Source organism: Anopheles ziemanni, chromosome 3 (assembly GCF_943734765.1).
Source record: "Anopheles ziemanni chromosome 3, idAnoZiCoDA_A2_x.2, whole genome shotgun sequence".
Lineage (NCBI taxonomy): Eukaryota > Metazoa > Arthropoda > Insecta > Diptera > Culicidae > Anopheles > Anopheles ziemanni.
Genome location: NC_080706.1, coordinates 6,403,715 through 6,542,484, shown reverse-complemented (window position 1 = coordinate 6,542,484; position 138,770 = coordinate 6,403,715). Strand labels below are relative to the sequence as shown.

At 46.8% G+C, this 138,770-nt stretch overlaps 17 protein-coding genes across 19 annotated transcripts; 9 read left to right on the top strand and 8 right to left on the bottom strand.

Moving 5' to 3' along the window:
- Positions 1–2,086: 2,086 nt before the first annotated feature.
- LOC131286409 (26S proteasome complex subunit SEM1) lies at positions 2,087–2,916 on the top strand. Its single transcript, XM_058315355.1, has 2 exons — positions 2,087–2,262; positions 2,356–2,916. The coding sequence occupies exons 1-2, from the start codon at positions 2,175–2,177 to the stop codon at positions 2,475–2,477; spliced, it is 210 nt and encodes a 69-aa protein (XP_058171338.1). The 5' UTR covers positions 2,087–2,174; the 3' UTR covers positions 2,478–2,916.
- On the bottom strand, positions 2,542–3,805 carry LOC131286408 (snRNA-activating protein complex subunit 3). Its single transcript, XM_058315354.1, has 2 exons — positions 2,969–3,805; positions 2,542–2,900 (listed from the first exon to the last, which is right to left on the bottom strand). Exons 1-2 carry the CDS (start codon positions 3,803–3,805, stop codon positions 2,559–2,561), a joined length of 1,179 nt encoding a protein of 392 aa, XP_058171337.1. The 3' UTR covers positions 2,542–2,558.
- A 2,328-nt stretch (positions 3,806–6,133) lies between these two features.
- On the top strand, positions 6,134–8,999 carry LOC131287398 (ubiquitin thioesterase trabid). The gene is made up of 5 exons (XM_058316442.1): positions 6,134–6,424; positions 6,503–8,029; positions 8,100–8,556; positions 8,631–8,779; positions 8,857–8,999. Exons 1-5 carry the CDS (start codon positions 6,210–6,212, stop codon positions 8,873–8,875), a joined length of 2,367 nt encoding a protein of 788 aa, XP_058172425.1. The 5' UTR covers positions 6,134–6,209; the 3' UTR covers positions 8,876–8,999.
- Positions 9,000–11,010: 2,011 nt separating this feature from the next.
- LOC131289566 (keratin-associated protein 19-2-like) lies at positions 11,011–11,924 on the bottom strand. Its single transcript, XM_058318850.1, has 3 exons — positions 11,810–11,924; positions 11,209–11,319; positions 11,011–11,144 (listed from the first exon to the last, which is right to left on the bottom strand). Exons 1-3 carry the CDS (start codon positions 11,922–11,924, stop codon positions 11,011–11,013), a joined length of 360 nt encoding a protein of 119 aa, XP_058174833.1.
- A 5,118-nt stretch (positions 11,925–17,042) lies between these two features.
- On the bottom strand, positions 17,043–37,409 carry LOC131289561 (uncharacterized). Its single transcript, XM_058318846.1, has 18 exons — positions 37,309–37,409; positions 36,734–37,041; positions 32,594–34,119; positions 31,337–32,497; positions 28,480–30,812; positions 27,780–28,410; positions 23,121–23,198; positions 22,859–23,041; positions 22,594–22,784; positions 22,175–22,525; positions 22,023–22,114; positions 19,080–19,302; positions 18,654–19,001; positions 18,058–18,584; positions 17,843–17,982; positions 17,654–17,775; positions 17,357–17,571; positions 17,043–17,293 (listed from the first exon to the last, which is right to left on the bottom strand). The coding sequence occupies exons 1-18, from the start codon at positions 37,407–37,409 to the stop codon at positions 17,043–17,045; spliced, it is 8,781 nt and encodes a 2,926-aa protein (XP_058174829.1).
- Positions 19,810–21,917, top strand: LOC131290053 (uncharacterized). Its single transcript, XM_058319433.1, has 4 exons — positions 19,810–19,979; positions 20,061–20,255; positions 20,933–21,392; positions 21,465–21,917. The coding sequence occupies exons 1-4, from the start codon at positions 19,810–19,812 to the stop codon at positions 21,915–21,917; spliced, it is 1,278 nt and encodes a 425-aa protein (XP_058175416.1).
- Positions 37,410–80,968: 43,559 nt separating the features above from the next.
- LOC131288064 (uncharacterized) lies at positions 80,969–82,026 on the top strand. Its single transcript, XM_058317163.1, has 4 exons — positions 80,969–81,106; positions 81,181–81,441; positions 81,502–81,552; positions 81,616–82,026. The coding sequence occupies exons 1-4, from the start codon at positions 80,993–80,995 to the stop codon at positions 81,697–81,699; spliced, it is 510 nt and encodes a 169-aa protein (XP_058173146.1). The 5' UTR covers positions 80,969–80,992; the 3' UTR covers positions 81,700–82,026.
- Positions 82,027–83,410: 1,384 nt separating this feature from the next.
- LOC131286415 (ubiquitin-conjugating enzyme E2-17 kDa) lies at positions 83,411–87,458 on the top strand. The gene is made up of 3 exons (XM_058315362.1): positions 83,411–84,046; positions 86,280–86,565; positions 86,641–87,458. The coding sequence occupies exons 1-3, from the start codon at positions 84,003–84,005 to the stop codon at positions 86,764–86,766; spliced, it is 456 nt and encodes a 151-aa protein (XP_058171345.1). The 5' UTR covers positions 83,411–84,002; the 3' UTR covers positions 86,767–87,458.
- A 3,647-nt stretch (positions 87,459–91,105) lies between these two features.
- Positions 91,106–104,413, top strand: LOC131288993 (proline dehydrogenase 1, mitochondrial). Of its 3 annotated transcripts, XM_058318179.1 has the most exons (12): positions 91,106–91,588; positions 98,100–98,221; positions 99,921–100,007; positions 100,079–100,263; positions 101,421–101,444; positions 102,504–102,580; positions 102,655–102,833; positions 102,909–103,083; positions 103,162–103,323; positions 103,403–103,594; positions 103,671–103,848; positions 103,915–104,413. In XM_058318179.1, exons 1-12 carry the CDS (start codon positions 91,136–91,138, stop codon positions 104,118–104,120), a joined length of 2,040 nt encoding a protein of 679 aa, XP_058174162.1. In that variant the 5' UTR covers positions 91,106–91,135; the 3' UTR covers positions 104,121–104,413. The 3 variants fall into 3 exon arrangements, with proteins under 3 accessions (XP_058174162.1, XP_058174165.1, XP_058174161.1); XM_058318182.1 differs by lacking the exons at positions 98,100–98,221; positions 101,421–101,444 and adding an exon at positions 98,780–98,901 and having other exon boundaries at positions 102,516–102,580; XM_058318178.1 differs by lacking the exon at positions 101,421–101,444 and having other exon boundaries at positions 102,516–102,580.
- A 1,929-nt stretch (positions 104,414–106,342) lies between these two features.
- LOC131287100 (zinc finger protein 845) lies at positions 106,343–107,668 on the top strand. Its single transcript, XM_058316119.1, has 2 exons — positions 106,343–106,573; positions 106,641–107,668. The coding sequence occupies exons 1-2, from the start codon at positions 106,379–106,381 to the stop codon at positions 107,652–107,654; spliced, it is 1,209 nt and encodes a 402-aa protein (XP_058172102.1). The 5' UTR covers positions 106,343–106,378; the 3' UTR covers positions 107,655–107,668.
- A 119-nt stretch (positions 107,669–107,787) lies between these two features.
- LOC131287690 (large ribosomal subunit protein uL22m) lies at positions 107,788–108,520 on the bottom strand. Its single transcript, XM_058316766.1, has one exon. It carries the CDS (start codon positions 108,484–108,486, stop codon positions 107,839–107,841), a length of 648 nt encoding a protein of 215 aa, XP_058172749.1. The 5' UTR covers positions 108,487–108,520; the 3' UTR covers positions 107,788–107,838.
- A 212-nt stretch (positions 108,521–108,732) lies between these two features.
- LOC131287228 (CAAX prenyl protease 2) lies at positions 108,733–110,447 on the bottom strand. The gene is made up of 2 exons (XM_058316260.1): positions 110,096–110,447; positions 108,733–110,005 (listed from the first exon to the last, which is right to left on the bottom strand). Exons 1-2 carry the CDS (start codon positions 110,233–110,235, stop codon positions 109,252–109,254), a joined length of 894 nt encoding a protein of 297 aa, XP_058172243.1. The 5' UTR covers positions 110,236–110,447; the 3' UTR covers positions 108,733–109,251.
- A 387-nt stretch (positions 110,448–110,834) lies between these two features.
- Positions 110,835–115,405, top strand: LOC131290082 (SH3KBP1-binding protein 1). The gene is made up of 7 exons (XM_058319466.1): positions 110,835–111,186; positions 111,265–111,500; positions 111,574–111,745; positions 111,815–112,674; positions 112,748–112,867; positions 114,343–114,611; positions 114,676–115,405. The coding sequence occupies exons 1-7, from the start codon at positions 111,053–111,055 to the stop codon at positions 115,330–115,332; spliced, it is 2,448 nt and encodes an 815-aa protein (XP_058175449.1). The 5' UTR covers positions 110,835–111,052; the 3' UTR covers positions 115,333–115,405.
- Positions 115,406–115,745: 340 nt separating this feature from the next.
- Positions 115,746–119,504, bottom strand: LOC131287768 (uncharacterized). The gene is made up of 2 exons (XM_058316851.1): positions 119,437–119,504; positions 115,746–119,368 (listed from the first exon to the last, which is right to left on the bottom strand). Exons 1-2 carry the CDS (start codon positions 119,502–119,504, stop codon positions 115,783–115,785), a joined length of 3,654 nt encoding a protein of 1,217 aa, XP_058172834.1. The 3' UTR covers positions 115,746–115,782.
- A 627-nt stretch (positions 119,505–120,131) lies between these two features.
- On the bottom strand, positions 120,132–122,312 carry LOC131289558 (NADH-ubiquinone oxidoreductase 75 kDa subunit, mitochondrial-like). Its single transcript, XM_058318839.1, has one exon. It carries the CDS (start codon positions 122,310–122,312, stop codon positions 120,132–120,134), a length of 2,181 nt encoding a protein of 726 aa, XP_058174822.1.
- Positions 122,313–122,976: 664 nt separating this feature from the next.
- Positions 122,977–124,518, bottom strand: LOC131287436 (transmembrane and ubiquitin-like domain-containing protein 2). The gene is made up of 2 exons (XM_058316483.1): positions 124,199–124,518; positions 122,977–124,134 (listed from the first exon to the last, which is right to left on the bottom strand). The coding sequence occupies exons 1-2, from the start codon at positions 124,395–124,397 to the stop codon at positions 123,083–123,085; spliced, it is 1,251 nt and encodes a 416-aa protein (XP_058172466.1). The 5' UTR covers positions 124,398–124,518; the 3' UTR covers positions 122,977–123,082.
- A 1,175-nt stretch (positions 124,519–125,693) lies between these two features.
- LOC131290050 (5'-3' exoribonuclease 2 homolog) lies at positions 125,694–135,182 on the top strand. The gene is made up of 3 exons (XM_058319430.1): positions 125,694–125,875; positions 126,168–128,715; positions 134,610–135,182. The coding sequence occupies exons 1-3, from the start codon at positions 125,801–125,803 to the stop codon at positions 135,104–135,106; spliced, it is 3,120 nt and encodes a 1,039-aa protein (XP_058175413.1). The 5' UTR covers positions 125,694–125,800; the 3' UTR covers positions 135,107–135,182.
- Positions 135,183–138,770: the final 3,588 nt, after the last annotated feature.

The window sequence follows — 138,770 nt, the reverse complement described above, 5'->3', positions numbered from 1 at the left end:
TATCCTTTTTTCATAATGAAAACAAATTTGCAAGGATAATTTTCACGAGCCATCCTTTGCTATAATTTGAGATTTACATTATTTATTCTTCAAGGGTATTATGGAGTGACCCGCATGTAAATTTGATCACATACACCAGGGCAATGGCCACCACAAATTTCCTACCATAAATTCCCTGTGCAAAATCCTGTTTTAACGGGGAAAACAATTATTCTAGGACATTCCCACGACAATTCTACATTTTGTGATATATATTTACAACCCCTCGAGGGTTCTGCTACAAAAAGGAGATTTGCTCGAATTATCCAATGCTATAGTTTGAGATTATGTATAGCTGGATGTTCAATAATATCCGTGAAAGATTATCAGTTTATCCTTCAAGGATATCATTGAATGTTCAATTATAAATGGGATCACATGTACCAGGGAAAATGCCATAAAGAAAAATGTCCTACAAATGTCCTGTGGGATATCCTTTTTTCATAATGAAAACAAATTTTCAAGGATAATTTTCACGAGCCATCCTTTGCTATAATTTGAGATATACATTATTTATTCTTCAAGGGTATTATGGAATGTCCAGCATGTAAATATGATCACATACACCAGGGCAATGGCCATAACAAATTTTCTACCATAAATTCCCTGTGGAAAATCCTGTTTTCGAGGGGAAAACAATTATTCTAGGACATTCCCACGACAATTCTACATTTTGTGATATATATTTACAACCCCTCGAGGGTTCTGCTACAAAAAGGAGATTTGCTCGAATTATCCAATGCTATAGTTTGAGATTATGTATAGCTGGATGTTCAATAATATCCGTGAAAGATTATCAGTTTATCCTTCAAGGATATCATTGAATGTTCAGTTATAAATGGGATCACATGTACCAGGGAAAATGCCATAATGAAAAATATCCTACAAATGTCCTGTGGGATATCCTTTTTTCATAATGAAAACAAATTTTCAAGGATAATTTTCACGAGCCATCCTTTGCTATAATTTGAGATATACATTATTTATTCTTCAAGGGTATTATGGAATGTCCAGCATGTAAATATGATCACATACACCAGGGCAATGGCCACCACAAATTTTCTACCATAAATTCCCTGTGGAAAATCCTGTTTTCGAGGGGAAAACAATTATTCTAGGACATTCCCACGACAATTCTACATTTTGTGATATATATTTACAACCCTTCGTGGGTTCTGCTACAAAAAGGAGATTTGCTCGAATTATCCAATGCTATAGTTTGAGATTTTTTATAGCTGGATGTTTATAATCTCCTTGAAAGATTATCAGTTTATCCTTCAAGGATATTATTGAATCTGCAACTATAAATGGGATCACATACCAGGGAAACTTCCATAAAGAAATTTCTACCATCAATGTATCCTTTTTGAGATATAATTTTCTTATCCTTCAGGAGTATTATGGAATTTGTGGAAACATCTTTGTGTACCCGCTTCCGTTAACTAATCATACCTGTATAGTGAACAAGTTAGTATTTGTCCTTATTTTTAAGTAATTTCAATCATTTCATTTATCGAAGGGTTTATTTGGATATATAAATAAATATAAAACGAACCTGTTGAACCTCTCCGATGACTTGATTATGGAACGAACCGACGGTTCAAATTGTAACTAGCAGTTATAACTGCTGCGGCTCAGGTGGTAAAAAACGATTTTTCTCTCTTTCTATCGCACCATCGTCACTGGTAAGCTGTCACTAGACCGTACCAGGTTTTTGGTATGGTACGCTTAATGTAGTCACGCGGTAACTAGCAGTTAGTTACAATGTGTAGTGATGGGATAATCAATTCCCTGTGGGATTTGAATCATTCGATTCAAACCCATTCATAATTCGATGAGATCGAAAATCGATTCCGACGTTTAGAAATGCTTCTTTTATACATCTCTGAAAAGGCGACTTCGATATCAAATCAAATCTGACTCAAATCCCAAGTGAATCAAATCTGATCCGAATCTGTCAAATGGGATCCAATCCTTTGAATCTGTCAAGTCTTCCGAATCCCGATGCTGCCAACACTAACCACGCTCATTGAGTTGTTTTGATTCGTCATTCCGTCGTGCATGTCGGACGTTCACGAAAAGCAAGCTCATCGAAACAATTTCAATTCAATTTTCAAACAAATTAAGCATTCATCATGTCGGACAAGGAAAACAAAGATAAACCTAAGCTGGACCTCGGTTTGCTCGAAGAAGACGACGAGTTTGAGGAGTTCCCCGCGGAAGGTAGGTTACCCATTTTTGCCATAGCAAGCTGATGCCGGATCTTTCGAAGTGCTGCTCCATTGCAACTTACTGATCTATTGTTTCTTGTTTCAGATTGGGTTGGTAATAAGGAGGACGAAGAAGAGCTTAGCGTGTGGGAGGATAATTGGGATGACGACAATGTCGAGAATGACTTCAACCAGCAGCTGCGTGCACAGTTGGAAAAACACAAGTGAAGCAAGCCATGTCAAGTGTGATACGACACGCTCCCAATAAATGTAAAGTTAAGTAATCTCTTGAGTAATCTTAGTTCTTTATTACTCGTTCGAATCAGAAAGCGCTGTTTCATCGTCTTTCAAAGTAAATTTTGTGCCCGAAAATTTATATAGCTCGAACTCTCCTATCTTTTGACCGTCCTTGTAATGGTACGATTCTAAGCAAGCACCGCATATGTAAGCCGGATCGAAAATGTGTCGGTTGCTATTTTTTAGGATAAACTGCGCTTCGGTGTGTCCACATATGTTGCATGGAACATCACGGGGAAAACTAAAGGAGTTTAAAATGGGATAACGAGCGCTTGATAGCACATCGGAAGGCGTCAGCAAGCGGCAATCGGAAACCACAAAAATATGCTCGCAATTCCCTTGATGCTGATAAAGCTGAAACGAGAATAAACCAATATTTACTGTACACGACAATAGGGCATTAAAAATAAAGGCGATCCTACCTGAGGATATCCAATGCGAAATTTCAGATCTCCAAAGCGTGTATCTTCCATCCGTGCAGACCGTAGCTCACCTATCATCTGCTGTCGTTCAGCCCACTTCCGGACTACTTCCGAATAGTCATAGTTTGATTCTTCCCGCAGGTCGTTGTAGAATGTATCGTGTATAAAGAAAAATCCAGACTTTGGCATCGGCTGAGCATCCTGCTCGTTTGGTTGTGCTCCCGTATTACTGATATCATAATAAGGCCCATCATCGCATTTGCAAAGAATCTTATCTTTCAAGGCGGTCAAATACTGTGAGCTGAGAACGTAGTATTCCTGACTGAACTTCGGGTGACCCAAAGCACGGCCAACTTTGTACTTGAATGGCTCATAGAACCGAAGTTGGAGCAACATTTCTCTATACGGAACCAAATCATCAAGCTCCGAGTACTGCTTGTTATCCATATACTTGTGCCGGTTGTATCGAAGTTTCACCGCTTTATTTCGTTTCGCCTTACTCTCTTGCGTTTCGACTGCGCGCTGAACACAGTTGAATTGCATGGCTTTTTTCGGAACTTTTGTAATTAGCGATTGAGTGCATGCCTTGGATGGATGAAATGTGCTCACCGGCAGATCCTTGGGACTAGCGAGATGCTGTTCAATATCAACGGACTGTAGAAGGTTTTCGAATTCCCCAGCATTCACGGATAATCCAATCTCTTCCAAAGTTATATCGCCCGACTCAACTTTACTAGTGCCGGCGGAATTTTCAGGATACAGCTCCTGCTGGAACTCAGCCAGCGCATACCACACTTGCACCACCTTTTTCAATTTTGCCTTATAGATCTTTTCCATATTTTTGGTTTAAGAATTCTATTGCCCGAATTTGTGCGGAAGATGTGTTTACTTTCAACGTAAACAACCCTATCTATACAGTAGTGTTGTGCTGTAAACCTTTCATAGAGCAACTAAACTGTTCTGCGAGATAAATTCATCTATAAGATTCAGATAGAGATTTCTAAAAGCCTGAATAAGTTTAAATAGTTTTAAAAAGGACTACAAACCGCTCCTTTGCACAGAATTCTACATTAACCGTCACCCGTTCAACCGCCTACCCGGGTAGTTTTTAGAGTTTTGTTTTGTTCTAACTTTTGATTGGATTGACGTATCGGCATGAAATTTTTAGAATGCCTAGAAAAACTCATTTTCTATCGTTTTGCTGAAGAAAAAAAAATTTCCAAGGAATTTAAATAATTTTTATTTGCGTTTTTCGGTTGATACCCCTCAAACGTTCAACCGGACTACCCGGGTAGTCCATACATTTTGTATGAGAGATTCCGTTTTCCTGTACTTAAGACTTAATAACTTTTTATCTAGACGTCGGATCGATTTGAAATTTTCAGTGAAGATACTTGAGGGTGTTTCCAAAAATATTGTATAATTTTTATAATTTTAAAAGTTCATTAATTATGTTAATTTGAGGTTCCAAAAAATTTCACCATTCACATTTATAACCATTTATCTGTGTAGTTCATATATTTGACATAGAAGTTGGCTTTTTCTGTATTTTAGTACTGATATATTTGCTCGTAAATACTTAACTACTTGAATTTTTTTGGAAAATTGCATAACATATTGTAAAAATTAATTAACTCTCTGTCGCTTCATGCTACCTTCATGCTCCAACTGGGAACAGAGTTTTGTCCGTTATTTAATTCTTTTTTCGTCAGAAATGTTGTTCCTAGTAATTCTTCTATAAGTCTGTTCGGTTTTATCTATTCTAAGGATTGATATTTTCCATAACACGCACTTTTACTTAGCTTTTCTTGTACACTTTGAATCACACACATAGTCGACTAGAAGCGGATTAATAAACGTGTTTGTGGCGCACATTTTCTGAACAAATTGATGTGTAGCATACTTGTATTTAATATTAGATTAAGATTTTAATACCTATACGTAAGGCATAAATGTTTGAATCATCGAATTCGTGTTTTCAAATGAAACATTCCTACTTGAACATTGAACATTTCTCAAACACTTTTGGAAAAAAAATTGAATAATTTTCTGAAAATTTCAAGCAATTCAGCTTTAATGATCAAAGATATGTATACTGAAATACAGAAAATGCAAGCTCCTATCTAAAATGTTGAAGCTACACAGGTTTGGGTCATAGATGTGAAGGGTGAATTTTTTTGGAACCTCAAATTAACATATTTAATGAATTTTTAAAATTATAAAAGTTATACAATATTTTGAGAAACACCATCAAGTATCTTCACTGAAAATTTTAAATCGATCCGACGTCTAGATAAAAAGTTATTAAGTCTTAAGTACAGGAAAACGGAGTCTCCCATACAAAATGTATGGACTACCCGGGTAGTCCGGTTGAACGTCTACGTATGTAGGTTTGGTTGAACGGGTGACGGTTAATTCTACAAGCTTGTGACTACCATTAGATGTCATAGGAATATAGAGTACTCTTTTTCACTGGGGCAAATTACGTAAACTGTCAAATGACAACCTTTCGTCAAAAACTTCACAAAAATTCCGAACGCTGTATCTTGCAGATGCAGACGATGGTTTCGTAAATAAATCATCGGTAACGAAATAATTCTGCATGGATTCGGTGTGGTTGTGAAGATCAGTTCTTTTCTCCGTAGTTCTAGAAAGCTTTCGGTGCTCGGTGCACCTAATGGTGAGCGATTTTCTGTGCACTGCTGAATCGTGGTGGCGCAATTATGCGATTGGCACAATAGTTGTGAAAGCTTATTGTTAGTAGTTCGCAACCGGAGTGGTTTGCAAACCACCTTCAGGCCAAATATTGTTGGGTGAATAATCCTCCATTCGTTAGGGCGAGTTATTTTTGCTCGCTACCAAAGTGTTCAGGTAAGCTTAGATTTTTTAGTGGCAGATATCTGGGGTTTCCTAAATGAGCTCAAATATTCCTTTTTTTTAATCGCCCCTTCATTGTACTAGCTATCCTACCTTCTTGCTCTCTCCTATGTGAGTGTTTTGGCGGGCTTGTTGTCAAGCGTGTATTGCTGTTTCTTTCCTAACTACCCCAGCTGATTGACCCAAATTTTTGTCAGTAAACAACCTGGATAGGAAGAATTCTTTGAAAACAGACGTTTCTTTTCTAGGATCATCGCTAGCGTGAAACCAGACGGATTAAGATACTTTACAATCTAAGTGGAAAGGAGACCGTTACTTTCGGTATTTGGCGGGGGGAAACGAGTGACGACATCGAGTTGCTATTATGTCGGGTTCGTCATCCACGAACGAGCAACAGGAACAAGAATCGCCCCAACAGCAGCAACAAAATCAGCGAGTGGAAGATGCAACCCCGGAGGAGGAACACTGTTCGCAGTCGAAATGGGTGTGCGAATACTGTACATACGAAAACTATCCGCTCTCACTTAAATGTACCATGTGCAAGGGCCCAAAACCTCTGCTTAACGAGGATATATTTCGGTAGGTTGGAAACAAGATTGTGCAATGAAACAAATGTGACTTTGAAAATACATTTTTATTTTTTCCATGTTTTCACAGCCTGAGCCCCACACAGCAGCTTTCCGCGACCAAACGCTCTAATCCGAATCTAGAGAGCAGTATCGTTGCTACGACGACGACGACAACAGTCTCCGAGCAAGAAAGCAACCAGCGATGGTCCTGCGTAGCTTGCACGTACTTTAATCTTCCTCACACCAAACGATGTCTGCAGTGCGATACGATACGCAAGGACGATCCGGTGCCGGGACCAGCAGCATCGTCACGTTCCGTCGGTGGGGGTTACAAACACCAGCAGCAGCAGCTTCAACAGGCGCAACAGCCAAAACCTTCACAACCCAGAGGGAAGCCCGAATTCGACAGCATCAGCGAGCAGCTAAATGCGATGAACATTTGCCGAAGCGGTAGTTCCGAAGAAGATACCACGGATCTGTTAATTCCCAGCAGTACCGGTGAGAACGGCCTTGTCGCGAAGCGCAACCGCAACAACTCACCGTCATCCGCTGCATACGGATCTAGCTCGCGACCGACTACGACGACGAATGCACTGGAAAATGAGGCCCCGGCTGGGAGCTTTAAAAAGTCCTCCCCCGTCAACACTATAGAGCGTGCCGGAGTAGCCAGTCCCCCGCACAATGGAGGCAAATGGTTCTGCTCCGTGTGCACTTACGAAAACTGGCCCAAGTCGCTAAAGTGTTCGATGTGTTTGCATTCTCGTGAGCCGACCGCGGGAAACGCTGGCGGGAAGAGTACTCCACTGGCCGCTAAAGCATCACCGGAACATGATGAAAATAGCATCAATCTTGCCAGCAACATCATGGTGAACAACAAACGAAATCAACAGTTTGTTACGGAAGGCAAAAACAACATGGACGTTTATCAACAGGAGCGTCACTTGCGCCTACTGCGCCGACAGCCGGACTGGGACTGGTTGAATGCGTGCATCGGCATCGCAGAGAACAACATCGGTGCGGTCGAAGCGTACCTCGATTGCGGCGGTGACCCGAGCCGGGCACTGACTCCGTCCGAGGTGCATCTTCTCAGCCAGAACAACTGTGCATTTGACGTCGGCCACACGCTGATCCATCTGGCCATTCGGTTTCACCGGGATGAAATGTTGCCCCTGCTGTTGGCCCAAATATCCGGCTCCGGTCCCGGTATCAAGCGGGTACCATCGTACGTAGCTCCGGATCTAGCCAGCGACATAAGACGGCACTTTGCGCAATCGCTACGTATACGTAAAGCTTCGTTGAATTGTCAGTACGTGAACGAGCATGCGACGTTTTCGCTGCCGGCTGACATCGAGGAGTTGCCTCTGGCCCTACAAGAGCAGCTGTACGAAGAGCTGCTCGACAAGGACGCTCAGAAGCAGCTAGAAATGCCACCGCCAGCCCTTAACTGGTCGCTGGAAATAACCGAGCGGCTCGGTTCCCGTTTGATGGTGCTTTGGAATCGTAGTGCTGGCGATTGTCTGCTCGATTCCGTGATGCAAGCCACATGGGGTGTGTTCGATCGTGATAACACACTGCGCCGTGCGCTGGCAGATAGTTTGCATCAGTGTGGTCATATGTAAGTGTTGCCAAAAACAAAACATATTATGAAAGCGATTATTTATGCAATCATTTTATCGTCATTGTAGATTCTACCCACGCTGGAAGGAGAACGAGCTGTTCCAGGCGGCACTACTGCAATACACAATGGCCGATCGGCAGCTGGAAGAGGACTGGAGCACGCTCCTGTCGCTCGCTAGTCACCCGGGTTCTTCACTAGAGCAGCTGCACATTTTCGCCCTGGCGCACATCATGCGACGTCCCATCATCGTGTACGGCGTAAAGTACGTCAAGAGCTTCCGCGGCGAAGATATAGGATACGCACGCTTCGAGGGCGTCTATCTACCGCTCCTGTGGGAGCAGAGCTTCTGCATTACGTCCCCCATCGCGCTCGGTTACACGCGCGGTCACTTCAGTGCGCTCGTACCGACCGAACCGTACTCGCGCATCGATGCTACCCGAGACGACCGGGAAGATATCACCTTCCTACCGCTGATGGACTGCGAGATGAAGCTTCTACCGGTTCATTTTCTGAACAAAAATGAAGTACGCGTTGGAAAAGTTTACCGTGTTTCCGGGGGTTTCGTTCTCTAACACGCTCAATTCCCTTTTGCTTGCAGATTGGCCGTGAGGAAATGCTCATCCGGCAGTGGTTGGAAGTGTGCGAAACTGAGGGTGGTCTTCTGGTCGCACAGCAGAAGCTTCACAAACGTCCACTGTTGGTCGCTCAAATGCTCGAAGAATGGCTTAATCACTATCGGAGGATAGCGTAAGTTTGCAAAATAGCCCTCTTGATCCTTTTTGCCCAGGTTTTCTAATCACTCGTCCCGCTTTCGTGTTTTCCAGGATCTCGAGGTTGTTTTAAAAATGTGTTTAGTGTTAACGTAGTGCGAAAGAAATTTCCGAGCAACGGAACGGTTCAATTCCCCCCGTGTAACGCACGTTATAGGCTTTTAAATTTACCGTTTCGTTCTGTCAACTAACCCTCAAATTAGGGTCCCCTTTTCCTCACAACGTTGTGCTTTGATAATGTAGATTCACAGACGCTTAGCTCGCGACTAGGTTCTCTGTGAGTGTTTGGTGCTGCTCTTATCATCAGTGATAATTCGAGACAACCTTGAGCTTTTCTGTTTCACCGTGGAGGTATTCCATGTGTTTCTTGACAGGGATATCTTTTTTTACTAATTTGTGTGACTGGTGTCGTGTTGCTGTAAAAAGACAGTGCAAACACGCCTGGTTAGAAATTGGATTGATCCTTTCTTTAGGTGGGTTCGAAAATGTTTTCTTAATCCTAACCAATTACATTGATATTCACCAAAACCGCATCGACGAGAATAATGTTGGATGGCCACCGTCCATCAGCGTTTAATCCCCTTTGATCATAGAATATATTTTTCTATCCATTTTTTCTACTTACAATGTATCGATTACCGATAGTGATTATCCAGCGTGTGATCGTTCGTGCAGAAAAGTTTGTCCGCATATCGTTACTATTTCTCTCTCGGGGGTTGACCTTCACCTTTTACAACCCTGTAACTAAGCTTGATGGTTAAAACATAATGAATTATCTCCCCAAAACATGATCCACTAACTTCCAGCACGATAGTATAAGCACTTGTGATGCTTTTTTTCTGGCGATGAAGTTGTACGAAAACCCGACGGAGTTCTGTATTTTTGGCAAACCAAGCTGTAAACCAAACCAAGATGTATGTGCATAGTTATGGAAGTCAATTAGTCGAATGATTTGATGCACGTAATGGTTAGGAAAAAATGATTAAAAACGCTTTTACCTGCACATGGTGCACATGAACCAGAAGCTATGCCGCGAACGGTAGAAGGAATAGAAATTCTGCTTTTAACCGAACGAATAGTACCCGTGGCAAACGGGAACGGAATCACCAGGGCACTAATCGAGCCGGCCACCCTCGCGGCCATAGTAAGACAGCGTGAGAAAAGCAGCCAAGAACGCCTTTAGCTGATTGATGACGGAAGTGTGGTAGAGTGATTGGTAGGATAGAACAGAAGTAGGGTGATTAACAAAGTTTTCACTTGGCATGCATAAGTTTACGGATTTAAAGCACGACCGTACGAAGGTGTGTGTTTTTCTTGCGCACGGTAGATAAGCTAGCGAAGAATGAACTAATGAACGCATCATTATAATTATGTACTCAACTAAGAAATTCAAGTCACGCAAGTAACGATAATAATTGCCGCGAAAGGCGCAAAACATTGAGCAGCAGTTTCTATGCAAGAAGGAAGGAGGAGGTTAGGTGAAAATAGATGAAATCTATTTGACGACAAGTTTCTTTTGTAGTGCTCTATTACTGATAAATAATATCAACACACATTTATTGTTAAATTTTGTTAAGTTTCAAAGTGATGTTCGTTTGCTTTTTTGGGTTCAAAACTGGTAGCGTGTACATAGTTACGTTCCACTGAGATGCAACAAATGTATGATACAAATATATATATTTTAAATAAATTATTTTTGCTCACAACGTAACCGCAAAATGTTTTAGATTCACGTAAACTTTGGTTTAATGACGAACCGAAACACCCACCAAGCCAGCTTCAAGCCTTTTCAAACCGGTTGTCCCGTTGGCACAAGTTCAAGCTTTCCTGCACGATCGATGCTCCAAACTCGACGAAACGGTACCAAGGTTGAGCGCAAATCTTACGCCGCCTCCCAGAGGATCTACACGCATTGTCCACGAACTCGGCCGACCTTGACCGACAAAAACAGACGACAACCGACGCCCCCGCGCAACGGTACGGCAATCGTGCTGAGAAAGTAAATCTTACGCCATTGGGAGATCGAAACAGAGAGTGATACGTTTAAACAATACTTTTATTCATCAGCTTTTTCTTAATTCTAGGTAGTTTTTCTTTCTGAAGGAATGATAGTGGGAATGTAGTGGGTCCATGCTTTATCACATTGGCGGGTGGAAATTTTTTACACTAGCTTAATGTAGGTAAGATCGCTTTTTTTTGGGGACTTCCTTAGCGGAAGTACGGCCTAAGCCCCCCGTAACCTCCATACCCTCCACCGTAACCACCCCCGTATCCACCGTAGCCTGACCCATAGCCTCCGTATCCGCCATATCCTCCGTAGCCGCCATATTTGCTTGGATAGCCTGGAGGAAAGGATAAAGGATTTCAGTATATTCAATTATTTATAAAACTGTCGATGTACCGTACCGTATCCATAGCCATATGGCTGATAACCTCCATAGCCTCCATATCCTCCGTAGCCTCCGTAGCCCCCGTAGCCTCCATACCCGACATGTCCTCCGTAACCACCATTATACCCTTGATAGATTTTTTGTGAAAAAAAAGTTTAAAATAACATTATTATTCTTTAGTTTAATTTGAACTTTTGAAGCCACATCATTTTTCTAGGAATGTCTTTGATTTGCATATACATTTAAAATCATTGGTAGGTTTTCAAAAACGAGTATGTTAATTGCATGTAAAATGTATAGTAGTTTACAAATGGTTGGACTAGAATGTTTTCAGTTCAGGATGATGGTGAGTTAAGCTCCATTAATTCGACTATGGATGAGATACACACATGGATAACCGTTGCCTCCGTAACCGTATCCTCCTGTGAAGAGAGAGAATTTAACAAGCATTTCGTTACTGTACGTCCACCGTTTCAAATCTATAATCCAACGTAAAACAAAGACAACCTGGGAGGTTTCCACTAGAGGATTATTTTTTGTGAAAAGCCTATGCTAACACATGCGAATGGTGAGGAAAAAAATAGACTAACCGCCGGATATCGATTGATCAACATTACCTCCTCCCAAAAGGCCGTATCCGAAGGTGGCCGCGGCGGTGGACACAATCGCAATCACCACGAACAGCATCACCTGCAATAATTCAAACAGAGATTGATGAAGCATAAGTGTCATTGTGACTTTCAATTCGATCATGTAGCGTTTGGGTGTTTTTTTTTTACTGCCGGTGAAAAAGGGTCCCGGGTCGCGGGTCGGATTCAACTAAAGGGGTATTGTCGTATTCACATTTCGATTCGGATTAGTTTTTGTGACCCCATTTCGTTCAACATGGGAGTTGTCACAAGGAGAACGCTAGATTGATGTTGTAGTTCTAATCCAATGACGCATGAATGTATGGAATTTTATTCAAAAATAGTGATTCTAACGCAATCTTATACAATAAAAAATCATTTTTAATAGAATAGAAAAACTCAAATAAACAACCACTAAACAATAAACGCCCAGAGTTTAGGAAAATTTGTAAGAAACTGAAAGGACAAGTAAAGGCGAATAGTTTCTTCAAAATAAATCGAGCGTGCTCAGAATGCACTATTGTTCCACGGAAATCTCTAATCTTAAAGGCGTAGTTTTCAAGGCTTTGTTTAGTTATTTGCACGTGTTAAATTCGATTCGCTAGAGTGACTTCTAAATAATTTTTGCTTAGAACTTAAACCAGCGGCTCACGGAACCATTAAGCTCAATTTAATGCAAAGTTCGTCACCATTGTGCCGATCGGGCTTAGAACAACATTAGAACTATTATCTTTAATTGGACACTTACATACGCACGCATCATGTTCACTGAAGTCACTGTTCTTGTATCCAACGGTTCTCTAGCCTACTACTACCAGAAATCACTTGGTGCACACTTTTTGGGAGGATTGTTTTTCGACGACAGACGTTCGATCGCGACTAAGCACCGATCGTGGGGAAGCTTTTGCTTTTTATACTCGCCCCATTCATCCCACCCCAGGCCATCCCATCAGCTCCCGCGACACTTTTTGTTGTTGTTGCTGTTCGGTTGGGTTGGGTCAGAACGAAGTGGAACGAAACAGGCGGCAGTGGCGGGAGTGATCACCACAATCGTAGCAAACGACGAGAAGTAACCGTAGTAGCCAACACACAGCATTCGGGTGCCATGACAACTCACCGTTGTTGTATGGTGATTGTTTTGGAAGCGGTTTGATGAAGAACAAGAAAAATAAATCGCGCATGGTAAAGACTTGAAAAGGGTGGGCGAGAGCATAACAAGTGCCACGGACCGTCTCTATGTTGTCTTCCTCCAAATATGACACCAAAATGCGCCTCTGTAATGGCTACATTTCTGTAGGTTTTGTTTCCCTTTCTTCTCGAGAGAACAACCGGGCCCAAAAACGGTTGATGTATTATGCGTATACGCATCACCGGCACCCTGCGCTTCCTGCGGCTATGAATCATCCAGGTGGAGCTTGGACGATGGAGACGGAGTATTCCCCACACACGTCCAGCGACACTCTTGTGGCCGGCAGGGCTGACCGACAGTGCGGAACAATGTCAGCCACACACAAAACCCCAAAGAAGAGGGAGAGAAAAAAACATGCAAAATTAGTGTCCACGGTCAGTTTCTGACCTTCGCCACATGTTCGTACCATAAACAAACATGCTGTGGATCTTTCTGGCCGAAATCCTACCCTTCGCCCGGCCGGCCCGGGAGCAAATGAATGGTAAACTTTTAATTTAGTTAACACTGGTGCATAATGGTGTACGTTTTTCATCCAACGAATGTCATTGTAGCGCGTGTCCAGAAAGATCTCCTCCTAGATTGCGGCCGATACGGTTGTGGTGTGTCTCCTCCGGTGTCTTCGGGTCTTGGTGTCACTGCTTGGTTCAGTACACATCCGTCACGGAAATAGGGCTTTTTGTTTTGTAATTGAAAATTCAACTTTGTCCTCAAGGACTTCAGGCAAAGGCATGTATTATGCAAATACGCAAGACGGATAAGCTGTTTACTATTTACAACGTTAAGTTTAAGCTGGGTGCGGTCAAAGAGTGGCGTAGAACGAGCTAAGGATTTTTTGCGTACAAATCCAGAAACGAAGTCATAACATTCGCCATTTGTATTATTTGTTTTTCCCAATAACATAGACCAACCTTTATTAGCACTTAATAAAGACATTCGTTTTCAACGCGAAGCCACGCAATTTAAATGTTTGTTGAAATAGAAGAACCAACCCTCTTGACTTGAAAAATTATAAAATACAACTAACAGCAAGAATTAGGTTCGGCAAAGTTCCACTTGCTAGCACAACAACTTCATTCGGTATGTCATTCCATCTTACATATTCCTAACAGATCGCCTAACCTAATTCTTTCACCTTCGACCGTCCGATCCGTTGGCGATTCTTGAAGGCACGCCATCTCTATCGCCTACGCGGTGGTGGCGCAAATGATGTGTGTTCACGGTGGAACCGGTACCACGCCAAAAAGCAGCGGAATAGTGCGTAAATTTTTCGCCACATACCCTAATTGAGACGGTGCTTTGAGATCGAGGCGGCATCGTCATTTCTCTTTCCCCCTGGACAAGGTCGAACGATGGGTGAACGACACACGGCATTCCGGGGGCCTACTCGTTGTTCATATGGTGGACGTTCTGCCATTGCGAGGGAAGTCGTATGGCAAGTTTCAAACAACCGAACAGGTCGACGAGCGTTAGCACACCTGGGTGGCTGGGAGAGGTTGAATGTAAAACTTTATTGGACAGCACCTCACCGAGCGTGCTTTATGTTACTGCCATCAATCTGGGTTATCGGAAGTCGGGGTGGGGTAGGAAGGGGGGAGGGGGGGGGGGGGGTCACACAAAGAAGTCACAGAAAGGGGTGGGTGAGCTCCACGTTCGACTGGATGGAAATGCATCCCCGACGGTAAGCGCGGCCGACTAATAGTTGATCACACAATAGACAGAACAATCGTCATAAAGCTGCACTTTCACACGCTTAAATCTTCACGCCAAGAAGTGGCGCGTCAGCACATTGGGGGGATTGGGGGGTGGGAGTGGGCGTATTTATGACAGCATGCTGTTCTAGCTTCATTTAAACATGCTTCAAATGATGTCACGGCAAACACCGGATAGCAACAAACTGCAAGGTAGGGTGTAAGTTCTTCAATGATTCTTCATAAAATGCACAATAAAACCATGTAACATTTGCAAGTGGAATGATCCGCAAAAAAGGAACAGTATATTAGCTTTTTGTACTTACTTTTGAAATGATGAAAACTCTCCTTAAACACCTCCAAATGAATAAAAATAAAAAAATTGATAAAAAGCTTGCACATTCCTTTCGACAAAATTTATTTCATCGCTCAATTCTCTCGGGGTTTTCGGTACAGTATAAATCATACAACGGTGTTGTGTATTATTAGTGTGTGTAGTTATATCTGCACTGTAATCTTCCGCAGTTTCGATAAATACCTTCGCGTTACACGACCCCCACACGTGAGGGATGTTTTCGAAAAATATCCTCCTTCGGTAACGGGACGAATTAGTTTTAAACCATCCTCTGTTCAAGTCGTACCGACCGACGTCCCATGTTTCTGGTTACATTTTTCCTTTCAAAATAGTTAAAATAATAGTACAACCGAATGGGGTCGGTCTAAGCGGAAATGAATCCCCCAGTCCCTAGCTCCAATCGTATCGCGGGTAGAAAGGTTAGTAATAATTTTACATAAATAGGCTCCCAAACACGCTTTCCGTGACGCGCGGGGGGTTGTCCTTTCTATTAACAAATAATGTTTGCACATTGGTAGTTGGGGGTGTATGGCTTAAAAAATGAAGCATTCTGGAATTGTTATATCCTGATATATGCCTTACATGCGATGAGCGTTTTCCTACGCGTGAGCTGTTTTTTTTTCCACTTGCCAACGACATATCGGAAGCGTCTGATAAGGGGAAAGAAAAACGTTTGCACTTAACGCTACCAATAAAAATTACCTTTTTACTTCGGTTACGAATTCGGGAGCTACCACACCTTCCAGCAGGCGCGCCCCCGGGAGCGCGCCCTGTTGACTTTCGACTAGCATGTAAAAACTACCACTACGCGAGAAGGTGATGTGGGTGGACAAATAAAACAAAAAACGAGACCGTTAAAACACATCAATTTTGTTAACTGATTGAATTTGATACTGGATCTACCCTCCCTCTCTCTCTCTCTCTTTCACACACACACACCAAAAACATACCTTCAAAGATTGCTTCGGGGGCAAACGGTTTTTGGTGGATTTTCATTTCATTTCTTCTTTTTTCGATTCCTAACCCCTATTGAGGGAAAAGATTTCTGTTCTAGAGTTTCATCCGGTTTACATCTCGGCACTATGTACGATGGGGTTTAAACAGTCAGTAGCGAAGTAGTTAGTGGGTGATTATAGTCTTACACAAGACGAGACGATAGGATATCTATACGGATTAGATAAGGGGAGGCGCGTATTGGATTATATTCGGGTACATGACCGATGGGAGTTAGGCGCATCCAACCAGCTAAGCAACGGTTTCCAATTTTCCATAGGGGCAGCAGGCTGCGCCACTTGACACTTTGTTAGTACATGGTTGCTACGATTGTGTTTGTTATTTTACTATATGCTACATACGATACATTACACGGTACGTACGATATATTGTAAGTACTTTGGAATAGTGGTGAGACAACCAGTTAAAACTAATTCCACGCGCAACGACCGGTATCACCGTCAACCGTGGACACCGTGGCTGATGGCTTCAGGTGAACCGGTGGAGCGATTTTGTAATACAACTTCTCTGCGAGCTCCGGCACTCTCGTCTGCCCTGTGGCACACCGGATCGAGCGAAACGAAATGTCTAACGACCTGCTAAGTATTTAGTGTGCACACGTTGAACATAAATTCTTATTGTCTTGTCGCTTTCTCTTTCCTCCATTCGGGACTCGGTAGTGTGCGGCAGTTACCCGGAACATCGTTCACAGCGGAATCGTGAAATCAAAACACCATCCTCGAGCTAGGCGGTGTGTTCTGATGGCACTGCCAAAGAAACGCATGTACAAATTGAAATGTCGCAAGTCCAGCTTGCAATAAAATTCGCTGCTTTCTCCAAACGAGATGCAAACAAAAGCAAAGTAATTCAAATAAAAACAACCAAAGCGAACGTCCACGCCAGTGTGAGGCTTTTGAGCCGGTTCGTGTGTTTAGCCTACGTAGACACTGGAACCGCACAGTACCAAGCACGGCACGAGGCATCCAACTCCTTCCATTACACCTTCCAGAGTAGCAGGTGGTTCGTGCTGTCCTCGCGGCCAGCCACCTCGCTCATGGTGTTATTTCCTGCACTCCGGAAGTCCTCGTACCCGTCGCCACCGGATATTACCAGCAGCTCCTGAGAAGGTGGTTTGGATTTTCCTCCCGCTTGAGTCGACGATGGTCCGTCCCGATCCGGTTCCTCCCCGTCCGGTGACTCGACGTACGTGAGAAACCGCACGTGGCCAGTGTGACCATGTGGTATACCTAAGGATACGAAGAGAAAAAGTTAGCCCATTGGGTCCATCACTGAGGATACGCTCCAATTACCGGTCACAATCGGCAGCGAGGATCCCTTGGCAACACTATGGGCAGCGATGGTAAGCAGCACACCTGCGCTCGTACCGACCCAGATGAGATCCTTGCAGGCGAGCAGAGACGTCACACGCAAACAGGCCGCCTTGTGCTGTCGGATGATGTCATCACAGTTCGATAGCATTTTGTTGACCGACGGAGCTAAGTTCACCTCGAAGATAACTTCAAAGCTGTCGCGTAGAACAAAGTAGAACGAAAAGGAAAGCGAAAGTTAGGACACTTGCATCACCCCACTTGCGAACCCTTGCTTACCTTTCGTGATGGCAACATTTGATGTGGGCAGAGTTCTGCACCGATATCCAGACGTAGTCGTTTAATACTGTCATGTTTGTGATAGGCTTCGAGTCGTCGGAGATTTGAATTTGACTATCGATCTGAGGAAAGAGCGTTTTACAATGTCATTGGCAGTTTGTTCCATGTTGATGACTCTTCCTTCATTACCTGTAGGCTTTTCGTGTTTAATACTTTTATCGAACCCTGTATCGCACACCACAGCTTCCCGTGCACGTTAAGGAGCTTGACCACCGGATTGCTTACGGTACCCACCGTCACCGTTAATGGGGAGGACACGTTCCAACCACCTGTAGAAATCGATAACGTTAGGACAGGTCCATCATAAGTATAGCTCTTCAAATAGGGTTCTCCTAAATCCTCACCTCTGTCCCGGGAATACACACAAATATCGCCGTTCGCCAGCGAGACGAACACGCGATTGTCCAGATACAGTATCGAGTACACCGCACTCACGTGCGGTATTTTGATCTTGTTCTTCTTGATCCGAATATTGTCCGTACAGTTGTACACGTGTATGCATCCATCCTCCGTACCGAGCCACATGGTCGACTGTTGGTTATCGGGTTCTCCATCCGCGACGGTACTGGTACTGGAGTCCTGCTGCCGATGGTTCGGAGTCAACGACGAGCCCGAAGGACTTGGGGCACCCCGTTCCGGTTGACTCTCTGCCTCGGAATCATCACTGGAACTGCCCGAATCAAGCTGAACGTTCGATTCACTGTTGATGCCTTGGCGCCCACTGGCCCCGTCGGTGGACTTGAACGATCCCTTGCGATCGGAACTTTTGCAAGGAGAATTGACTACGGAATTACATGGTTTGGGCAGCCCACCCCCACTGGACGCGTCTATGATTGATATATTCACATTCACAAGCGCTGAACTGGTTGGCCTAAAATGAGGAATAATAATAGTTATGTTGGTATGGTACAATGTCTTCTACAATCCTAGCTCTCATTACCGTTCTTCACTTGCCGGAACGGACGCCACGCAGAGTATCCGTGCGTTGCACACTCCATTGCAGCTCGTCACCGACGGTTCCGGTACCAGGCTCAACACGCACACCTGTCCGACGTACCCATCGCTGTTGCATACCCACACGTCCTTCTGCGAGCCGAGCGTTGGCGAGGCACAGGTAAACTGAAGGCCGGCCCTCGTCTTCCGGATTGGGACCGATACGAAGAACTCCGGTATCTGACTACGCTCCAGGCTGTTGGCAAGCTTCTGCTTTGCCTCCGCGAAAAATTCCTCCCACTGGGTACGCTTTTCCGGCTTCGAAAACACTACCGTCATGTTCTGGATGCCGCTTCTGAGCAAGAGCGAAGGAGGAAACGTTAGGCTACCGGCTTTGAAGGATTTTTAGTTTCGGAAGTTCTACTCTACTTACGAAGTGTTCCACGTTAGCTCGAGAACGTTCAGCTGAGCATCGTTCGTTTGGCGCTCGGCCAGCTGACGTTGAATGTCCCGCTGCAGCTCCCGAATCGCTTCCTCCAGGGATGCATGGGGACACCGGAGACTGGCGGTGAGGTCGGATATCTGTATCAGCTTGCCACTGTCCTCGGTCAGATGTTCGATCTCCTTCATGATTCGTCTAACGTTTTCATCTTTAGCTGTGAAGACGATTGAAAGGATCAGTTAAAGAATGGATTGAATGAACTCAAGGATGTTTAAACCTGCGATTCGAACTCTCCAAGACCTACAAGCAACCGGCTTGATACGTGTATCGGACACGAATCGCGGCAATTGCCAATCTTGATGCCGCTCCACACTACGCACAGACATGCACGCACCACAACCTGCCCAATTCAAACGATGCCTTTATTTACCACGAAAAACGTTTATCAATTTCATTGATATGACTCCGTCATCACAGCCCAGAGTACGGTCACACCTGGTTGTATCGAGCGGGCATGCACGTATATGTATGTAGCAGTTGCAGCTTTATCTAAGCCATTAAATGATAGTAGACCACCCCGACTGACTGACGTCGGTAGGAACCGAACCGGGGCAATCGACCTATCGTCAGTCCGTAGGTAGCCGTCTGCACCGTCTGGTTGTTATCGTCACCGTGTTCCGTCGTTGCCAAAGAGTTCTACCCCAAAGAGAATCGGTTCACCATGCCCAAAACGGCTGAAACGAAGTTCGTCAACTCACTGTTCCTGACCAATCTCATCCAGTCGCAGTATGGCGAATCGGAGGTGAAAATTAAGGCGTACGAGATCGAACCCGCATCCGCCGACATCAATGATCCGTACGCGCGATCGTCGATGAATCGGATTCTTATAAAGTGTGTATCGTTGCATCTACTAGGCAGTGTTACTTCGTTAGCCGACCGTTTGTGTCATTCTTCGTTCCACTATCGTTTCAGGTACACCTCGAAGGAAAACCCAACCGATGCTGTCATCACGTTCGTGGCCAAAATCAAGCCCACCGAGGGACTCTTGGTGGAGCAGTTCAAGAAAGCGGACGTGTTCGAGAAGGAGATCGTCCTGTACAAGTCCGTACTGCCGAGCATGGTTTCGATGATCTCGAAGCTTGGCAGTGTCATTGAGCTAGCGCCACAGTAAGTGCACTCTCTCTCTCTTCATTCATCGTGAACACTTTCACTCCCCCTGCCATCCATGATCGATCGATTAATCTTCGAAGCTTGCGCGCGCGGTCAGCTGACACAAGAGCCGTTGAGGGTGCATTATATAACCTGTCCACCCTGCTGAAGGTATTGGTGATTAAGGCGAGCGATATGGTCGCGTGCACCCAGGGCAGGCTTCAAGAGTGCCCCTTGCCGAAAAGTCATCACGAGTGCGACAAAACAACCTACCATAAACTGCCTATCGGAGCGTGTGACGCCGGACAGAGGACGGCTACGGGTAACACTCCACGGCGGAGGTGGACGGCGCGTTCGCGTTATCGGGCAGCAGATAGCCGGCAATACAGAAAACTACCTACTACGTGATAATGGCATGTCATATCGGCAATCAAAATGAATAGGCGCGTTTGTCGATTGCACTCCATGATCGATGATTAACACCCATCAGGCCAGCATGGGAGACCAGAGCTAAGACATAGCTTGAAGAATGTTATACCCATATCGGGAAGTTCATTACTATTGCCGCTTGATTGATATCAATGTTTTGGCAGCAATGTTGCAAATTAGACTCATTAAACCCTGCTTAAAGATCCACCGTTTAATGAATCCCAATCTGAGCAATTGACAGCATCAATCATACGTTCTTTTCGCAGACTTATCTACTCCTCGGAAACGCCGTCCGATCTGGTCGTCCTTGAGGATCTCACCGTTCGCGGCTACAGTGTGGAAAACCAGGCGCTCGGGCTAAGCTTCGAGCAGAGTAAAATGGCCGTGGAGAAGCTAGCCTTCTTTCACGCCGCCAGCGCCATGATGCTCGAGGAAAATGTGCTCGTTTTCGCACGCTTCTCCAAGGGAACGTTCCACAACGAGTACAAGGATCAGTTGAACTACTTCCCGGACACGATCGGAGTGGTCGCCGATATGGCTGCCGATCTCGGACTCAGCAGCACCGTAGCGGAGAAGCTCAAGAAGCTGCCGGCCAAAACACTGCCGAAAGCAATCGCAGCGTTCGAAAGCGACATTAAGGGATTCAAGGTGCTGAACCATGGTGACTTCTGGACCAACAACATTATGTTCAAGTACCAAGGCAATGAGCTGGTGGATGCTATCTTCGTAAGTATTTTCAGAAGTCATTCAACCGGAAAGAGAAATTCATCTCCTCTTTGCCTTTCATCTCTCGTTCAGGTTGATTTCCAAAACTGTGTCGTAGGATCACCGATCATCGATCTGGTGTACTTTTTGTCCTCCTCGCCTGCATATGACGTGCTACAGAAGCACAAGGACGAACTAGTTTTCACCTACCACGAGACGCTCGTGCTGCTGCTGCAGAAGATGGGCTACCTAAAGTCCGTGCCGTCGCTTTTGGAACTTCAAGTTGAGCTTCTCAAACATGGCGCTCTTCAAGTTATTTACGCCCTCACGGTATCGCCATTCTTACGCACGAAGGATGCCCAGAACACGCCACCCATGCAGCCAACGCTGCACAGTGCAAATCAATCGGCCGATGTGAAGCAGGTACTGCGTGCCCATGCACCCAATATTGTGGCTCAACTTAAGGCTTACGAAGTCATAGGACTTCTGGACTGGGGCGCAAACGAAAGCAAAATCAAGGGACTTATGTCACGCTTCCAACGCTAACAGTGAAGCACTGTCTCTGGCTTACTAGTTGTGAACACGGGGTATGGTGTAGAAATATATCGAACCAATAGGATCGGTACTAATCCACTTGTGCAGTTTACTTACATTTTACAATCTCCAAATCATCCAAAGAGATCTTCGTCAGATACTTGTACTTGTTCGTATCGAGTGTCGATGCTACGCTGCCCGGACAAGTCCTACAAAAGAAATCAGTGATTATTCATCCTGCCATTGTCCAACTACGCCGTCCTGCTTACATGTTCGTTTTTCGGATTGTGCCGCTCCTTCGCTTGATGCTGGTTATCACTAGCAGGTCGTTGAAGAGGAAGAACCCACGCTCCTTGCGCGTCACCTGCCCCGACGGCATCGACACCAGGTCGAACAGCAGGAAGGCACGCTCGGGCGTCACCAGGTCGTTCATACCCTCGATCACGCCCTCCAGCTCCCGCAGGGCCGTCTCGCGCTGCCCGTTCTCCAGGGCTTCCTTCTCCTTGCAGTTGAGAAATATTAGAATATCGTGCACTAGTTTTAAAGCTTCCTGCAGCGGCTTTTGGTCGGGGTGCGCCACATCGGTGTGCTTGATCAGTCTTGTGAATATAAGTTCGTAGCTGGAAAGACGCAACATGATAGCAGTTATTGGAAAGGCGATCCTACTCCCTTTTGCTCGATCACTTACTTTGGAAACTTTTGTACGGGTTTTATCAGCAGATTGTCTAGCGACAGTTTGCCCTTGTGTTCGCGCGCCATGGCCTCCAGGAACCTGGCAAACGCGGGACACTTTTGCCTCGCACTCCGGATGGCGTCCTTCGCTCGATTCCAGTTGTTGACGAACGATGTGTACGTGTCGAGTATTGTCGGTCGGGAGAACTAAAAACAAGAAAAGGAAAAGAACAACATGGGCATGAGAACAAGCAACTGACCGCTACACTAATGTTACTTACAACATCAACGAACGCGTCCCCTATCACTTGCATCTTGTCCCAAGAGTCCAGGCGACGTCGTAGTTCCTCCAAAAACCGCTCGTGGATATTGAGAATGGCGGGAACCATGAAGAATATTTCGTCGACCGTCTGCACGTCCACAAGGCCTGAATTTTCCGGTGACTTCAGTTGATTTAGATATTTCTATACAAGAAAGGTAACAGTGGTAAAAGCCACGTGAACGAAAAAAGTCGCTGATCTACTTTTTACGCAAATTACTTACCAGCACAATCGTCTGCAGAGATTCAACGTACGACTTTTCGGTGTTAAACAACTCAACAACCACGTGTGTTCGTGTATCCTGCAAGAACATAAAATAGTATACGTTAGTTTACCAGAAAGAGTTTCTCTTCAAGCCAGACAAAGGTTTCACCCGGGATGGACTTTGTCCGGTTCAAAACCGACCAGAATCTCCCGCCACGCTGTGAGATGCGTGATACGCTGGTTCGCACCGACCGGGGGTAAAGTCTATAAATGAATTAAAATCTCATTCCTGTTAAAAGCTTTTCATGTTGCAGTAATTGAATTTCCTATCCAGCGTCCCCGTAGGCACACAGAGCGAACGAGTGTTAAATAGCTGCTGGCAGGGACTCTTGGGTGCTTGGGAGAATGGGAAGCGCGTGGTGCCAAAGGGTTTGAATGTTTCGATCGATGGGATGCATTAAAAGATGGACGAATGATTGAGTTTTCACGGTGAGCCGCAAAGGAAATTGGGGGAAGAAAGAAAAAGTGGAATGGAAGTGTTCTGCCACTGGCGGTAAAATCCATTATGCGCTCACCCGGTGGAAGAACTCAACATAAGGCAACATGGCATAGCCATTTATTATCGTGTGCTAGATTCGGCGCAACCTTGGCGTAAGATCGTGCTGCGAGGAGAGATGTGAGCGATCGAATCTTGATTCATTCAAACTATTAAATCATGAATTCTAATGCTTTCCATTTGCTATCCCTTTCCTAATGCTTTAAATATAGATTTTTTCCATAGACATTTCGAGTTTTGATTTTGAATATAAAAAAAAAACTCTTCGTTTGTCATAAACTTTAACGTCCTGGTCTCCAACAGTTTTGAAAGATATACGATATTACGACCTGTTTCAAAGCCAACTCCATTGAATTGTTTTCCAATAAGGAAACTCGAACCGAGGTCAGCGTATATTTAAAATACATCCCTTATCGCTCGAGAGGATCAATAAAATAATTAATTTACGTGTGTCAGTGCAGCACGGGAGCGGGCCGTTGTTGCAAGAGAAAACCGAAACAAAACACACGCACACACACACACACACGTCCATCAGACACTTGTTGCTGTTTTGCTCCTGGCGAGGCACGTTTCGCATCGACGGAAACACACCAGTACGTCCCACCTGGCGCGTCTAGCTTTGTTCCGGTTGCGGGCAGGGAAAATCACGACCCTCCCCCCAACCCGTGCGGTTGTGGTGCGCCATCGCTCATTGTTGGAGTATAAATAACACACATAGTGTGCCCACCTCCCGCGTTCGACCTTCAGCTGTCGATTGCCTTGCTGTCGTCGTCCAAGCGTGGAGCATCGAATGGCCGTAAAAACTCCGTTCGCCTGGGGAAACCTCGGGGTAACAAGCTTTGAACGGTCTGGAATGTTGTGGAATGTTCCTCTCGAGCGCGGTCGAGTTCTTCCGCACCGAAACTATGGGAAAACACTCAGGACCAGGCGGACGGTTGAGCGGTATTCCATTTTAATAAAGCAAGTTTTCCTGGCACCACGTATCGCTGAGAGTTCGTTTATCAACCTGTTGTGTTTTTTTCGTCTACCATGCGTCCAACCAAAACTTACATTGTAGCAACTGATAACGTTATGCCACATGGTGTTTTCCGACGTCGACTTTGGCGTGCGCTCCGGATCATCCTCCGAGTCGGAGCAGAAGTTGAGTGGCATCATGATATTGGGTCCCGGAAGGGCGGACTGCAGGCGTACTAGGAACCACGTCACCAGCGCGGAATTATACCGTAAGGCGGCCTGCACAAAGTCATTTCTTCTTCATCACCACACACATATCACACGGCTGCTCCATTGCCACGGCATGGGATTTACGTCCAGAGCGAACTTTATCTGCCAGCTGCACCATGTGGCAGCACTCGCATGTGGAATTTGCGAACCATTGCGGACCAGGCGCTGGCAGTGTGAAGGTACGTAGCATCGCACAACTGGAGGCACTGACTCACTCGCTGTACCAGCGGTCACGGGCGGGCCACAGGTGTGTTCTATCTCGAGCTACAAACCTTCCAACCGAATGCCGACGCTCATACGAACATACGTTTCCAACCAGCACACTTTGCGCTACTTGCCGGAACGCGGTGAACGGGTGAACCGTGCCACACGGAGACCGTTTTAGAACATAGCCAACTTTGTGTGCGAAATCCAGTTTCCTTTTACGTAAAACACTACGCGAAATCCACACTCTGAGATCGAGCACTGAGTCGCAGTTGCAAACAACAGCAGTGACGAGACCCGTGACTTCCCCGAAAGCGACGGGGTAAAGTTTTACACACAAACTTTCCCGCAAGGAAATTCTGACCTTTTGCAAAACTTTCCAACTTCCGTGCGCACAAGCCTTTCTTTACGCTGCCAGCATCCGGTGGCCGGAAGCGGAAAAGGACAGCACAAAGACGGTCACCGTCGTACGCTTGTTTTCCACTGACGGAGAAGAACCTGACTAACGGAAAATCTTTCACTCTTCCGTGGCCAGCAGCCCAGCATTCCGCGCGTGCAGCGACATCAAAGCAGCTCCTTTTTCGTCCACAACCGCCCGAGGTAGCTGCTGCTGGCCATTTTCTTTTTTCGCACACAGCACACAAACTTCCGCCCTGGGGGCACTAAACAAACACGTTCCGATCGCAGCAGCTCGTGGAAACTGCGTTGTTGTAGCGCACTGTGGTTAGAAAAGCTGTCTATGCTGACGTTCTTCTTCCCATTTTTGTGTCTCTTGTTCATTTCGCTCTCAATATTTATCTCTCTCTCGTTCTTCTTCTTTCAATGCATTTCTCTTTTTCTCTCACACGTTTTCCAGACATACACCCCGCGAGCTCGGTTTCCACCCTCTGTCTGGGTCGTTATTTTTCATTTCCCATTATTTTTCTGTCTCTCACCAGAGCATGCCGTTACCGTTTTTCCTCATCTCAAATTCAGCCGCGTGAAAATGCTACCGCCCAGTTCCCTTCTCCAACAACCGATTGCAATCAAAATACAGCTTCCGCTACACCTCAAGCCCACTTCTACAATGCCTGTAAGGGGGGACACAATACATCCATAGATCTATCTCCCTCTGTCGAATAGGAGATGCAACCATCATCCCGGATACCAAAACTCTCCGAATCTACTTGTTCGATTGCATTCGCTCTCGCGCCCTTTTCTCGCTCTCGGGCTTAGCAAGCCAGGTCGCGGTTAAAAATCGCACAGTGGAAAAATGCGTGGATTAGATATTCTCAGGAGTTCCCATCAGGAGGGAAATAGAAAAAAATGGACTACCGTGCAATTGACAATTCACGATGCTCTTAGCTTTGAGTCCAGCTGATGGATGTGTTGGACTCTAATGCACTCACTGCTAACGAACCCACTTGCTTCTTTCAAATCCACAACGGGTTACTTTGTTATCATCCGAGTCACGCAAGCAGTAAAATCATAAACTCAGGATGGAGATGAAAACGAAATACCCAACCATTTCGACCACCCAGTGCGAGCAGAAAAATTACATTAATTTCGCGTTTTGTGAACCAAATGATTTACTATCATGGCGTGTAGTAAGCACGTCCAAAGTGTTCGCGACGCTCGCTAATAATAAAAACCATGCTCTCGCGTTAATAGCCGCCATCAATTGGGAGGCCAACATCGTCGCAGCAGCCTGAGACGCACACATGAGGAAATCTGCTCGCGGGCGGCCAGGAAGAGGATATCAATGAAATGTGTCCTAACCAATACGACCGATTCGGAATGGCGTTCGGTGTGTAGCAAGGCACGATACACCGCGTCCTACGCATTCCAGTAGCACCGCGTAAACTGTACTGAAATCCGCACGACGAAAGAACGACCAAGATGCGAGCAAGAAGGTAGAGAAGGGCGGGGAAAGCGAATAGTGCGCCGGGCGAAACTAGCTAGTACTTGTTGATTGGCCTCACCGTCGCACGGCACATGAAAACATTACGTTTGCGCATGTCACTCGCACATCAACACACTCACACACACCTTCCCGGTCGTCTCATGGAGGCGCCTGGTGACGGTAGTGGTAGTGGCGGAGTGTATACCGAGCGCTGCAGTGGGATGAAAAATTGGCCACGGCATTATTTACATGTTTGCGTTTTTGAAATACTGACTGCTCGGGAGCAGAAATTGGAAAGCAATTTACTGGGGATTTTTTTTGTTTGTTGCGTGTGTTTCTACAAACGACCGTGCGCCTCCATCGTCGAAAGTAACGTCGAGAGGATCGGGCCAGCAGAGTAGTATTGGTGTGTCCGTCGTTGATGAGATGGAAAATATTGAATGAATTTTTCCGTTGGAGTTATTTAGCAGTCTGGCACTGTCTTTGTTAATTATTTCTGCCGTTTCATAAACCCACTGGCAAAAATGGGCAGTTGAAGGCAACACTTATTAAATTTTATAAATATCGAAGGTGTTTGGGCGATGGTTTTTAGTATATGTTAAGTACAGTTTTCTGGATCATTAAAAAAAATAGAATCAACTTCAGTATATCGTTAGCAATGATCTTCTTCATAACTTAATCGCTTTGTTTATCCGAAAAATGCTACGTTTTCTGGTTAGTTCCTTTTTCGTTTAGTTCATTAACTGCAGTATAATTTTTAATTCTAATTCCTGTAATACAACCCCATTGCCAAAAGCTTCTCTCTCACTTACCAAACAATTCAGCACGGCAGACGGGAGTGCATTGCTCGCATTCACCCCGCCGTTGCCACCTCCCGTCGTCAGCTGCTCGGTGATGAGCTTCTCGCTCGAGCCCTTCAGCAGCTCCGCCAGCAACTCCGGAGAGGCTGACAGACCTCCTTTCGGTGTTTCCGGCGTGTTCAGAGTGAAGCTACGTTCCGACGGCGTTCGACTGTTTTGCGACAAACGTACCTCGTCCAGGCTTCGCTTCTGCTGCTTGTCGCTAGCGCTGGAGACGCTGCGCTTGCTAGACTTCTCGTGACCATCCGAGCCACCCCGTTTCACCGACCGGTCCGGTAGGTGACTGTCAAGGGATAGCTTCTTGTTCTCCAGCTTCCCCACGGCTCCAGCGGTACCCGACCGATCCGACTTTTCCGAGTCCGTACTGCGCTGCTCGATGTTACCGAGGTACCGCTTGGAAGGACTGACAGATGAATCGGACAGCTTCGAGGGACTGGAGGAGGTGCGCACGTGCGTGGGGACTGGAAGGTTCGCGCTGGTTTTCCGTGGTTTGCAAGTCTTTCCCGAGTGCCGATCGTTCGTTTCGTCCATCGACTGACTGCCGGCGCCTCGGTGCCTTGACATCACCGCTCCTACTGCGTGTCTACAAGGAAGGATAAAAGTGGAGTATTGAATTTGCTACGATATGAGAACAGATCACACCCATACGTACCCTTCATTGCGTGTGAGTTCTTCGAGAATTTCATTGTACTGGACCTTCGTGGTCGGTTTCTTCATCTCCGCCTCCAGCATCTGACCGTATGGACCACGTAGTGGCCTCTTTGAGTAGCGCTTCAGGTCAGCATCGGCACCTCCGGGTGCAGGTGAAGCGCTGGTTCGATCTCGAGATGATGCCCGATCGCTCTCGTTGTCCGACACCGAATCCGATCGCAGGAACAGCGTCTTCAATGAACGCACCGGAAGGGTCGGTGCTGGTAGTTGGTCGTCCTTTTCATCCGAGCTCAGATAGGTAAGGCTCTGCCGGCGGGTACTTTTCGGCCACACTGGCTTGCCCGGGTCCGAGTCGGGCGTTGTCGGATCGAGGTATCGGTCGGGTGAGTGGACAGTGTGTTCCCGATCTACCGGTTCCTTTCCGCTTAGATCGGTAAAGCTTTCGCCGCTTAGATCAAGGCTGGAGTCCTTCTCGATCGCCTGTCCAAGACTGTCGGGGTTCCAACTGACACTGCCCTCACCATCGACCCCAGCCGTCGACGCACCACCGCCGTCGTTGTTGTCCGACTCGAGCTCGTTGTTCCCGTCGATCGCGGGCCATTGGATGTAGATACCTTTCCGACGTGACTTTCGACTCTCAAGGCGCCGCTTCTCGTCCACATCGTTCGACAGTCGGCTGCTCTGAGGGTCTCCGGCGTCCTCGTTGTTACTGTGACGCTTGCGAACCTCAACAACCTCTACGTCCTGTCCGTCACCTAACACCACCGATACTTTGTGCGTAGCCGAACCGTCTACGATCGTCGTAAACTCGTTGCTTTCCGGCTCGGTACAGATGATAGACACTGGCGGGGTACGAAGCATTACATCTTGATCATCACCGTCACCACCATCTTCGGACATTTCCACACTAACTTGCGGCTCGATCACTTGCGGCGGCTGCTCGACTACGATCTGCTCTGGGTGGAAGCTCCGGACGGAGTCCTCTAGCTCGAGCATTGGCTCTGCTGACAGTGCGCTCGTAATATCCCCGATGGCACCCTCATTCACCTCTTTAATGCTATCCAGTGCGTCCGAGTACCGACCGTACTCCGTCATGGATGCATCGATCCACTGCTCCGAGGGTCGCGCTGTACTCCACTCGCTCACCACGCAATCATACACCGGAACCGGTATCAAGCAGGTGGTTGCCTGCTGAAGACACTCATCATCTTTAGCGAGCGCGCACGGCGTGATCGGGATGCCTTCCTCGACTGGCGATTCCAGCACCATCTCGGACGCTTCCAGGACACTGATGCTGGCCTGCAGCTGACCCGCATTCTCCACGTTCTCGATGTGCTCCGCCACCGGGTCTTCCACGATGGTCTCAATATCCGAATTTCGGTTCGACGCGAGATCTTTCCCCTCCATCCGCTCGTCAAAGAATCGCCCATAGTCATCCAAGGGCGCCAAGTTTATACTTAGTTCCGTCTTTTTGATGGTCAACTTTGCAACGTCCGTGTCATCCGCGGGAGCGACAGTTGCTCCTCCACATAATTCCGTAGGACTACAGCTGCGCGCCGTTTCCACCTTGTTGCCACCCTGACTCTGTCGAGGTATCGTGCTGCTGTCCACGCTCGATTGCTCCTTACCCTTCATCAGGCTACTCTTCAGGGCTCCCAGCGCAGACCGGATGTACTTTCCGGACGAGTAGTCTACCTGAGAAAAGGACGCACTGCGGAACGGGATAGTCTTCTGCGTGTACGAGCCGACGATTGTACGCGACTCAGGCCGTGACAGCTTCGTGAACAACTCTTCGTCGTCCTTGAGGGCCGTCTCCGAGCGGCACTCATCCCCAACGGTCTTCGGTACTACCTGCAATCCTTCCAGATTGGATGTGCTTACATTCGCCCGTAGGTTCACCGGTTTGTGCTCCACCAGTGGAGAGCTCGGAGTCGACATGCGTTGCCCCGAACTACCCGAGTCCGCAAAACGGTACGGTATGTCGACCGAGCGGGACTCCTTCGGCTTAAGCAACAGATCGGCGTCCCGGTCCGAGCCGTGTAGAGCGGCATCGATGTTGATCAGGCTGGTCGTGGAGATGGCGGCGTTCGGTCGCTCAAAACTACGATCAACACTGTGGGCATGTTTGGGGCGACGGGGTGGCGGCACGGGTGGAGCCCGGTTTCCTTTGAGAAGCTCCGTCAGCTCACGCAGTCGTTCAGTTTTGCTACCACCCGCACCCGCATTACCGCCACCTGATGGTCCACTGTTGTTTTGCTTCTCAGCTGAACCAGATGTCGTTTTCTTCACTAACCTTTGCAAGCGGTCCAGTGTATTATTGCGCTTTTCCATTATCTACAACAGAGAAACAAGAAATAACACATGAAACACGCAAGAGGACTACAAACGCACAGAACAAACGATCCCTTCTGTATGCCTTTTTACTTAAGGTGACGTCCAACACGCACCAATGAAAACTAGATTAATCTTTTTTGCTATTTCGATTTCTAAAAATCCACTGACAAGTCGCGTGTTCTTATATAACGTAACGAATGCCTTAACCTTCACACAACATGATCACTTGAAATTGCTTCACTTTAGCTAAAGGAATACATCACCTCCGAACCGAAAAATAATTCACGAACCATATTCACGAAACATCGCTCCTGATAACTATGCGTACAACTGGCACAAGCATCATCCCGAGGTTGCGTTCACATTTCAACACCTCGTCGAGTCGAGCGAACTACTTGAACTTCTGGCGCCCGAACAGATGTTGTCGAAACCACCAGGGAGAGCGAGAGGGAGAGAGAACTCCTCCTTCTCCACCACCACCTTGGAAGGGGGCGCCACCGCCACGCGCAGTCAAAACAACTTACCGACTTGTCCGCTGTTGTGCTACCGCCCGCAGCATGGAGTAGAGTGTTGCTTCTTCCAAAGCAATTGAGCCCGGCGTGCTGCGCAGGCGAACTGTCCGGCGAGGCGGCAGTGGCAGCGTACCCGACCACTAGCGGCTTGCCAGCGGCGTAAGGCGACGTGCAGCTCTCATCCGCCGTCGACGGGCAACCAGGCAGCGTCTGCTCGCCGACACCACCTGGTCGACCGGGTCCACCACCGACACCACCGACACTGACACTTTTCACTGCGCTATTATTAGACGACCGAGTCGTATATTTCTGCTGCTGTAGCTGCTGATGATGTTGATGCTGCTGCTGATGATGCTGCTGATGATGCTGCTGCTGCTGATGCCGCTCAACGGCACCACCTTCACTAGGATTGCGGCGATTATTGTTATTGGTATCACTGTGCCTTTCCGGAAGGTTTACGTAGCTACGATCACCGGCACTGGGCACACTAGAAGCCGCACGTTGTTCGTTGTCGATGTCGACTGCGTCGATTGCCAGTACGTCTAGTAGTGCCCGCCGTGGCTCACCGTAACGTACCGCTTGGTAGTCGTCGCTGGCGTTACTGTCGTTACGGTCGCACTGCACTCGATCCCTAGCAGCCACTGCCGGCCGATGGCCGTTGTGTTGTCGCGAATCGGTTGCCTCACGCACACTGCCCAGCTCATCCGAGGACAAGTCGATGTAATTGTTGCGATTCGCAATTGTACCATCCACACCGACACCAACACCAGCACTAGCGACCACTAATGTTTGCCCACCGTTGTCCACTACCGTTGCTGGCAATCTGCCACCCTCGCCGACAGCTATTTCGTCGCCGACAGCCGATCTAGTGGTGGTGGTGGTGGTGGTGGTGATGATCGACGGCTGCGTCCTACACTCACGACCACCTCGACCCAAGAGGACCAACGTCGCCTGATCGTCCCTAGCAGTGTCGTCCCCGGTCGATGACAGATCGGACGAGTCAATGAAACAGAGATCCTCCAGTTCATCGATCGGGCGCACGTTCGGCTGCGATCCGGTGAGGCCACTCAGCAGCTGGTTGCAGTACTTGTTCAGCGACTGCAGCCGTATCTCGTTGATCGCGTCGCTGCAGGGATGCTTGCGGTGCGATCGGGGCGTCAGGACACACTCCGGCTCGCAGGTCGACTTGTCGAACGGGTAGCACTCGTCGGTGCTCGACGATCGGACGCCCCCGGACAGTGGATGATGATGAAGATATCGGCTGGCGACGCCGTTACTCGTGCCCAGCACGGGCAGCGATGATTTGCGCGTTACGTGCGGATGATGGTACGGCTGTTGGTACCCTTCGCCCCCGCCCTGTCCGTTCTGCCGCTCGGTGCCGCTCGCGTCCCCCTCTACGTAGCCGTACTGTAGTCGCCTCGCGTGGTTCGCCGCCCGGAACGATCGATTTCTGCCCGCGAAGTCGACGGCCGCAGGTGAATCGAACAGCTGACCAGGTGAGCGAGGCGTCGATGGTCCGACGGAGTCGACGCGATGGAAGCTGTACGATTTCACGACCGGCAGCGAGGACGGTGGCTGCAGAACTCTCCGCCGTTGCCCGAACGGCGTTGCCACTTGGGGTGGGTGAGCTTGGTGTCCGGAAGAAGGGACAGGTTCGCACCAACCAGGAGCAGGTGCCTGCTGTACCGACGGTGAAGCTGACCGTGGCGACACCGACGACGACGTCGAGGAAAGTTCGTCAGCACCAATATCGCCTCCGATGAAGGATGGTTGCTTTTGCCTTAAGCCACCTCTTTCGCCACCTCGCGCACTCGGCGCGTTCCCCGGTCCTCCGCCGGCGCGCGGATCGGATGATATTTTCCTTTTCTCGAAATTATTTATGTTCGCATCTTTCCCACCCTGTGCCGGGGTCCACCGCTGCTGCCCCACTTGGTGTAGCTGCTGCGTTTGTCGTGGTGCGGTTCTTGAATTTAAATTTAAATCATCACCACCATCGTCGTTCCGATAGCCACTGCTGACGCCACTTGATTCGCATCCGCCGAAGGGGTTTGCGCGATCCGCGATCACCAGCGTCGAACCGTCGGCATCGTACGCCCCCTCGAGATCGGCTTCCAACCGTCGGCGCACACTCCCCGCTCCATCGGCACGTCCTCCAGGCGGATCGCGAGGAAACTCGATCGTTCGATCACGCCGCTGCTGACGCTGGTATCGGTTGGCGTTTCGGCTCTGCGGCACCGTCCGCTCGGGACTTTGCTCCGGCTGCTTCTTCTGACTACTGGCCAAGCGGAAACTGTTGCTGTAGCAGCACACCACCGTCGAGCATCTCGGGGATGTTTCGTGCTGCTGCTGCTGCTGCTGCTGCTGATCTTGCTCCTCCAGCAGAAGTCGCTCCTGCTGATGATCAACAAGCCCTCGCCCGCCGTTGGCGCTGGCACCGGAAGAAGTGTTGCTGTTGTGATAGCTGTGACTGTTGTTGTTGTTGTTGTTATTGTTGTTATGACGGTTGCTTTTGCTACCGTTGCTTGTGATGGTGGCTTTGTGCACGCTGCCGTTGGAGTAGCCGAGACCGACGAGACCCGAAACCGTGCCACGGTCGTCGTCGCTTCCGTGACCGTGCGTTAGCGTGGACTGACTGAGCTGACAGTTGCCGTTGCTGCTGCGTCCGGGCGCCAACGGAGGATACCTCATCTGTTGCTGCTGCTGCTGCTGTCGGTCCACTCCCACCGTCGCCGCTGCCGTCGGCGTCGTTGGCGTCCCGGGTGTCGATGCGGTCGGAGAAGATTTTCTATTCTTAGCTGGAACGATCGAGAGTGTGAGAGAAAGAGAGAAAGAGCGGGAGCGATTCAGAAAATTTCACATTTTCACCGCACGTTCTCCATCCTACATTTTCTTTCCCCCCCCTTTCTTTAAACACCAACTCCGTAAACTACTTCGTGATTTTCCGTGATTGACTGACTTCGGTAGCAGATGCGCCCGTTTAAGGGGTTACCACTTAACGAACGAAGGCATCACGCAACAAAGAGCGGAAGAGAGCGGAAAGGCAGACTAGGAAAAAATACACAAAACAGGAAAATGATGCGTTCAGAAAGGATGGAGTTCATTAGGATCGGTCGGAAGACGAGGGAGAACCACGCGTTACGTTTGCCTGATTCAATGCCAACAACTGTTTCTGCTGTTTAACTCAGGTTCACCTGCCACGTTGGAAACAAAGTCACATCAAAATTGGGTCCACCACGAGGCGATTTAGCGGTCGATTCCGAACCGTTGACTTTTCCGGGCATCGCACGTTCTTTGCCACACAAAGTAGTGCCGAACGGGAGATGATTCACGGCAAACATAAGATTTGTTGTGTTTTTTTATTTCGTCTTTACACCGTAGGCAATGGTTTGTCCGTCGATAAAACCGTTGTGGAGCAAAAGAAGGGAAACTCAATACACATGCACGCATCAAGCACAACGGGGCTGACTCAACTGATACAAAACGATGATGACTGTGTGAAGCAATGATTTTAATATCCCACGACCATCTCAGGGAACGATGCTCGATTTAAAGAAATCTTCATACCAAACACGTGCATACAGACGTGCTTGTGAACACATAGGAAAATTCAAAAACAAGAGGCAACGCATGAAGGTTTTGTTATTGTCGACAGGGGAGTCGAAAAGGCACCAATACCATTTTTTCGAGCGGCCAAGAAAAATGTTGTACCGTAGGAAAATATAGACAAGCTACTGCTGGTAACGAGAGACGTGTAAGGGATGTTAGCACGCACTGGGTTGGTCGGGGGAGGCAAAGTATGGGTCATAAAATTTAATTTTAGTTTTCCTCCTATCCACTGTGATTCGGGTTTTCCTGTTTGCTAGAAGGAACTCTATGTTTCATCCGCGCTGCCAAAGATGATTGGAGTTGTTCATCGCTTGGGGCGACGCGGCCTCACATACACTTAAACACAGACTCTACCGGCACAATCCCGCCAAAACACCGCCTGGATGATTTTCTAACACTAACGGTTTGAACTTTCGCTCTTTTCTGAACAGATTTACAGGGTGGCATCGTAGAAGTGATACACTTATTCGAGCGGTTTCTGCCAAACCCCTGTACCCAGTATGTTAAACAAATGGGTATATTTCGACAGATTTACTTGTTTACTATTTATGTTCAAAACGTACACTCAGTGTTCAGTTCAGTTTTCTAGTAACTACTATGAATTCAAGTCGCGAGCAAGTAAAAATTTTGCATATGCAAGGTTTGACAAACATTCAGATTTGGCAAAAACTGTCTCATCTCAATTTAAGTCGATTATTTGTCTACCGGACCATCAAGCGATACGAGGAGACAGGGACAGTTGTTCCAAAGAAGAAACCGGGTAAAAAACGGAGTGTCCGGATTCCAGCGGTGATTAAAGCGGTAAAGGAACGCGTCCGGCGGAATCCAGCTCGCTCGGGAAAAAAATGGCGCGTGACATGAACATGAGTCACTTTGCCATGCAATGCATTTTGAAAAAGGACCTTGGTTACGAAGCCTTTAAAAAGCAGAAAATTCACGGCTTAACCTCCAACAATATTGCCGACAGGGTTACCAGATCTCGCTTGCTACTGAAGACGCACGCAGGCCACAACATCATCTTTTCGGATGAAAAACTGTTCACTCTGGAGGCTCCCTTAAATAAGCAGAATGATCGAGTCTATGGAGCATCTATTCGGGATATACCAGCCGATAAAAGAGCAGTCGAGCGGTATCAAAATACGTCAGCGGTTATGGTTTGGAGAGCTATCTCGACCAAAGGGAAGTTGCCGTTGTTATTTATCGACAAAGGCGTGAAGATAAACAAGGAGTATTATTTAGAACACGTTCTCCAAGGCCACTTGAAACCATACGCTATGAAGCTTTTTGGCAAAGACAGCTTTTGCTTCCAACAGGATTCAGCTCCATCCCATAAAGCTTCAATCGTTCAGGAGTGGTGCAAGGAATATTTGCCATGTTTCATCAACGCATCGGAATGGCCTGCTGCCTCTCCAGATTTGAATCCGTTGGACTTCAGCATATGGGAATACATGCTTGGGAAGTTAGGCGACGTCAAACGTTTGAATTTGGCCGGAATCAAGAGACGGTTGCTAAAGATATGGGAAGAAATGTCGGATGAAGTTGTGCGTGCGGCCTTCAATGACTTCCAAAAGCGTCTACGGGCCGTTATCAAGTTCATAGGTGAAAGATTTGAAATAAATTGAGTCAAATGCAAGTTAAGTAGTATTAGAAGTTATTTAAATCAATTTCGAAGAGATATCGTACCTGGTTTCAATTTTATCACATAAACAAAGTGTATCACTTCTACGATGCCACCCTGTAGATTTAAGGGCTTATAATTTATGCCTAATTTTGACGCACTCCTTTAACACACTTTCTACTTACCTAAGCTACTAGGAACTGGCAGTTTGGTACGTGAGTAAGTGTTTGTCCAAGGCATTTCGACGCCGCCCGAACCGATGCAGCAACAGTTCTGCTGGTCGCCGCTGCTGATGCTGCTCGTGCCGCCCACACTGTGCACACTGCTGCCTCCGTTCGCAATCTCATACGAGTTAATCGACCCGCGCACGTTGGTGCCTTCCACCACTGGATCGTCATGGCCCGCCTTGGCGCCCTCCAGCAGCCCGGTATTGGACAGGCGCACTCCATAGCGAAGCGTGCCCAGCTGAATGTAGTCATTTTCCGGTATCGCTCTGCTTGCGTGAAAACAAACAAATAAATTGAAAAGCCGTTGCTTCTGTATTCAGAAGCAAAATGCTCCATAGTCGACTTAGTTTAAAATGATAGCAAACGGTCTGTTGTTGCGCAGCGAATAATAGCGCCTGCAAGGTATGCAATATACCGCACACCAGTTACGGTTGGATTATTTGCAAGCTGGTTCCTGTTGTTTATTTTTTTCAAAAGCATTTTACTTCACACATACTTTTTTGTACATTACACATACATACACACACACTCACCTGTTCCACGACTGCTGGATGCCGTCGGCCAGCTTCTGGCAGTTCGAGGGCAGCGCTTTCATGTTCCTTCCCAATTTGTCTGGTTCCGGTTTGCTGGTCATATTTTAAACGATGTTGCATTTTGTGTCATTCCTACGGCGCTGGCCCCGGGTGCGCGCGAATTTGAATTTTGGGAGCTATCGCACGGGGATGCAAACCACCGCCGTGAGTTCTATTTAAGGACGCAACAATGAATGTGACCTGCGGAATGGAGTTGCAGAATGGAAGAAACCGTTTCAGTTTGCTGGCTTCGTTTAATTTATAGCAATACGTAGCAACACACTTGAAAAGGGAATGAAAATTCGTTGCAATCGTTCCACCAATAAATTAAGACAAAAGGAAAATGAGCTTGTAGATGCTTTTCTAGCATAAACGAAAGCATATAATGTTACTGTATTAAACAGAACCGTCAAATATAAGGGAAGAAATCGGATAGCTAGTAGAAAAGACTCAAAAAGAAAATATACATTGGAAACAGCAAATTTGTTAATACGTTTTCATTTTTAGAAAAACTTTGTTGGCAAAACAATGCTGTTCTGAAAAAAGTAAAACTTGATTATATAAAAATACCAGCACATACTTTTCACTGCACACCATGTGCAGTACGTGACTAGTCAGCAATCACACCAAGTTATAGAAAAGTGCACAATCAATTCGTTGTAATGAGGCCATCGTTTAAATTCAGCGTATAATTCTACCCGCCAAATTGCCTACAGTTCACAGTGGTTGTACGTGTAGCAAGTGTAGGTTGTAAGTGTCCTAGATGGCAGACAACTGTTACACAGTATAGTCCGTGTAGTTCTGCGGCCGATGGTTGATGGGAAAAATAGTAATAAAAAGCACGCCGGAAAAGCATCAAATCATCGCAATTTTTCAACAAGTTGTAGGCACACAAAAAAAAACGCCGTCGTCGTCAAGAGCGGGAGAGACGAGCAGAAATTCAACACCACGTGCTCCGAACCGAACCGTAGCAACCGTGCAAGCGCAGCACAACCGGACACTTGAAGGTGGTGCCGAACCCGCGCCAAGTTCGCTCCAGTTGACGAAGGGTATATTAAACGGGAAACGCGATGGATGGGAAACCTGAACCCGCGCCAGAAACCGCTGAACCGCGGCGTAAAAGTGTGACCAAACGCGCTGGTCAATATCCTCCCGGTGCTGGAATTCGACGCGGGTTCACCGTCTAGCCATCCCCACGCCGGACTTACTCACTCACAATGATTAGTTTCATCTAACATACTGTCATTCGCGTCCCTCGCTCACCGGAACTTAGGCGGGCGAACGCAACGCTTTGCGGGATGGAGGAGCATATAATAAAACGGAAAAATATGCTCAATCTACTCCCGATAGAAGTGCTCCATTTGACGCAGTGCGCGGGCAATAAAAAGTGGAGAAGTCTCCCACAGGAAAGCAATGCATCGGTGGTTGGAAGTGGCTGCAAACGGAGCAACCACGGTCGGCACCGGTGGTAAAAAGATGTCCGCCTGTCATGTTGATAATCACACGGTGCGCGCATGCATAATGTGGGATGCAAATTTTATGAATTATTACCCTCTTTTGCCTATTGCGCCCCGTCATCATCGGCCTAGAAGAAAAGACCCAGGACGGCCCGGGGGAACCAGGGGCACGTTTTTCTCTTGGTAGAAAAGAAGGTGGTGGCAAAGAAACGCGGCAAAGACGCTGAGCTTGGGAGCAACGCAGCTATCGGGCGCAAAACTCGCACTCGTCGTCGTTAGGTCGGGCTGGATTTTGCGCGAGTACTTCGCGCATGTACGCGGACGGAATTGAAGCGCAAAGCGCAAACGCACATTACTTGCCACTTTGCGGGGAGGGAAGCCTGGCAGATGGATGGACGCGGGGGGGCTCCTCCGATCGACAAATATTGAATGTTTGATTTAATTGAAATTAATGGCCCCACTAAGCGCCCCTGCTACGATGATGGAATGGTGTTGACTGCTCAATAAAAATGACCTGCCGTGCGGCGATGATGACGCTGACGACTACGTACGGAGAGCCGTCGCGTATGACTAGGTCGTTGTCGGAAATAATCGGTTCATTATGGTGAAGTACGCTGGGCGCTCGAACCGTTCCTTTCGCCCCGCGCCCCGTCTAGGCCATTGGAAAACTTGAATGATGATCCATTAAAAAAATAAATAAAACCCGCCGAAGAAACGCCTCGCTCGTCTGTCGGTCACCGAAACGAATCGAATCGCAACACTTTTTGAACCCCACCGCACACCTGACGAGAACCACCACCCGCCATGACGAATCCTGATCGCATTTCTACGCATCTCCTTTTTATGCTCTCTCTATACACACACACACACGCAGTGGCGCGGGATCGCGTGTGGGAACGTGAGACGATCAAATGAGCCATTAACGGCAACTATTTCCAATCAGTTGCGCTTTCTTCTCAAATGAAGTACATCGCTTAATGTCCCATTCTGGTGCGGGTACGATCATGTACTTTATACGATCACTTCGATGGATTACGTCCGATGCGGAAAAATACCTAAGCCGCTTGGTTTTTGTGTGCGATTGATAGGGTATTTAAGAAGACTAGGATTTACTTCAGTATTCTTGAGATTTTAAGGTAAATTTGTTCAAAGATGTGTCATAATCATATCTATTAAACATGAGAAGTTGTATGCGATCCGTTAATTTAAGAAAATTACTTTAATTAATATTCTACAATTGACTTTGAGACAGTAGTAGAATATAACAAATTCCTTACATTACAGAACACTTATTTCACTTATTTACAACGGTTCAATTGCATCATCAACTGTATTATCAAAGTTTGTCTTTGGCCAATGCAAACACCATTCTTACCGGCCCAAGATGGAACTCCTCATTATGCACCAACAATGGCTCGCATGACTAAGACACTTTATCATCTTACTAACCGGCAGCCGACACACGGTGGTGCCCTTTACATTCGGTTCGCACGGACCAAGACCATCATCGGCGCCCGGGTTTTTTCGGATCACATTCCGTCGCGATGTCGTCGCCGTTTTCGTCCCGCCACGAGATCGTGCCAAGTCACCGCGACGTTACGTTACGTTACGCAACGGTGCAATAACAATGTAGTGAACATTTGGCACTAAATCGTCGATCAAATTAATCAATCCCTGCCCATAAACTATAAATCACTTGGCCGCGGCCACTAAACGCCACTTTCTGCACATAAATAATGGGAGAAACGCGGGAGTGCACGGCGTGCCGGGAGTTGCGAAACCCCCAACCGATCCGGGACCGACAGCATAGGTTGACCCGTATCTCCCTCCCCTCCCCCTCCCTTCTCCGGCCCGGGTATACATGTTCAGCCGTCACTAAGCTGCCACCCGGGAACGCCGGTTTTTTTTTATTAGTTTTTCTTGTTGCTTTGTTTACCCCGTGTGTTTCACTCGCGGGGAAGCTAGTGTTTGTTGTTGCTCTTGTCTTGGACCAGATTTTCCGCCAAACCGCCTACCTTCCGCAACCGGAGGCACGGATTTGTACGGGCGAACGTTTACAAGTTGTTCATGAGCTGTTTTATGCTGGCACGAACCTTTTGTTAGCTTTTTGTGTCCCATGCTTTTGTCAGTGTCGGTTTCTTCTTCCACCACCGCTTCTTTTTCTTTCTTGCCCGTACATCTCATATGCAGGGAGTTGATCGTTGGGTGCCATTAAAATCCCCGAACGCCAACGAGCATTCCACCCACCTTTTGGGTGGTACTGTTTCGCACTTGGCGGCAAGGGTTTGAAAGCGATACACATTCGCACGCTGTGGACGTGGTATTGAAGCAATGGCACATTTTAATACCTGGCCGAGGGACAGTTTTCGCATAAGCATAATGTGTACCAAAGGTCGTATAACATTGTACACGGAACCCGACGATGGGACCAACTTATTGCCACCAAGTGGAGGATATGAAAAGTCGTTCATTTTGTTTGATTGTGTCTACTTTTTTAATTTTAAGAACATCCTTCTGGATATAACTGGAAAAAGATACCATTTGATGTTTTATAACAAGATATTTACTTTCTCCAAGTGTTTCCTTGAATATTGCAATTTACCTCCAATTGTTGTTAAACAGCCAATCATATAATCTATGTATCACAATGTTGCCAGCATACATTTCGCCCTAGGGGTCATGAGCATCACTTCATTCGAAAGAATGCAACCCCAGCGCACGCACTTTCAACGCGGCCAACAAACTGGTGCAACGAAGGCGCATTTGCAAACATCTGACACGAATCTGTCAGCGCAATCGTTGCCCTTCAATTAGAAGACAGCGCACGCAGACCTTTCCTCGCGCCTCGCCCGCAGGCTCGTCACCTGGACTGCACTCGTACTGGGCGGGCTTGGCCCCGGAGACCAGTTGTTTGCTTCGACAACGGGGGCAAACATCAAAATTCTTTCCAGATGCGGCCCCCGGGGCGATGCGCCGCTGCAACAAAGTCGAACCGCATTTAAACTGTGTCACTTTTCTTGACTTGCTGACATCCGGTCGGGGAGGTCCGGTAGATTTATTTGCGACGCGCAAAGCTGTGGAGCCTGATTGCACTAAAATGAACCAAGTAAGATTGGAAAACCTCACTTCTATGCTCGTTTGGGCGTTTGTTTGAGATGCTGTTAGTTGATCGTTTTCAAGCTCTAAATATGATTTGCCGAGTGTTTCCTGCAGTGAAGGATGAAGCCACAATCTTTCACGGAAAGAATTCACGCGATTCAAGAAACAAAATACTGTGTTGTTACTCCCATCCCGTTGCAACCATGTAAACTCTTACCCGAAAGACGCGATATGTACTTCAGGTGAGGAAAATTCGGACCAAAAAGCTTCGCCTCCCACGTTCGGCACGATGATAAGAATTAGCTGCTCATTAACGAGAGGTAAAACTACGCCAAACAACAACAACAACAACAACAAAACCGTACGGTCACGATTTGCACCGGTATATCCATGCCAAAGGGTGCCGCGCTGCTTGATGAGCTTTAATGAGGCATTAGAAGGAGTAGAACACTGGGGTGCATTGCATGTTCGTTTTCTTCGACCGAAGCCTGAAGCATATACAATGTGCGATTTGCACGCCTTTGACCGGAAGGGCAATCGTTTGTTAGCAATAAGAAACCATGGATCAAAAAGGTTCCACCACTCGAAGGTACAAATCATTTGCTTAATGCTACACTTTTACCTGAATGAGATTAGAATCACATCTTATTGGGTTATGGCAATGCCCGTTGGCTTCTCAATCGATGTACTTATGTAATGATAGTTATTTCTGAACAATGCACGGAACTACTTCAAAATGGCCCACCAAATCAAACAGAACACTACACACTCTCATCAAGGGTTGAGGTGAATGAAATCCATCTTGAACTATTAAATGGCGCCAACGGGGGGGTGCAAATATTCGAGTGGATATGTGATTTATAAGTAGTGTCTTAGGTCGTAGTAATCAAACATCAATAAGGAACCAAGCAACCACTTGAGGTGACTTTTCAATTGCCACTTAAATGGCAAAGATTGAAAACTTCAACATTCAAGTGATTACTCTTTCAAAGTGTGTCATATGTGATCCCATGTGATAACATATCAATCGAGTACGAAGCGAAACAGCGAAGGAGCATTTTTCTAGTTCTACCCGAGCCGAAATTCCAACCACCGCGCACGAGCCGTCAATAGTGATTAAATATTTCTATTTCACCATCCGGGATCTTTGGGAAAACAGCCCGCGGGTCAAATTATAAACGGTGTTTTCGATCGCAAAGTTTTTGTTGCGCACCAATAAATTATCCCAACACCCTTGAGCATAGAGAGCAGAACAAAAAAAAATCCCCAAGCGGACTACCAAATCAATGTGGAGTCGATACGTCAAGCGTGATTTGCTAAACCGGAAAAGCGTTTTACGGTGAGCTTTGGCGAGTTCGTGTGTTTTTTTTTGTTTTGCACCCCTCTTCGTGTTTTTCATCGTGCCCATACCCGGGCTTTCTCTTGACCATCGTCCCTCGCTCCATGGCGACGCTCTCGTACCCTTCACTCTCTAGCGATCACGAGATCCAGTGGCGCAACCAGTTTGTCTTTCTGTTTGGTAGCTATAAAAAAATGGGAAGAGAAAAAACTGGGGGTGGATTGGAGGAACCGGTGTGGTCAATAAGGGTTGGAAATGTTGCGGATGAAGTATCGGCACGGACGACGACCGGACGGTAATAACCAATCCCGCGCTGACTGAAGAGTTGAAGAAGTCGTTAAAAATTTGCCAAATGAGTTATGTCGAACATCTATATGGAGGGATATTAATTTTTGCCCCGTTTCTTTTCACCTGCGGGAGCCCGCGATCTCTTCATCCTCGCTATCCTACCGCGTTCCGCACCCTTGGCGGGTCTGTGAAAGTGAACAAGAGTGGAAGGAAGAAATGGTGAACTAGGTCTGCTTGAGGTGGCGTTGAGAAGTTGTTGAGATTGTTCCAAAGAACTCAGTTGGGATTCGTTTGTAAATTCTAAACATTTTGCACAATCTCCTATTTGGAACATTCACACCATCATAACTTTTACTTGCGCGTTAAGAAACTGATCGAGCCTCAACAACATGCATTATGTTTTTGCTCCCAATTTGTATAGTAACATCTGCTTACCAAAAGACCCAATAATAATAACATGGAGTTGATAAAAATATAAATGGTCATAAAAATATGTTGATGCTCGGAACAATCCTGCTTTTTGTTATAAAATGAGAAGTGTTTGTGAAGAAACTCTCTAGGCATCGAACAAACGCATATGCGTTCCGCGCGAGACCAACGTGTCGGTTATCGATTACACTTAAAAGCACAAACAAATCGCGTTGCGATTGCGTACATCACTCTCGAGATAGCTTTCGGACGGCGGGATCTTGAATTCAATGTTTCCAACCCTCTTTTATTTTGCAATTGCACACTTCTGTCGTTCCGTCCGGTTGTGATTGCCATTGCTTGTTTGCTTGTACATTTTCCGCCGTTTGTTGGGCTGTTGATTTTTATTATCATAACCGAACCCTTCCTGTTCCCGGTGCTTGAAGAAGTTTCGCACGATTTCTCCTCCGCTGACTTTCGAGTCGAAAACCGAGCGTTGACGGTGTCCAATGTAAACGGGATCAGCGTACGGAGAAAAAATAAATGGACAGTTCCATCCTTCTCTCACTTCGGGCAGCGTGTACTAAAAAAAAGCATGTCCACACAATAAAGATGTTCCAGCCGGCATGTAAACAGCCGATCGCCGGCGCAAGGGACGAATTACCCATCGGAAGGGTCGATCTACGAGTTTCCGTTTGGCAGACATGAGGACGATCGCGGTTACTTTGGTTTTATTGTGCCTTGACTCACTCGAGTCAGAAAAAATAGGTAGAAGAAGTGATCGATCAAAGAGAGAAGGAAGGGCGAGGAGGGGAAAGCTCGTAAAAACGGATCATAACGGACCACAAGTCTGCACAGCCGAGCTATTCGCCATCTTTAACGATCCCTTGCCATACTGCAGATACGTCGGGCGTTGCGGATTATTTTAGCTTCCATAACAACATTACATTTCCCATACTTTATGCCGCTTGAGGGAACCTTTAGGATTAATCCTTTATTTTGATGTAATTTTTTTTAAACCCAATCACTCACCAAATGGGTCAATCGGTATCGGGCAGCGGTTGTTTTATTAGTTTTATTTTCTACAGCTTCTACCTCCAACTCCCATACTTTGTGGCGATCAAACGGTGATTGATCGCATTAAAAACTGATCATATATTGGGCTATTAAGATCACGAATTGATGGATTCGTCACAAGAACCGTAAAGTCGTCGGCGTACATCAAACGTTTGAAGAAGAGCCAATCTGTCGGTGAAGAAATTAAGAATAAATACCCACTGTGCTAAACTGCTTATTTTGTGATGACGCCATGGGTTTCTGTGCCCGCATAACGTGTGTGGCATTTTGAACCGTGGAAAAGTTGTCCAAAGAACCGAAGGGAAAGTTCTCCTTTCATGAAAAAATTATCTTAGCTACTATTTAGATTAAAATGTAATTAAATCTTTTTGGAAAACATAAAATAATTAGCTTATCGGTTAAAGTTTTATAAAATGCCAAATCGCAATCGATAAACTCTCCTTTATTTCCCAACCCATTTTCGACACACTTCTTACCTACTGATCAAAGTGCAAAATGGACGTTTGAAATATGGTTCTACCCTTTTCGCCAGCGTCGAAAAATGATCACTTAATCACGAGCGCGTTTTCTTCCCACCGTTGCCCCAATATCCCTTACATCCGCGGCGTTAGCGGAGAAGCAAAAATGCCATTTGGCGCACGGCGCAGTCCGGTAACACACAGGGAAATAATAAATTGTTCCATTTACTCGCCAACATTGGCTTAACACCGATAAAAATCGAACAACATGGTACATAAATAAGGCCGAAAAAAAAAGAACCGTTTCGCCCGCTTTGCGCGGCTCGCTCCGGTAGCACATTGGCATATTTACGGCCGACGGGAGGTTCGGTTGGCGCTGCGATGTGTCGAGTACCTCCTTCCCGCTCGAGTGTTTCTGATGCTTGAGTCGTCTCGAGGAGACCAACCGGCATGCGGCATCCCGGACCTTTCCCATCCGGCCAACCCTTTGCCGAACAATGATGAACCACCAATTTTATGGCCCAATGCGTCTCCTTTCGCGCCGAAACCTCGGCGGATTCGCGGCGGAGACAGAATGCGAGCAAAACGGCACCACAAAACCAGAAGCTGTGTCGAGCGATCGACTTCAGAGCCGTTACCACTCGGGTGCTACCGGACGCCCGCCCGCCAACGATCGGTTTTCGATTTCGCTGCTTCGTTGAGAGGCGCAAAAAGGGTAAAGAAAATAGTACCACCCAAGTTTCGGCCACGGAAGCTAGGGTATCTTGAAGCCTCGGATCGTAGTGCGGTTGAATTATCATTCCACACCCCGCACTGGTCCCTCCCCTTCGATCGCACGACATAGCCTTATAGGGACGAAAGGTCTTTTCGCAAACTCATTCTCGACTTCATTCACAAAAAAACTCAACTGTCACTCTTGGTCGTTCCATTTTTCTTTATCGTTCAGTTTTTAAAACTCTACGCACAGCCATTTAAATGGCTCTCGGTAGTCAAGTGACTCCCGGTATGCGAATAAGCATCATTTAACTCCCAATTGGTGATGCGATGAACAAAGGGCCGTTTTTTTCAATCCTCCCGATATTCGCTGGGAAAGGTAAATAAGTCTACTGCTAGGGACTCTATCCGAATTTCTTTTAACTCGCTTAACAGTCTAAATAAGCTGAGCAGCTACTGAGAGCTCTGAGCTTCTTGATTTAAATTTAAAAATTCCATTGATGATTGATGAAAAGGTCATCGTTACACAACTCCCTTGTTAGAGATAATCATTATTGCAAAAGTGGATTTTTTTACATAACATAATTTTTAACCTACATTTAAATTTTACACAACATGAAACAAATAATTTTGTGGTGAATAGCCAAAAACAAAAAATCTGTAAACACAGGGAAAAGGAATCCGAACTGAAGGAATCATCTCTTTCATAAATTATTTTTAGCCCAAAATGTGTACCGCACAGGACTGAAGCGGAAGGCGAAGGAGGAGTAGATGGTGATCGCATTTACATTGCTTCATTTGCCGACCATTTTCATCCACATCCGGAGGCCACACGCCGTGGTGTCCCTATCGTCGGTTCCATTCCGGTGTCCCACACTATGATTAAATTAGCATATGCTGTTGTGCAGTACCCCCATTTAGCGTCGCAAGCCGTAATCAAACAAGCATAAAACATAAACATAAACCTCGACGGCCATTTCCCCGGTGAGACACACACACACACTTGGGGTCGCACGTGTGTGCACTCACAGCATCCCCAGCAGCGGTGTCGTTCCGATCGGGAATCGAACCGGGAAGCAATTCCCGTGCGGACCCTGGCGACCATCGGCACACTTTTCGCGCAGGGGCAGGCCATCGATGGGGGGCATCATGGCCATGTACGGAGCCCGGCCGGGAACAGGATACGATGCATACTTTATGCATTTATAACAATTAATACGCATGGCCGCTGCGCAATCACACCACAATTTACGCGACCTAGCCGTGGTGAGGGAGTGCAACGGGGGAAGTGGCGGCTATGCTGCACTACATGGAACGAGAAATGCATACATCAGTGAAGGGATACATTTTCCCCGACGACGACGACGACGACGCCAGAGAGTTTACGACGGCGCGCAAACAAGCACCACCACCCGTGGATAGCCAAAATTATGTATTTCGTTTAAGATTCATATTCCGCTTTCTTTCCTTTCGTTTCCTTTCGTCCGAAACCGAACCGATCCGGCCCGGCGAAGAAAACAGACTCGGTCGGACTCGTCTGCATTTCATTACGCAGCCCAACAATGCACAGCACAACGACATGATCATCATTACGCCGGGCCGGGACGCACAAGGGTGGACAGAAAACGGCACACACCATACCGGGGGCCTTTGGTCGGGCCATTTCTCGGCCCCGCTGCATTCGGACGCAATATTTCACCGAAACAAACTTGCGAACGAACGGCGAAAGAAAGCGGGAGAAAAAGTTAAAGCTCAACCTCGAGTGCATTACGTCCCCGCTTCCCGCGAGAAGACCCAGATCATGTAGTCACCAAGGGTGGCTGGTGGGGGGGGGTGGGATGGGAAGGGATAGGATAGGGGGTCAGTTTTCACGGCATGGACATAAATTATCGTACACCCCAAAATGTCTTACTTTGTGTGCGCGCGCTCGCAAGACGAACGAGGTGCATTTCTTATGAAGCCGTTTTCTCCCGGTTGTCCTTGTCGGGCACTTTTCTCGTTCGCCTGTCTTGTTTTTGTTTTACGAGTTTGGCCGGCTCGCCTCACGTTTTGAGCCGTTGGAAATATTTCATACGTTTTTGGAGTGATATTTCTTCGTTTCGTGTTCATTTGTATACATTTCTTTTAATATCGTGATACTTTGCCGAATCTACGTGGTATTACAATTTTTCTGATAAATCATAACAAGCTTTTAAAAATGCTATATATATGCTATTGTTTCTAAATGCTCTCACACTAAAAGAAGACAAATTTTAATTCAATTTTGGAGAAGTAATCTTAAAAAATGTGTTTTAAAAACCTATAAAGAGTGATCGCATATTACGTTTCTCCACTGGTGCCGCTGTTGATACTTAGCCTCTGTCAAAGATTGGGTTTGTAAATAATCATGGGTTTGACAAATATAGAGGCAGTCGGAGTAGTATAAAAGCAGAAAACCTGTTGAAAACTGTCGCAAAATAAAGATCACTAGTTTTATGGGGCGATCTTCGCTGCCACCGAAAATCATTAATTCATTATAGCCATTTGCAACAAAACCCTTTATCAAACTTCACATACTGTGTTCGACTGTTCTGTGTGTGAATTGTCTGGCTTGTAATGCAAATAACGGTGGAATCATCTTCCTCGTCACGTTATCGTTCTTGCTTTCGCTTCCCCTCAATATGATCTTTGCCAGTTCATGGAAGTGAGAAAGCATAATCCGCCCAGCATAGTGCCTGCCCTGAATGAATGACGGCACGAACTTTGCACCAAACCTTTGGTGGATCTTCACATACACACACACACAAGCGGTGAAGACGCGCACAAACGATGCGCAAAGCTCCTTTGCCCTGCAAACATCCAAGCATCTGCAGAGCAATCGTTACTCTGCTGCCTCACGTTTCGGGCCAAGGCTCCGGGTTTTCGGAAGGCGTTACCGGCAACTAATAGGTTTATGAATGTTTACACTAAGACCACCCTCACCCTCAGCAACACGGCGCCCCGATGGGGAAGGCGACCGAGACCGAATGCGCGAGCAAAAGGGCGCCCTTTTTCCACGATCGCTATCACGCGCGATGTTCGCACAATGTTTTCGCCATCCATGCGATGGAAGAGGAAACGAACCAAGCGTACCCTCATGCGTGAGAGTGTGTATGTGTGTGTTCGAAAAGATTTTATTGGAGGATTAACCGTGACCAAAGTGCGAAACCTGTAATAAAGTAAAATAAAATAAATTAACACAATCGATTTGCCAGCAGCGCTTTTGGGTATGTCGAGAGGTTGGCGAGGGTGGGAGATGATAATAGGTACCCTGGTGGAGGAGTAGCGAAAAATGCCAACCCTTACCTCACACATCTTATTTTACCCCCTTGCAGCCGGCTCCCCCCTTTTTGGGGTCCGTGGAAGAAAGCGAAACATTCGTCGAACGGATTTCGTTCAACGCAACGAACGAACCGAATGTGAATCGAATCTCATCCACCATTTTCCATTTCAGAAAAAAGGGAGAGGGAGAAAGAGAGAGAGAGAGAGAGTTGGAAAGGAAAGGATTAAAATGTGAAGGAGAACAGCTTGGGTGCAGCATGCGATCGTACTCATGTTTCGATTATTTACAAACCCAATCAGCATCGGATTAAAAGTGCGACGCAACGACGCAGGAGAATCTTCGCGCAAGGGCTCTCGGAAAGTGAAAAACCCACCTGGACGGGTCGGGTATGGAATACCGTGCGTGGTAGATTTGCGCGTTATGTCACGCTCGGAAACGAGCTGACACGCCTGATCTATCCGATTTCGATCGACTCGGTTGACTTTCGGAAGGATCATAATTTATCACAACTCCACCAACGGTTTTCCAACGAGCACGATCTCCGGTCATGTTTCCCATCGCAACGGGAAGATTACGGAGAAGTGCGGGGGACATTTTCCCGTTGCGCAGGTGAAAAACAAGCATAACATTAGAATAATCAATTATGATTCTCCACTCGCGCTCGTCCGTGCCATATTTCGATCGTACTCTGCGCGCATCTGTCACACTCAATCTTCGACATACGACACACACGCACACATGGAGCTACGAAAAAGTACACCGACACGGCTCCCGGTTAGTGCGACCCGTCAAGAATCACCTGTCCGGCCCAGCGAAGGATTTCCTCCCCTCTTCCACTTGTTCGAAACGAGGTTATGTAGGCAAATGCAAATTCCACCGAACCAACGACACGAACCACTGGAAAAGAATCCACCGTGTTCCGCCCGCCCCGCCACCCCCGGCCGCAACGGGGGTCCCTCGCGGTTGGTTGATCTTTTCCTGGATTTCCGGGAACAACTCCGCGAACAGCCCAGCCGGCCAGCTTCATGACCGACGGAGTTAATCCATCGTCACACGCTGGGCCCAATATTGCTGGCCATCGAGATAAAATCGATTGTAGCCTGTTTCGCTTTATTCTCGCTGTCTGCGCGTAGCGAGGTAGTTAAATATAGTTTGCTTAGGGACGGTGGGCAAAGGTGTGTTTGAAGTATGGACAAAATTTAAATTTCCACGGAGACGAAATATGTTAAAAAGGGACTACCTATCCATTGAAGTATAGAATCGGTGCTCTCCAAAGTTATTTTACAAGACTTTTTCAAAATATTTACATAAACGAATGAAAAAGGAAATATAAATAGCGCAACAAAAGCTGGGCCACCGTATCGTGGTGAAGCTTGTTTCAAAATCGTCAAATCTGGTAAATATTTTCCTAATCTCCTTAAAACCAACACAATCTATTGATGGCCAGTATTCTATAGTGCTTTGGTCTGCCGTTCGTTATACCATTACCAAAGCATTGAATTTAACTTTATATATTCAACGTAAGTGACTAACAACAGCATTAAAAAGGTTATATCGTTATAGGAGAAAATTTAGTGAAAATTAAGTTTAAATAATACTTTTGCAAGCATGTGGACAGTTTCAAGCAGCCAATTAAACTAAACAAAGCATATATACGAAATAACATTTTTTTTAAATGAGAAATATTCCTCAACTGCTTTTGATCTAACTTGCTACATAACTTACATAACAGCATATTGCCTTTTTACATAACTTTTTAGAACACATTTAACACACATGATACGAGGGTTATTTACGATATGTTTCTTATTGGGACACTTATCGATTTTACCCATAGTTCAGCTGGGAACGATTCTTGACAATAAAACGAACAAAACACTCGGCTTATCTGTCCCAGCTTATGTTCCTTGCGGACAGATGGTAGATTTCACGAACGGAAGCTCGCAAAAAGGGACAGGTTTGACCGATGCTGGTGTCCTTCTTGTATTTCCCTTTCTCTACGCCTCTCCTACCCTTCGCTCTCCTTATGACCACCTTCACGAAGCTACCAGCCGGTAGTTCTCTTCACCACCATGCACGCATCATAATGTTGTCCGGTGTCAGTTTTTATTCATGTTTTGCTTTATTTTGCCTGCTTCGTTTATGTTACTCCCGCGGTAGCAACCCACGGCTGCCGGTACTCACGCGGCCGCTCGCCAACCGGGAAAACCATACCATCCTTCCCCCTTGGGTGGCTCTGCACGGGGTGATCGGGACCGTTGATGTTTATTTTATTTGGCAGCATTATTATTGCTCCGAGTCGTGGCCATATTTATTTGTGTTTTATTCTAAGTACACTTAACCGGGCCGCTTTTGGATTGCACGGTGCAATGGTGTCGACCACAAGATGGACGCGCATTCGCAAAACGGCTGCGCACGTTCTCCTTCAGGTGTAACGAGCTAAACTTTATTGCCGCTGGATCCGAGGGATAGCACTTTTGTGTGTGGTTTTTCTTAATCGCCGGGACGGGGTTCGCTTTAAACGTGTTCAATCGAAACGATCGATTTGGAGGATCAATCGGTTGATCTGAGAGGTCTAGGTAGCTATTGGTTGGTTTCCTAGACCTGGTGCAAGTATAGCGAAAAACATCCCCACCAACAACACCCTCCTATTCATCCCCACCCCGCGCCATCCACCAATCAATCAATCAATCGGTGTGATTTTATCGCAATCTCCGATCCACAACAAGGCGGACAAAACGATCCATCGCTGGAAACGATACGTTCGCTTCGCAGATTTTTTGTTTTCCTTTTCCAACCCCGCTCCCGCTTTTCCCGAGCCTTGGATGCCAACCTTGCTTCCATCCGCGCGCCGGTACGGAGGCTTGATTTGAGTTGCAATAAAATTTCAACACTTCCCCGAATGGAAGAGTTCGGGAAGTCTTAAATTAAGATGTCGTTTGTGGAGAAGGTGCATCCAATCGGCTGGCGGTCAATAAATTTCACCGGCCGGCGAATGGGTCGTCTCGTACCGGGCCGTGTGCTGTGCGTACGTGTTTTGCTTTTTCGTTACGTTCTCCTCCGGCCTAGCGAGATACAAGATAAGGCCGATGTTGTTCGTCTTGGAAGAAGCGTTAAATTAACGTCGCTAACAAACCAAGAGAACGTCGTGCGTCGCCGGTTGACGCGTGGCCACGGAAAAACGCGGCCCATTCGTACGATAGCTTTTCCACCAATCCCAGGTCTCGGGTTCGGGTCGATCGAGCGAGGGTATTCGGTCGCTATCATATTTCTACCACACAAAACCCACCGCGGTCCGGCGTGGGTTTGCTGTGGTTAATTGGATAGGTTTTGAATAATTTCTTCCCGATAGGGTGTTGAAAACGGAACTGTGGGTTCGCTTGTCCACCCTGGCCGCCAACTGCCGGTGCTGGATGTTGGGAAGGTGTTTTACACCTCCGATAAAATCACTAGCTGCTGCCGTCGTCGAGCCAAAGATTCAGAAGCATATTTGTTTGATAGAGTTTTTTGAACACACTCTTATGACATTTGAAACATAAGGAAACTCTCCATATAACAAATCTTTTTTGATTGAAAAAAAAACCATCTATGTTATCTCACCTATGCAAAAAGAGTACCAATTTCCCAACAGAATCATTTGCCACCAACTCCAACCGTCTTGGCTCTAGTTTCATATTCACTTAACTGGCGCCTGATAAATGAAACGGAACACACCCTGAGCGCAATTGCAATTGCAGCCGACAATAAATGGCGTGTTTGCTCTGCCATCCATCCACGCTCCAACAGGCACACACACAAACACATGCGAACAGTCTTCCAGCTTTCCCGCAGCCCCAGCAGTCGCATAAGTCACCCGTGATCCCACCCCTTGCCCACTTCCCACCTCGGTGCGCAGACTCCTCGTGCTGGGTGGTCAACGAGCGGGAGACAAATGAAACGTGGCCACATAATGGATTGTCAACCCCGTTGGCAAATGCGATTTCACTTTCGGCCGGCCCCGAAACGGCCTCGATTTGGTTGCCGATGGTTGATTAAGGAACAGAGCTAGCGCAACACCGGCTTGTGTTCCGCGTTCTTCCTCCACCCAATCGGCCAGTGGACACCCTGTTTTTCCACGGTTGTACAAATGTTGTGCCGTGTATGCAAATACTGTTTCATCCGCATTCGGTCACTCGCAGGCGTCCGCAACACGACCGCGGCGCAGTCGTGGCTAATTATTATTAATTCAGTGACAATTATTTAGATCACTGCCAATACGGAATAGAAAGTACATGCATCGATGGCCATTTTTCTTCACCCACTTCGCATAATTTTTACCTCCCCTCCCTCGCATTGCATTTTTCACATTGCATTTACTCATTTCGCCGATTGAATCCTTGCCTTCCCGCACTCCGCCACCACCGGGCCTACATCTATAATCAAACAAACATTAGATGCTCTCGTTCGCGAGCTACTCCTTGGCTAATGCGATCGCCTAACCTGGAACGGGGCTCGTATGGCGTGACGATCGTAAAGGAGGAGTAGGTGGAGGTTGTCGTGAAGTACCAGCTAGTCAATGGAACACACCAGTGCAAGTGGAGCAACACACCGGGGGGGGAGAGCGCAAAGGGAGAAATAAAAGAGGAATAAAAGTGACACTACTCTCGGGCACGAGCACGCGAGAACAGGAAATGGCACGGCAGACCAACCATTGCGCTTGCAAATGGAGCATAGGCATGCATAAAAAGATTGAATTATGATTCGGCTGGCGTGGACGGCATTGGCCACTTTGGTATTATTTTATTTCCCTTTCCCGGGGTCGGGGTTTTACTACATACATTTATTTCCTGTTTGCTGCGACTTGGGCTTTTCCTTTACGAGCGTCACCGCCCGCCCCGGAAGCGTCCTTTTATTTGCGGACCTACCAAAACTGCACGTCAATCCATGGTGGATACCCAAGGCGGAACGGAACGGGGAAATGGAATCCTCTCACCGGCTCATCATGACGTGACGAGATGGGGTCGGATCGGGCTCCCTCTGGCCCCCGGGATTAGAACCACCACTCGCACGCTCACGTGCACATTGCGGCCGCCACCATAACCGTTGTGTGGTGTGCGCCGAAACGCCATAAATTACCAACTCCCTAAGGGCTCGCGGTAAGCGGATACGCCTGTGAAGCCGGGTCGGTTCCCCTCCAGCTGCCACGCCCGCCAGCTTCCTCCCCCACGTTCGTTCCGCGCAATTATAAACAATCGGATCGGAACCTGACGCGGGCAGCGAGCAGAAACCTGACCCGTCGAACGCCGGATTTAGGGTGGTACGCCGGCTAAGTTGTCGGTAAGTCGGTCGGGCCGATGAGTTGCGCAAGTGCATACGCGGTCGGCTTATGTGTCCATCTTCTTCTGCTGAATCTCCTAAGCTCGCATCCACAGGGTGGCACAGTGATGCATCTTCTTGTTGAGGCGCCTCGTACTTTATGGTATGCTTTGAAAATAATAACATTAACCCAAAGATATGTAAATTGGTTTCCTAAGAAGTTTTTTACAAAGAATAGCAATCCGTATAATATTTTGTTACTTTAAATCAGATATACTGTTTTCAATCGTAGATTGAATAATGTACTATAATATCTAAATAGTTCATTTTGCTTTTATAGAACACCACAATTATGTTGCAATAAATTAGAAATATTTTCCTGAATTTTATGCATATTTAATTGTCTCAAATGAGATCACCTTGTACGAAAAGGGTTTATTTTTCTTCTAACCTCCGATGGACGTTGCTGTCGTGCACCGTGCAACAAAACAGCCCCCCCATCGTTCGTCAGAGCGTTCGCTTTCGTGTGCACTTTGTTTTCCGATTTTTTATGTATTTTATTTTGTATCCCTCCCTCCGTTGGTGCCCTCCCGTTCGGCAGTACAGTGTGTTAGAAATCTAAGGAAATAAATTTCCTCCACCCTTTATTTTAACATCCCTTTCGCAATCGGCATCGCTGGCCGGGAAGAAATGCTTCCCGAAGGTGTGCAACCCCGAAGGAGTTAAGCTGCCATCTTCGGGGGCTTAGCCGTCATCCCCATCCTCCCGTTCGGTGTGATGCACCGTGGTCTCGTGGTCGGTTGGTCGGACGAACGGCAGGAGAAGAGAAAGATTGCGCCAAACCAGCGAACCAGCATTTCAAGCCTGTTCGGCATACATCAGCTTAGCAAACTTATCGGGTGATGATGTCAGTGCGCCCTCCTGTGGCCCTCGCTTCTGCTCCTCCACGTCCCCAGCCGACACGAGTAACGAAGCCGCTCGCCATCGGGAAAACGGTATGTTTTCTCAATTTGTAGTAAAATTTATTTTTCACTTTCTTTCGTAATTATTTTCCATTTATTTTATCTTAATAGAGCTATTAATTTTATGGACAGATAAGCGGCAGCGCTGGCAGCAGGACTGCCAGTCACTCGGTGCGTCGGCTGGCCCCAGCACGACGACCGTGGCGTTTCCGCCTGCGCACACCGGCCGGCTAAAAGTCCTGCCAATTCCGATGGAAGTCGACCGGGCGAAAGACAAAAACGCGACTGCACCGGGCATTCGGAGGAGCAGCATTTGCTGAGCCGTAAACGCTGAAATCGATTGAGGTGCGCTGAAAGGTAACCCGGTGCAGAACCGGGCCGGGTCGGAGAGGCAAAACGTAAAACAACAACGGTAGGCACAACGGGGTCACAGTGGCAGGGCGGGCACAGATAGCCGTTGGATCAGGGTTGTAAGGATCGGTATATTTCAATTTCCGAACCTTGGACCATTGAACCGTGCTGGCAGGGAGGATGAACCGAACACGGGTGTCGGATCCGTTTGCCCTCGATTTCGATGTCAAAAGATCACTGGCGGGTGCAACCGGGGTCTCGGGTGAAGGGATGGATATTTTAATTTTGGATCGAAATCGCACCGAACAAGATGAGGGACGAAACAGAAAGAAAATCAATACTGTAAAGGAGAAATGAACGAATTCCATTTAAACTTATACAAATTATAGATATTTGGATGATTGTACAACCAAGTATTTGTAATTCCTCCTTTGTTTCAAGCAAATTCATAAATGAACGTAGACAATATTATTAATGTTGTAATAAAAGAAGTTTTCCATAAAATATAAATCTACCGAAATAAAAACAGTCTAAACCTTTACCCAACTAACCAATCATCAACTTCTTAGCTCTGGACGATCTTGTTAAACAATTTCCCGTTCTACACGAGTAAAACCACATGAGTAAGTCAGCCCTGAACTCGATCTTATCACCAACACGCCTCAACTCGCCTCAAACCACTGTCAGCTCGAATCAAATCTACATTACACTAATTCCCTGAAGTTAATTCTAATTGAATGTGTCAATCCCAACCGGTTCGCCCTACCGAATCGAGCGCCGGGGGACGAGGTTTGCGGTTTTATGCCCCTCGAGATGGACTGCAATTGAAATCAATCCAATCGGAGCTTCTGGTATGAGCTGCACCCTAAATCCTCCGGCTGCATCACTTTTATGGTGTTGGCGAGTTCACACGTGCACCCCCTCGAGGTTCGGTAGATCGAGGTTGCCTTTCGTAGTACGCAGTCACCGAGAGACCGCCGTTGGTTTCATCAAGCCATAAAAGAGTTAATCGGCTGAGAAACGCATAACCCATCCCCGGATTTGATTGGGTTGGGTGTGAATTTTAACACATTAAGCTTGAGTTCGACCGCGGGCGAAATGTGCATCGCGCTGGGGAAAAGCGAGAAAAATTTGCGCACGAAGGTCCAGCCATCCGGCTCGTCAAGATAAGGCGTCCCTGGATAGCTTTGATTGATCCACAATGGGGCCAAGTTAATGAAACACAGTCTATCTTAAGCGGTGCGGCTTCAACAGTCAGTGGCCTAGAAGGCTAAGCCTTCGGACGATGCGGCCCCGATAAGCTGACACCGAGCTGACGTACCTCCACACGTAGCCACGGAGCCGGTTCGCGGGAGCGCTATAGCGCTTCAAATCAGGTGGATGCAACCGCACGAGGAATGCTGCGTCGGTAGGAAGATATTGTTACATGTAAATATATCACTCAAAGCGATTTTACATTGTACATCACACGAGCTTTCCCGTTCGCTTCGCGGGCGTCCTCGGGGCGTCGGGTGTGGGTGAAGGCGGCGAAAGTAATACCTGAATTCAGGGTCGCTGCGTCGCATGGCGTGACGCGGGGCACGAGCGCCGTGCTCAAATCGATGCAAAACGGTGTAAAACACACCTTTCGAAAAACTTGAACCACTTCACGACTTCGGTGGCTTAATTTCATTACCCTGGCCGATAGTTAGTTTCGGGAAAGGAATAAAACAACGTGTCCCAGGCTCCCCAAATATAGGAAATCACCATCATAAACGGGTCATTTAGTTCAGCTTAAACGGCGCGAAGGACGTGCCAAAGCGAAGGTTTCCCAAAAAAGCGAACCATCGAAACTCGGTAACACGGTAAGTCCAGCCGAAACACATTTCGTTTGGCATTACCGGCTGCAAAATGTGTCATAAAATCGATTAAAAAAGGTATTATCACCTGATACGAGGTGTACGAAGGTGAAAACAAACGCTTACGGTTTCAGGGGTCTATAAAATTGGATGGTGAATTTAAAACACCTCTTAGTGTCGACACTTAATTATGCGAATTGTGAGAAGTTTGACATTTGAAAGAGGGAAATTATTTTCCTTCAAACGATGCTACTTTAAACGGTGATTTGTTTGAATCAAGCTGAGAAAATTAGGTAATTTAAACCTTGGAAAACAGTTTCCTCTACTTTGCTCTACCGTTGACGAGTCAGAAAACACACAAACAGTCCTCTTGAAGAAATTAAAGTCAATGGTACGATGCTAAAGTTGCCAAGTTATGGTACTCCCAGGCAACCGTAGTGCCGAGGTCGCTGGGGACGGGGAGGAGGCGGCGGACAACGGTACCAACGTATCGCATCACTTTACTTTTACATAACATTTCGCATAGAACAGGCAAAACCACTTGCTCGACGAGCGAACACGGGCAAAACGCAAACGCAGAACCGGGGCGCATCAACAGTTGTCAAACGAACGCTGTCGCCAGCCAGGATGCCGCAGCCAAGTCCCAGCGGGTGCTTTAAGGCCTTTTAGGGGGTTTTCGCAGCCAGGGATGTTATTCGAGCCGGCCCGGTCCGTTGGCTCGTGCACTTCTACCGACTTCGGCGAGTGTGGTACAGTTTGCAATAAAGGTAAGATACACGCTTATTCGTTGCTTTTTGCACGGGTTTATCTCTTCAAAAAAATGTTAAGCTCCTACAAATAATTTTTCGATGTTTTTTCATTAAACATTTCTCTTTTGTTCGAGAAGAGAGGAAGTTCAAAATTTGGAAAACAATTTTGGTTAAAAAAATTATTAAGATGCACTTGACAAAATAAACCTGCAAAGCACTGTACTTCTCCCCGTGGTTTGGTTTACCTTGTCAATAGTCGTTCCGTTTCGTCCTTAGGTACAAACAACACGCGGTCGAAACGGCACGAGGGGGTATGGAGTTGCTCGTTGTGACAAACGAACGGTTGCGTACGTACTAAAATTACATTACATCTTCATGTTACATGCATATCAATGAGACAGGCAAACGAGAAGGCACGGGAAGAATTAAGGGAGGAGAAAAACGCAAAGAAACATCCGTTCGCTGCATTTCAGCCTGCGCCATGGAACGGGTGGAAGGTTGGCGCTGAACGAAGATGCAGAAAAAAGTGCACTGTGGCTGTAGGCATCGATGGGCTTTAGAAGACACGGGCGCGTCTGTCAGTAAAAAAAACCAGCCCCTGCGGAGAACTTGGAGGTTGAAAACGATTCCAACCATGGGAGGAACACCACGATGGGTGGAAGGATGCAGAGGGGAGCGTGGAAGCTGGAGCAGGGCAGTGTACGAAAGCGGGTCTAAAACGGAGCATATGCACATGCACCGCTCTGAAATGCAAGCTGCGCGAGGCTGTGACTGCAAAAGTGTCATTTGGGCTCTTTCTCTCTCTTCGCTCGCTGCGCCTTCGCCATTTTCCAAGGACAACTCTTGGGCCGGGCCAGGTTTTATGCTGTGCGATGCAAAACCCAAGGCCAGGCGTATAGTCCCTCCCCCTCCCTCACCCTACAACCCTTCCGTTTTCGGAGTGAAACGAAGTTGCAGATTGAGCGGTTGGCGGCTTGAAGCAGTTTTGCACTAATTAAAACATTTTAGTACATTTGCTGATTTATTTTAACGGCCCCGCGGGGCCGAAGGGCTGGAAAAGCGAAGGGCTGACGCGTTGGACGATGATTAAATGGTTCCCATTGGTCCCGTTAACTTATGCACAGACGTCCACCGGTGCCAGCGACTCGTAAATTCATAACGAAATGAATATTGTCGAGACATTGCGCACGTTACTCTCTTCCCTCCGGGGGTCCCTGCTTCTAAGGGTACTTTCTCGTCTTCTGACAAAACTCGACTGATCGACGTGGTCCGCTCATATTATCGCATAATTAGTGCGCTCCGCTTCCCATCAAAGAACGTTCGAAAACTGACACCGGAGCAGTCCAGCGCAACCCAAAGGGCCGCTTCTCCACCGGAATTACTCTGCCGGTCAGAAACCGTGCGATAATCCCTGGCCGGGAAAATTTATTCTCATTGGATTTTCTATTTCGCTCGCAGTCGAAACTGCATCCCCAGTGGTGCCTTCGGTCTAACACTCCCCCGAGCCAACCCGCACGATATACACACACACACACACACACACACACACCACCATCAACCTGGTGGAGCATGCATGATAATGAGCGTAATAAATAGTAGCAGTATCGTGTTTCGGAGCGCACAAACCCTGCCGGTTCACGAGGAAAATGGTTAGCATAAATCAATCCCAGCAACACCTAGTGATTAAGGTGCGCTTGAGGCCAGGCTCAAGTCTGCGGGGTCGCTCAAGGGGGGAAGCCGCTAAATGAGTCCGTTTTATTGCACCTTTCGCCAGCCGGCCGAGTTGGTGGCCTTTTCCATGGGATTTGCATATGACGCGCGGGAATATTGTGTTCCAGATTTATAATATGTAGAATTGGTTCAGAACAAGTCTTGAAAGGAAAGAAAATTAAAATTCCCCTGAGTTCCTCTCAAAGGATCATTTAATGGTGGTTAGAGACTAGAACTCAAGTGTAGTATGGTACATCTTTTCGCAGGAAGATTTCATTTCATAACACATCGTTTATGGCTTCTCTTTTCGCTCCGTCTCTTTCCCTCATTTCTTTACCAAAATACGAAAAGCACTCTTCTCAGTTCAACTGCAAATTCTGCACTCAAAGCGCAGTGCCGACAACGCCGCTCACCCAGCCTGGAACTGACGACCGAATCGGCGTGTCGAATGGCAACGGTCCGCCGAGTCGCCCGGTCCAAAAACCGATCAGCAGAGGTTCATTACGGCACGCCTTGGGCGGCCCTTCGAGGGTCGATCAAGCCGGACATCCCGAACGCAACAAAGGGCGCAGGTCGAGTGCCAGTCGGCGGCATGAAGCGTGTTTGTACATTAGATCACCGGGGGGATTATATGGACCACGAACGCCACCCAACACCGCGGGGTCGGCCGGTCCGTCCGTGCAAATGGCTAGGGCGGAGGCTGTCGTTAATCGGATTGGTCCCGGGATCCCGGCCCGCATTACGATTACGCCAGCCGCTCACCCGGACTCACACCCAATCTACCTCCCGGCCCGGCATGACCCCGGCGAAAGGCGAATCATCATTTTGAGAGTGTTCGCAAAAATGGCCGCCGAAGCCCGGGCACACCGACTCACCATCTTATGGCTCCAATCGAAAACCGCAAGTCCTTTCAACCCTTGTGTGCGCCATACGATGCGCTCGCGGCCAGCTCCTTGCACTGACACGGTTCTACCCGTTTCTCCCGGGCTCTCTCTAATTGGCCGGTGAAGAAGATTAGAGAAAATTGCTTTTGACACGCCATCGGGAAACCGGCGGCTGGAAACGGAACCGAAATCTTAAACCCCGGAGCTGCGAAACGGTCGGCGAGTGGGTTCTGTGCGGTTTCGGAAGACGAGAGACGACTTACACGCAACTTTAGCATTTTCTCCTTCTCGCCTCCTTTATTTTTGTTTGGGAGCTTGCATATATTTTACGCGATTCCACAAACCAATTTCGAGTATTTTTAGCACTCCCGGCAGCAATCCAATATCCAACAGGCGACATTCTTCGTGGTGCTGTCGGCACATCTGCCCATCGGGTAGGCTTTGTCGGGTGGTTTCCAAGGGGCGGTTGCTAGCCGAAAACATGACACCGCCGTCTTTGATCTATCATCAGGAGCGAGCAGCGGTCAAAGCTCAGACGATCCAGAGCGCTCCAATGTCACACCGGGAGGATCGAAATGGATAGGTTTCTCATTCTTTTGAACTATGGAAACTGAATGTGTGAAGCGACATATCACAGTCGGTAATGTTTTATTTTAAACTTAACCCATCGGAATAAAAAAGCACACCATTTCTGTCTATTTGGGTGCATTGCAAACATGTTGAGTTCCCTTCTTCCTCTCGGAAAACCGCTTCTCTTGAAGAACATTTTAGTTGAGGTTAGGTATGGAGTTCCGATGTTTTTGACTCGAAAACAATAACAAATTTATAATTAGAAGGAAAACATTTTATTTGTCTCAAACTTTGCAAAATCTCTACCAGGACTGACAATATTCGATGGTCTTTATAGACTTTATGCTCAAGATTTACTTCAAGCATTGCATTCCAGAGGAAAACGCTCGCGGTTAATTATGAGTCTTGTCATGACCATTTTCGGTAGCGTCCCTGCCAACCTCGCCTCAATGCACCTGACACCGACAGCACATCGCCTTCGTTTACAGCTGCACAAATGCACTCTACACCGAAAGAAATGCAACCCGCTAAAAGTGCCTCACCGATCGGACGACGATCTTTTGTCGATCCTCTCGTACGGCAACCAATACCGTGTGGCCTTCCCGTCGAGAAAAGGGAAAACATCGCAGTGATCTGGGGAGGCAGAAAGAAAGCCTTGACGCCGAACAGGATCACACCACCTACCCGCGTCGTCCGAAGGAGACATTCCGGCGCGTACACACCACGGGCGGATCGACTTATAGTTGTTCGTTTTCGGTTCAGGTCGGGCGACAAATACAGCGGCCCGCGCACCGGATGCCAGACCGAAAATAGTCAACCACTCGCTGAACTGCACCAGCGCACACCGGGTTCCACTCTCCTCGCCATGCCCATGGCTCGCTGTCGTCCCCAGTCCGCCACTTTTCCGCCTGGGTGGAGCAAGATTTAGCATGCTCCAAATTAGCATAGAAATATGTCAACCAGTCACCATTACCGGATCCCCGATTTGGACCCGCGTCGTTGGACCGGTTATGGCCAGAGCGTACAGGCGTCTTTTGCAGACCTCTAGGGTTTGGGGACTGATGGGTTCGGGCCATCTTGGAGGCGCCAATCAAACAATGCTAGGCGCGCACCAGCGACTTCTTCCGGTGGTGAGGTCTTGTTCTGTTGGTCCCAAGGTCTTGTTGTGTTGTGGCGCAAAAACTAAGTCACTCGGGTGGATTCCTCAGACAAACATCGGTTCAAATGAATAGCACGAAAGAAAGCAAAATCAAATCACAAACATGAGACGATCTTCGCAAAACACTTCGACCACTTCTCCCAGCGGAACCGTGAGCGAGCCAAGTAGAAGAAGAACATTGGCGAAACTCAGAAACGCACTCGCCGGCGTGCGGGGCCACTCTCGCTGTTCGCGAAAAAATAGCGGTATGTCTCACCCGCAGGGAGGAGACCCCGGCGTCGGTGCTAAAAATATTCCTGCGCGTTTTTATTTAGCACCCGAAAATTATTCCAATCGTCAGCTATGCTGTCGTCACGCACGCTTGCAGATACCTATGTTCGGCGAGGGGCGCATCGCGATCCGACGCAGGGAAGGATGGTGGCAAAAGGTCAGCCAGCAAAACCGTCGCGAAAATTACCCTCGGAAACAGAGCGTTCAGTTTTTAATGATGTTGATGGCTCATATACATTGGATTCTGGCACTTTTGGAGGAGTTATGAGAGGAGGGAGGAGTGTGCCACATGCCATCCTCAGCGTTGACCTTCGGCAGGTATGGACGCGGGGAAGCAAGCACTCAACGTCACCACAGTATGGATCCGATCAACCAACAGGGGCCAATTTGATAACCTCCTAAAAGCACCTTGTGAGTGACGACTTCGGAAAGGTTTCCGTCGAGTACCTTCCCGAGAGGTCTACGCCCAATCCATTCGACCCTTTCCCTCGCATTTCCATCGGGGACCACTTAGTAGGGGGAGGCCGCGGGTAAAACACGCTTCGCCTACTCCACATCCTCCGCCATATTTTAGGGTTACGTTTGCGTGAGCAATTATCATTTTCGACGCCATCTGCTGCTGGCGTTCCATCCGAATAGGTGTCATAAAAAGCTGATCGTCAAATGGGACGCAACGATGTCTTAATGACCGAAATGGTTCCTATCTGCGGCACCGGCGGAGTGGCGTGTGCGCCACGGGAGACGTTACCCGGAGTGAAACTATGACGACCGGCGATGGGACCGGCTGTTGATCTGGTTGAGATGCAAATGAGCGAACGAAGCCGGTGAAGCAAGGGTTCAAAACCCACGAGCAGGAGGCTGTGCCGTCCACTACCGTGTGTGTGTGTGTGGCTGTGTGTGCGACACTGTACCGCTCGGCCGTGTGCAGGTTGTCCTCATAAATCATCCGCGTGTTCATCGGTGCTGTCAGATTTGAGCATAACTTACACCCCGGTTTTAGGTAGTGAACATCGGGTGCCGGTTCACTACCCCGGTGGAGCCGTCACTGGAGCCGCGGTGGCAGCGGAATGTGGCCCTCATAAAGTCACCACCATGGTCCAACAACCGCAGGTCCACAGCGGGTCGCCGGGCACCGGCATTTCCAGCGGTCTCTCTGGGCCGTTAATTCAATTGCGACGCTCATTCATCAATCAAAGCCGCGGCCCGGGAAGCGGCGGTCCGGACAAAGTATAGGCGCTTCCAGTGGGACGCGACGGGTCAGGTCGGGCCGACCGGACTACACCAGCGTAGCATGCACAAAACACATGTAGCAATACACATTTCGGTACAAGCGCACCCTCGTTGGGATCTCGAACCACGGTGAACGACTCCATCCGTTCGCGCAAAACTCGCGAACATTGGAATGCGTGGACTGCAGCGAAATTCTTGCCCCAAATATTGGCCCCACCGTGCAGTGCGCAGTACGGGTTCGCCTCGTAGGCAATTTATTACCCGTCCGGACCAACACGGTATGAGCGGTCGGTGCCCGTGAGTCACCCCCGGGTTGCTCGAGTCACGAGTCAATCGCGATCGGGGCGGACAAATTGCTGCACACATAGTTCGTGGATATCTTAGCCCCCGCGTGACATCCGAGCACGCGCCCTCGGGGGAAATTTATGTTCGAGCAAGTTATGATCTTCCCCATCAACAACAGCAACATCATCATCGTCATCACCCCCTCACACACGCACACGGCACTCACCCGGCAAGCCCTTCGGAATGTTCGAAAATTCCCAAAACCAACAGCGTTCGGTATGAGCGCGATTGTTTGCACCATCATTTCTCGCTCGGATGATTAATAACCGGGCGAAGCAGGCATCCCGGAGCAGCATATAAGCGCGACCGATTGGGGCGATTGCCAACGAAAACAATCGGCCGGCGGGGACGGGACCCGCACCGTTGGACTTGTTATGATTTGCCGTGTCATTAAAATATTCTTACCAGACATTGGATGGGGGGGGAATTCATCGGAAGAAAGCCGGCCGCGAAGTTGATCGTTGGCGAGGGCGATCGATCGCGTTGATTGAGAATAAAGTCTGGACAGAGTTTGGTCATCGATTCGACACTCCGCCGGTCGTACACAATAAATCATATCTACGCTCGCGATACATCGATCGCAAACCGTAATCCAGGTGGAATGGGTAAAAAAAACGTTCTGACCTATTACGTAGACAAAATACAGAACACCAAACAGCTCGTTGATCGATTATCAAGAAAGGTGTAACCACAGTGCGCCATTGGGTATCATGTTCAATGATGCTGCGCGATCGATACACCATCGAAACTGGTTCCCTCTGTTAGGCAGAAGACGACTGACCTGGATATCATGCACTCGATCATGATAGCCAAACGAGGGCTTTACAACATCGGGGATGAATTGCATAAATTGCACTCATTCTTTCATATCATTAAATGGTGTCTAATGTTCCTTTGTGTCTTTTATAACACACTTTTCCTAGAACATTCATTTTGGATATTTTAGAGGATACTCATTCGAAAAACATGTACTACTTCCAGTACATTACTGAAACCCAATCTGAGTCAAATACACTTCGCTCCAAGGCCGAGGATTGTGATAGTGTGTGTAGTAGTGGCAGAAGGTATAGTTTTGCAACTCTGATTAGCCTGCGAAGATCCCAAAGGTAAACATTGATAAAACGACTGTTGAACAATGCAGTTTGCGAGATTGCTGGTAATAATAGTGCATTCCACCACCAACGTCGCTTATCAGGGACGATAGCGTCGGTGACACTGACACACAGCTGTCTCTAATCACCCGTCTGCGAGCTTGTAGCTCCTCGCTAGGTGTTACCGGTTCAGCAGTCTTACAAGACCACCAGGTAAAAACTTCTAGAATTATACAGTTTTTATTCTACATTTTTATAAGGTCATCCCAGATATCGCGGTGCATAATAATGAGCGAAGAAAGGCCACCAGCCTGAAGTCAGTGTGCATGCGATAAAGGCGCTGACAATGCGTTTTATCACCCGCTGGAATGTGGCTGCCTTTGTGCGGCCGTTGGCGCAAATATTTGCGCATTCCAATGGCAAGCAAAACCGTCAAACATCGTTACCACGTTCAAGGTTTCTCGCCAAACAAAAGCTGACCGCACGGCGCGGCGCTCCAAAATGTCGACGGGCGTGCGTACTTCGTCTGTTGCTCCGTGTGATTGAGCAGTTGCATGGCAGCACAAGGAGCTACCTGGTGAGGTAATTCTGGGGGCGTAGAAAAGAAAGCCAAATGAGACACGCGGCCTACGGAGCGCTATGGACGGTGAGGATTCCTTTTAGCCGCCGCCGCCGCCGACGACGACATGTCCCTTTCGCACGCGAATCTTCCAAATCACGCCACGGCGGTAAGCAGCAGGCTTCAAAAGATCAACCCGACCCGGGACTGGACGACGGTGGCGCACGATGTGCCGAACCCTAGCTACGTGATGCCATTTTGCCGCTATCGCACCGCGCTGCGCATGGTTTCACACTTCACACTCGTTAGTGGAAACATTTTCCGGGTACTTCTCGACATGCGCCCATTAAAATCGATGTCCTAGAGCCTGGAAAAACCCTCCACCCCTGGGGGGAGTGCTGGTGTCATTTGCATTTAAAAGTCTAGCCAATCCCCACCACCCCCGATAGCCCTGCGGCAATAGTCGTCACCTCGTGCCTGGTTCGGCTTACGGCTCAGCCGCGGTACTGGACGAAGGAACGAAGCAGAGGGTTCCGTGTTTCGAGAGGCGCTGGCCAACCCACGCCAGAACGGCCCGCAAAAGCCTACCTCAGCGTCGACCGGTGACTTTTAGCAGAGTTCGCGGTTCGTCCATTTTAAACGAGCGGCCGAGGACAAGTGCCTTTCAGGTTCTGCGGCTACGTGCCACGTTTCGTGTCCGAGTCGGCGGCGATTCCGGGAACAAATCGAGGGACACAATGTGCGAAAGCCACCCGCACCAACCGGGCAGGCACTCGACCCCGTGCACATACGCCGGTACGGCCCTGCGCGAGGAGTACTAACGAGATCCTGCCGCACGTAACGTGGCAACATCAAAGCTCGGCCCTTCCCTTTCCCCGAGAGAGGATCGCGTAGGAACACTTGAGCTGCAGCTGCCCAACTACGGAGCTTTCTGTTGATTAACACATAAAAAATCACGTCCACTCACTTCAGGGGTCCCACGGCGGCTGCATCCGTCGCATCGTGAAAGGCAGTCTGCGCCGACTCGCCACTCGAGCTCGATGTCAATTACTGTTCATTTAAATGCAATTATTGCCAAACTCCGGCGACAGCTACGAGAGGGTGCGAAAACCGTAGTGTTGTCCCGTGTGAAGTACAGCGTGTCGTTCGAGCCATCCTCCCCGTGAGACAACCGGCGCGAAAGGCTATGCCATAACCAGCCACACCGTTGCGTCTCCACCGACGGGGGGGAACCCAGTAGGAGAGGAATTAATCGATGCATGTCATTTACTCGCCGACAAACCGATCGAGGACGTCGATGCACACGCCTGGAGCGCTTCCGGCTCGCCAGAGACCTTCCCCCGGTGAAGATCTTCACGGCGTAGAGTGTGTTCCTAACTTTCGATTTCCTTCAACACGTCCTCGACGGTGAGGGTTATATTTTTCTTCCACCTTCTTCCATTGAATGCGTAAGTTTGAACAAATTTCAAGTAAACATCACAACGAACTCATTGCACTCAACAAACTTGAGCGGGCAAAGAAACACCGCTTTCAAGGAACTTTGTCTTCCTCGGAAGATGGATGCAAACAGAAATGTCATACGATTTCCTTACGCCATTCTTCTCTTATTTTTATCTCCCTCGAACCAAGCTTCTTCAGGCCCTCGATCGGTCCCCACCGACCATCGATGATCACGGTTTAGATTGTTTAATAAACAAATATCAATACTAAATAGACGTCTTTGGTCGGGCACGCCGGGATTTATAGACACCAGGCGCGATTCTGCTTCGCCGGTTTGCCGCCACGGGGATGAACCGAGTGGAAAAGCCGATAAAAATAATAATGATAGCACAACACAACAACGGCCACAACGTCCTCCCGCTGCATCGTGATCATATTTCATTCGGTGCAGTTTTTCCCTCCCATTGCTGTATGCTGCCCTTTTTTTCCCACACACCAGCGTTTCCGGGACGTCGGGAAGGGAGGACAGTGCACTAGGCAAAGGCCCCGTCTCCAAGCGTCGCAAAAATAATACACACAACCTCCGTGGCCTTCCACACAGTTGGCCGGGGTTTTCAGCTGGTTCCCTCGTGCCCTTCTTGCCCGATCCGGTCGGGGTGATATCGATGCTTAAGGCAGTGCTGCTTTGTTTTGCCTAGGCCGGGACCTTCTCGCCATTTTGACTTTGCACTTTATTTACTGCGGCCATTCCCGCTGTTCCTTCTGTTTCAATGGGTTTTGGATGGCCTATTACTTACTTGCAGTTTTCCATCCTTCCCGCAGGAATACATTTGCGTTCCCAGCAGCCAACAGTGGTGTCCGATGGAAGCAGTGCACCGGACAGATCATGTGCAATTGAGGAAACCAAGGAGAACCTTAGTCAACTTGTTTCAATTCTTATAAACTCTATCAATGTTTTTTTCAAAATTAAATAGTTTGCCATTCTCTACATTCTAATCACTTGACATACAGCCACGACCAGCACTGTAGGAGATGTACACACACCGATATCAGACCAAAGCTCAATCGATGTACTTTGGTACCGCTCGCTACCAATTCCACCACCTCCCTCTCCCACCGTAGAGGGCACCACATGTAAGCGGAGATTATGTCCCGAGGTACTGGAGAGAATAATTTATTTATTTATTTATTCAAATTCACTATTTATGACTCCGTAATGATTGCATCCGATCGAGTGCTGCTGCTGCCGCTGATGCTGCTTCGGTGCAGCCGGTGCGCATATGCTCGCAGTGCACATACCGGACCGCAGGACTAGATTTGCTTGCGGGCGAAAGACGGGGACCCCATTCATGTTTTACCTTTCGCGCGCTTTGTGTTTCGCCTCCTGCGTTCTGCAAAGGCGAGGCGAGGGCATCGTCTCTGGAAGCCTCTAAGTGCCCATTGTTGCAGCGCACCGAAAAGTGCAGTCATCCAGCAGCCCGAAGCGATGCTCCTTCCTGCTAGCAAGTGGCGACACGGTTCCACGGTGGTGGCGCAATATGCAATTTTATGCAACCGTCGGGTGCTCGCTTTCCGTCCCGCTTGGCCATTCCTTCTGTAGGAGTTATGCTTATGGTAGCACCAGGCGAACTTGGAGCGCGTGGGCCGTACAAGATGCCCGAAGAAGACACCTGAAAGTCCGTGTTCGTGTTCGGGCAAAAATAAGCAACCGGGCGCCTGGAAAGGAAAGGGCACGCCGCGTGGGCGTCGCAAGCCACTAATGTGGCAAGTGTGGCCCGTGTGCGATGTAGCTGTCTGGTAAATATCACTACCGAGGGGCCCGACTCCCGTGGGGTGTCGGGTTGCGTCCACCGGGCCCGGACGGCAATTGATGGTCGCCGCCAGCCAGCGACGATTACGAGCCGGTGTAGGTCAACAAAGGCTACGATTAAAATATACAATCAACCGCCGGAAGGACGGAATTTGTCTTTCCCGGCGACTGTTCCTACCGTAAGTTCCGCACGGTTTCGGTATCCGACTTGTTTTTCGCGACAACTATTATTGAAGAGATTCAACGAGCGAATATGAAAATGATGTTTTAAGTAAAATAAATCCTTCCTGATCGGGAGATTTTATTCATTTTGTGCTCCGGTCTCTGTCCCGAATGAATTCACGGGCAATTGCTGTGCTGAGCTGAGCTGTTGTTGTGTACTTTAAACCCACATCGCGGTACATGACTCGCTGATTAATTGACCCAATTTTATCGCAAAACAGTTCCAGCCGAGAGTAGGTAATGAGAAAACATTAAATTTCGAAACCAACCGGCATCGGAGCTATTTCCGTTTGCTTTCGAAGGTTTCATAAATAAAACGAACGTGGGTTCATTTGCTACTTAGTTTTTTTTACTTTTATCCGTACCGTTAATGTTTATCTCTTGAAAAAAACTTTGTAGGCATTTTAAATTGTGTCCTTGTCGAGTGAATTGCCGTTTATATTTAGAGATATAAAAATATCCATTACTACAATATGATTATCGTGCATGCATTCCAAAATCTCTCCACCGGAACAGTTATGGAAAGCGGCTCTCACGGTGTCCGGAGACGATTGCAAAATTCCCGCGGGAGGCCCAACATTTACACGAAATGCTGCACACAAATCGACCAGATGACACTGACCGCAATAAATAAGGATATTTACTGCCGGTCTCAATGCCGCAGAGCCTACCCACCCCCATCGGTTCGGAAGCGACGTCCTTCAGACTGCGCCCACCCACCCCAAAAGCACACACACAAAAAATGAACAACATGCATTCAAGCGCCTCCATGTGCTACCACTCTTCAGCAGGACCGACAACGGTGGTAGTGGTGGTGGTTGTGCGGTAGCAGACAAGCTCCTTTATGCGCTCCACCGTCGGGAGCAACCACCCAGGGGAGGTCTGTAAATAACGTTCTTAGTTAAAGATTTGTCAGCATTACCACCGTTCGAACATGCGGCGTCGGCGACCCACAAACACGGTGGCCAGGACCTCTGCAATCAAGGGCTCCGCTTAGCCACACGAAATGTTGATGAATGTTGGGCTCACACGGGGTTTTTTTCCAACAAAGAAAAAAACATTGCACGATGTCGCTGCGTGTCGGGAGCGGCGGCATTTTCCCAACTGTGCATGAAAAATAGGCAATCTTTTTTTTCGTTTACTTGCCGACAACAGTCACATGTGCTATCATAGACATGTTTACGCGCCCGGCCAGGAACTGTCTTTTCGTCGGCGTCATCAATCGGCACCGAATCGGGTGACTCACCGGGCTACGCAATGCGATCACTCAACCCCGAGCATAAAAATCAACATAAAATTGCATTTCAGCGCAACCACCGGCAACTCTTTGTGTTATGCCCTTTTCTTCTCGAGCCAAACAAGATTGCCTGTTTTGATCCATTTCAATTTGTTCAACTTGTTTACACGGACCTCCTACTCATTCCTTTTTTGATCGCGCACTGACTGGAGCTGCCGAGGTGGTTTGGACGCCTGTTTGATCAACCGGTTCCCCGGCTTCGCTGCTTCCCAAATTTGTGTCAGCTTTGCCGTCGAATGCCTTTCAAATTGATCTTGGAAGCGGTCGCTTCAATCTGCACTCTCCCAGCCACACGGGCTCTTTTCCGGCCACATAGTTTCTTTTCTGTGCGGCAGAAAGGAATTAAAAGCATAATCCCCAAAATCACTTTATCTCCACTGTGGTCCCATCGTGGGCTAGTTTGTCCTGTGAATGATTTTCCTCGGACCGTAATGCTTGGGGACAAAGTGCACTTTCCAGATCGTCGAGGAAACGGAATGAATCAGAGAAGAACAGTGTAATGTTGTGAGTGCTACTATGAATCGTAAATACAATTTTATTTTACTCTTGAGAATCTACATTCTTAGCAACATTTTCCAACACAAAGCGTCATCTCAATCAATTCGAATAACTGATCTTTGGTAAGTCCATAAATTTCAAATACATCATGTGAACATTTTCGTTCAGAGCATACTCCAAACCCTTTGTAGAACACTCACTTAGTACGATAATTCCAACCCAAGCCAGAGAGCAGAGGAACTAACACCCGCTGTCACAAGGGATAGGCAGTGAAAAGTCATTACCGAACAGAATTGACTGTGACGGACACCAACACGCTACTCAAACGGAGCTGATCGATTCCCTGACCGGCTCCGATTACCTTTCGAGCAATCATCGTCATCTTAATCTGCTCCATTCGAGTGCATAATGAACTTCCTATAGGATGCGATTTGGCCACGGCGGACCCCCTTCCGAGTGAAATGCCGGGCACGGGAAACCAGGGATAGCTCGCTTCTCGCAGGGCCCTCAGTCGCAGAACGGTAGAGTGGGTTGTTTATTTACCCGGACCAGAAAGCCGGCGGATTAAGGGCCCTTTGGCTTGTGGCGCGAAGAAGAAAGGCGCACGGGACCCGAGCGATGAATGCCTGTCGATATCGGGGGCCTAAGGAAAGAGTGAGGGGGAGCAAAAAGGAGGGGAGAGACCGTTTGACTGCAACGTCATGTGCACGCCGCAGACTATAATCCGAGGAACTCCGGTGAAGTCGGCTAGAAATAAGATCACCCGCGAGGTCGAGCGAACCAGTCAATTTCGAGCTCCATCGACTCGTTTCAAACGGTTCACATTTTCGATCTCTTTTATGCTCACTCGCCCCGGCCAGGCTATGATGCAACTCATCATCAACGTCCTCGCCACCATCATCAACAGCACGCTTAGAAGAAAGTCGGCTCACCGCCGCCAACCCGGGGGTCGACCGACCGAGATCGCGTTTAGGTTGCTGCCACCTCGACCTTAACCGAACTCGATCACCCAAAGTGGTATGTCCCGCCAGAGAGAAATGGATCACCTATGAGGCAGCCCGAGGTCAGGGCGGTTTTCTGCTGTCTCACGATTAAGCCATTTCGGGCCGTCTCGGCGCGCGTTTCTGCGCGGCTACTCCTAGGCTCACCCGCGAACGACCCGGGCCCGCTAAACGCTGGCCACGCGTGTGTCTGACGGCAAAAAGATCCTTGGTGCCGATAGTAACGTATCAATTAATATGAATTTTCAATCGTTCCGCCCATAATTGAATATTAAAATTAATTATCCACTTACCGGACACTCTCGTCGATCGCGCAACGGCGTTGCTGTCGCTGTTCCTTTTTTTTTTTTGCTCGCTCGTGCAAGAAATGATGGTGTTGGCGGCACGGATGAAATAAAAACAAATCGCTCACTCACACACACACACTCCAAAAACGGGGGAGCGCCCAAGAAATTGGCATAGACGCGCGTGCCAAGGCGCCGTTACGTCGAGCCGATCGACTAAGGGCCCGTCCTCAGGCGATTCCTGGCGGACGCACTGTCTCGCTGAGATAAATCTGATGACCGCCAACGGGACCTGCCAGCGGTGACGCACTTCCGCTTCCCGGGCGAACGATCCTTCGCGCAACCAGCCAACTGCTTCGGTGGCTTCGCGGGCGTGGAGGTTTCTAACTCTTTATTTTTCTATTTCGTTAGCACTACTTTGTTTCCACCATTAGCTCCCCTTTCACCACGCCATTCGGATCACCATCATTCGGTGCTGAAAACTCAATCATAAAATCATCACCACCGCACCATGTGACCCGCGGGGTCGAACCCACGGTTCCACGTTCACATTCCACGCACTCCCGGCACGCTTTTCTTCCACACCTTCGCACGATGACACGTGCTGCCTTTTGACGATGCTCGGAGGGGTCTTCGGGGCACACTTTGGAATTCGATTTGTTGAATTCTCGCTGAGTTTCCCGGTCGGCACGGCTCACTTTGTTACAGATTTCTTCCAAAGTATTTGTCTACACGTTGGAAAGGTTTTTCGTTTCGAAATTTTCCGCTTTACGACATGCGAGTGTCGATATGTACCTCTTTACTAAACCAAAGAAAAATAAAGCACATCCCATTAGTAACACCAGACATTTATGATTTTTTAAATTTTGACAGTATTTATGGCATCCGGTTTTCTTTTCTAATATTCTTAACTTTTTTTGCTTTTGTATAACTCCATACACTTAAATTTAAAAGTTTTTTATTTTGATCTTTCCATTTGAAGTATGACTTAATTATACAATGAAAAAGAAGAAGGGTGAAGTGTCGAAAAGGGATTTAGCTACTTTTGAGTTTATTTCAAAGACTACTTCTGGTAGTATACCTCATTCAACACATATTTCTTCCCGCCAGGAGCCCATTCAAATCTCCCTTTTGAAACGAACCGCTTGGTTTGGGGCTGTCATCACTATTTCCTTATCGCAATCTGCCAAACAGCAACCCGACACATTATCGAGCAAACGATTACTGTGAAGTGCATTGCGAACCGAACAAAGATACACTGTGAAACTATCGACAGCTTTGCCAGGGACGAAGAATATCCTGAACTCATGACACATGACGCGCACGGTAAGTAATCCCCCACAACAAAACACGCCCCAGCCGAGAAAAAGCTGTCCTTGGCGAATGCATGTATGAATAAACAAACTAAAAAGTATATAGAGAGTAATCGTGTGTTGATGAAAAAGTAAGACTGACACTTTCAGACGAACTCACGATCCGCGTCCGGTTGGGGCCGAACGGACGAAAAGCTGTTCACCATTCCGCCCATGAATGAATGATAATCCCGAGGACACCACGGAACGACGACGAAAGAAATCCCCGCTTGGGACGGGTTTTTGGCGGTCGGTTGACAGGACTCCTGGCCGGATCCCGGTTGCCAATTTTTTTTCTCTGTTTTCGCCCCGCTGATCACGTCGATCGGAGCCATTCGTCTGTCTTTCCGCAATCTTTGATCTTTAGGCGCACGGCAGCAGAAGCAATCGGCAACATTTGGCTACATCGGCTGTCGCTGCCTCCGATTGTGCCGTCCGATCGGCAACTTGCGCGTATGAGGTCAGATTTGGGGGTGCGACGGGGGGCCCATCTCCGTCACCTCCGGAATCATGGGGGGAGGAGATGGAGTATTTTTTTTTTTTTTGCAAGATTGATATTTATCTCCCTCGATCAAGATATCAGCCCTCGCTCCCGTCAGTCTTCATCAGTGTTGAAAGGGAGGTCCGGTGTTGCTGTTTGGGGTTTGGGCCGCCTGCCTGTTGGGCTGTTTGTGCCCAGAAGAATGTCGTGAATGTACTTAATCGCTTTAACGCGGAACCCTCAGACACACAGCCGCCCTCTCCACCCCGTCCCCGTCCCCGCCGTGAGGGCCGAACCGATTGATTGGCAGACGTTATTTTTCAATGAGTTTTATTTCTTCGCCGATTTTCGTTCCCTCACTCTCTCGCTCTCTCTCTCTCTCGCTCCGTGCACCGTCGGTGTATTTTCGGGGGCCACTTTCGTCACGCCATTAGCATTGGCAGCTAATTGTGCCGGATGATTATTTGACGCTACAGAAGAAAGCAATGGTGAAGGAAAATCAACGATGGTGGAGAGCGACTTTTGAGACTGCGACGCTGGAACTTGCGGGAGATACGATATTTAGATCGATCCAGCGCAATTTCACCGAGCTTAAGTAGCCATTGCTTCCGGTTCGCATTTCAACCCTAAACGGTTCGCGTGCAATCGCGGAAATGATTAGAATAAATGCACCATTTTGCAGGTACTTTACCTAATCATCGTTGCCGGTGGTGTGCATTGTGTTGGCGTTTTCTTGCTTATGGATCGCAGCGGTATGCGCAATTTTTTCCTTCGTGGTGCGTATGACGCAGGTCTCCACCTGAGTTCGTCCAACCTAAGCCAGGGTCCCCAATGTTCCGATTTAAACCGAGGATGCTGGGAAACACGGGGAACGAGCGAAAGAAACGCCCCACAACTGTAAAGCCACTGCACTTACGCCTCCCCTAGTAACCCCCTTCACGGGCACGTGTAGAGGCTCCAGGTTGGCTTCCTTCTTACCTCCGGCCCGATGTAGACACATTGCAACCCCAGCCTAACTTTTCCGACGCGACGGAACCGTTCCCAAACTCCACACCAGACACAGGGAGAGGCGGGGAAAGGGGAGGAGGTTCACAACTCCTCCCAATTCTCCACCCACCCTCCGGCAGCGGGCATCGCAATTACCGTCCGGCCAGCCCCCGGTACCGAAGGTGGCCAGTAATTACGAAAATAATCAAGCCGTGTTTTGCTCCGGTTGCGCCGGGCCCGGTCTCACCGGTCTGCCGGACAGCGTCTCAGTGGCCACGATCGCGCCGAAAATGGTCCATTCTTGGGCTGCAATTGACGGTAGCCACCGAAAAATTAACCGCAACCGCAACCGCCACCAACTGTCCACCGTCCAGGCACCCGAAGGGCGCTTCTGCTACGGAAGATGCCACCAAGTACACGCCTGGTGGTTTTGCCATTACCTTGTGGATGTTTTTTTTTTTGTTGTTTGCCTTCGGTAGAGATTTCTTTTGCTGTATGTTTTTCATTTTCCTTCAATTTTTTTTTGTTGGCAATGTTTGTCTGCGATCGCCAACGCCGGAGCAAGATCACAATGCGGTTCGCGAACGAGATCAACCCGGATTCGGTTTCGTTTTCGTGGTTCTTGTTCGTAACTGAACTTTTTTTTTCGCTTTTCGCTTTTGTTATTTTCCTGCTCGTTATGCTTTTGAATCCCTTTTTGCTGCGCTTCTTTCGGCACCGAGAAGATGCCCGAAGTGTTGCAACTTAAGGGCTTCTCGCTAGCGGAAAGGTTTATCAGTAGCCATTTGGGGAGCTTTAAGGTTTGCAAAGACACACTTTCCTGCCACACCACCGGCGCACGATCAACGACAATTGCATCGCACTGGCGATCAATCGATCCACTTCCTTCTCGACGGGCCCAGTCTACCGGCACACACCACGGATAAGCCCCAATCCCGGACCGTCCCTTAAAGGTAATCCGCAATCCTTGGATGAGCGCAAGCTCGAATTTCGCCGAAGGGACGCGGTGGTGCGCGACTGTTTTCTTCTTGTTTGTTGAAATGTAACCACCACTTTCCTGCCCAAGAAACGGGTATAAATTCGGTACAAGACACACACACACACACACACATAGGCAGGCAGGCACGAAAACACAACGTCGAAAAACCGTACTTTGCAGGGAAAAACCAAGACCGGCCCGGTCACGTTATCCGGATGGGGGAAGCAGGCCGGGGCAAGAACCTGCGAGCCCTTCGATCATGAATCGCAATCGAAAGCGGGATACCGCGGGAGACAACGAGACGGTGCACTACATAAATCTTCGGGCGGTACCGGCTGCAAGGGGGATGCTGTAAGCCCACGGCCACATCACACGCCGCCGAGCAGCGACTCGATTGTTTCACTTTTATTTTACGGACATTTGTTTGAGACCCGGTTTTCATTTGTTTGCTGCCCTTTTTTTTCGTTCGCAACGTTGGATTTGGCCACTCTTGATGCTGTGTACGGGCCGCAGAAACCGGGAAGAAAACCAAAAAAAAAACCACCAACCAAGCGGACCGTTTTTCCACTCACTTTTCCTGGTATGGTTCTGTGCTTGTTCAGGCAAAACTGTGGACCATTTTGGAGACACGCTCTTGAAAAGTTGATTCCGGACAGTTGTGTCTAAACTGGGCCGCGTTGTACCTTCATAAAAACACGAGAAATACGCACTGATACGCAACTGCAATCGAGGAAAACACACGAAGATCCTTTGTCAAAACAGGATCCATTTTATGGCGCTACGCACTAACTACGCACGAAATTTATCCCCGCAGCCAGGCGTGAAGCATAACAACTCGCACCAGATCACACCAGCGACCGAGAATTAATAGACGTACACACGGACGCACGCACAGCCCGTGTGAAGAGGTACTCGCACCGAACACACCATAATTTACAATTAACGACCGACCACCGGCATGCCGCAAGGAAAGCGGCCGCGGCGTTGGTTCGCGGGTTCGGGGAAAAATCTGCGTCCTGCCTGCCACACCACCACGGATCCAAAAGGTTGTCTGCCTAATCGTAACTTCGTTTCGCGATTTTCCGATTAATTTGTTGAGGTTCGATTTTTCGTCGTTGCCGGGGTTTAAACCTCACACCGGATCAAAGTGGCCAAGGGGGAAAAAAGGGCAAAGGAAACGTGCGTCACCTTACTACACACCCGATCACGTTGAGGCGCACGGACGAACTGAAACCCGCCGGAAAACGCGCCTGAAGTCGCCAGATTGAGCCGCACGCGCAGCGGAATTGAGTCGCGATCTCCGGCGCTCTCTAGACCCTCGTTCGGTTTACGCGTGCTCCAACCGAAACCTGCTCCACCAGGTGAAACGCAGCACACCTTGGAGTCTCTCCTATGCCTTTCTCTCTCTCTCGCTCCGTCTCGATCTCTTCAAGACATTTGTCTTCCGTGGGATTCCCGGGAAGAACGAGGCAGCGTGCGCGCGACATTCGATACCGGACGCGCTCCAACGGGATGCATCTTGAGCGAGAGACCGACGAAACAAGAGCAGCCTGTGTTCCGTTGCGTTTAAATCTGACTGCAAGACATCATGCGGGGTTTTTTTTTCAATTTCATTGTATCCATCAAGTACCTCGCTATAGCTTCCAAGAAAAGAAATAAAGCCCTCTGGAGGAAAACAAAATCTTCAACATTTATTAGGCAAGCTGTCGACACCTTTTACTTCGTCGAACTTATCCTAGACAAAGTACGTAAGAAGAACTCAATTAGGTCGTGCTTATGAAGCCAAACAGGGCCTTAGAACAACAGCCTCAGTTAAGAGAAATTTGCATAATGATACCAACAAAAGATTTTCCCTAAAAATACGACCACACGAATGAGCAGTTGCAATTTTCGAACATTCCATAAGAAAACGATAAGAATGCTTTCTGGCCCCCACATTGCATTGGATGACTTTCAACCGTGTGGCTCGTTGGGAAACGAACCCATTTCATTAATGGAGTTAATTTGGTTTATCTTGGATCACCGGACAAATGGTAGATCGTCGTTCCAGCACACATTTCCATGCAAATGTGCGACGCTGGGCGTATCTTAGAAAACCCCAAATATGGTGACACGTGGTGAGTAGGTGTTATGTTCTCAACAGAAAACAAATGCCCTTTCAAATTGAAAGATTCAAAATTGTATTCAGAACTTTTGTTTTATCGACACACGCGTACCTTGTGTACGTTAATGGAAAAAGGAATCTGTTGAAGCAAGACACAAGATGGATAAACGTTTATAGCGAACTGTATAGAATGCAAACTGCACCTTACCCCTGGATTAGCGGCCCTTAGAGGACCTCTGAATACAACCAAAACGAATGCTCCCGGCAATCTCCGAGGCGATCATTTCAGGGAGGATTCCTTCAGCATCACTGGATGCACCTTCCGCGGTGCTACGCCGAAGAAGATCCGCATAAAACTGAAACAGAAACAGAGCATAAAAATAACACTTTGTCGAAAACGAGGAGTGTAACGCGCAACGCTAGAGGTCGGGGAATTTCGTTGGGGAGAGTAAAGATGCAACTCGAACGAGCCTAAAGATCATGCTCCAGCAACATCATGGGAGCATAAAGGCGAAACATCATGCACAACTGTCTGCGCACACATCTGCGCTTCTGGAATGGTTGTTATATATCCACGCACGTTAGAAGGGCCACTACGACACGCAAAGACGGTGCATCGACAGCGATTCAATTTTTGATATTGCATACCAATTTATTTCAGTTTTTGAACAATTTTAACGAGGATGGAACATAATATAATCGAAGAAAACTGAGAAACTTAATTTCATGCAAACAGTGATCGACACAACGTTGTACGTGTTTTGCAAATTAACCGATAAGAAAGTCTTTAAAAATCAACCTCCGAGAAAAAAAAACCTTCAATGGGTTGCCTACAGGTGGTAACCTTCACGAAACCGCAAATGTGCGCTCGATGTGCGTTGGCATTAGCAGTTCTCTAGGGGATTCAAATTTCTAGACCGCCCGTAAAACCCACGGCGTACGAAATGGAACATACAGTAAACACACATCGGACCGCACTATATCATTATGGGTTCCATTTTTGGCGTCGTCTTCGGTCTGACCTGACACCGTCGCCTGGCCAAACTGTCTGCAGATCCGTGGAAAAGAGGATGGAATTTCGTTTAAGATAATGACCGGTCACTGGCCAGGGTCCGAGAGCTTGACGTCTTCAAATATTCAAATCTCTTCCCAGCGGGCCCGTCACGGATGTCGTCGGAGGCGACGGAATATATGCACAAACGATTTGGTGGCCCAATAATGGATTTGGCAACGTTCCGGAAATCAATCGGATTGATTTACGCATCAAAATGTGTCGTACGTTTAATTTTAGTTATACGATTGTGGTTTATCCGGTGCTGATGCAACTCGCGTAATGTGTCCTACAAACCTGTACTATAAAATTAAGTCATATTCTTTCCTTTCAAAATTCATGAGTTTCTTCCACTATTAGCCAATTTCAACCACTCTACAAATAACACCACTTCATAAAACTCACTGTTTTAATGTTTTTTTTTTTTTTTAATTTCCAACAAAAACAGTACGCAAACAAAATAGCTCTCTTAGTATTAAAAAATATAAAATTTGTCATGGGAAGTCATTAAAGATTTTTAAATAAACGATTATTGAACATCTTTTACTAACGGTTTTGAAAGGGCTTTTATGATTAAAGCTATTTTCAAAAGCCTCATTGCAACGAATGTCAAAATGCTCTTGAGGGACCTACCTTTATGCACGTCACCTTGGACTTGTGACGCTTGTTATTGTTTGTTTGCGTGTTCAACACTTTCATCGCGTAGTATTCATTAGTTTCGCGTAAAACATATGCAATTTTGTCTAAAATACTCTTTTGAGCCAGAAAACACGATCATCTATCGACGGGACTACTGATTGCTTTGAAAGCACTAAATCTTGCCTTAATTTCATTGCGGTAAGTATGTTAAATCATGGACACCCAAATGGGCGTGCCACTTGCCATTACGAAAGCCTAATGACATTTCGAAGTCGTCTGGAAGTTTGAACCGTGCATTCGTGATACTTTTCTTTTAGGAAAGAACGCTTCGGCAGAAAATCTAAACATGGTTTGGTTAGAATCTTTCTGGTCACCCTGCATTTGGACGAATTCCGTGAAATCAGGCAGCTATGCAGTAGCTGCCTACACGGTAGCCATGAGCATCGTGTTGATTACAATGGTAAGATTCTGCTCATACATACCACATCATTTGATCATTTCAAGATTATAATGCTGTCTTGTTTCCTATTGTAGACGTCGTATAACATGGTGGGTGGCGATTCTTCACAACTCTACTCGCCACTGTTTGAAACGGATATTCGCGACTCCATGCAGGTTGTTGGAGGGTTCTTCATTTTTTACTTCATCCTGCTGATCCTCTCCGCCGGAGGCATTTGTTATTCGCTGAGAACTACCACTCGCGGCTGGATGCTACCATGGCTTGCCTTGTTTGGCATTGCCATTCTGTTTCAATTTGTTTTCGGCCTTTGGTTGATTGGTGGATACTACATTTATGTGAGTAGATCTATAAACATACGGTAAACATGGTGTTTTAATATTAAAAGTTCTTTGCAGCTGCAACAAACACTCTCCAGTTTGATTCTTTGGATCTGGATGATCTATAATGTGAGTTTTCATCACTCGTTTCGGTCAGAACTATTTAGTCTTATCTCTTTATTTTCCAAACAGATCTACTGCTGGATGTGCGTGTACTCTCAATACCAAATATTTGTCAAACTTCAGTCACCGAACATCGAAATGCTGATGCCTTGAAGTGTGCACCTTACTCCAACTGAATCTTCTCAAAAGATTCCATTATTAGAGTATTTTTCTATCCAGTAATCGAAAGTATTTTACGTTATTCGTAGTACGTAGTTTTGTTCTGTCTCGACAAAGTATGATTAGTAATGACGAATACCATATCAGAGTTTTTCACATCGGCCTACCATTCCATATCAAGACAGTACAAATGATTTGCAATTAATTTTCTCGAATCTCTTAAATATTTCATACAATATTAGTAATGTACGTGTAGTATTCTGACTGAGAAAACAAAACTATTCCGTCCGTGTAACGAAGAATCTGAACATTTTACATTAAATAAACGATTTTACCTAGAAAATAAATGAAATTTCATTTACGTATAAACTTCGTAGTCGAAAATACTCTTACAACTGTCTAGAAATCATGTATTTTTTAAACATTCTTGCTGATTTAATAAAAATGGCAAATGGTTTTAATATATTATCATTAATTTTGTACTCACTATAAAGTATGATAAATTCTCAATAAAAATAAAATGCTTACCCTTATTTTTCGTGTAAAAACTTGATGTCCAACGAAAATCGTTATTCTATATAATTGTTGCTATGTCACTTCTAGACAAAACCACAAAGTGAAAAACAAATTTATGATTTGCCGAAACTACACTTTGAACAAAAACTAGAAAAGATGGAAAGATCTTTTGTTGCACTAAGATGTGTTTCTTTGAAACACTTTTCATTTGAGGGGTCACATGAACAAATTGGTTTACCAATTATTAAATTATTAACAAACTTGTTTTAGCTGAAAATACCAACCACCTTCTGTACCTACGTTCCTTTCAAATGTTTATTTCATAAAGTACGCATTGATGAAGAATCTCTGCTGTAACAAGTTGTGTGTCTTCAAGCGACTTTTCATTTGAAGGATTAATTGCTAAAATTAGCCGAAGCACTAAAAAGTTATAAAGAAATTAACGATTTCAACGATTATTTCAAGCTGTGACCAAGGTTTTTGAAGCTTGATGATGTCAAGATGCGCTGTCAGCTTCGTTCTAGTGGTGGGCAAATCGAGTCCCAACTGGGCACTCGATTCCCAATCCATCTAACAGTCGTGACACGATGTATTACGTGACTAATTCGACTCACCTCGTGTCTAAATCGAGTTACATCATATTCAAATAGATTCCGATCAAGTCAGAATCGAATCAAATCGAATCACAAACAAATCAAATCTATTCAAATCCAAAACGAATCAAATCAGATCCGAATCCGTCAAATGGGATCCAATCCTTCAGAAACCGCCTACAGGTCGAGTCTTCCGAATTCCGATTGTGCCATCACTATTCACGTGTGAAGTGTGGTGGTGACTCGAGTTAACTTGGTTAACTTTTTCCCCGACTCGCCAGAAAAGTGCGACTGGTACGGCAGTGAAAACCACTTTTATTTTGCTATTATCAGTTCAGTGCGTATCCGATACGCGCAAAATGTTGCAAACGTGTTGACTAGCGCACAGCAATCCGCAGTTTTATCGTTCTGGCTACTGCTTCCGTACAACCGCGAACAAATTGTGATATTTAGCGTTTAGGGTGGAAGAAAAAAAGTTGGTGAAGCGCAGCTGTACGTACGGTGAATCGCGCAAAGTAGGTGATACGAAGAAGGCCTGCTGCAGGAGAAGTTTTTTTCGCACTAAGGAAGGCGAGTCGGGACAGGTCGCCTTCTACCCCGTTTGGCCATTGACTCCTGTGTGGCGTGTGTCGGTCGAGTGTTATTATTTGATACTTGCCCTGTTTAGCTACTGGTACGGCAAATTGCCGTTCCTTTGTCGTGGGCGAATTTTTCTCGTGTGTGTCGGTGCTCGTGGTTGTACGCGCCACAAAAGCTTACATAAAACGGGAAAATACGTATTTTCGCAGTGATCTCCAAGTCCGCTTCCGAGTGCATCCGGGGGCATACCTTATCAGTTGCTTAGCTAAAACGAGTGAGAGTAGAAAAAAAAAGCAAAATCCTATTTCCCCACAAGAGAAACCGTGTGCTGCTGGACGACGTTTGGCTCGCCTAAATAGGCAGGAAGTCGTCGCTTGCGAAGAAACCAGAGGCCCGTAACGAGCAAGCGAGACGGATAGCGACTATTCGAGAAGCAGCAAGCTCGGCAGCGAACCGGAAAGGAAACACCACACTCCCTGAATCAGCCAACAGCTCGCATCGGCAGCAGCCGGAGCAGCACCAACAAACAATATTTGCTGTAGAAATATAGCAAAAGGGATACTAGCCCACCCCAGAGAAGTCGGTCGCACGTGAAAAACTTCCCAGAAAATGTCCACGCCAGCTCGCAGACGTTTGATGAGAGACTTCAAAAGGTAATTCCTCTGTTCCGTGTGCTGTTTTGTCAACAACCGTAAATGGAGTTTTCATATGCACCGTTTTGTTTGTACATAACACGCGAAAAGGGGAAAAGTGATGGACTCTATTTACCCGGATAATCTGAAGGCAATAGTTTGTTGAATTCTCGTGAGCCGGTGTTTGGAGTGTCCTCAATTTTTCATGGCACCCAATAAAATCGTTCGAGTCATAAGGAGCAAAAACAATATCACAAAAAATGACGATATTCTGTTGGCAATTGCTTTGCTCTATGCTCTCCAACTTGGGATTCGATCCAACAAAGCTTTTCGTATGTTAAAAATACCGTCCAAAAGCCAAGCGACGAGGAATCGTTCGACCTTGTAGTAACAGTCTTACAAAGGGAGGTTCATCACGGGGAATGCCCTTGGTGTCGGGTCCGCGCGAACGGGCTGTGCATTATTCGAAGCCGACCGAAATCGATGAACGAGGAGGAGCTGGCCGTACGTGCCCGTGTATGTGTGTAAGTGTGTTGGAGCTGTGCTATCCTGCACCGAGAGTAAAGGACGTTCCCCAACCGATCTGTTCCCTTCGATCCTTTGCCGTCCGATTTTCTTTGTGCGTTTGTTGTGATGGTTGGGCTGAGACGCATGGCTAATATTTCTTTAACTTTTTTTTTCCTCCCATTTAAGGTTAGCATGTGACGTAAACAGTCGACTCGCGGCGCAGATAGAGATGAGATAGCTGTGCATTGGGGACCGATTTGTTTCAGCAAACCCCCTTGGTTGAGGATTAGTCAACCAAAAAACCGAGTTGAACTTACTCTTGAATCGTGCAATCGAGCATTTTCGCTGGCAAAGACATACTGACACCAAAAAACGAAAATGAAACTAATTTTGGTACGCTTGACCACATCCTTTTGCCGCGTCTTCCACCGCGGTTTCACTGCGACGGCCAAATGGCCTACAGCTTGTTCTCGCTGCCTCTGTTCAAGCTAGGCGACGCTCAGCCAGAGTATCCCACAGTGGATCCGCATCTTCGCAGATTCTTACGAAAACAAGAAAATCAAAATCCTCCCCACACACTGACACACATGACCACGAAGGCGCGCAAAAGGTTTATTTTCGTAGTCCTAAACACACGGCTACAAACAGCGTTTTTTATGTGCAACAGTTCACGTCCGTGTCACGGGGGTGGTGAAAGTACTGGTACAGTAACAGAAATATGTTGTAGATGGTTTCTAAAGGCCTGCGGTTGTCAGGTTGGCGAAGAGGGAAAATCTCGATCAGACGAGAAGTCCGAAACCGACGCCGACGTAGTATACTTATCAGCAGCGTCGTGTCGCTCAAGGAACATAACCGTGACGCCGTTGATTGGGACCGCATGTGCGCACTATTCGGCGTGTGCCGATGATTTCACCCATTGGTGGGCCTTGCAAATTATTTGTTTGGAGATGTTCCGGTCAGATCTCGGAATTTCATTGCTAAGAGTTTATATTTGATCCTATCCTGCTTCTTAAGAGCTGAATCATCAGTTTAAAGCATCTTTTACCCATTGCAATAGTCCTCAAAAAATGGACCAACAACATCAACATATTCTTAAGTGTTTCGTAAAAGAATATATTATGTTTCAATGTTCATCAATTGCATTTTTAAACAGACCTGGGAATGTAATGTTTACAATTGAATTTAGAAAAGTAAAACGAAGCAATCCACGATTTTACAACATGATCAATATTTCTGGTACCTGTTGTGTATTCACAGGGGATTATGCACAATCTTGGATCGAATGTAATCTGTTAACCCCTTTCTCTCAATTAACTAACGGTCTATCAGTCACAACAGCACAATAACAACAGACTGTCCCTATTTTCAAGTTCATTTTCTATCAGTTTGAGATGCAGGCAGTAGCTAACGCATTATGCATCGACGGCGTGATTCAGTCTCATCTTGGGTTGCAAGCTTCTTAAACAAGTTCGATCGTGAGTCACGTGAACGTATTGATAGTAACACATGGCACTTCCATTGGACTATTCCATTCAAGTCCGAAGGCAATGGCTATTCGCAAACGTTCGCCGTTATCGACATGAACTTGAACCGGAAGCATCTCCTTGATCCATCAGTGATCATCAGTTGTGCAACGGTTTTATTGTTGTGCAATCTTGTTGTGCCAAAGAGTCGTGCCTCTGTAACCTCGTTCCCGGTTTAGTTTTGCTGTCTTATACTACTATCGGTTTTCTTTTCCCCTTTGCAGGCTCCAGGAAGACCCGCCAACTGGTGTGTCCGGTGCACCGACGGACAACAATATTATGATCTGGAACGCTGTGATTTTTGGCCCACACGACACACCGTTCGAGGACGGTACGTTTAAGCTCACAATAGAATTCACCGAGGAGTACCCAAACAAGCCACCGACGGTGCGGTTCGTCTCCAAAATGTTCCATCCGAACGTGTACGCCGACGGCGGCATTTGTCTGGACATTTTGCAAAACAGGTGGAGCCCCACGTACGACGTGTCGGCCATTCTTACTTCGATTCAGGTGAGTACCAACGTGTACGCTTTGGTTATCCTGCAATAGCTAATGTCTCCTTTCCGCTGATTCTTTCATTTGCAGTCTTTACTAAGTGACCCTAATCCAAACTCGCCTGCCAACTCGATGGCGGCGCAGCTCTACAAGGAAAACCGTCGAGAGTATGAGAAACGAGTGAAAGCCTGTGTCGAGCAGAGTTTTATCGACTAGCCCCGTTCCCATTGCTATCTTTGTCCGTACCATCTTCGGCACTGTCTTCGTCCCGCGTGCAGCGTCCTACCTGCGGTGACGCTTGCCGCACAGTGGTCTGCGTGTGCCCCAGTCGAGGACATCGTTTTGCACAACATAAACACCCAACTTAACCGTGAACCGCTGTTATTTCTCGACCTATTGGCAAATCACAGCCGAGTCCAGCACCGTTCCTTTCCATGGAGATTAAATGAGGGTGGCTGTCATCCCGACCGGAATCTGGTAACGTGCAGCCGCGCCAACACCATCCTAGCACCACCTACGGCAATATCCGCCCACCAGCGGCTGTAGTAGTAGTAGTAGTAGCCAAACACACACACCCCCCCGTTGAATGAGGTCTCCCTTTTTTCGCCTGTCCTGAAATAAGTGTTGGCTCGCAAATGGCCATGGGCCAAGCGTCTCAAAGTCGCTACATGAATTCGCTTGATGGTAGGATAAATTTCAAACTTATTTCCATCCAAAACCACATCGAGTATGTATCTGTGTGTTAATGTTTGTTAAGAAAAAAATTGGGAAAATATGCTGGTACTACAATCAGAATTACTATGCATAAACGCAGTTACATACAATGCTTGCTTTCATTATTGTAATTTAAAACTCCACAGTTTATAAACTCTACAAAAAACAATTTACACAATCCTCGAAATGGCTAGGAGAGGTCACTCGAGGGGCCGAGAATAGACCTGCTACCACAGAAAAATCACGAAACGGAAGCAAAAGGAATATTTAATAACTCATCAATTTAATCAATAGTTTGAAGGGAAGTCGTATAATACTGGAACTATTTGAACAGAAACACGCAATATTGTGAAGTGTTGCTGGTAGTGGAGAGATGTTGGCGAGAGTGTCGCTTAGAATTATCAAGAAATAAATAAATATACACGATTATAAAACTATCGGCGATAGCTTCAACTCACTACAACCGTAAGCAACAACACTCAATCAGCCAAAGTTTGGCTCAAAAAACTAAGTACGAAGATTTCTTTAGGACACAATTTATGAAAAAAGGGTAGATTGGTTCCACTTCGCATAGGCAACTAGCAATCAAACTGCTACGTGTTTCTTTTCAAACTAATATATTCTTATTATCTTATCCCGGTAATGGAAACTTCTGTTTCGTATCATCTGTTTACGTTACAGCAGTGTTTTCTCCATTTGCTCTCTTCGACGCCTTTCCGCTTTACTACAAAATCATTAGTTTAATTGAAAAGTGTAGCGCGAGGTGAAACCAATTTGTTCTTTTGTTTTGCAATAAATTCTAAAGATAGTTACGTGAGACACATTGGAAACATGCAATACACACAGTACATCCTTTATCTGGAATCGATGAGACCGTTGGCGTTGGAGATCAAGAAAAAAAAAACAGTGCAAAATGGAACAGGCGGTAACTGCAGGTTCGCGCAAATTGAACGGATTCGTTATAGTCGCAGTGTTATGGCTAACAATATATATATATGAATAAGTATATATTATATATATATCGTCGCAAAGCAAAACGTCGAACAAACCAGGGAAAGATAGCAATGAAGACGAATGGGTTGATAAAAGAAAACTTAATTATTACTTGTGAAGCCACCACAAACCAACTGAACGGAGAGATGATGAACAGACACACGACCTGAGATACTGTGTAAAATAAAAAATAAAACAAAAACAAACACGATTTACTAAGATAGAAATTGAGGGAAAATCAAGCAAAGTAAAAATACACAATTAGAAGTGGTAAGCATGATGCAGGAGCACCAGGAAAAACAATGTGAGGAAAAAAATAATGGTAATAACAATTGTATGTGAAAATCTGGGAAAAACTATCCAGAAAATTATAACGAACTAAAAATAGAAAAATAAAGCGTATAAAACCTTACCAAAAACTGCCTGCTTTTCTGCATTTTACATAAGTATATTGCTCTATTGATCTATTATGTAGCACACAGATTTCTGGTTGCCATTGCTTCTTTCTTTGACAAAATTACTTTCCCCTTTATCGTTTATTTTTGTAACTATTGGAGTAATATTAAGTTCCGGTTAGGTAAACCTTTATTCAAGAATATTACTTTACCCGTTTTCTTGGTTATAACATTTTTTATTTGTGTGTTCACAAAATTTCTTTCAACGGTATAAAATTTGAAATCTTCCATCGGAGGGGAGTTCCGTTCCGCGGAACTACGGAGAATCGAACCATTGGTACCGAACCATGGAACCATGAAGTACCGTCGTTTGAACTAGTGATGGGAAAACTGAATACCTACAGGGATTAGAATCTTTCGATTCAAATCCATTCTGAGATCCGGATCTTCGAATCCGAGTCCCAATCCATCATATCATGCGTGCCTACCAAATTTACCGATTTTTCATATTATTTGTTACTTTAACATGTACAAAAAAAAATGTAACTTTTATTGTACAATCAATGGTTGAATTGATCCAAAGGCTAAATCGAGCTTGCGAATGGTCCCCAGGATCTTCTGGGTCGCTTTAACTGTCCGCTCCCAGGGGGAGCTGTTTCATTTCAGTTCCGAGGAAACTACCCACCACTATGCGCCAATTTGAGAGAGAAAAGAGAATTCAAAATTCTCTCGCAAAATCTCTCTTTCGAAGAGATAAATTTCCAAAGCTTTTCGAAAAATAAACTTTCTCAAAAACTAGAAAATATAGAATGATCTATTGTTACACAAAGTTGCGTGTCTTGAGCAGACCTTTCATTTAAGGGGTCACATGTACAAATCGGTTCAGCAGTTGTAAAGTTATTAACAAATTTGTTATTTCAGCAAAAAATACCAACCAAGGTTTCTGCACCTACGCCTCAGAATTTCATAAACTAAGAGCTACGAAGTGTTGCTCGTTTCATTGTCTTCGGGACCAGGATAGCGAACGCACGGATCTCTGACTGTCTGCCGCCGCGACTGCCTGTTAGCTGAACGGTGTTCACTCTATCCTTTAGTGCGTGCTGTGTCCACTTGTGTGTCCATACTAACGGGTAAAAAACCAAATTGCAACGGGTGCCCCACAAGCAGATTCAGCTATCCGAACTTTGTGAACAACGATACCGTGTTGTGCGTGCGAACGCACAGGTGTCTGCGTTGCACATTTTGCTCGTGCAGTCAGTTGCCGGTGCTGGGTTGGGTCGGTCGATAGTGATAGGTCTTGTTCTGTAGGTCGATTAGAGCAACTCGTTCACTTCAATATCTGTTTATCGTTTATCCACGCACGTCAGGTGTAATTGGAGAAAAAGGATGAAATTGAATGAATAGGGGCCAACTTGCCACCGTTGCCATTAGTTGCCGATTTTCATTCTGCTAATTTTAACCACCAACTTTGTAGAGTTCACTACTCTTCTTCTATCTTTCTGGCTCACCCATGCGTAACGCGGTGCACCTCGCGGCTCTGTGTAACCTTTTCCGCCTTGATATAGTGACGATGAAAAACTTATTGGAAAAATTTGTTTCGTTTACGTAATTCCGCTACCTTTCGTATGCGTCCGCCGCGGAATTGCGCATGTGTGCACGTGAGTTTGTACGTTTGTCCCTTGCATCCGAGTGATTCGCAAAGCGATTGTGTAATCCGTAATAGTTAGTGAGAATATTCTTGATGGCTGCCCGGTTTTATCCAATAGAGTTTAGTCGCATTTCATAATATTTCTCTGATCTTTTTCGTCTCGATTCCCCCCTGTACAGTCTCGAACGGCAGAAAAAAGAAAGAAAAGGATCCAACCCGTCTACTGCGTTCCTGGCGTTGTTGAACGGTGTGGAGCCACTTCTTGAGTGATAGATCGGTGTCAGTTTGTTGGTGTTTGAGTGTTTGCTGCAAGGAGCAGCACACGCGCTTGCATCGGTGTGTGCGAAGAAAAGGACCTCGCTTCCGTCCCTCGGTGGTCCCGTCTGGTGTTCGCGTCTATTCCCGTTGTGCTGTGGAACCGACACACCAAACCTGGTGGTGCGATTTGCTGCTTCCCTCCGGTGTGGTGGCTGTTGTCCTGTTCTTGTTGAGAAAGGAGTCCGCGTGCGCACACACTTGTGTCCACGATAGCTGTGTGTGCGAGAAGCGGAAGTGTACCAGTGTCCTACTCTCCGCTGTTCGGAGCAGTGTGTTTTCACGTGTTTCTACCGGTGTGTCGGTAGAGCGAGTGCCGTCACACAGCGCACAGTGTCAGGATCAGGATAAAACGCCGCGAGCCATACGCTGTCACAGTTGCGCTTCGTCCTCGTGAACGGAGGGGTCGAACATCCAGCGTGCGTTTCGGCGTGTTTGTGGCTGTGTGTGTGTGTCTGTGTATAATTGAGTGAACGTTCCGTGTCGATCATCTGTAAGGGTTCGAGTGGCCACTTCCGTCATGGCTTTCCTGCGTACTGTTTCGCGGTGCAACAGCTTGGTGTCCCGCAAGGTCACCTCACCTTCCGGCGGGCCGGGCAGCTGCTGGTCCTACGCAAAGTCGGAGCAATTCCTGCGTCAATATGGTATGCATGCGGCCGGGAACCGTGGTCCGCTACCGAGTGCCCTGCTTGCCGCACTCAATCAGCGACTCGCCTTGGAAGGACACTCGGCCGAGGATCGCCGCTGGCGATCGACCGTGGCGGCGGCGGCACCAGCGTCATCCGGTGCGGGCGTCCAGGCCAGGTCGCAGCAGCAGGACAACAACCCTTCCAGCGGGCAGCGCGATCCGCTCGATGTCAGCTTCAACGATCCACACGCCGCATTCAAGAGCAAGACCACGCTCGAACTGATTCGGGCCTACTTTGTGTACGTGCTCTGCTCATCCGAGTTCCTGGTGGAGAACAACATGAAGGTAAGGTCCCGGCCGATAGAAGGACGCCGAAAGTCGCGACGGTCGAACCCCTCGCCAGCAATCCAGTGTTTGGTGTCGCAGTTGGGAAAACACTTTCACAGAAACGCAATTGCGTGCCTTTCGGGGACAAGACAGGACTAGATTTATCCTTCCTGCACACGCCATGAAGTTGGCCGCGTACGCCCTAGTATCTTATATCAGCCTTCATGAAAAACACGTCACAACGTGAAATCTTCCGCTGCTTCATTCCATCATCATCATGCATGTGAATATTTTTGTACAAACTTGCTTCATGTATTTTTATTTTCAAATTTAACAATCGACTCATGGACTACGATGGGAATGTCACGGCGTTAAGCTGTTGTCATAAAAAAAATTATTATTATATTTATCTATCTTTTAGCTCTAATATATCAGGAGGCTCGCGACCCCTTTGACACAATTGGTGGTTTCACGAACTATGGATTTCATACCAGCAAGAGGACTGAACCAAAGGCAATTTAAACAATTTCTATTGGAAAGTGATAGTTACCTTTGAACCACATCATGCCGAGCATCTGATTAGCTAACTTACGTTCCATTTCATAAGTAAAAGCATAAAATGGACTGAAAATAAAATAACAATAATTTAACACCAAATAATCGAAAGGACACAGAGCTTATTCTAGCTTCTCGCGCTTATGTAACTTTGCGCATTAGATAGTGCAGTATAGGGGTTTGTTGTAATGGAATCCTTCCACATTTCATTTCCACTCAAAACCAGAGCAAGTTTACCTAAACGAGGAACCAATCCACATCGGATGTGCAAACCAAAGCAGAAGAAATAGAAAAAAAAATCCGGTTGCATAATCGAACCTCGTGTTTGCTTACAATGCAACTAATCCTTCAACCTCGTAGGTTGGCTAATTTGTTAAAATGTTGCAAACTTTGTTCGTCGGCCGGCCCGACGGTAGCAAAAGGGCATTAGAACCCCCTCGGTACAGAGGTGAGAGGAGTAAATTTAGAACGCGTTCTGTCAAGGACCCGGGAGAGAATACGGTAAAGTGCCGTTGCCAAGGGCTGGTGAATGCCGGGAAGGGCAGCGTTCGGGTTTCCAGGGGGCTGTTTTTACAGTCCGCGTCCACGCGACCCTTTTTCCCACCCACCCACTCACGAGTCTGGGGCGTAGGAAGTGGCCACAAAACAGATGAGCTAAAATTAAACCACTATCACACACATACTCCGTGTGGCCCGGCTGGTGTAATGTTTTGCAAATGTGAAGAGGATTTCCACCGCGTCTAGGAGCGCACCAACAAGATGACGAATTAGTCGCATACTTTCGACGATCCTCCCAAAACACAGAACTGTGTCGCCGGGAAAACAACCGGGTGTTTTTGGGTGTGTGGGAAAACAGACACCCCAAAGAAAACTCTCGTGCAAACCCGCAGCTGTGCCAGGGTGGGGTGTGAGAAAGGTTGCCAACAAGAAAACTTCCGAATCGAAACGTGGCCGCGGCGAGCGAGCTCTCGAAGTCTCGTGTTCATGTTTGACGTGTTTTCGCATGGGCGAATTTTTCAAGTCGATTTCGGTGTGGTCAACGGCGGAGTAAAATGATGGCAGGAAAGGGAAGGGGAAGGCTGATGAAGGTGTATTTTTGGCACGGGGACTGGTGTTCGCTTCTTGCACCGGTGGCCAATTTTGTTGCTGCCGGTGATGGACGCAGAAAGCTCGATAAATAGGATGAGTTTTTGGCCGAAAGGAAAAGCGCTAAAACCGCAACAAGTGGGCGCAGTCCGCGGATCACGCGACAGGCTCGAACGTATCGCAAAATGTGGTGAAATACAAAACCGTATATTCGTTCCCCCGTCCTATACCAGCTGGTTTATTGATGGCCAAAGTTGGATGGCATTGTTGGAGAAGCTTAATTTTACAAAAAGTGTGCCACCCCGATTGGTTCCATCCACAACCGAAGGCGCTTATGCCGACAGAAAATCTAATAGAAAGCCATTACCTAATGCAATCATCATCTAAACTGCATCGACCGGCCGATAGATGCAGTCGTATGCACTTACACCGTATGGCTGGAAGTGGCCACGTTGGGAATTGCACCTTTCATAAATCGTATCAACTTACCCTCCTCCTCCCATCGCCCGGCTAGGTTGGACACAATGAATTATAGAAAATTGCTAAATGAGCATTATGAAATGGAAACCCACTCCCCCTGTTCCACACGCACTCGAGGGACGAAGGGGTAGGACGCTGTTCAGCGATAGCCTATCAGCCGCTTTCTGACCTTACCGGTGAGATTGATAGGAGCTGACGTACAATTATGCTAAAACTGTCTCTTGGCCTCACACGAACGCCAAACAATTATCGGTAAGCACAGGACACCGAACACCAGGGCACCAGGTTGGCGCCACCGAGCGCCTAAAACAAGGACAATTAACGACATTTGCATATGTGTCGTGTACGCCTCGAAAAGTATCATCCAACCGTGTCCTTTCGACGGCCGTGCTTCTCCCCCCTCGGATCGTCTTGTTTTCTGTAATTTGTCAAATGAACTCTGCCCGATAGTAACTGCTACAGATAGATAGTCAAAATAAACAACAGTTTTCCTTCCCGGAAAACGATGGGTGGAGTTTCCCGGCCAGGGTCTAGTTTAACACGAGATGGGTGCGTGTACGGTTGAAGCCGTATGTTGCTATCTTTTTGGCTTTTACTTTATGCTGCACGAAGAAACGAATCGTTCAAATTCAGAGTCGGGTCTTTCTGGAGCACATTTGGAATGTTTGTGGGTCGGCTAGGAATCCCTTCAATTGCGAATGGAAGTAAAAATAGAAATTAATTGTTGTTTTTTGGATAGCGGCTCCCCCAAGGGTTGGTCCAATCACGTTTGGAAACTGTGTTTACTGTTTGTGCTATAATCTCCTTCAGGGTCACTATTACCGCTTTGTAAGATAGTCAATCGAATTTATCATATGTTTTCAAACAAAAATAGGAAATCAGAATATTATTATTACTTTATTAGTACTGAAAATAAAGATGTTATCCTACATTGTACTACAACTATGTACTAAGGAACTGCACTTCTCGCCAAAGTGTGCGTTACACGGTATTTGCAACGGTTTTACATTCTATCTACAACCGTCTGGGTCTTCAAGAAGCGACGCATCGATCGATTCGTTATAGGTATCGACAATGCTACCAAGGGTAGAGTGTTCTATATTTACAAAACGGGGCAGGAAGCAGTCACGTTTCACGTCGACGTCGGCGTCAGCGACGATGCTGCTAAGCGGGGAAGCTCTCGGCAAGAAACAGCTGACAGAAGGGGTCAAAGCAACGGTTTGACCCCCCCCAGGAAGGGTGTGTTTAAAAGATATGTTGTCGTCCACACCCCCCGAAGCTGAGGGTGATTGCGCTGTTGGGCGGCGGTGGTAAAACCGACCAGGGTTAACTTGAAAGAAACCACCCCGAACCGGCCTTGATCAGTCTTTGTAGCCGCCTCGTGAGTTATAGTTATCACTTAGCAACTACCACAAAATTGGATCACATGATGGATCTGTACGGGGGCCTCGCCAAATGAGTGAGCATTGATAAATCTTTCGTTAAACAGAAGCCCGACACGGTCTCCGAGATGACTCGTACCAGTTATCGAATGGTGACTATGAGATGTTCGAGGAACTCTGCACTTCTCGCGGGTTGTGCAATCGTTGATATTATAAAACATTCCCCAAAGAGTAGTTTTTGTCACTATGATCACGGTCTCGTATCGGGGGCTTAGCACGATTGCAACAATGGTGCTAATTAAACGTGCCTTAAGCTTACGCTGGCACACGAGAGCACACCACCACATAACACCTTCGCGGCCTGCGCGAAGATTGACACGACGTGTTGCGCAGGAATTAGCGGACACGTCCTCCCATTCCGGATACTGCTGGCTTCACGGAGAATGTGACGTAGCCCTGTTGGAAGAAAACACATGTTCATGTGACCCACTGAGACGATAAGACGTCGAGAAAAAAGACCGAGATCATCGCCGGAGAACTTGCGCGACACTGGCCTCCGACGCCTTCGCAAATAAGCAGCTGCGCCTGCAATGTGCACCACATTCCCCCCACTATCCCTTTCCAGTACACCCCCCAAACAACACCCCACCCCCTTCACACACACATGGCGCAAAAGTGCAATAAATTGTGCTGACCTTGGCAATGCACGCGTTCCGGCTGTCAACGACGTGGAAAGCGGCAAACCCTTCGCTCCGCCTGACGATCGTCGTTCGACTGGGAGCTAAAATTGTGCCATGGTTTTTGAGTGTGTGTGTGTGTGTGTGTGTGTGTTGTGCCGGCTTCCCTGCACTACATAGTTGCATAATGTTCGGGTGCATCGATTGTGCGGGTGTGACCCGTTGCTGGGGGAGGCAGTTAGCAGTGTGTTCGCTAAAGAAGAAAAAAAAGGAAAAAAACCCACATACCGATCTTACATCCGTCGATCGTCAAGCTCGCAATGCACAAATTGTAACGTGTGTAGTTGTGGTTTATCGGTTCATTGCTTTTTGCTGACGATCGAAGAGTTTTTTCATCGTCTTGGGAAAAAAGAGTTACTTTAATTTTTGTGATCATAAAAAGGAGCAGACATTTTTTAAAACCTTACATCAACCTTGCCGCCGATCAAAATACAATCAATCATAATTTTTTCTACTTTAATGTACAATTCTGACTAAGCCATAACAACGGTAGTAAAAATGTCATCGAAATACAATTTGTAAAAATTCGAAAATATTGTTATCCCAACGATTCCATTTCCCTTTGGTGTGATAAATGTTTCGTTGATTTCAAAGTCAGCAAAATAGCTAAACAAAACGCAATTAACACATTCTCGATGCAGTTGTGACACTTTTATTTTAGCGGAAAGATTTTTTACACCTCCATTTGAATTGGCGCGTGGCATTGGCGGGAGGTTGTAAATTGCTGCTTTTATAACTACATTCTTGCGAAAACAAAAATGGTTCCTTCTGGGAGGTCATTTTGATTCAGGAAGCTTGCTTTGTGATAAAAAATTCGTCACCACTTTGAATTTAAGAACCTGCCTACTCCGATTGGGAGTCATATAATGGAGCCAGCGAAAAAAAAACTATTGACGATCTCTAATGCCTCACGATCGCGTGACTTTGCTTTGAATGTTGGCTTCATTTTCTTTGCCTTCTGGCCCCGGGACTTACTTCTCTCGTTCAACTACTTTATTTTATTATCCACCAGAATTCACTTTTATGATCATTTCATGGCCGCGCCGGGAACGTGTGTGTGTGTGTGTGTTTTGCCCGTCCGCGGAGCCGGCCACCGAAAAATCAAGTCAACGTTTGAATGCAAATTACCCTGATCTTGAGATGACATTGGTTGTGCAAAATGGAGGAAAAGAAAAAAAGTGATACGTGGAGCGCAAGATTGATTACAGGAGAGATCTATAAAGATACCTATCAAGACATGTGAACCGGCTGTTGCCGACTATTTTTTTGACATTTCCATCCGTCCATCCGATTGTTAGTTTGTGGCCATTTCGCGTCAAGCATCCTGATCCACGCCTCAGAAAAACAGCATTGCTTTTCGGAACATCAAAGTGGAAGAAATTCGAGCACACATTTCGCATAACAAACATACCCCGCCAAGATATAAGACCGAGTAACTAACAAATGAAAATGTCTTTTCCTCTCTTTTCTCTTTCTCTATTATCTATTTCTCGTTATTTTTCATCTGCCTGCTACCCATTGGCCCGCACGATGATTTGTGGTTTGATTGAATCCTGTGTGGCACAATTTTCCGGATCGAATTGTGCTCCATATGCAAAAACAAAAATATACGAATTTGGATAACGATAACATTGGACGCTGGTGATGATGATTCCGGCATGCGAACGTCGACATGCCATAATCATAATCACCCGAAACACAAAAACCCGGCGATCGATACGCGCGACGCGGACGCCGTCCCAAACGAAATCATCGATCCAACACACGAAATTTCGCTGCTTGCTTCTTCTGTCGCGTCCTGATGTCCTGGTACCGGCCAAACGAATACACCTAAACGCAACCCAACCACCTCACCATCGCTCCCTCATCACTACGGCACGACAAATCGTTCACGGTGGATTGAATCGGTCCGGGATTGGATTGAATTGGCGCATGGAACGAAACGAACAAAAATCCTAATCAAAATTTGCACGCATTCGACCGGAACTGGTATCCCATAAAACCGGTCACCCCTACCCTGCATTATGGAACCGGAACGTCGCACAACACCACCGTGAACACAACACGCGACAAAATCGGAACCGTCCATCGCGGATATTGGAACGAACGTCAAACGATATGTTTGCTCTGCCGTGCATTGCATGTGGGCACCTCAAATTGGAATCCAAAACATAAACGCACAAACCCCCGTCCCCACACTCTGACTCACCTAACGTACCCCCTCCGTCCCGGAATGCCTAAACCATACCCACGTGCGCCATGTGCAAAAAACATCAAACATGTTTACAGCTGATGAAACTCACGCAAACCATTCTGGGCGAAAAGCTCTTTACGCTGCTGATGAAGTACACGTTCTACGGTCATTTTGTGGCTGGTGAAGATCAGTTCAAAATTGTCCCAACACTGGAAAGGTACATAGCTGTAGTGGCAAGTAGTGTGTTTCTAATTCCGTATTCTTTTTTTTTCTCTTGTTCTTTTATTTCGTTTCGTCGTTTCTTTTTCTCTCTTTTTTCTTTCTATTTATTTTTCATATTTTTGGATATATTTACACTCTTGGTTTTCGGTTTCGGTTTGGGTATGGGTCTCCCTAATCTGTCGTACCATTTTGCTGCCCTCCCTTCTTTGCCCATCCGTTCTTTGGCAAACTACGGTGTGAAAATTATCACTTTGGACACTTTTTTTTATATCATTGCTGTTTTACAAAAACAAAACAAAAACCTGCCTCGGCCACGATCGACAAATTTTGAATCTCTCTCCACTCGATCACCCCCGCCCCCAACTCGATCACCTAAACCAACTCGTGATGATGCCAACCCGTTTGCTGCGGTTCGATCCTGACCATCGCCGTGTGATTGCGTTGGGGTCCTGGTGTGTGCCGGCTGTGGGCTCTGCGCTGCTACTACTCTACCCCACCCCTATCCGCTGGGATCTTCTCGTATCGATCGTACCGCTGCCTTCCCGCCGTCCAGATCATGAAACTGACGCGAGCCATCTTCGGTGACGGGCTCTTCGTCTATATGATGAAGCAGACGTTCTATGGGCATTTTGTGGCGGGCGAGGATCGCATCCGGATCGTGCCAACATTAGAAAGGTGTCTCTTCTCATAACCGTTTTCCTTTTCTGTTCTTGTTATGTTTTACGTCTTCCGTTGTTCTCAACACCACTCTGTTTGTCTCTTTTGTTTGCGAGAAAATGCAAGAACGCGAACCCGAGCGCGCGCTGCATCCCCCCCCCGCCATCCCTTCAAGCCCCAAACCACCACACTACCATGCTCTGATTTCTATGTCTCGGTCGTTATAAGTGTGTTTTCTGCACCGCGATTCTTTTCCCACTTTGAGTGCACTGCCTACGGTCTTTCAAGCCACTTTTATGTCCATCCATCTGTCTGTCTTTCCATCCGTGTCGTTGTGAGTTGTCTTAGCCTCCGGGCGAGGCCCAAAACTGGTCACCGGGTTCTACTACTCGCCGAGCACAACCACTCGTTTGTCTTCTTAAGTTAATTCTTTATCATCATACCTCCATCTGGACATATAGAGTATTCATTAAAAAAAAACGTGTGTTCTTGTCCTTCATTGTTCTTTTATTTTCATTGGATTGCTTTCGTGCATCGTTGCACGTAACCTTCGGATGGATCGTGTAATGAGTCTGGTTTTAAAACTACTAAGCAATAAAACTACTTCGATTTGGATTCATTAAAATGTTTAACGAAATCATCCATCTGTTACCTCCTTTGCCATTACAATTTACAATGTACCTTGTTTATCTTCTTATGACGACCTCGCATTAATTACTGCCCACTTTGAAAAACTATGTCCTTAGGTTTCGCGCGACATAACAAGGCTCGAATTCTTAGCCGGAAAACAAATCTTCTCCTATCGTTGTATTATACTTTTTTTATAATGTGTTTTTTAACCGTCTGTAACTATTGTAATTTACGAAAAACTACGACAAGTTTTTATTAAGGTTTCCTTCTTTCTACTAGAAACCCCTCTCTCATAATTTCTGTCACTAACGATCATCTTTAGTTCCTTAACTAAACCCATCTATTTAACTAGCTAAAATGTTTTCTCAGCGACAGCCATTAATCGAAACACGTTGCAAATATTCTAGGTTGCGCTCGTTCGGTGTAAAACCCATCCTTGACTACTCGGTAGAGGAAGATCTATCCCAGGAGGAGGCGGAGAAACGCGAAGTAGAGTATGTATCCTGTTACACCTGTGCGGTTGCCCTCGCAATGTTACTAGCGCCAGCTTTATTCTCTTCCGCAGGGCATCTCTGTCGTCTACCGGTATCAATCCGGGCGATGCGGACTCGCTGCCACAGTACAGCGTCGACAAGACGTTCGCCGATCGGCGATACAAGGTGCAGAGTGCCCGTACCTACTTCTACCTTAATGAAGCCACCTGCGAACGCAACATGGAAACGTTCCTGGAGTGTCTCGACGCGGTCAAAGGTTGGTCCCGTTCCCGGTTTAATCCTGGCAAACACACATGTCATAGGACCAAGATCAAATGTGATGAACATTGTATACGGTTACTTCACGCGTATTTCGAGCGAAAGCGCTCTGAGAAAATTACGACGAAAAACTAGGACGAACAGGGGAACATCTTTTGTCACAAAGGTGACATAGAATCGCTCTGCTTTTGGGACTTGTTTTGCGCGTCTGGTCTCGCGCCAACGTGGGCCCACGAAAAAACCCACCTTTTCGCTAAAAATACAGCTACCCATCCGCATCGTTAATCTATTAAAGTCAATTGTCCATCAGCGGCGTGTGTGTGCCACCGCAACGCGTGGCGGACGGAACGGCGGGCTTAGAGGCGTTCTACTTAGGAGAACACGCTGCACACATGCCCTCGAAATATGTCGCTGACGTGGCGAGGGTTGCATAATTTTGCCTACCGATGCATACGCCCTGCGGTGGTGCTGCAGGATTGCTCTGCAACAACTGACCGAAATGCACATGGAACGGCATCGCGCCCGACCCGAAAAGTTCTTTTTGGCACTTCCCCCGGGGTCAGCGAAAACGAATGCCCGCGCCGTTTACGAAAGAAAACCGGCTGGCAACTTGACACCCTATGCAACCGCGTTCACCTGCTCTCGAGTCGGACTTCATCGGTGCACTCTATCTTCGGCCCGAAACTGGCTGAAAACACCTAATAACACCGAAAAGAACACGCCACGAACGGAATTGAAGTAGGTTTTGGCACGACTCTTCTTCTCAGCTAAAGCTTCCTTCTTTCACGTACTCTCGATTCTCTTTCGCTTGTTATTCATCTTTTCATCTCCGTTTGATCTGAACCAAAACCACATCATCGGTGGCGTGGAACTTCTGGTGGCAAAACCGGACAGTAGGGCCTGCGGGCACAGGCCCCAAAATGATGCGTTCAAGGAAGAGCCGCAGCATAATGTTACTAAATGCCTTCGGATCGATCCTTTGTCTTCTTAACTACATCTTCTCCGTTATCAGGATCGATTGAGGCGGTATCTTTTTGTTATGTGGCGTTGTTCGTCAGCCCGGAATGCTGAGTCGCTAAAGTTGGCCTGCCAAAACAAGATTGCCATTTTTCTGCCACTGACCTTCGCGGAGGACGAGAGAGCCGCCTTTGAAAGAAGAGGATCGATTGATTCCTCACGACCGGTTCGTAGTACTTCTGTTGACAGGGGATTAATTTTTGTTGGTTCCCTTATCTTCTTTGTGTACTCTTTAAAATAGTAAGCAATCAACAAATCAATTAATACACAAGTTTTACACTTTTAGAATAAAAGAAATGCTCCTTTTTATTGAACATTTGAGCTAGACCAACATTCTTGACCGACAAACTGTTTATTATTAGTCTCGCTGCTGCTACGTCGCCACATTCTGGCATAATTTTGGCACCCGCAAATAACTAATAGGAAAAATAAACGCAGAACAGCGCGTGCTCCTCGTGCCGGGGATAAGACCTACGTCACGTGCGTTATTTGCCAGGCACATACATATCTGTCTCGCCTCTGGTCCGATCCGTACCGACGGTGGGCGATGGACAGAGAGCACGAGACCATCCCTCCGAAGTCTCTTCCGATCCCCATTCTGCCCTCGCCTCGCCTCGCATTAGCTGACTGCCCTTTGCAACGTGCAACGGGAAAAGAGGAGAGAAGACCCCGATACGATATACACTTTCCATTTGACGTCACTCGGTCAGAACCGCGGGAAACTTGGGACGGGAAGTAAATCTTCCGATGAAGGGAAAATTGTTTAATTACACTTGAAGTGGTGCATTTTGGATCACTTTCAGTTGGAAGATTAAACATGCTTCTCATGAGAGGGGGTATGTGGGAGTAACAGTAGGAGTTCATTGCACTTGTGGAAAACTATTTCCTTGCTCCCCCGAATGCAACTTTGAACGCAACGCAAAAGATTGTTCCACTTTCGATTCTCTCACCCTCACACAAGCGTTTGTGTCTGTGATTGCCGGTCGGAAAATTCTCCCATCTTCACGCGTGTTAGTGAGTGTGGAAATGTGGAAAATTGAGCGGTGGATGAGTGGTATTATCTAAGACACACACTTTTCCGGGTGCAGCGAGCGGTTTTTTGCAGGAAGCGAGTGGTCGGAAAATTTAGTACAAAAATATAAAATTAAAATACCGGCATTTATTAAAAAAAATGATTGTTAATTGTCTACCGGAAAACTAATTTTATTTTTCCATTTTTTTGGGTTTATGAAGGAGCTACCTTTGGAACTGGTATAACTGCTATTAAATTGACTGCCCTCGGTAGACCGCAACTGCTAGTAAGTATTTGATCCATTTGTCCAACAATGCATTTACTATTCATTTGCCGATTTTAAACGTCTCTTCTTTGTAGCTTCAAGTGTCTGAAGTAATCATGCAGGCCCGCAAATACATGATGGACTTGGCCGGCAGTACCGGCAACATTTTGACGCATCACAAAACCATCCAGGATCTCGAACGTTACCTTGGCAACGTGTCCGACAAGGCGGAGGTGAAAGAGTTCCTCAAGAAAGTAACCTCAGACAAAGATGGGTAGGTGTTCGCTTCGTTTTTTTTTTTGTACGTAAGGGAAGGATATGCTTTAGCTTGATTTTTATATCTTTGTAGTATTCTTCACCTTTTCCCCTGGACTGGTATTATCAACGAGGACTGTCAGCTGAGCGAAACGTTCCGCGTGCCAGATCCGGTCACCGGCCAGATGCGTCGCTTGATCTCAAAGATTCCACCCAAAGAGGAGGAGATGTTCCGTAATATGATTAGGCGTTTGAATACGATTGTTAAGGTAGGCGTTCGTGTGTTGAGGATGTAAGAAGGTGTACCATTTGAAGGATTAATATTCTTTTCTTCACTTCCCGAATAGGCTGCCCAAGATTTGGACGTACGCATTATGATTGATGCCGAGCAGACCTACTTCCAACCAGCCATCTCCCGCATTACGCTCGAAATGATGCGCAAATACAACACCGAAAAGGCCATAGTCTTCAATACGTACCAATGTTATCTGAAGGATACGTACAAAGAGGTACCCCGAGATGGTGACACCGTGTTTAAAGTAGTCCTCAACGCTCACGCCGTATTGTTTGTCCCGTTGCCATTTGTAGGTATGCACTGATCTGGAGCAGGCTAAACGACAGAACTTCTACTTCGGCGCGAAACTTGTGCGGGGCGCGTACATCGAACAGGAGCGTGCCCGTGCGGCCGCACTAGGATACGAAGATCCCACGAATCCCTCCTTCGAGGCGACCACTGAAATGTACCATAAGACATTGACGGAGTGTTTGAGACGAATCAGGGTATGTGGGTGTGTGGGAAAAATCGCAAAAAAAACATGGTAAATGTAATTTTTTCTATTTGCCACCCTATTTGCAGATTCTCAAGGATTCAAACATGGATCCAAAGAAGATTGCCATCATGGTAGCATCGCACAACGAAGACACGGTACGGTTTGCCATCGAAAAGATGAAGCAAATCGGTATCTCGCCTGAGGATAAGGTTATTTGCTTTGGTCAATTACTGGGCATGTGTGATTACATCACTTTCCCATTGGGTAAGTCTCTGTCTCTCGATGCCCCTCTAAGTGCAGATTAACGAACCTCCCCTACTTAATTCCCAGGTCAAGCGGGATACTCAGCCTACAAATACATCCCATACGGTCCAGTCAACGAAGTCCTGCCGTACCTCTCGCGGCGAGCGCAGGAAAACAAGGGTGTGCTGCAGAAGATCAAGAAGGAGAAACGACTACTCCTGTCCGAAATTACCAAGCGACTAGCGAAGGGCCAGCTGTTCTACAAACCGAAGGGCAATTATGTGCCTATCTAAGGCGGGTTTTAGGGCAAAAGTATTCGCCAGCAGTAGTCACACTAACCGCGCACACACATACACAAACACAACCGCCGCAACCGAAAGAACAAGGAAGGAACACAGGCAGACAGAACTCAATTTAACGAAAGTAACAACACTTGAACCTCTCCCACTTTAGACACGTACCCCTTGATCGTTTACCGTTACCGTATCTGACCACGGTTGACGATCTTTTTATTTATAATGGAACTATGAACCTGCTTGGCAAAACGTAAAGCCCCGTCCCATAAAGATGGGCAACCCCTCCGACAAATGTAATGTGATTTGTGATTGAAAATCCCTTTTCCCCCTGGCGCACGTGCTATGAGGAACAGTAACGGTTTTTCGTTCGCGTTTGTGCTGTTACTTCCCTGAGCAACTGCCCAGTATCGTTCCAATTTATGTTGTTTAAACACCAACCCGCGTACGGTAGCATATTTATGTACAGGTTTTTTTATGTTTCACATGACGAACTTGCGTCTCAAACAGTTAACGTTATTTGCTTCGTTCCTTAATCGTTCTTTTTCGTGGGGACGATCTTTCTGTTATTTTGCTACTTCTATTAGGCGCTTTCTTAAACTAGCGGCAGCAGCAGAAGCAAAAAGATGCTACCTTCCACATTTGAAGCATAATTTTGTGATGTATACAGTAGAACATGTTTGTTTTAGGTAACCAGTGGTATTGACTAACGTACACAATTTATTATTTAAAATTAAACGAAGATTCGTGCCGGTCGCTTGTTGTGATCGCATTATTAGTATGTTTGCGCAACGACACATAACACAACCATAAACACGCTTTCACACCATATCGCTAGGATATGAGTTTTACGATAAATCAAAAACATATTATTCCCTTTACTCGAATGCCGCCCCCATAATACCTATTATGATGCACTACGACGCTTTTACTTTCCGAATGCCGTTCCTTCGGGTTTTCGTTCGGATCCGGCCTTCGGCGCTGCCTCAGTCGGTTAGCGTTTGCGAAGGAACAGGGTTCAACCCGCATTGCTACACATATTCTATGTCGACAACAGGTCAATCTTGCGAAACATCATCATTGAATGTTAGTATTATGCTTACACGAGGAGGACAGTAAACTCATAAAGATATAGGAAAATTTTAGATACCCAAGACCGGCGCGAGTGATGGCTGGAAAAAAGAAACCAACAAACCAGAAACGGCAAACCGAAACCAAACACTCTATGAAAATGCTGACAATAAACCGAATGTGGAAATTGAACTAAATAACGAGCACAGGACGACGATGGGGGTACACGCGAATATTCGGTCCCAGCCGGATCGAATGTCCAATTTCGCGCGTGTATGGACGTCCGATTCTCTTTGACCTCAGCTCGCCCATGGGTAGTGACACGGGGCGAGACGGTAAAACAAACTGTTAGGTGAGAATTTAATCATATTTAAATGTGTGAAGAATCTATTAACAACCCAAGCATACCAAACACGATACAAATGTTTCACAGAGTTCTTAATAAATGTTTACATGTTCCACACGTTCGTCGATGATGCTGCATTCGATGGAGGGAACTGAAGCCGACAAAAAACCAGTTTACGGTATTAGACGTATGCCGATACGCTAGTGATGAATATTATTAGAAAAGAGATGATCTGGAACGAAGGGAAGAAACGTGGGTAACATTGATAGGAAAGGACTGGGTGTGAAACGATACACACGAGCAAAACACAAAGATTGGTAAATTACAGGTCTAAACCATTTGCATGCGCAGCACGTAACGGTGACTTCACCGCTCGAAATATTGGTACTCGCTCGATTCTGTTAGGATCAAACCGAGAATCTCCTACAGCCCAAATGTGTCTGTTAAGTAAAATCTCTGATCGTAAGATGTGAAAATTCTGAAACAAACAATAAATTAAATGAATCAGAACACGGCTCGTGTTTTTAACTCAATTATACAACCTAGGAAAATTACACCGAATTTTGCCGTATCAATCATTCCACATCGCTACACATTTTAAAGCAAAATATGTATGCCCCGTTAACTTAACGGTCAAGTTGAATTGAGCCTTTTCTGTTCGTGTCGTTATTTGATCGAAAAACAACATCTTTAATAAAATGTCAAAGAACTGTCACCTGTCCATTGTAAACAAAATAGTTTTAAAAATTTACGCGTCCCATGGATTTCTGCAGCGTGCCATTTTTGAAAACGAAAGAATAAAATGGCTTCAATTGACCCACATGACCCCAAAGACCCCACGATGGTCGTGGGCTCTGGAGTTCAACAACCTGAACAACCGATAGAAGCGCCAGTAGTATCCTCGAGTCCACCGCAGGATGCAGCGTCTGTGAAACCATCGTCGTTGAAGAGGATGGAATATAAGTGTGAATTTTGTGAACTAATATTCAAACGCAAGGATAGTCACGATCGCCATCGTTATTCACATACCGGAAAGGTACAGTATAACCAAATCTTATAGCAAAGAGAGTGAGTACAGTGGTGCATTCCCCATTTTTCTGTAGCTTGAGCATCCCTGCCTGAAACCCAACTGTAATAAAGCGTACTCGAACCGATCTCATCTGCTTCGTCACATGCGTGCATCCCATTTCGAGCCCACCGACACCCAACAAAGTACCGTCGACTGCAAGCACACGGCGTGCAAAATGAAGTTCACCAACAAACAATCGATGGAACGCCATTACCAGGTGAAGCACATCCTCGGAAAGCCGTACGCCTGCGATGAATGTGATGAGCGCTTCTGGCGGAAGCTCCAGCTGAAAAGGCACAAATTCAAGCACACGGGCCAGTATCCTCATAAATGCGAACACTGTGGACAGGGTTATGTTAATATGAAATCGATGCGAGACCACCGGTGCACGCGTAACATGCAGAAGTGTGCCGACTGCGAAAAGGAGTTCAAATGGTGGACGGAGCTTGTGGCGCATCGTCGACTGGAGCATCCAACAAAACACCGTTGCGGCGATTGTTCGAAAGTGTTCCACACGAAACGGTCGCTGAAGATTCATGCACGCCGGCACTTGCCGGATGATGAGCGGGAAGTGTTCGAGTGCCCGCACGAAGGATGCCCTCGGTTTTACGAACACCGCAGAAATCTCTACTTTCACGTACGCGCCAAGCATGAAGGTTTGAAAAAGTTTGCTTGTGCCGAGGAAGACTGCGGCCTGGTGTTGGCTACACAGCAGAAGCTTGATCTGCACATGAAATTACACAAATCGGCTACCCAATCCGCTCGGCGAATGAAACTTTCCACGAAGACAGCGTCAAAGGCAAAGGCTACTGCGGAAGATATATCAGGCGTGAGTGATTCCGTGCAAGAGGCTGTTGACCAACCCCTAGCAGATCCGAATACCAATAAGGATTTGCAGCCCGAAATAGACATCGAGAAACATAATATAGAATCAACGTCCGAGTCGGAATTGGAGGGATCGTTACACGTTACCAACATTTTGTCGGCCAATTTGGATTCATTGAAAAAGCAGATCGATGCGTTACGAACCGATATGTCGATAGTTTAATCGTACATCTGGATGTATGGATTGTGCTCAAATCATATTTATCGAAGGGAAGGGTTTTAATTGAATTAGGGTTGAACTTTGCATGATGCGAAGTCAGCCATCAACCAAAAAGTGAAAAAGAATTAAGAAAGTATTGGAATTAAATAAGAACTATCATTTATTGAACCGTGAGTTTGTTTGGAATTTACAACGAACTAGTAACTTTCCTTTTTCTCATCGAATCGACCCAATCGTCTAGCTGTTGTTCGCCTGTTTTGGGTGGCATTTGATAGTAGTTCGGTGGCGGCGCGCCTTCCTCCAGCCGGACGAAATAATGGCAGTGTTTGTACTCTACCTCACCGGTACGACCTCTTCCATGCCGCCGCATGCCTTTAAACACGCGACCCTTACCGCAGAACGACTCGGCAACCCACAGGTTGCTGCGGAACTCTACATTATGCTTCCTTACGGCCATATCAACCGCCTCCAGGATGGCCTCCTTCACGTAGCTGGCACCTTGCTTGTCGACGAACGAGAGCTGCTTAACGGCCTCGTCTACGGTCATACCACGAACAAACGATGCAACGTACCACATTTTCTTCGGGCTGTACTTGATGTTGGTCTTCTGATGGCAAACATATGCCGGCCGGGGCTCTTCTTCCGGCGCCTGGGGAGAGTATATCACCTTGTTGTACTGCATCCATCGTTGTGGACCAGTGTTGCGCCCGTTCCAGTTCTTTGCCAGTGGGGTTGTTGTGTGAAGATTTGCCGCAAGAACGCGAAAGGTGGCCACGGTGGCAGCATTATGGGAAACGGACAACCGTTTAAACGCGTTTGCTAGATAATTCGCCATCGCGCTGGTGGGAACAACAATCGCGTAACAATTTCGGTGAAGTTTCTGCTTTTCTGACGTTTATGATCAAAACATGCTCACTGCCAATGCAGCAAAAAATCTTGTTGAAAACACTTTTAAAAGAAGCGTTAAAGCATTTTTTTTATGTATTCATTATTTACTCCAATTTAGATGTAACACCGATACCGTGTTTAACGTATGGGAAATATTTTTAGATAAAAACATGTCTCTTAATGGTTGAAATCAATGAGCAATTTTAGTTTATTTCAAGATAAAAAGCCTATAAATCCGTGCAATTATCACTATCACGAGTAAGCGTTTACATATTGTATTCACCAATTCGAAGGGCACTATTGTGTGGATATCATTCGTATTTCGTATCCTGCCAAAATTAGGACTTATATCTGGGCAGCATGTCGTAGTACCTTTTCCGGTACAGAAAATAGTTTCCAATTACGTATCCGTCTCTGTTCAAACGTTTTATCATTTGAGTGGGACCACTCTGTTAACTACAAAGTTTAAGCAATGAAGTAACGCAGAAGATTGTATTAAATAGGGATATTTGTTTAAATAAGAAGGGGACGTTTATGTGAAACATACAGTCTATCGTACGATTGATTTAGCTATTTTAGTGTGATTAGCACTGAACACATAACAGTTTACAAACGAAAGGGTAGACCCATCCGTCACTTCATGATACTTCTATAATGGCACCAACGGGAGCAAGGGCAATTTCTTAGTGTTATACTATTGTCTCAACTTTCTCTAGAGTTTGATCGCCCAGAATAGGTTATTAGTGTACCAGCTGGGTGTGGTCAGTGTGGGTAGGAGAACGATCCATCCGATGAGCCCCAGCACATAGAAGGCAAAAAATAGGTACTTTCTATGATCCGGTTGCGAGAGCACCTCTTGTACGTCCGGGAACCCCATGTGGTTGCAGAAGGCGTGCACAACAAACGGCGCAACGAAATGCGCCGTCCGTACGAATAGGTATGCCGAATAAATACCAAAGATGGTGGTGTAGAAAAATTGAAAAAATGAAACTATCAACACCTCCCGCAATGGACGGCCATTCTTGAGCCGCTCCCTGATATGATGCAAGTGGGCCAGCCCGAACAGTAGCGGCGTTATGAGCATGGCAATCGACGGCCGAAACGTTTGCAGTAGCAACGGTAACATGCAGGCACGAAATGTGAACTCCTCGGACAGCGGGGCAACGACGTGGTTCCGCAGCCAGACCAAATTGCGCACCGCGTTCAGCCAGTACATCGGTTCTGAGTATATGCGCCACACGCCGTTCGACAGCTGGACGCTAAGGGGCCCGAGGAACAGGACCACCGTTAGTAACAGTGGCACCAATGTTGCGGTGAGCAAGCCCTCCTCCCGAAAACCCATGATCTGCCACATGCTGTAGTGTTGCAACACGTCCCTACTGGAAAGGGTTAGCACGAAGAACGGCGCTATGATCATTACTACAAACACACTGAAAAAACGTCGTTTTATGGTTGAAGGGTGGTCGCTAAAATGAATCATAATTTTGTTAGACCATTTGTAGATGATTTTTTGTGTGTGCCGAAGACACGTAATGGGTCCAACGCCCGTTGCTTACCGGTCATGCTTCGAGTTCCATACATATAAACTAGCCACGTAGATAACGGATATCACAAAGCATGCTCCAACCGATACAAACGGCGATAAGAAAACGTTGCTGTCCCTTACGACGCTATCATGATCCTGTTCCGGTTCCATTTCGGGGGCTACGCCGGCCGACCAGATCTTCACGATCAGATCCCAGCGCTGTAAAACCGCTACCAGCTGTTCCACTTTTACATTCGATATGGCGACTGATCTTAATCACGTTTTCGTGGCACGCTGCACAGGTACTGTGGCAGGATGTAATAAAGGCGGTGTTGAATAACCACTTCCTGAGCTCTGGTGAAGCAGATTGGTCCAGGAAAAGAGCGAACCATCAAGATTGCGAAGATTCGTTATACTAAAAGCTAAACAAAAACAACTGAACTGCCGCACGACGTTCCACCGTCCGTGAGATCGAATGAGCTGGATGTGACTTCTCAGCTACTCACTCACTCCCAAAGTCTTTGGAGTTTGAACATACGTTTCTTTATCAGTTATATTGGGCTTTTATTGTTGAAATAATTGTCGAGGAATTTTCGGTTTTAACCTTCCAATAACTATTTTCATTATTAGATACTGTAATTTAAAAGAATTTTACAAAATTTTGAATATGTTACCAGCTGACAGCTAAAATGACAGTTGGCTGTCATCAGGATTGTTCAACTTTTTTTGTTGACATTTTTTTTTCGCCTTTCTCTTCTGGACGATCAGAACGAGCAGTTTTTCAGACGCAGTAGTGAATTTATTGTTGAAATGTCCAAAAGGTAGTGATGTGGACAGGATTAACATTAACTTTGTGATTGTGTGCCTAACGGGGGCATGCACTTCCTGTGTGTGCATAGTGTTCAACCATACGAATGAACTTTGAGTAAGCCTTTATCGAAAAAAGGAACATTCGTCAACCCCGTCCCGTAAAATCGATCGTGCGAAAATGGCGTACTCCAATAACGTTGGAGACATCGTACACCTGAATGTCGGGGGGACGAGGTTTTCCACCTCACGCCAAACGTTAACCTGGGTACCGGACACATTCTTTACCTCACTACTGAATGGTCGCATATCAAGGTAGGTCACTAGGTTTACGGAAACCAAACTAATACTTTTGCCAACCAAATAACGCACCGTTTTTTCCGTCAAGAGCAGTTTGCGGGATGAGACGGATGCCATTTTTATCGATCGTGATCCGAAGCTTTTCAGTTTAATACTGAACTACCTGCGAACCAAGGAAATCGATATCAAATCGGTGGACATCCGGGTGTTGCGCCATGAGGCCGAGTTTTACAATATTGCTCCACTGATCAAACGGCTGATGCTGTGCGAGGAGATGGATCAGTCGAGTTGTGGGGATGTTTTATTTTACGGATACCTTCCAGCGCCTAGTAAGTACTGGTTTCGCTATTTGCTACGATGGTTTATCATAGCTCATGAGTGCTTGCCCATTCCCACTTGTAGATATCCCAATCCAAGAGATTCCAATCGGTTCCTCGTCAACCAGTTCCATCAGTGGTGGAACAACAACGACAAGCACGAATACTTCGTCCAGCTCGTCGACACAAGCAAAACCGGAACCGATGCCGGGACCATCGAACATGCAGCTACCCCAATCGGTTGCCCCATTACAACAGCAAACAGCTCAACAGGCGCCCATCTCAAACGTACAAGCTCCACTATACCATCCGGTTCCGGGTACCAGTGCATCCATCCCACCAGTGGTTGGTCCAAGCCATGGTAATGGATCCACAAATCCACGTCCCGGATCGATGGTGCGAGTTCCGGAATTTTCGCAAGGATCATCCGGTTCTTCGGCGAGTGGCAGTGGCGGTGGTGGTGGTGCGGCTGGCGGTAGCTCATCACGTCATGCGGGACACTCGCGTAACTCCTCCTGGGATCTACGTGTTTCGTACAATGGAAACGGTAACCGCAACTCCCAGTGGATGCCGGGACATTCGCGTACCGCATCGCTCGACATGATGCGCCACTCGCGCAACTCCTCCGTCGATCTGAACAAGTACATCCGTAACGAGGTAGGGCTAGTGTTCGGTGCCGGAACGACCGGAACCGGCTGGGCCGATCCAATGCGCGTGCAAATCATCAAAGCACACCACAACTGGATCTCGGTCGCGTACGCCCACTTCGTCACGTGCTACCGGTTGAAGGACTACTCCGGCTGGCAGCAGATTTTTATCTCGCCGTACATCGAAGCCACGATCGAGCGGATAGCGATTAACGCCAAGATGAATCTGGCCACTTCCGCCGGCGAGCAGTCGCACAGCAAAATGGTCGCAATCTCATACGGCAGCCAGATACGGCTGTGGGGAATCTCGGAGGATGGCAGCAAAACGGAAGTGGGAACGTTCAACTTGCACGTGCGCGTGGAGTATCTGTTCTTCATCGGCAGCCAGCTGGTTGCCCTTTCATCGTCGGGCAAGATTGGCGTCTGGCATGCGATGACCCAGCACTGGCAGATACAGGATCTCGTACCGATCTTGTCTTTCGATACGGCTGGTTCGTTCCTACTGCTAGGCTGTAACAACGGTTCGATCTACTACATTGGTATGTTTTTGTACCTGCAATATATTTCATTTTAAATGGTCCTGACATGTAGCTCTCTGATTTTCCTTTGCAGATATGCAAAAGTTTCCGCTAAGAATGAAGGACAACGATCTCCTCGTAACAGAACTGTATAAGGATCCATCGAACGATCACATTACAGCCATATCGGTGTATTTAACACCGAAAACAACGAGTGAGTAGCACCGTTTAATTAACGTTTTATTCAATCAAACATTGTTTTTTTTTTAAATGCCAGCACATTACGCCGTATTAGTTGCTAGTATGACTATTAACTAACAACATACCGTACAAGCCGTTATAAGCACGACTTACACAATACCACCACCGTCTCCACCGCCGACAGTCGCGTGTTACTAGAGCCATTCATACACCTCACAGTCACACAGCATTCGATCACGCTTGGCCAAACGATCCACCGCCAAATCCACTCCGAATTCGATACACCCTTCTTTATGTGTTACTTTTTATGTTCGATTATCCTTTTGGGTTTTTCTTTATACCCCGATACAGTGATACGTGATCATTCATTGCATTTCTTAGCGCTTGCATACGCTCTCCCCGTCTTGGCAAACGTGCTAACGTCCGTCGCTCGCCAGTTAGCAAAACCACATGTTTCTCTCTTTTTGTGATAAGTTTTTTTTCTCTTTCTCTTTCTATTTCTTTCCTATCGCCGCACTTTCGCGATTTTGGCGATGTTTAATTGATCCTCTTATTATCCTTTCGGCTCATATCGTAGCCGCGGATCGTGTGAAGGAAGGTAAAACCATGTTCGAGAAAAAGGGAATGCCGAAAAAAGAAGAAACCAAACATCTTTTTGGACGTTTCCTTATTTCGGTTTTTGTGTTTTTTCGTTAAACGCTGTTCTAATGGCTTCGTTTGTTTTATACTGTTATCTTTGCTTTACACTTGTTCTTTTATACAAAAAAAAAATCATGTTTGGTAACAAGGTACACGTTGTACCCCCAGAGGGTAACCGAGGCTTGTTCTGAGTGTTTTTTTTTAAATTTTGTTTTGAATTTTGATGTTAAATTTCTCTTCGATACCCTTATTTGCCTGATTTCTTCGTGCGGTAACTTGTTTGTGGCTTAGTGTTTTGTAATCTTTTCGGTTTGTTGTTATTTTTCATGGTTTAGCGGTGTGAAGGTGGTGGTGGTGGTAGTTTACCTTTTTCTCCTCATTTATACTAGTTCGACATGTAAGACAATATGTTGGAGATAGTGTACCATTTTTCTCTGAAATAATCAAAATCGCTAATCTACAATACAAAATGCTTCACATTTAAAAAAAGAAAATATACTAAACATTTTTTGTGTCTACTGTATTCCCGAACTATACTAGCTGTAATTACTTGTTTGAAATTTTTGTCTTTGCTGCAAAGTTTTTTACACAATTGTTAATGTGACTTAACGCCAATTGGTTTCATTTTTTCTTTGAAAAATATTTTTTTTCACGACCATGTTTCAACCACAACTGATACAATTACCTTACTTAAGCCAAACTACCAAGACCCTATACAACGAGTGTCTTTATGCTCTCGCTTTTTCAAATGTCCATTTGTTTGTGACGATGTTGCTGTTCTACGATATATTTGCCCACTAACATCATATTTTCTCTCCACACGTACTTTTATCTATGTCGGCCTGCTAGGTCTGTCCGGCAATTGGATCGAGATTGCGTACGGAACCAGAGCTGGTTCGGTGAGGGTCATTGTGCAGCACCCGGAAACGGTCGGGCACGGTCCGCAGCTGTTTCAAACGTTCACCGTCCACCAGAGCCCGGTCACGAAGGTGACCCTTTCGGAGAAGTTCCTTATATCGGTGTGCAGCGAGTACAACCATGTGCGTACGTGGCAGGTGCCTCGGTTCCGCGGTATGATCTCTACGCAGCCAGGTTCGACACCGGAGGCATCGTTTAAGGTAGCAGGAGGAGTTGTGAAGCGTTTGGGAATGGTACGTTAAACGGTTCTTTTTTATTTCTTAGATTGTCTCACTGGAAGCTGTCGACTCGACGTACAGCTACTCGGCCGGAAATGATTTTGGTCCGTTCGGGGAGCAGGACGACGAGCAGATCTTCGTGCAGAAGGTTGTCCCCGATACGGACCAGCTGTACGTGCGACTTGCTTCAAACGGAGAGCGCGTGTGCCTCATTCGGTCGGTTGATGGTACCACGATCACGTCGTTCTGTGTGCACGAGTGCGAAGGTTCGTCCCGGATGGGATCTCGGCCGCGCCGTTTCATTCTCTCCGGCCACAGCAATGGTGCGATCCAGATGTGGGACCTCACGACCGCACTGGAAATCTCAAAGAAGAAAGACCAACCGAAACGCAGTGTCGGGGGACCAACGGCCGACGAGCTGATCCGTGAGCTCGATCAGTGTGACCTGAGTAACAGTCACTGCTCGACGCCGTGCATGTCACCGTGCCCTTCGGCCCTGTCAAGCATGGACGCCACTGCGGTCGGACGGTTGAAACCTTTTAATGTGGCGTTTCTGAATCAATCGGCGCAGAACGCCGCTGGGCCCGCTGGTTCCGGCCATGGTGTGCCACCGGTGGCAGCAGCAGCTGGAGTAGCGGGAGCAGGCATGATGCCCATGCCGCCACCACCACTGGCCGCCGTACACCCCGAACAACCGAACTGATCTCTACTCCGACGACAGAGGGGTATTTGAAGGTGGTTTCACTGTTGCCAGCTGGAGCTGGACCTTTGAATCATCAATTCGTACATTAGCCAGCTGTTTAGTGAAAAGCTCATGATCTTGCATCCGTTTTCTCGAAACTGTTTTTCCTTTCATCCACTGAACAGTGTTTTTGTGTTTGTTCTATCTGTTTATCTATCGTTACGTCGCAGAAAGGACGCTCGCTTCCTTTCTTCAAGGATGAAATCACAATCGTGCATTACACTTTTTTTTGTTAAACGTAGGTTGTTTTATTAAACGGAAACAAAAGCAACACATTTTAAAAGCAATCTAGAATCCTTATGTGTCCTTACACACTTGAATGCGTATGATGAAAATGAACGAATATATTTTTGTAAAATAAATTTTATTCCAAATATAACAACAATATATTTCAATCAGGTGCGTTTGGGCTCAGTTTGTAGTAATACTGTCAAACAATTCTTTGATCGCCGAATGGTTCGCTCCGTTGTGGGCAAGCTGTATTGCCGTCAATCCATCGCCATCCGGTATATCGAGTAGATCCGAGCGATATTTTAACAGCAATCGTACAATTCGTAAATTCCCATCTTCCACGGCGTAGTGCAGAGCTAGTCGGCCACGATTGTCGGTGCTAATTTGTGGTATCCCGAGCACCGTCAGCAAAAATTCAATCACAGACCGACCGAAGAAACTTTTCTTCTTCACCTGATGATGTAGTATGGTTTGTCCGGAATTGTCGCGCACGTTCAAATCGAGCCCGTAGTGATCGACTAGCCAGTAGCACAATCTCCGGTTTATCGGCATGTAGAATGCGATGGAGCGACCTTTGTTGTTGCGCGTATTAACATCGATACCGTACACTTCAATGAGACGCGTAAGCATGGGTTTACCTATGCCTCCGTAAATGGCGAAATGCAATGAGGAAGCGCCGTCGCCGAGCGATTTTGCGTGTACATCGGCACCGGCCTCAAGGAGTATTTCCACGCAGCGTTCATTACCGCTGCGTAATGCGAAATGGAGAGGAGTTTCACCGTTAGCATCGGCGGATGTGCGGACATCTACGTCTTCGTATTGTGCGAGCAAATAGCGGAAGGTACACTCATCCGGTTCATCTATGTAGCGGAGGTAGTAGTGAAGCAATAGCTCACCGTCTTCGACACGCCCGTAATCGATATCAAGTTTCTCCAACCTGTCCTTTTTCAGACCGATTAACGAATGAAAGTCTTCCGTGTTGATTACGATCCCCTGCTCGGGAAGCTCTCCAGGGTAGGTCTTGGCCATCGAAGGTTCCAAGGGTGCGCCACATTCGAACAGGAAGCGCACTACAGCATCGTCACCCCGTAGCATCGCTTTCGACATGGCAGTGTCCCCGTGGTCATCTGTTTCGTTTAGACGATCCTTAAACTGGCACTGCTCGAAGAGGTGGCGAACCAACTCCAGATTACCACTTCCTGCCGCTTCAATGAACAAATTTGTCCCATTGCAGTCGTGTTGAGGGTCGAGCTCCTTTTCTTCTATCATTCGGATAACCTCGGTCAAATTTCCCTTGGAGCACAGTTTGTACAGCGAAACATAATCGTTACTTTTGCTCTCTAGGTAACGTTGGCGCAAATCGCAGAAAGCCTCTGTTGGTGTGAAGTGAAGCTGCTCCACGAGAAAAGCGGCCACCTCGTACCGGTTATCCTCTACGGCATTATCAAGTGCCGTATTGTACCAAATAAACTGGTACGGTTCTGGTTCCCGCTCCGGCAGGCGTTGATTTACGGCGAGCATTAGCAAACGAAATAGCTGTTCCTGCGGAAACTCCTCGTAGACCACCAGGCAGTACACATCCTCCTGGCTGATTTGATAGTCCTGGCGATGCTTGCAAATCCACTCGATCAAGGACGAACACCCGTAGCCGATGCAGTCGGAAAAAACGATCTTAAGTTCGTGGAGCGGCATCTTGTGCAACCGTAAACCGTCCGCGGGAATCGTAGCACCGTTGGCTAGAAGCTTATCGAGCAGGGGCCAATCGCCACGATCGTCTGCCATCTGGAGTGGCGTCCAGTTGTTCAGCTGAGGGCAACGCTGCTCTATGTCCACCCCGGCCGAAAGAAGCAATTGCTCGATATCCGGGCATTCGTGTACAATATGTAGAAGGTTGCGTTCCAGAGAATCTTTCGTCGTAAGCAAAGCGTCGGGAGAATGGGTTTGGATCATTTTGACAGTATCGATATCTTTATGCAATACTGCAACTGCAATCGGACTGTGGCGGAACAGAAGTAGATCGAGCAACACACGCCCGAAAAGACGATACTTTTCGACATCGATCATGTGAGGATTTTTAACAAGATGTTGTGCCGCAAGTAATTTTATCAGGGTGCGATGTTTCAGCTTGTCTCCGCCGCCAGAAATAGGCACAAACGTTTCCGGTCGAGAAACGAAGTGGTTGTAACATTCTTTCTCAAGTGTTTCCATCTCGGGACTCCCTTCGGGGGCCCCATTTTCCCACACGTACTGCTCCATCACGTCGATCCACCAGTAAGACTGTCCAACACGTTCCTTCCTTCCATTAATAATATCGCCCAGTGCCGCAAGAAAGAATACGTTTCCAATTACACTGGGATTTGTTTCCTTTTCGTTGTTCTCTTCAATTTTTTTAACGATCGTTTCAATATCCTCCGATGCTCGTTCATCTAGTAACAGCGATAAATATTCTTTGCGTTCTTTTTCGTCTAGTTGGCGCATGGCATACTTGATAGGCACTTGGTTACAGTTGGTCGCAAGGTGCGTCCAAAGGCGATTATTACCGACAATCCACACAGTTAAACGGGCGGAAAACGATCCAATTGTGTTAAAAAATGCCACCAATTCTTGCGCCGAAACACCCATTCCGTTGTCCTCCATGGCGTGGTCCACTATCAGCAGCATACGCCCTCGGGCTATTGCAAACCGTTCCGAGTCGGAACATGCTCCAAATATGGCGCAAAGCTTGTCCATTATGGAACTTAAGTCTTGCTGTTGCAGAACTTTCATCAACTCGATGCCTTGTAAAACTCGCACCATTCGGAAGGGATCGATTTTTCTCGTTCCGGACGCGAGCTTCCGCACGTAGGTGGTACTACCATCGGTTTCGTTCGATACCAACACATTCAGCCAACTGGGCGTTGGTGGCATCGACTCGTACTCGTCCCAGAAAATGTTGCAAAAATACTTCCCAATTGAAGTCGGCGCTCCTCTGCTACGCTGCCAGAGTAAAATGCCATAATCCTGCTGATGTGCGACCTCATGGATGGTGGCGTGATGTACGAAAGGTGTGTCGAACGGAATAGTTTCACTCACCAGAAACCATGTGTCCGCCGTGACGTCCTCGAGCCGATCAACACAATTTCGTTTTATATACCGTTCAACGTCTTTCAGCTCAGCCTGGCGCACAAGAAATAAACCTAACGGCGCACCTCCTTTTGGAGACATTTGAAGATCGTTTGATAACTCTACTAGCTTTATGCTATTCATGGGTTGCGCATCGAGGCAATAGTATGGCTCACTCGGTGCTATATCGTCTACTCCGTTTGCCGATCGTTGGATCTCCTCTCTGATTGTTTTTCCGTTAGAAAAGCGTATATCGTACACGTTCCGATCAAGCGCATTTTCCATATTTCGTGTGACACTAATCACACTAAGAACGACGGACGGAATCGAAGAGAGACAATTCAAATGAATGTCATCCGATTTGAGCAGCTTAATTCCCGGATTAACAGCATCCACTACTGGGCACTCGTTAGCAATATGCAGGTAATGGGTAAACGGGGTGTTGGGAGGCACATGTAGAACGCTCCAAAGTGTGTTTCGGGCACATTCACGCGTCTCATGCGGTATCAGCTCAAACTGTCTTTTCGTGAGGTAGTGCTCGAGCAGGATGTACTCTTTCCCACCGGATACTCGATCACACACCACTCCGAGCATGTAGTGGCGTAGTGTTGGATGTATCGATTCACAGCACATAAGTTTCATCGTATCCGCTGTGGCCTCATAGCTGCAAGCGAGTTAAAAATATAAACAGCTTGTTTCATTACCACTCATTCCAGTTATGATCTCACTTACCGTACAAGAAGCCATAATGAAAACCGATCAAATGCGTTTCGCATTTCCTTTTCACCGTATGAGCTCATCATGGCATGCTTCGCTCAACTGGTCCGGGCTTTAAACTTTAACTCTCCGGTTCGGCGGGTTTTCCAGCAGCTATTATTTCCGCTTGATTACATTAAATCCTGGATTAGATTTATCAGCACAGCTCAGCTATCTACTCCCTGATACAATCGAAAACAGAGTGTAGTATGCCGGAGTGTCCGTCATATCTGACAGACCGTTGGCAGAAGAGATGACGCAATGCACTGAAATGCATTGGCTCTTTTGCACAAATGGACTATACACGTGAGTCATTCCAACGGAAATAGTTCAACATGTGTAGTTTTGAAAAAATCTATCTAGAGGGATATTTTTCAAAAAATGGATCATACCTAAAGTTAATTTAATCTCTATGCATTTACTAAATATGCTTCGAATAATGCTTGGAAATATGCATTTACTAAAATACTTTTTTGTTTTGAACAGTATACTAGCTTTTTGAGGCTTTTATTGAGATGTACTTCAGCCACTGGTATTGGTTATTATACAAAACATCAATCTCAGTCAATTCTGAAATGTGAAATATCAGTAAATACTATGTCGACCATGTGTGCTATCAACACGTGGTGTGGAATGAAATAACAACTATCAAAATCGAAAAATTGCACCAATTAACGGGCTTCTTTGGACGCTTGCTTCTTTGCCGCAGTAACGCACTTAGCCATCGTCGGAGAGGCGCGAGTAATCGGATCGGTAATGAAAAAGTCTTCCAGTTTCTTCTGTGCCACATCCACCACGTTGCTGTCGTCGAAGTAAACCGACTCGTGCTTCAGCAATGCATCAGCGATTTTAGAAAAGTTGGTTATCTCGAGGAGGCCATAGCGCACCAAGTGGGGCGCAATTTCCTCCATACGGACACGTAGTTCGTCCAGGTCGTCGTAGGGAAGAGGTGACCCGACCACCTCGGACAGAGCACGAACTATCTTCCAGTCTTCCCGTGCCAATCCGGGAGGCGTGACGGCAACAAGCGTCTGCTGGGCGCGACCCTCTGTGTTAACGTAGGTAGCCTGTTTCTCGGTGTACGCAGCACCGGGTAGGATAGCGTGGGCATGCTGTGCTCCGACATCGCCATGGTGCCCTAGGTACACAATGAAGCAGTCTTGGGGGAGCCTTTCCTTGTCCGACACACCAAAACCGTCGGCTCCCAGTAGGAACAGCACCTTTGGCTGCAAAGCGAACACTGTATCCATGCCCGGACTGTATCCTACGTCGAGTGCTGCGGTCTGTGCGGCGTTTGTTTGCAGCACATTCCATACCTTCCAATTTTTATCATCAGGCGTCAATGAGTTGGCAAACACGTGCAGCATGGTCAAGAATGACGAGCCATCCTTTCGAGCCAGCTGGTTGGCGCCCAAAATTATTAATGGCTTCTTGGCTGCCTTGAGCTTCTTGGTGAATGGATGATTTCCTTCTGCAATATCGCGAACCAACCAAGGGTCGTTTCCCAAATGCTCATAGTCGTAGGAAAGGTTCACTTTCGGTCCTATCATCGCAATATTCAGCTCATTGTGAACGTAGCCCTTGCGCAGGCGTGTGTTTAGGAGTGGTGCTTCATAGCGTGGATTTGTACCAACGAGCAGCACCAAGTCGGCTTCTTCGCAGGCGGCAATTGATGAGTTGAAAAGATAGGTTGAACGGAAATCCGTTCCGCAGACGTCCATCGGGAACTTCTGCTCGGTGCAAAGCGTTTCCGAGCCAAGCCGGTTCAGCAGATCCTTCAGCGCTACCAGTGCTTCCGCATCGGTTAAGCCACCCGCGACGGCGGCCACCTTGCCCTTGGGAGATTCTCGTAGTGCTTGCGCGATTCGGATCAGGGCAGACTCCCAATCGACTGCATCCAAGTTCCCGTCGGGGCTGCGCAACATCGGCACAATCAGCCGCTGGCGCTTTAGTCCATCACAAGCGAAGCGAGACTTGTCGGACAACCATTCCTCGTTGATGGCGTCGTTTTCGCGGGGCAGAATACGCAGCACTTCGCCGGTGCGCGTGCTGATGACAATGTTACTACCGAGCGCATCATGCACGTCAATCGATTCGGTCTTACGGATCTCCCAAGGGCGTGCGAGAAAGCTGTACGGCTTGTTCGTGAGTGCACCGACCGGGCACAGATCGATTACGTTGCCGGACAGCTCGGAAAGAAACAACTTCTCCACGTACATGCCGACCAGCATATCATTGCCGCGACCCGTCGTCCCAAGATCGTCCACACCGGCCACCTCTGAAGCGAAGCGAATGCAGCGCGTGCAGTGGATGCACCGAGTCATGACGGTTTTGATCAGCGGCCCAATATCCTTGTCCTCGACCGCCCGCTTGCCAGTGTACGCGATGTCGGTAAAGCGCGACCGGTCCGAACCGAACGCCATCGCCTGATCCTGCAGGTCACACTCACCGCCCTGGTCGCAGATGGGACAATCCAGCGGGTGGTTCATTAGCAGGAACTCCATGACACCTTCGCGAGCCTTGCGCGTCATCTCCGAATCGGTCTTGATGCGCCATCCTTCCATCACCGGCATCGCACAGGCGGCCACCGGTTTGGGAGACTTTTCCACCTCCACTAGACACATGCGACAGTTTCCGGCCACCGCCAGCCGTTCGTGGTAGCAGAAGCGAGGTATTTCAACGCCTACTTGTGCAGCGGCTTGCAAAACGGTGGTGCCTGGGGACACCAATACACGCTGATCGTCGACGAATACTTCGATCTTCTCGGGCAGCTCCGCCGGTGTGGTGGCCAACGTGCGCACCGGGTTCCGTCCTACGATGGTAGCAGCACGTACTGCCGGAATTCGAAACATTCTGCTGAAATACCAGGAACAACACGTAAGTTTACTACAACTGTTACAGTGGGAGCCTTTTGCACTTTCGTTTCTGCGAAGAAAAAACGGTGTTTTTGCTATGTGACCAATCTTTACGGGATGACAGGACCCGCAACGATGCGCATGACGCACGACCCTATTGGATTCTGGCTCGATGAAACTCAAGGTCGATCCAAAGGAAGGAAAAACTGAGATACCTGAGCTGGACACGGCAAACACCGAACGTAGCATATGATGTCGGATTCCGTTTAACGAGCCTTGCAGATTTTCAAATTCAAATTGTTGTATTGAAGTAAATATATAAACTTATGACGAGTTCCTTTATAAGGGTTTCATAACACATTTTCCAAAGGTGGAAACAGAGTATGTGTAATACATTAATAGAAATGATTATGGCCTGCATAGAGAAATTATATCACCATGTTAAAATATTGCAGAAATCATTCCTTTCAGTTGTTGAAATTAATTTTGATTTCGTCCGTTTACCTTTTATTGGATCACATTATGTACATAACAAGGATCACGTAGAAATACTAGATGATAGAAAAAAGAAGAAAAAAAAAACATGGAGATAAATCTCCGTCTTAAGGAAAGGGGCTCAGCAGGGATACAATGACGAACAGGATCGCAACCTAGCCAGGAAGTGTCCGTTTGCAGATCTTGTTTGCGTAAGATAAAAATCTTATCGAAGCCACGTCGTGCGTAGTGTTTTTTTTTGTTTTCTTTTTCAAAATGTTGTTACAAGTTGATCAATTTGGTGTATTACTATCAGCGAGAATGATCGTCGGCATCATAATCAAAAACGTGGTGGTCGTTACAATCAGCCCAATCGTAGAGTTCAGATTAAAAAGATGGCCGTAGTGAAAGCGACAGTACCAGCCGTACAAAATCACCGCCGTCACGGCCAGTGTTCCGATATAGATGAAATATGTCCCATAACGCGTACCAGCGTTGCCGGTACTATCGGGATGCCCATTACCATCACGTCCATCGAATCCTTCGTCGGAATCTAAACCGTCGCCATCTTCCAACCCTCCGCTGCTTGGACTGCTCGGTTGGGTGCGATTTTCGGCCCCCATCGTTCCCTCCATCGGCCGATCGGTGGCACCATTTAACGAGGACTTCTGGTTGTGTATCAAACAGTGGACGACACAGTTGTCAAACAAACCACATGCGGCCAACGTTTTGCTATCCGGTTGCAGCACGTGTCCGTTAAATACCAACCGGACAAGCTTGTGGGCGTTCAGTTCAAGAGTGAAGTTTCGTTTTTTGAATTCTCCAATACCTTCGTTTAGGTTGCCCTCCACCAACTTGGAGTCATCGTTAAGATACTTTAATTTAATTCTAATGGGCTTTGCCGTAACGGCTGGCATGACCGGTGTACCGTCACCCGAGCTGGTTGGACTACCGGTGTCCCTCGTATTGGCAGGATCCGAGGACTTTTCGCCTGCACCATCCGCGGTGACATTGGTTGCACTCTTTCTCTGTCGCACCTCGCATGAACTAGAAGATGATGACGCTACCGCTTCTGACGCCGCTGGGGTTTCAGCGTCGGTCGCATCCATCTGGCGGATTATTTCCTCCGGTCCGGGATCGTGGAAAGAGTCAACGATAGGAGACCCTACTACACCTGTGTACCCCTCAGTATCGCTTAAATCCAACCCTGTGGCCGATTCAGACGCTTCCGTTAGTATTGATTGCGTTATGTTATCGATCGAGGACGCTATACTGTCGTTTTCCAAATCAAGCTCCTCCGTTTCGGTAACGTTCGAAATATTGGACTGCTGCGATGAGCTGCGTACTGCAACGGGAAAGGAGCTTTGGTGAAATCGGGCCTCACAACTTTTGCGCTACTCAGTACTCACGTATAATAGTGGTAACGCTATGCTGAATTGCATTAATGCGTCGCAAATTGTTCTCTATCACGAGCACAGCACCTGGTGCGGTGGTACGATCTTCCCGAACGTAGGTCGAACGCCACGCTAAATAGATAACGATCAGCGCGAGGGCTCTTAGAATCCAATAGTTTAGAAACTCGTCAGTATCGTCCAGGAACGGCAACATTTCCCCGTTTCAAAATGCGTTGCCAGGGACCCCGGCACAGTAGCAGATCGTTCAGCAAGCTACGTGTCTATCGAGGGAAATGCAGCATTGGGTACATTCTACGAAAGACGGCACGCAAGGATTCCTTCTGAAAAGGATACGCAAAAACGACGACGTCACGGGCGGAATGTAAACAACAACAGATTACCACCGTGGCCTGATCCTTACATAAGTCTGTATACTGTAATTATTCACCCACCGCCGTATTGCCGTGTCTGTCCTGCAGCCACCTTCCGGGATGCAAATTTCCAAATTCACGAACACTTCAACTTCCTTCGACTTTTCCCTTCATTCCACCACAGGTGTGTACATCGACCGACCGAGCAACTCTCTTTTCACTCGAAGGTCGTTCTGTGCACCGTCCGACGTATCGAGGCGGTGATATGGTTATTTGTTATTGACTCGAACGAAAATGGAAATAAAGTGAAACCAGCGTTGCGCCAGGGAAGGTCGCAAATGAAACTGTTTCACTAATTTGTGATCCACTGTTGAGGTGACAAATTTTTGACGTAGTTCTATTTTCCTTTCCAAATTCCCTCTTTCTACTTCTTGGTTCCTTGCACCCTTTCCCTTCAATCTAGTGTTGACAGAACCCAAGTGACAGAAAACACGATTTAGATAATTTTCGCCAGGCTTAGAAAGGGGCTGCATAGAAGATTAATAGCAGACTTATTAAGCCAAAATTGCAAGTGTGTGCGTGAAAAATGAACCCACCGTGGGTGCACTGATCCGATCCTTACTATTATAAATTGAACCCTTCCAACCCAACTCCGGAACTGACAGCTCAAAGCCATCAAATCAAAACAAAATATAAATTCGAATTCAAACAGAGGATTTATTTTAACAATCTCAGCAGTTTTTCTGGAATAGTTTCTTTGCGTGTTCCAAAAACGTTTCTCGATTAATCGGGATTCGAATGATTCGAAGATTCGATCCCTAGACGGATTCTAAAGATTCGAATCCCATTTGACGGATTCTAAAGATTTGAATCAATTAGGATTCGAATCAGATTTGATTGGTTTGGGACTCGATTTGATTCGATTCTGACTTGATTGAATCGACTCACAATGATTTGAGTCGAATTAGTCACATAACTAGTCGAATAAATAAAAAAGTGGTATCACTGACATACCTGTCAACATAATATGGCGTGTTTAATTTTACCGGGTTTCATTTCGGATGTGATAATTTCAAACGTCAAATCAGACAGCATGCTGTCACAGACGGCGATTCCATATCGCTCTCAAAAGTTTCATCTCGTGAAAGTGCAATCGTTGAAGAGGGAAATTACTAGGGATAACTTAGTTGTTAAGTGAAAATCCTCCATTTTATCGTAACATTACCACCGCCGATTGGTCCACATCATGGGAGTACCAGCATTCTTCCGTTGGTTGACGCGCAAATATCCGTCCGTGATCATCGAATGCGTCGAGCAGAAGGTTTGTTGTGTGTTTAGCAGTTTTCAGCGACTTTTTTCTTTTCTACATGCGTTTTGGGGAATTCGTTTGCCTTTCCCTTTTCTCCACGCTATCTGGTAATCAGATCAAGATGATTTATTGGGAATTTGGTGCACACTGGCGCGATTGTTTGTTTGGCTGATGAGGTTAATGAAAAAAAAAAAAGAAAAAGAAGAAGACATGCCGCCACATGTTTTGTTGTATTGAATTTAGGTTTTGTTTTGATATCGTCAATGAAAATTTACAAACATTTTAACATCTTCTTTACCAACAGACCATCGACGATGAAGGAAATGTCCATTATGAAGACATGAACAATCCAAACCCGAACCGGGTGGAGTTTGACAATCTGTACCTGGACATGAACGGTATAATCCACCCGTGCACCCATCCGGAGGACAAGCCGGCGCCAAAAGACGAGGACGAGATGATGCTTGCCATCTTCGAGTGCATCGATCGGTTGATGAACATCGTTCGGCCACGCAAGGTCCTGTACATGGCCATTGACGGGGTGGCTCCGCGTGCCAAGATGAACCAGCAGCGTTCCCGCCGTTTCCGTGCGTCGAAGGAAACTGCCGAAAAGGTAGCCGAAGTGGCCCGTATTCGCGAGGAACTGCAGGCGAAGGGTGCCATTTTGCCACCGGAAAAGGAGAAGGGCACCCATTTCGATTCCAACTGCATCACACCGGGAACGCCGTTTATGGACCGGCTAAGCAAATGTCTGCAGTACTACGTTCACGAACGGTTGAACAACAATCCGAGTTGGAAGAATCTAAAGGTGATCCTCTCGGATGCGAACGTACCGGGCGAGGGTGAACACAAGATCATGGACTACATTCGCAAGCAACGCGTACAGCCGGACTACGACCCGAATACGCACCACGTGCTGTGTGGCGCCGATGCGGATCTTATCATGTTGGGACTGGCGACGCACGAGACACACTTCACAATCATCCGTGAAGAGTTCCTGCCGAACAAGGAACGACCATGCGACATTTGTCAGCTACTGGGACACGAGATGAAGGACTGTGTTGGTTTGCTGAAGGCGGAGGGTGCAGCTGGTGATCGTGCACCGGCGGCACCCGGCAAGGAAACACAGTTCATTTTTGTACGCCTAAATGTACTGAAGGAATATCTGCAAAAGGAACTTGATATGCCAAATCTGCCGTTTCCCTACGATTTCGAGCGCGTGTTGGACGATTGGGTGTTCATGTGTTTCTTCGTCGGTAACGATTTCCTACCCCATCTACCCAGCCTGGAGATTCGCGAAAATGCCATCGATCGGCTGGTGACGCTGTACAAGAAGTGTGTGTACAAGACGCGCGGATATCTTACTGACTCTGGCAGCGTTCTGCTCGAACGTGTCGAGATGATTATGACCGATCTCGGCTATGCGGAGGACGAAATTTTTCGCCAGCGCAAAACGAGCGAAGATCGCTTCAAAGAGCGCAATAAACGTATGCGCGCGCAACAACAACGTCAGCAGAGGCCGAACTTTGAGCAGATTAACAGATCGCAGTTCGCTCCAACGCCGCTGGGCCGAGGCGTGCAACCGCAAGCGATTGTTAATCCACGACAGGAAGCGGCTCACTTCCGTATGCTCGGCAACTCAACCGGTGATGGCAACAATCAGTCGAACAATTCCGAACAAGGAGGACAGCAGCGTGGCATAAAACGAAAGGCAGAAGAATCACTGGCGGTGACCCTGGCGAACGAGGAAGAGCAGGAAACGCCGGACGAAGTGCGCCTGTGGGAGGACGGATTCAAAGATCGATACTACGAGTCGAAGTTCGATGTGTCCCCACAGAACGTTTCCTTCCGTCAGACGGTCGCATGGGAGTACGTGAGAGGTCTATGCTGGGTGTTGAAGTACTACTATCAGGGATGCGCCTCTTGGGAATGGTATTTCCCCTACCACTATGCACCGTTCGCATCGGACTTTAAGCTGCTTACGAACGTGAACACACACTTTGATAAGGGCACGCCGTTTAAGCCACTTCAGCAGCTGATGGGCGTTTTCCCTGCTGCTAGCCGTAGCCACGTACCCCCACCGTTCGCTGAGCTGATGGATGATCCCAAAAGTCCGATCATTGATTTTTACCCCATCGATTTTCACATCGATCTGAATGGAAAGAAGTTCGCCTGGCAGGGTGTCGCCCTGCTGCCGTTCGTCGACGAGAAGCGACTGTTTAAGGCCACGGATCCAAGGGTCGGCCAGCTGACGGATGAGGAACGAAGGCGCAATGAGAATGGCAACGCAAAGATGTTCATACTACCCGGTACGGCTGGCTATCGTATGCTGGCCGGTCTGTATGAAGGCGAGGTGGACTACGAACGCGAGGTTGCGTGCACGGTGGATTTTGTCGTAGGGCTTGTCGTGCCTACGAAGGAGTGTGTACCCCGCGAGGGGCTACTTTCGTCACCGATACCGGGCCAAGTGACCGTTTCGGACAATCGCGTGCTGACGGTGGACTTTATCGATCCGAAGTTTGCGGACGATTACGTTTTTCCTGCCCGGAAGCTCGAGAACGCGAAGGATCAACCGAAGGTGCTGAGTGCGAAGGATGGTCCAGTGATTGGCTTTGGTCAGCGCGGTGACCGCGCACATCTCGACGCGTCCGGTCACCGAATGGTGAACAATCGACTCGGATTGGGCTACGGAGGTCGTGGAGGCGGTGGAAGCCGTGGCGGTTACGGAAACGGTGACAATGGTGGAGGCAGAGGAGGCTATGGCAACAATGACGGATGGCGAAGGAACGACTACCAGGGCCGGGGAGGACAGGGCGGCTACGACAGTAACAATCGGCAAAACGATCGTGGAGGTAAGTTACATTTTGTTTTACTTTTCATACGATTAAAAATGGGTGCATAACGGTTAACTTACCTTGAAATGGGAAATCGGAGTTTTTCGAAGTGGAGGTCTAATAGTATCACCAGCTGAACTCTCAATTCTCAACAACTCTTCTACAATAATACTTTCATCGATGCCTACTAGATTAATCTCTACAGCTCTATATGACAATCAAAAATATCTAGTCATCTTCTAAACTGAAACTACCCAACTTGTGAACTGTCCTGTTGAAATATCCCGAAAGACTGAGCAGGCTTAGGAGCCCATAAATTAGATGCAAGGATCGCTTAGACTAGAGCGCTAATAAAACCGGTATATCCCATATATAAATAAGTAAATGATTCCATTGCATATGCCTTCGTTTTTGAGGACAAATGATATTTTTGGCATCAATTAGGAGAGGAGTGAAAGGGAATGGAGCGCAGATAATGATGTCGATGCATTAGCGCTAGTACGTTGCGACAAATGCCGGTTTTCTTTCTCTTCCTTTAAATCCAAAGAACGCCAAGTGCCTACTCGAGGGAATCGCTCATCGTAGCCAAACCCATCCCCGTTTGTCCAGTGTTCCACCTCCAGTAGTCGTCGCCTTTGAATGGCCACTTTGGCACGTTTTTGTTCGCTTCCTTTCCTCGCCCTTTCGCCCCACAATCTAGCAGGGATGCAATTTACCAAACTTCCAAACCGCGAGGGGGTGGACCATGCTTTCGTCCCCGGGCGGGAGGATATTGTTCGGTTAATTAGTTCCTGCTGTGTGGCTTTCGAACGGGGTTTTTGTGTTGTGCTATTATGTTCCCGCATCCCGCCGGAATATGTTTCGCTAATGAGCTGGTCGGGCGGTTCATTTGGACGCCATCTTGTGGTGCTATTATGGGGCGGTTGACTTTTGGTTCGTTTTTTTTTTACGCGAACTCGAAAGCAGTAAGAAAATATGTTTTGTTTTATTACTTCCTAAACGTATGCAATCAGTGCCATCAACGCACCCGACAATGTGGCGTACACGGCACGTTCACGTGCGAAAGAACTGAGCGAATACGCCTCCGGGTTTGAGTCCCTCCCCGAGGGAGACAACGCTGCGTGCCGAGGAGTTTTTTTTTCGAGGTGTTCGGATCGAGCCGGGAATGTGGTTAGGCATAGTAATGAGCGCGCCGTGTGAAACATGACTAATGTTTTGCATGACAATAATTATGATGATGCAGCAAGGATATCCGCTGAATTCAGAGGTTGAAGTTGATAAGCACGGTTGGCTGGATGCGTGTGAATCGCTCCTCGTTCTTATTATTTTCAAAAGCAATAGTTAAAAGTCAACCAAATAGAATTCCTTGTACCTATTATACAGATCGGAGGGAGATCCTACCTTTGGATGTTCTATCTTTTTACTTGTTTATGACAGGATGCGTTCGTTTCAAATACACGATGAGTTTATTGTTATTTTATAGAATAGAAAAATCATAGTCCAGTACGATTTAAGTGCATCGAAAAAAGTTATTAAATGGTTCGAAGGATTAAATTGCTCCTTAAAAATATCACTGATACACATCGCAATCAGTGCTATATCATCAGTCTTCGTACTTTAAGGACGCACGGAACTTTTCCCGTTTCGGCAGTGTGATATTATGCTCCTCAAATCCTATAATCTCATTGTTAACACATTCGATCGCACCGATGGGTATCGTGTGTGGTGAAGTGGTGTGAGAAAGGCGTCGAACAATGCAGAAAAGGAGGACGATTTGTTTTCTTTTCTCCATTCTCTATCCAAACCATCGAACGAATCCAATTTACATTCCATTCGGGTGTGTTCCACTTGCTCGTCGCACTCGTTGTCACCGTTGTATCGCGGTCCTGGCAAACAAGGGCAGGGTCGGGAAGGGAACTCGGTCCAGGTTGTTTGTTTCTAATAAGGACACGGCGTTCACCCAGTGGAAAAGGAGTGATTGTCGTTGAAAAGATAGACCATAATAGAAGACCGATGGAAAAAGGTACGAATACGGTTTGGCACGATCATGGACGGATGGCAGGCTTCCGATGGATTCCACTTGCCATCGACGGGTGAGAGATTCGTTCATGCGTTAATGTTTTTTACATATGTACGGACACAATCAGACACGCATCGTGAAAACTCCGTCCCAGGCCGAAACCCCGGGCACAAAAGAGACCGGACGGCGGGTTGTTTACCGATGCATGGCTTGAATCAAATCCAAGGATGTTTCCGCCTCGCAATTGAACTGCTTTGAAAAACGAATTAACCCACATTATGCAACGTGCTGCCCTTTGCTTGCTGTCTTTCGTTTTCTTCTTATACACGTTAGTAGACATTTTTCAAGTGCTGCCCGTTATCCTGTTCAGTTTTTTCTTTGAGAAAACATTAGGAAATATCCAACTCTTCACGGGTTTTTCCAAACAACAAATGCTTTTGAGGCGGGGTTCAAATCATCCTTCTTGGGGTGGCGAAGTATAGAGTTTAAGCTTGGTATTACGTTTTCTCGGAAGGATAATTTTGATGGACGATTACTATATTAGGGATACATTAGAAAATCGATGTTCAGAGAAGGAATGTCCAATATCGATAGCTCGTGGTCGTTTGTTTGCTTGTTTGTTTCGAGAAAAACGAAAGACTCAATTTACAAGTTGAACAAATGACAGTAAAGTAGCAGTTGTTAACTTTATTTATTGCCGTAATACTTTTTGGTAATTTTCTACGAGTAGATCAATTAAGTAGAAGGTGTGTGCCTTACATAATCTTTCTTGTCTTAATTATTGGAGTTTTCCTGAGTCGATGTATTATCGCCGGCTTACGGCCTCGGATTCAGATCAGATAATAATGGGGTTAGTGAATTAACTTTTGTGATATTTTCTTCTCCCATAGACAAAAAGTAGGTGTTTAGGATTTAGTAGGATTCCTACTGTTCATGCTCATCCAAATCCCGTTTGTTCATTGTTGGCTCATTGATTTTTCCCTTGGTAGTCTTGAACGTTTTGTTTACAAACAATTGCAACATACAAAAGGAAAGCCAGCAGCGAAACGGGAGGATACAAGGCTACCTTCCTGCTATGGCCTTCCTTTTCCACGGAATATTGTGGCCTTATCTTCCCTTAAGTACGGGTACGGTATCGAATTACCACCTCGAGTATCCTGCTGCCTTTGAGAAGGTAACATAAAGGTGCAGCAATGATGCACCAGAAAGCAACTTATACAAAAGCCGCGGTATCTCCTCTCAATGTTCTTCTCTGCGCACGCCATCCAGTATCCTCCTTCGAAGGATTCCTTTTTCTTCTCCTCCGTTCCCGTCCGATAAATATCTACCCGAACCCGATAAATTACCCAAAAGCCCTAGCGAACGAACTACTTTTTTGGTTTGTTTTGGTTAATTACCGGCTTAGGATTGTTCCGGGGCTCGCCGGGTCATTCCGACAAGTACCCGTTTCGTCATCGTAATTGTATTCTATTTGTCACTTGGGCGTGCTTTTCGCGTTGTCACAAGAACGCCCAAAGAGTCACTGAAGAACCCCGCCAGTGATCCAATTTGATGATAGTGTAGATGAAAGATATGGTTCGGTTGTCAAGCGAGAGTTGAAAAGAGGAAATTATTACCCTGGCGTAAACATTTCCAGTTCACGCGTCGGTGCTTTTGTGAGGATCTTTTGAAGGCATAGTTTCAGAAACGATACTTTGGTAATGATGCTTTTGCAAATTATGTTATAAGGTATCCAATGTTTTCTCTTCGTTTTGTTTGACGGCTGCAAAATTTTGATTGTTTTTTTTTATTGAAGTTTTTAAACTTTCTCATTAACATCAAGTCTGTGTCAAAAGATTAAAAAGTATTATCGTTGCGTTGTGCCTTACTCCTAGGCCATTTCATCCGTATGCAATCCAGTCCATTGTTCCCGGGCGACAGTCAGACAATCTATTGCAAATTGAACCCAAGAGGCTTTATGCACGGTGCATTTAAAGCGGTGAAAAGCGGCACTCGAGAGCAAAGCCTCCAATGAACAGCGCACACTACTCTTTGGCCAGCATACTCGCCGGAGCCCACGATTTTTCTCCGATTAGGGGGGAAAAACAAAACGGGAGGCGGCATAAGTTGGGTGATTTCCGGCACCATCGTGATGCAGTGGAAAATATGCTACTCATCAAACCGCTTTTCTGCTATAGAATGTAATGCACTTCGGATTGATGCAGCTTTGGCGAGGGATTGTAAGTTTGTTACTTTACGCAGGGAATCATCGTTTGTTGATTTTTCTTTTATCTCGCTGAGAACTTGTTTTCGAAGATAGAATGAAAGTACTCATTTTTAAGGAAATTTGGTAAGCAAATGCATAATAAAATACTTTCATCCAAATTAATGCGATGTCGTAGAATTGATTGGCTGGCACCTTTCCCTTGTGGACGGGCATGTTACATTCCTTTGGCCATTAGAGTAATTTCCTGTTCAACAAACACCGTACCTCCTAAGCCTTGGTATCCTGGCAAATTCACGCTTCAGCAATCGATAGGATAATAAGGACACCGGTGAAAAAAAAAAACGGTGGAAAACGTGTCCTGCGGTGCGCCAAGTGCGAGAAGAATAAAGATGTAGATAAAGAACCCGTCGGTGAAAAAGCCACCAGCAGTCCCGGAGGGAGAAGGGGGCGGATTTGCCAAAAGGACGTACACAAATTGTCACTATTGTGTGCACCGGACCACCATCCGGACGAGGAGTGGTTGCTGCTGCTGCTGCTGCTGTTGCCGTGTGGTTTGGCCACTTAACTCGACTCGCACTTGAGGGCTTCGATTCTCGGGCGTAGATTTCGGAATACACCACCCTCGAGGTGGTGAGGTCCTCCAGCGGGTGACCGGGCGAATGGCAAGGATGGTTGGAAGGGAAGGCGATCATCGGCTGGCTCAGCGCGTCCACTTGCCATCCCGGTTTCGCTCTCTCCGCCGGTCGCTTCCGTCCACTTGAACATTTTCCGCATTCATTCACGAGGGCGCAACTTTGCCCGAACAAAACCCCCGGGTGACACAAAAGTTTGAAGGCTCTTCCCTGGCGCACCGGCTCGCTATCGAATGGCGGAGCGTTCCGAACTGCACATCAGGTTGTAGCTGACGGATGCACACGGTGACCTCTATTCTCGGGCTGTATGTGTGCGTGGAGAAGCCAGGAGTTGATCCTGTGGCCACTCGGGCCTCGTGTTGGAACGGCACGGGCCTTAATTATGGCGAGCACCGTCGGAACGGCGTGATTTTTCCAACGTACCAACAAATGCAGAGGATTATTTGTGGCTAGTCAAGTGGAAAGGATGTGCGGGAGGTCGAGCGACGGGAGAGGGTTGCCGCCTTTGAACCGAGTGACAATATGTCCGCTCTCGCTCTCTTGTCACGCCAACTAACCGGATGCAATCAGTAGGAACCGCTCGAGTCCTGCGTGATTTTTGGCAGCACTTGAGAATAATTTGCGAACTTCGATTTGGTTCGGTAAAACTACAATAATCGTTCTCGAGGGGGTTGACTCTATTCAATGTTGGTTTGTGTTGGAACTGCACAAACTAATGATTCTGTAATTTGTCTTTTCATGGATTGATTATAATAGGCAATAGTAGAGGAGTGTTTGAAACGAATCCAAGCAAGCCGTGCAATTTATTCATCGGAAAGTCGTTCAAATAATTAATCCCAAGTAATAATCCAGAGCTTTTTTGATAACAAACAGACATTTTTCAATCTCCACATGGTTTTTATCGTTTATTTGACAGTTAGATCTAGCTTTTACTTATTTTTTATGCTTGCGTTCGCTACCACTGTCCTCAAAAGAAAGGAATTATACAACGCCTGTTGAGGCAATATTATATTTTCTTTCTCACAAAAAATAATTTCTAACTTCATTGTCGCAGGTTATCAGAACACCTTCTCCAGCTACAACAGCTCCGACGGTGGAAGTACTTACAGAAGCAGCAACAGCTACTCGTCGAACAACAACGCTGGCAATGCTGCGGAAGCAAACAACGGAAACGCTGCTGGTGGTGGTGGCGCCGGTAGGAGCGTATTTGAGCAGCTTAGCAGCCAGATTCAGCAGTACCAGCAGCAGATGATGAGCGAAATTTCCCGCAACTCCCAGCCGGCGGGCAGCACTGTCCTGCCGAATCCATTCGCCACTCAGTCCCGCAACAACTACGACTCGGAGCAGCGCGGCAACAACAGCAACTGGATGAACAACAACGGTGGGCGGCCGTACAACCGGGACGGTGGTCAATTCGGCAGGGGTGGTGGCGGTGGTCGCGGAGGACAGCGTTTCAATAATAACAACAACAACGGTCGTTTCGGTCAGAACAATTATGGCTCTTCCGGTGGCGGCGGTTACAATCGGTATAATAACAATCAGCGGAATTAGTACTAAGGAACTGAGGCCGAATGTTCCTACCCACCAAGATGGAGTTTGAAACAAAAAAAAAAAAAACAAAAGAAAACAGCTCAGTACAACGCATGGACATTTATCTCGGTTAAGGGACAACATAGAACGTATGTTGCATACCCGATGGACGGTAGAAGATAGAAGATCCTCATCGATTTGCGGAAAATTCGAACGGTAAACTATAACCACAACATTTCTTTTGGCCGGTAAAAAAGACACATTACGTCAATTTCATTGGCTTACATTTGAACGTTGACATTTTCAAAAAAAAAACCATACTGAACTTTTAGTAACTCAAAAATAACTGCAAAGTTCGGAACGGGACAAACGATGGTAGTGGCAGGCATGATTGTACAAAGTATATTTGTATCACACACACTCACACATAGTCCATGTTGCGTACTGCACACTAAATAGTACATTTAAGTGTAAGACAGTGAAGACAAGTAAAAGTTCCAACCTATGCTATGGCCTGTTTAGCGAGGGAATAAATGCAAAATATTTCCGGAGATCGAAACGTAAGTGAATTATATAAAGAAAATCATATTTAGAACTGTAATCCTTTCCTCGGCAATAGGGGAAAGGGAGACGTATCTTTTAACGAATGTGTTTGACTACTTTTATTTTCTTCCTCTTTTTTGGTGTGATGACCGGTTTGTCTAATGCTTAGTCCTCTGTTTCTTTTATTTTAGTCAACTATTTATTTGCTGTGTTCTGTGAATTCCTTGTTTGGCCGATTCATTGCATTGTGAAGATTTGCTCCTTATGTTGCGTATACTAGACTTTAGGGCCTAGACTGCGAATGAAATGTTTATTTTTTTCTGTCTATAAACAATGGTTGGTTTCGGTCCGAATTTTTCTTTCCTTTTACGTTTACAGTATATGCCGATGATTTTCACCGAAACTTTCTCACGCCACTGCACGTAGTAGCCCACCGGGAGACTTGTTCTTCAACCGGGTGAATAAATGTCTATGAACAATTCCCTGAGAAAAACTCACCCAAGAGCGCGAAAAACGCTATGGTACTGCTAACGAATTTTCTCGCGATCTCTTGACACTAATTCTTCGAAAAACTTCTACTGCCCTGCGGGGGGAAAATGGACGAACATTTTCTCAAACTCTTCCACCACTGCTGGAACAATCGAGTGGTAAAGGTCATCCTATTGTTTTCGTAAGGAAGCATTCTTCCGTCCACCGTGTACCAGAATGCATTATGCGCCGCGGGTGCACCCCGTCGTTGTCGTCGTTGCCAGAGGCTGAGATGCTATGTTCTCCCAGTTTGCCGGCACCCCTATCGGTGGTCAGGAAGATGGGAAGTGAAGAAAAATCTCACACACAAAACAATAGCGCACCAACAACCGTCGTGAGGTTTTCTTATCGTGCGGTGGGTTTGATCTAGATTTGTTTTCTAGGTTGAATGAAAAGAATCTGATCGCTCGAAGATGCGGGAACGTTATTAATTGAGAATGAATAATACCAAATAAATTTACTACTGTTCTTGTTGAACTTTCAGGCCGGAAATTTAGATATTGTTTCGTCTAGTATTTGAGACGACTTGGTTTTTGCTGAAACCAACGTCTTTGAGGCTTGGTTTCTGCTGAAATTGACGAATTATGATCAACCGATAAGAAAAACAACACAAATTCTCCCTCTGCGATCTTTTCGCGAACAGTCGCACGTTCCTTAGACCTCCCACGGGCGTCCGGAACTTCCTTCCGTTCGCCATAGTCTCCCTCCGAAGGGAAAAGAAATACGCTACGGAATAATCCGGAGGGTACGAAGCAAAAACTTCAACTTCGTTCCGGCATTTGTAGCTGGCCACAACGTCGCACGCTAGGACGGTCTGGCAACCGAAACTGGAGACAGCGTGTAATAAAATCACAACAAAATTACGTTGGGGCCCCGACCGCCCGGGTCCGTCGCACCGCGTGCGACTGAAAATGAGACATCAATTAGCGAGTCGTGAAAAAAAGGAAGCAGGCCGGAGAAAAGAACACTGGCAACGACCAGCTTCCGTTTGGGGTTTGCTTTCTGTCGGGAGGCTGACTTACTTGCACGCTTGCTCGGAATCGGAACAGAACCACCAACTGGGCGGTCACACGACATTTGCTGCTGGCCCGTTCGCCGGAAGGTAGAACTTCCTTCGTCGAGAAAGGGACCCTCGGATAGCGCCGAGTTTCTTGAGATGGTTTTGATTCCCTACTGGGGTGCGTGTCCATTGTGTGGCAATTGGTTTCGGGCCTAGGTTGATTTTTTTTTGGAACCCAGGGCTGAGGGTAAGAAAGCGCGTGTAAGCAACCTATAAAATAACGCGAATAGTAACGCGAAACATTGCTGTTCATTTTATTCGTTAATAATTGCAGAAGGAACACATGCTGTAGTACATTAGGCTTGGTGAATTTAAAAAAAACTGTGTCAAATTTAATCTGTCTTCGGTTCTGTAATTAGTGCATTGGAATTAAACATGATTTAAACGCCATTTTACGGCGTACGGTTTAATTGGACATAAAACAGATTTGTAGAGATGCTTCCTTTGCTTAGGAAAAGGATAATTTGGCGTGTTGAATTGGATTTCATGTACCATAAAAATGTACCTGTGCCTAATAAGGGAGTAAAACCCCTTCGGTAGTTAAACCAATTTTAATGATGAAGAGTATGAGATCATTTTTGACATTCCACTTGAGAACAAATCACTTGCTTATTGGGTATAAACTATGTTGCACAATACTTTATTTTCTATAATTTTTCTGGAATTTTGAACATTTTTATTGAGGACATATTAATTTGAACAAAACGCTAAATGTATAACAGCAATCAATGGTTATTCATAGAGGAGACTAAAAGAAAGAAAACTGTGAAACGTAACGGCAACTAACCGGTGCGTGGCATCAGAAACGCAAACCCTTCAGGCCACGTGGGCGTGCAGAGAAATGCTGGTTCCTAATTAATGTTTCCCCAAAATCGCCTCTCGACAAACTTTGCGTCACCTTAACTGCGCTACCCGGTTGACAGGTGAAGCGACCATTCTCAGCCTTCAAGGCGCCTCACTTGTCCGTTCCCCCAGTACCCGGTTCATGGCAGGATGATGGAGCCACTGCCCGCTAGATTTCTAGTGCCACACCTCCGCTCGAACCGATTGCTGGCGCCATGAAGTGCCCGGGAGAAGCTTGAAGAAATGCCGACAGCCTGAAGTGCTCACTAGTTTGCTGTTGGCTGGTGGGTTTTGGAGGGATGTTCTCCCGGTATGTGGTTCCGGTGGGTTCGTGAGGAGCTCCCCAAAGAAGGTCCAAATTGTTTTGCAGTACAGCGAACGGGACAGTTCGTCGTTGAAGTATTACTTGGAAGTGTTACGGCGTGATGGTAATCAAAGGGAAGAATAAAGACAAAATAATTTTCACTGAAAATGGTCCCTAGATCGTTCATTTTCTAAAGTATTCTAATCTATTTGTCTTGAAAAGAATTGGTAGTAGTTTTTTGTCTATATTACATTTTTTGTAAACTTTTATAAGATTCAACATTAGCAACAGGTTCGTGTCTTACTTCTGATAAGCAGAATGATTCATCGCATCTGTATTGAAAAAGAAATTATCAGTTCCGGAGGGCTCAATGTGGCTTCGGTTTTTGTTATTGGTCGTAAGCTAAC

Excerpts from the sequence above, each read along its gene's own strand:
- LOC131286409 (XM_058315355.1), top strand. The coding sequence starts at position 2,175 with ATGTCGGACAAGGAAAACAAAGATAAACCTAAGCTGGACCTCGGTTTG. Across the intron at positions 2,263-2,355 it reads TGAGGAGTTCCCCGCGGAAG|ATTGGGTTGGTAATAAGGAG; the intron begins GTAGGTTACCCA and ends TTCTTGTTTCAG.
- LOC131286408 (XM_058315354.1), bottom strand. The coding sequence starts at position 3,805 with ATGGAAAAGATCTATAAGGCAAAATTGAAAAAGGTGGTGCAAGTGTGG. Across the intron at positions 2,901-2,968 it reads TTCGCATTGGATATCCTCAG|CTTTATCAGCATCAAGGGAA; the intron begins GTAGGATCGCCT and ends TTCTCGTTTCAG.
- LOC131287398 (XM_058316442.1), top strand. The coding sequence starts at position 6,210 with ATGTCGGGTTCGTCATCCACGAACGAGCAACAGGAACAAGAATCGCCC. Across the intron at positions 8,030-8,099 it reads TTGCATCAGTGTGGTCATAT|ATTCTACCCACGCTGGAAGG; the intron begins GTAAGTGTTGCC and ends TCGTCATTGTAG. Across the intron at positions 8,557-8,630 it reads ATTTTCTGAACAAAAATGAA|ATTGGCCGTGAGGAAATGCT; the intron begins GTACGCGTTGGA and ends TTTTGCTTGCAG.
- LOC131289566 (XM_058318850.1), bottom strand. The coding sequence starts at position 11,924 with ATGACACTTATGCTTCATCAATCTCTGTTTGAATTATTGCAGGTGATG. Across the intron at positions 11,320-11,809 it reads ATACGGCCTTTTGGGAGGAG|GGTATAATGGTGGTTACGGA; the intron begins GTAATGTTGATC and ends AAATCTATCAAG. Across the intron at positions 11,145-11,208 it reads GCCATATGGCTATGGATACG|GCTATCCAAGCAAATATGGC; the intron begins GTACGGTACATC and ends CCTTTCCTCCAG.
- LOC131290053 (XM_058319433.1), top strand. The coding sequence starts at position 19,810 with ATGCCCAAAACGGCTGAAACGAAGTTCGTCAACTCACTGTTCCTGACC. Across the intron at positions 19,980-20,060 it reads ATGAATCGGATTCTTATAAA|GTACACCTCGAAGGAAAACC; the intron begins GTGTGTATCGTT and ends CTATCGTTTCAG. Across the intron at positions 20,256-20,932 it reads GTCATTGAGCTAGCGCCACA|ACTTATCTACTCCTCGGAAA; the intron begins GTAAGTGCACTC and ends TTCTTTTCGCAG.
- LOC131289561 (XM_058318846.1), bottom strand. The coding sequence starts at position 37,409 with ATGACCAGCAAACCGGAACCAGACAAATTGGGAAGGAACATGAAAGCG. Across the intron at positions 22,526-22,593 it reads CCCGTACAAAAGTTTCCAAA|CTACGAACTTATATTCACAA; the intron begins GTAAGTGATCGA and ends GCGTCTTTCCAG. Across the intron at positions 18,585-18,653 it reads GTTCCGGCAAGTGAAGAACG|GCCAACCAGTTCAGCGCTTG; the intron begins GTAATGAGAGCT and ends TCCTCATTTTAG.
- LOC131288064 (XM_058317163.1), top strand. The coding sequence starts at position 80,993 with ATGGTTTGGTTAGAATCTTTCTGGTCACCCTGCATTTGGACGAATTCC. Across the intron at positions 81,107-81,180 it reads GCATCGTGTTGATTACAATG|ACGTCGTATAACATGGTGGG; the intron begins GTAAGATTCTGC and ends TTCCTATTGTAG. Across the intron at positions 81,442-81,501 it reads TTGGTGGATACTACATTTAT|CTGCAACAAACACTCTCCAG; the intron begins GTGAGTAGATCT and ends AGTTCTTTGCAG.
- LOC131286415 (XM_058315362.1), top strand. The coding sequence starts at position 84,003 with ATGTCCACGCCAGCTCGCAGACGTTTGATGAGAGACTTCAAAAG. Across the intron at positions 84,047-86,279 it reads TTGATGAGAGACTTCAAAAG|GCTCCAGGAAGACCCGCCAA; the intron begins GTAATTCCTCTG and ends TCCCCTTTGCAG. Across the intron at positions 86,566-86,640 it reads CCATTCTTACTTCGATTCAG|TCTTTACTAAGTGACCCTAA; the intron begins GTGAGTACCAAC and ends TTTCATTTGCAG.
- LOC131288993 (XM_058318179.1), top strand. The coding sequence starts at position 91,136 with ATGGCTTTCCTGCGTACTGTTTCGCGGTGCAACAGCTTGGTGTCCCGC. Across the intron at positions 100,008-100,078 it reads GCGGAGAAACGCGAAGTAGA|GGCATCTCTGTCGTCTACCG; the intron begins GTATGTATCCTG and ends TCTCTTCCGCAG. Across the intron at positions 103,324-103,402 it reads TGAAGGATACGTACAAAGAG|GTATGCACTGATCTGGAGCA; the intron begins GTACCCCGAGAT and ends TGCCATTTGTAG.
- LOC131287100 (XM_058316119.1), top strand. The coding sequence starts at position 106,379 with ATGGTCGTGGGCTCTGGAGTTCAACAACCTGAACAACCGATAGAAGCG. Across the intron at positions 106,574-106,640 it reads GTTATTCACATACCGGAAAG|CTTGAGCATCCCTGCCTGAA; the intron begins GTACAGTATAAC and ends ATTTTTCTGTAG.
- LOC131287690 (XM_058316766.1), bottom strand. The coding sequence starts at position 108,486 with ATGGCGAATTATCTAGCAAACGCGTTTAAACGGTTGTCCGTTTCCCAT.
- LOC131287228 (XM_058316260.1), bottom strand. The coding sequence starts at position 110,235 with ATGGAACCGGAACAGGATCATGATAGCGTCGTAAGGGACAGCAACGTT. Across the intron at positions 110,006-110,095 it reads TGGAACTCGAAGCATGACCG|CGACCACCCTTCAACCATAA; the intron begins GTAAGCAACGGG and ends GATTCATTTTAG.
- LOC131290082 (XM_058319466.1), top strand. The coding sequence starts at position 111,053 with ATGGCGTACTCCAATAACGTTGGAGACATCGTACACCTGAATGTCGGG. Across the intron at positions 111,746-111,814 it reads TCGGTTGCCCCATTACAACA|TGCATCCATCCCACCAGTGG; the intron begins GCAAACAGCTCA and ends TCCGGGTACCAG. Across the intron at positions 114,612-114,675 it reads CACCGGAGGCATCGTTTAAG|ATTGTCTCACTGGAAGCTGT; the intron begins GTAGCAGGAGGA and ends TTTATTTCTTAG.
- LOC131287768 (XM_058316851.1), bottom strand. The coding sequence starts at position 119,504 with ATGAGCTCATACGGTGAAAAGGAAATGCGAAACGCATTTGATCGGTTT. Across the intron at positions 119,369-119,436 it reads TCATTATGGCTTCTTGTACG|CTATGAGGCCACAGCGGATA; the intron begins GTAAGTGAGATC and ends ACTCGCTTGCAG.
- LOC131289558 (XM_058318839.1), bottom strand. The coding sequence starts at position 122,312 with ATGTTTCGAATTCCGGCAGTACGTGCTGCTACCATCGTAGGACGGAAC.
- LOC131287436 (XM_058316483.1), bottom strand. The coding sequence starts at position 124,397 with ATGTTGCCGTTCCTGGACGATACTGACGAGTTTCTAAACTATTGGATT. Across the intron at positions 124,135-124,198 it reads TAGCGTTACCACTATTATAC|TACGCAGCTCATCGCAGCAG; the intron begins GTGAGTACTGAG and ends TTCCCGTTGCAG.
- LOC131290050 (XM_058319430.1), top strand. The coding sequence starts at position 125,801 with ATGGGAGTACCAGCATTCTTCCGTTGGTTGACGCGCAAATATCCGTCC. Across the intron at positions 125,876-126,167 it reads TCGAATGCGTCGAGCAGAAG|ACCATCGACGATGAAGGAAA; the intron begins GTTTGTTGTGTG and ends CTTTACCAACAG. Across the intron at positions 128,716-134,609 it reads TCGGCAAAACGATCGTGGAG|GTTATCAGAACACCTTCTCC; the intron begins GTAAGTTACATT and ends TCATTGTCGCAG.